The sequence below is a fragment of the Anas acuta genome, chromosome 23 (genome assembly GCF_963932015.1).
Source record: "Anas acuta chromosome 23, bAnaAcu1.1, whole genome shotgun sequence".
In the NCBI taxonomy this organism is placed as follows: Eukaryota; Metazoa; Chordata; class Aves; order Anseriformes; family Anatidae; genus Anas; species Anas acuta.
The window spans coordinates 593,580-708,620 of NC_089001.1; the positions used below are offsets into that span (position 1 = coordinate 593,580).

The 115,041-nt window shown below is 44.5% G+C and overlaps 1 protein-coding gene across 8 annotated transcripts; it reads left to right on the forward strand.

The window, feature by feature from the left end:
• Positions 1–945: 945 nt before the first annotated feature.
• NCAM1 (neural cell adhesion molecule 1) lies at positions 946–108,399 on the forward strand. 8 transcript variants are annotated; one of them, XM_068659519.1, is made up of 23 exons: positions 946–1,274; positions 55,485–55,559; positions 57,086–57,304; positions 58,048–58,191; positions 59,053–59,190; positions 59,682–59,799; positions 60,012–60,181; positions 60,723–60,865; positions 65,254–65,283; positions 68,745–68,895; positions 69,465–69,649; positions 70,004–70,100; positions 70,907–71,077; positions 71,254–71,385; positions 72,549–72,563; positions 74,448–74,483; positions 76,240–76,281; positions 87,685–87,809; positions 88,289–88,469; positions 100,564–100,771; positions 101,190–101,306; positions 103,106–103,888; positions 106,190–108,399. In XM_068659519.1, exons 1-23 carry the CDS (start codon positions 1,223–1,225, stop codon positions 106,308–106,310), a joined length of 3,453 nt encoding a protein of 1,150 aa, XP_068515620.1. In that variant the 5' UTR covers positions 946–1,222; the 3' UTR covers positions 106,311–108,399. The 8 variants fall into 8 exon arrangements, with proteins under 8 accessions (XP_068515620.1, XP_068515622.1, XP_068515623.1 ...); XM_068659522.1 differs by lacking the exon at positions 103,106–103,888 and having other exon boundaries at positions 956–1,274; XM_068659523.1 differs by lacking the exons at positions 100,564–100,771; positions 101,190–101,306; positions 103,106–103,888; positions 106,190–108,399 and adding an exon at positions 91,453–96,826 and having other exon boundaries at positions 957–1,274.
• The last annotated feature ends 6,642 nt before the right edge of the window (positions 108,400–115,041 follow it).

Consider the following 115,041-nt stretch of genomic DNA (forward strand, 5'->3'; position numbering starts at 1 on the left):
GAGAGAAGTACCTTGTAGGTACCAACATCGGCTTACTTAAGATCGAAGGCACTGTTTCTTTGGAGGGTTTTTCAACCCAGATGCTGGGATGTTGGCTCTCTGTTACCAACATATATGACCTGAAAAATGTTCGATGGCCGCTGGGACCCATCCAAATGAGTGACCTCATGTTATGAGGGGGGACGTTGAGCCCAGGACTGTGGGGTGCGGGGGGCTGAGGGGTTTGGAGGAGCAGGGGGTGGCGAGGCACCGCACGTGGCATGGCGCAGCAAGGTTGCTCTGCAGATAATCATTGCAATATGAGGCCGTGGGCTAGGCGGGCTGAGGCAGCAGAGCAGGCATGTTTTCAATCAGATCGCAATAAGTAATTTTGTTGTTTCTTCTAGGGAAGCATTTTTATAAAAGGGGTAGGGGGAAGGGATCTGTCGAGCAGAAAAGAGTTAAACCCAGCGAGCAGGCTCTGGCCTGGAGTGATCCTTCAGGCCTGGGGTAGGGATGTGCTGGAATGGATTGACGGTATTAAAACAGCGTTGAAATACTGATGATGTATGACCGTACTTAGAGGATATTGTCTTTATGTGGGGTGTCTTCGGCCTGCACGGTTTATGGCTGTCACTTTTCTGTCAAAGCCTGTGCCGGTAGGAGTCCTTCTGTACTCAGAACTGCCCATTCAGGGCGCTTCAAACTTAATTTTAGGACAGAAATTACACCCCATTAAGCCTCCCCATTTATTCTGCGCGTTACCACCGCAGCCCCCTTCACGGGGGGGCTGTGCTCAGCCCGGGGCCCGCCGCTCCAGCTCCGGGCTCCTCGCTCCGCGCCGGGTTTTGCAGGCGGCCGGCAGCGCCCACCGGTCCCCCCGCGGCGCACTCTTTGAGGCGGGCGCGCGCGGAAGGACACGGCGGCGCGGTGCCACCCGCCGCGCGGGGCCGGGAGGCGGAGGGATCCGGGCGGCGGTGCTGCGGCCGCCTGTCAGTCACGGCGGCGGCGCCGGGAGGCGGCCGAGGCGCAGCCGGCAGAAGGCGGTGTGGGGACGAGGCGCGGAGCGGAGCCCGTTGAGGAGCGGCCGGGGGAAGACGCGAATTGAGAAGGGAGGGCGGAAAGGAGGAAAAAATAAAATAAAAGCCGCGCTAAAAACCCGGGGGGAGAGCGCAGAGGCGAGCCGCGTTTCTCCCGACTTGCAGGAAAAGGTGCAACGGCCGCCGTCCCTCAGCCGGCTGCGATGCTGCCAGCCACCGCGCTGCCCTGGACCTTGTTTCTCCTCAGAGCCGCAGGTACGGCGGGGCGAACAATGGGGCGGCCGGGCGGTGGTCGTGGCCGTGTGGTGATGGAGCTGCTGCTGCTGCTGCTGGTCGTGCGGTGCCGGTGCTGGTGCTGAGGCAGCCCGTGAGGGGCTCCCGGTGCCCCTGAGGTGGGGGCTTTGTGGGGAGGGGGGGGCTCAGACAATGAGGGAGGGGTGAGGGGCCGGGGGGTGCAGCGCCGCCGGGTCCCCCCCCCACCCTCTTGCAGAAGGGAGAAGGGATGCGGCTGCAATTAACGAGCAGCTGCGAGGAATTAATAATTTAAAAAAAAAAAATAGGGCGGGGGGGAGAGGGATGGGGGCGAGGGGAGCGCGCAGCGGCCGCGGAGGGAGCGGCGCCGTGCACGAACCCCCCCCCAGCCCCCGCCCCTCGCTCCGGGGGGGCTGCACCTGCCCCAAATCCAGCCTCTGTGCCCCCAAATCGGGGCTGTGTGCCCCCAAATCCAGGCTCTGTGCCCTCCCCAGACCCAGGCTGTGCACCCCAAAATCCAGGCTCTGTGTTCCCACCCGTGCTGCCGCCCCCCGTCCTGCACCCACCGTGTGCCCCCCCAGCCCCTCGATGCCTCTTTCCAAGCATCAGCGGTCGAAGCCCCCAGAACTGCCGTCGCCTGTGGTTCTTCCAGCCCCTTCCCAGCTTGTCACCTCTTGGAGCTGTTGCCCCGGCATTGCCAGTGCTCAGTGCAGCGCTCCCCAGCTGCTCGCTGCTCGCTCGGGTGCCTCCTGCCCCCAGCGCCGTGCCCCTGCTCCCAGCTCGTGCCTATCGCTGCTCTTGCACATCCCGGCTCCTTTTCACCCATCACTTCAGTGACTCCTCGCTGCCTCATCCGTGTGCGGGTGGCTCCTGATCTCCTCAAGCAATTGCCGGTGCTGTAGCTGGCCAAGAACCATCGTACGTACCGACCATCGCTATCTTGTGGCTCAATTCCAACTCCCTTCGTGCCGGACCATTGCTACCAGTGTGCCTGAGCCTGCTGCCAAGTTAACCCACCTGTTTAACATCAGCGCAACGCCCAATCTTAATGATACACGGCTCTCCCGTGACATAAGCACTATTACATACTTTATTATAGTTTTAAAAATCAGGATGACTGCTGATTAGGGAGCATGTATCACCAAACAAGGGGGATTGTCTTCCCGTTTCCAGCACGGCTCCAGCTAGCTCTGCATCTGGCTCGGCCACGCCCTCCGATCACCATCTCTGCATACATTCTTCATCTCGACCCTTCCGAGATGCCAGACTGCTGTCTGTGATTCCTTAGCTGCCACCTCTCTGACACATTCACACAGGCTTTCTCAGCTGTGGGAGGAGAGAATGAAGTAGGTTTTCAGGGAAAATAGATGGGAGTAGGCAAAGAAAAACGATCTCTAGATCATCTAGTGCCCTGCTCAAATACATGCCCATGCAATAATAGTAATTATGAATGCAGAGTGCCTGCAGAGCTGCACAACTGGAGCAGGACTGTTAAAGCAGCACAAAATGGAGAATACAAAACCCAAATAAAATATTAAAAAGCCAGAACAAAGCAGTAGCACTGCTTATGGTAAAAGCAGCATATCAGTTATGTTCTCCATGTTAAAGGATGCTTTGGTCTCCTAAAGCTTGCACCTCCTTCCTTTCTGCTGGCTTGACCACGTTCTGGGGTGGAGGGCAGTGCGGGGCTGTCGCTTTGGGCTTTGGCAGCTGGGATGTTGAAGGCAGCAAAGGGGAGGGGCGCAGCTGTGATGATGCTAATAAAGAAACCCTCACCACGGTTTTGCAGCAGCTAATATGTAGGAGGGGGCAAGAGAGAGACATTTTAGTGAAGAATACCTTATCAGAGCATTGTCTGAGAAGTGGTTATGTGACAGATTGAGAACAAAAGCAAACATTTACATCTTTTAGAATAATTCTGTATTTTGTACGTATTCTTCTGGCTGGGACAGCGATGATTTAATTTACTGTTAAATGAAAAGTGCATTCTCCTGTAACTTAGAACTGGATTTATAGATACAGCAGATGGCTCATCTCCTTTCATTTACATCCTGAGAACTATGCTTTCTTAAATAATACAGTGTTCGACATAAACTCCATCCTCTTGGCATATGAAATTGAGAAGTTCTGATGTGAGTGTTGTTTTTTCTTCTTCTTCTTTTTTTTTTTTTTTTTTAAAGGACATTTAATATAACAGTAGTTGAATGAATACCCTGTTTTTAAGCGTTAAAAGATTGTGGCTGCTCTCCAGACTGAAAGTGCCTTCCCTTTTCTCGGCTCATCTCCAGAAACGTTTTACGGATAGACCTGCTTGCACTGGGGAGAAGTGATGGGTTTCTTGTTGGGACAGAGTGGCCTGGCTGTTTGTTTTTAATGTTTTTGGTGGTGGTTGTGGTAGTATGTTTTAGACTTTTTGGGGGTTGTTTTTTTGGTAGCCATGGGTTTGCCTTGGCTGGCTGACAGCAGAGCAGAACCAATCGATGGGGGCAGGAGGCAGGAGCAGTGCATCTGTTGCCATCAGTCTGCAAGGAACAGAGGAAAGCATTAGCAAGAGACAAAAGTACATTTTATTTTCTCGTTTAAAAGGCTGTGCTGCATTTTGCTCGTTATTTCGCACATCTGCTGAGATCATTTCTGTAGAGAATGCGTGATTTTGGTGTTGGTTTTTTTCTTTGTGCGTTCGTGTGTAGCTTTTGAAGTACTGGATTTACAGGGCAATGCACTTCCGAATGAATTTGATCTGTCAATCACAATTCTGTTGTACTCACAACTCGCGGATTGTGAGGTGGATGTTACAACTCAACCATGCTGGGGAGAAGCTGTGTCCTTTGGAAGCGTGTACCACAGCTTTTACCCAGGGAGCCGTCAGGTCCATTACAGCATTTTTGAGGTGAAGTGAAAAATGGTGTCTTTGTTTTCCTCATTTTATATCTTCACAAAGATCTGAAAAGTGGGATGGATTAAGTAGCAGAACTCAATTGTAAATATGAAAGCTTGAAAACAGCTGGGACAAAACTGCGTCTTCTGTCTTTCTGCACTGGCGTTCTGTAACGGGGAGGAGGTCGGGGAGGCACCTGGCTGCGGGTGTGTCCACAGCTCCCAGGCACCTCCACTGTTCTGAGCGCTGTCCTGCACATGTTTCCATGGGGCTGGGTGTGTTGGTTTTCATCCGTGTTCTCCAGTTCTCAAGGGGGAAAAAAGAGCCGCTGGACAGACTTTTGTTAGACATGAAAATCACAGAAGCAAATTTGAAGGTCAGACCTATGCTGGCTCTGGCTTCTTTTGTTTAGGAAAACACATCACCGAAGTTTAAAGCCCTGGCTCATGCAAAGGGATGTAAATGAGGTGGGCTGGGGCAGTGCCATTATGCCCTTTCAGTTCATGGGGTTGAAATGCAGCTTCCCAGTGCAGCTGCTCATTCGGAGCGTGTTCTTTTGAAGCTCCCCAGCCACACGGGGCTGTTGGGGTCTTCCCAATACCCTGGCCTCGTGTGTCTGAGCTCCTGCTAAGTGCTGGAATGAGATGTGCTTTGTGGGGTTAAGTGTACAGTACAGGCCCCAAAAGGAAGTGGAACAGATAGAAAGCTACAGGTTAGAATACTTTTTTTTCACTTACGGTTCAAATCTGATGGTTTTCATTGTATCTGTCTAAGAGAAAGATGAGACAGCAGGTAATTGCTATCCACAGTGAGTCACACCTGTGGCTTCGGGACCTTCCAAGGAGAGATGAAAGAAAAGCATGTGTCAAAACGTGTTGGGGTGCACAGGGGAGATGATGATGTGTTTGAAAATGACCCAAACTAGCCGACAGGTTTGGTTTTGGCCTTCTCATCTGAGATTGCTTTTGTTTTATCACATGATTTATCCATATGAAAGATTCTTCTGAGAAACTATGGTTTGGACAGAGAAATCTGGTGGCCTTAGTCCTGGTAACTTCAGATCTTTAGGCAGCTGCTGATGGAAAAGCTTATTTTTTTTTTGGAATAGCTCTTAATGGAAGGTTTTGCCCAATTAAGCACGTGCAAATTGATTTAGAATAGCAGAGTTGTAATTTGCCAAGTTTGGTCCACAGATAGTTCACTTTCTGCATGGTAGGGATGTTTTTATTTGCAGTGTGGAGGCAAATCTGGGGATGAAAGTGGCTTTGGATGCAGTGATGGAGCTCCTTCCTCTGCATGGCGGTGTCGGGAGATTCTGAGCTTCATTCTTGTAGCTGGTGACCGCCAACACGTGTTTTGAGGAAATGCTGAGCTCTGCCAGACTGTTTTGGAAAGCGGAGTGAGTCAAATTCTAGGTTGTAGGAGCACTTTTTGGAAGCAGATAGAGTGGAACGTCTGTAGGTTGCTTTCAAGAATGACTTATGTTATGGGGTTTGAAAATACATAGTTGTTGTAGACCCTGAGATAGGAGCAAATGAAATGAACACACAGCAGGCATTGGAATGATCATCTTTGCAGTAACATGTCATTCAGCTTCCTAGGCAGCCATCCTTCTCCAACAAGAAGAGGGGTGTCATGAAACCATGCCTCAGTAGCTACACCAAGGAAGGAACCGTGAGGAATATTCACATAGTACTGTACTTCTGAGCTGGATGAGTTGCCCAAATTCTTAAGCCATCACGCTGAAAAAGTGAATAGTTGGTATGGATACTTAGGAAGCTTGCCATTGAGATTTGTAAGTCAACTGTGACTTGCATCAGAAGGAAGGCGGTCCTGCTACATTCGAAGAAACAAGGTGTTTGCTCCTGAAGATGAATGTGCCTCGACTTCCTACAGGATATTCCAAATTAGACCTCGGATTTAGAAATGGGAGAGAGAAATGTTCCAATGTTCCACATAAGTCCGTGATAGTTCAGCTTTTCTGCAGGACAGGTTCTGTGTTTCTTCCCTGTCCAGATTCCTGAGGTACTGACGGTCTGTAGGGGATACATCTGCCCCCAGAAATCTGTAGCAAATGTGCCCTCATTTGGCCTGAAGGCAGGCCCCCGAGGGACCCAAAACCAGGGGATGACAGAAGCTGACCCTACGGCTATTTCCGCCAGCAATTCGTAACAGCCCGGATGGAGTCCTGTGCCGGTAAATCTGATGCAAGAAAATTAAGTTTAGTCTAGAGACAGTAACGTGATACGTGTTGTGGTTGATCCTCCAGTTATTTCCATCCCATGTCTTATGGCAAGACAGCTGTAGAGATCCGCGGGATGTGTTGTGAAAACTGGGAGTTGCTTGATTTAGTACAAACGTGGTAGAAGGATGCGAGGGAAAAATTGGAAAAGGCACTTGAATTCTGAACAGAACATATTTGAGATTTGTTTCGTAGACCAAGGAATAGATGTTTCAGAAGCTGTATCGTCTGCTCCCTGCTCTGGGAACCAGGGCTCTGGGGAATATTTTGAGAGGGCAATGGGCAAAGTGCCATGTGAGGTTTCAAAATGCAGAAGTAGTAAAGCCTTGGGAGAGAGTTACTTGCAATGAGTGAATGTAGTCCTGATTACCTCCTGATAGTCCTGTAATCCTGAGTTAAATATCCATCACCTTCTCATCTTATTGTTTGCTAGGACAGAACACGCATAAGGAAACTCTTCAGTGTCTTAAGTGTTCCAGAGTCATCAGTCTCATAATTTCTTGAATCTAAATTATTTTGTTCTCTTTACAGTCTACTCTTGAGACCTTTAGAACAAATGGATCGTTGTCAATGAAGAGAGAGAGTTCTCAGTATTCAATTTTAATTGCTTTTAAAAGTCTGAAGGTCTGGTGATTCCTTAAAATCTGCCTATAGAGCCTAGCACTGGTGAGGACACATTTGGAGTGCTGTGCCCAGTTTGGGCTCCCCAGCAGCAAACAGATACGGGCTTCCTGGGGAGAGTCCAGTGAGGGGACTGGAACGTTTTCTGTGCAAGGAGAGGCTGAGAAGGCTAGGAGAAGAATCTGTGGATCTGAATGAGTGTAAATACCTGATGGGAGGGAGGGAAGAAGGAAGGCAGGCTTTTCTCAGTGATGCCCAGCGGCAGGACAGGAATCATGGAGCAGAGATTGTTCCGACATGACATCCTGCATCCCCACAAGAAACCCAACGGGACCCAGCATGGTGTCTGCACCCTGGGACAGGCTGCCCAGAGAGGTTGGGGAGCCTCTGTCATAGCACCAGCACCCAGCTGCACCCAGTCCTGGGCAACCTGCTGGGGCTCTGGCTGCCTCTGCCTGCTCGGGCCTTGGCCCAGAGCCCCCCCAGCCCAGCGGCTCTGTGGTTTTCATGCAGGTACTGCTGTAAAAGGGATGCAGGAGGTACTTGTTGAAAGATTTAATCTACTTTGATTTTTTGTTGTTCGTATTACTGATACCTATCAACGTTGAAATCTTTAAGGTAAACAGGAACGTTAATTATTGGTTACTTTAATAATAGTTTACAACGCTCACTAACTTGAAATGCCTTTCCAAAGAGGGGGAAGGGAGTGTTTAAAGCTGGGCAAAATGATTGGGAAGTGTGTGAAGTGAAGGGCAAGAATAAGAAATGGGGTACTTAATGTGTTTAGACTGCCTTTTGACCTGATTTTGTATGCTGTATTGGCACTTGAGGTGCAGGGTTCTTGCTGTAGGAGATTCCAGGCTGAGTTGTGCAGAGGTGATGTAGTTGAGCTGCTGCTAAGTGATGAAAAATTGTGATGAAAATTTTAACCAATGGAAATCGAAAATTGGTGTCTTCAACTCTGAATGGGCTTTTCAGATGGCTCCTGGAAAAAATGTTTTGAAAAGTTACTGGAATTGTAATATATTGGGACAGAAATTAGTTTTGTAAATTTTTCTTGCTTTATTTTAACAAATACGTGCACATTTCTTTACAAAAAAAAGGTGCAATTATTTACACTGGATTTATAAATGAGATCTTTTTAACAAGAAGACTGAGACATAGGATGCAGTCAAATTTAAATCCTACTTTTTTTGATGCCTCCCTAGCTAGTATATCCAAGGCTGCATTTAAATATGATACAAAAGATGAGCAGTCAGTTTGGTATTGTTTACATAATATTGGCAAATTGGTCTTAATGTGTGGTATTATTGCATAATCTGATGTTTAAAATAAACAGAGGAAATAATTGAAGAAACCTCGGAATTTGGAAATGCTTGTTGGTGGTTCTTCACATCCCACTAAAAAGCAGGCTGTCTTTGCATATTAATCACTCTTTCAAAGGAAGTTTGCCTTATTTGCATTGTGCATGCACTGAGGAGTCCCATAGTGTGCCTGAGAAAAAAAAAAGGGAGGGGGGGGAACTGGAATTGTTGTTCTGAAAAGGGTTTTTATTCCATTCAAGTGGAAAGACTGAATGCAGGAGAATTAGTGCAGTGTTTTGTGGAAGAACAGTCCCATTTGGTCATCGCGTTTCATGTGGAGCAGTCCTGGCTTGTAAGGAGGCTGAGCGCTGGGGGTAGGGTTAAGAGGGGAGTGACTCATCGTCGTATGATGTAATCTACAGGATGCAAGATCCTCTCCTTTAAATCTGTAAGTACTCCTTGCATTTTCAGACCATTAGGATTTAAATTAAAATACTAGTAAAACATTTAGTGCCTTCCTTTTATGAATACAGTGACCTAAACACCAGGCCTCTGAGACCTTTGGAAAATAAGTGGGAGATGTGAGGACGGGGGTCATCTTCAGGTTGCATGTTTTGGCGTAACAAGATTTCTTAGGGCTTGTCTACTCGGTTGGTAATGTGGTTTTACACTACCGCAGCTGTTACTGTGGAGGAAAGTGGGGTGACACATTAATGAGTCTTGTTCGCTTTGCACTTTTTGTCTTCTGGCTGCAAATTTAGGGAAGGTGAGCTTTTCTTTTGTGTTAGATGTCCTCATTTAAGCAGGGAAGATAGGTCTGACAGTCTCAAAAAACAAACCAAAACAGTAAGAGCAAGCCAAAACAAAAGCACACACATGCACCATTTTTAGTTTGAGATTTTGAAACTTGAACTTGGGGATGGTAGAATTGTAGAATCAGAGAACATCTGGAATTGGTAGGGACCCACAAAGATCGAGTCCAACTTCTGGCTCCACAGACTACCTACAAATGAAACTGTGTGTCTGAAGAGACATGCTGGAGATGTTTCTCTGAGTGATAGTCCTCAGACTGTTTCGCTTGGTATCCTAAATGGGAAGATGTACAGATAAAACGTGGTGTACATAAATACACATCTTTTCCACTGCAGTGGGAACTCGATTTTGAAAGGAGCTGCTGCACAATGAGTAAGAACATTGGTGTGCCAATTGAGTCTGTGATTGTGGTGGTTATGAGGAGTATCATCAACAGCCTCTGCTTTTGAAGTACAGGTGAATTGAAATCAATTCCTGTGTTGCTGATGTTTATGCTGATGGCAATGAGGAAATACAGACATCTGTTGAAGGGACAAATTGTAGCTGGGCTAACTAATATAATTGCTCTACTTTCCAGATCCAAAGATGTTATCATGTGCTTGTGTTTAATCAATAATATTGAGCTCTACTGTTGCTGAAATCTTTGGTGTCTCCTTTCTTTTGCTTATCCTTGAATTATGAACTACTTGGGCATATTTTCTTACACTGAAATTAATTTTGTTTAGCTGGAAAAATACCAGGTAGTTTTCTTTTAATGGCACTGACAAGGTGCTGAATGAAGCAGTGTAAACCAGGGGAGGTTTAGAAACAGTTCTCCTCTGAAGTAAAGACAGGAGAGAAATCTCGTGTTGGTATTCTGGCTGGGGTCAAGTTGCTTTATCTGTAAAAATCTTTCCAGAAATTAATTGCAAGAATGGAGTTTTGGGTGGTTTTGCTGCCTTCTGTAATACAAAATGATCTTTTTAGCTGAACAGATGGTTGTTTTTTGTTGTTGTTTTGCTTCTTAATTGTTTTTGTGACCATGAGGATTTAAGCGTCAGTTTGCTAATGCTATTACAGCAAGAAGACAGGAAGAACACTTCTCTGATTTGCTTTCACAGCTTTTGTATTTTAGTGAGAAGGACAGATTTATGGTGTGCATGCACAAGCACAGAGATTCCAAGATAGAGATGGAAAGATTTTTGTGACGTATGTAATCAAAAGTTTTGCTTGTATTGTGTTGCCGTTACCTCAGCTATAGTTAGAAGAAAAACAAAAAACCCCAGGTGATAGCTTTCCATTGCTTTGTTCATTTATTTTCTTTAGATACAGCACTTAGCACTTGCAGCGTTCGCGGGTTAAGTGTAGCAGCAAATAATATATACAACTAACCTTAATGCTACTTTCATCTGTGATATCTTTTAATTAGAATGAATTTAGAGTTACTGGATGGTTGTGCAAGGTGTGGCATTGTTATGATAAAACAACGCATTTATACAGTCAACCTCTGTGTACTTTGAAAGCTTGTTAAATAATCCATTTAAAATCTTTCTCTGTTGCTGGGTGTTGAAATAGCACTTATCAATGTGCTTAAAACATTCATTTTGTGCAGTTCATGATCTAGAATGCAAAATGCATGCTGACAGTATTGGCTAATTATGATTTTTCAAGAACTTGATTTTCTGTTTTTGAATATGTTAATACTGGGAGAAACAGTCATCAGACACTTGTGTATACCATTTTAGAAAATATAATCAACAGCTGCTTGTCCAAGTAACTTATTAAATTATTATAAGCCTGCAAAATTCAAAAGAACAGACTACTGTAAACATATTTCAATTGTGGTGTTTTCAAAAGATAATCTCTTAGAAGTATAACATGCTTTTAGGGATTGTGAACAGACATAAAGAATTACTGCACAATTCCCCAAATCCTTTTGGAGTTTAATCTGTTTGTGATCTGTGGGATGTGACTTGAAGGTGTTCAGCATCTATTATGTACTCCCTGGCGGTTTGGTGTTTGTTAGAGGAAAACAGTCATCATGGAATACTGTTACAAATGTGTATGTGTATTTCTTACAGACACTTAGTTCGCGAGATCGAGTGGATACTAAGGAAGTCATTGTAAGGGGAAAATCTATAACGTTACTGAATTTTACGGAGAGATATGAATCCTGTTCAGTTTCTCTTCCTGTTGTCACTAGCAGGATTTTTCAGCCTTGGTCTGTAAGCTGAGTTGTGCTTAAGAAAACTCATTGACCTCTAAGAAGAGGTTTGGCATATGGAGTAGAGATTTAATTTAATATGGATTCACTCCCATGCTTTGCCATTGCTTTTTGCAGATTCCCTTTTGCTGGTTAGCTCTATCATTTTTCTCTTTTTCCTCCAAAATGAGTATTTAATAAAATACTTAATTACTACAAGCAAATTTAGAGTAGTTTGTGCTTTATGGAAAAAGTACTGCAAAGAATGCTACAAACTGCTCTGTTTGCTTGTATTTATAGCTAGGAAAAGGCTGCCATTCTTTGCTTCAGATTACCATGAATTGCACAGTAAGGATATATAGTGGCATGTTCCTGTTTAATAGAATAAAAGTCACTTTGTCTAATCATTGAAAATAGAATAAACCAGTTCAGTTGGAAGGGTCCTACAAAGATCACCGAGTCCAACGGCCCAACTACTTCAGGGCTAAGCAGAAGTTACAACACTAGTAAGGGCATGTAAACCTGCCGGCTGGCCAAGGACTGCATTTCCCCTACGTGGACATTCCTGTGAGCTGCAGTGGGTTGAGGTGATCTTTTCTACACCTGCTGAAAAAACAGAGATTTTTCTTCAATGGAAAGGGAGGTAAAAATAGCCTAATGAAGAAGCATTTTTTCCACACCAAACGCGCCTTAACTGCGCACACTACAATTCACTGGGCCTGCTGTGTGCAATAATGATTTGCTGTGGATTCTCAGGAAGAAGTATAGGGCATTGATTTATATAATGATCTTTTCCTACTCAGAAATACTAGATGGTAGCAGTGTAAGTAATGAAAATACTTAGGCTGCCAACATTTTGTGGTATTTCACACGTTCTGTTCTGTAGGAATGATAATCTTCCTCTTCACAAATCTGAACATCATCAAGTAAGTCATTAACCGAACTAACACCTGTCACATCCCATATTCTTTCATTTGGTCTCTCTGCCAGAAGACAATTTGCAGCATACTGAAGTGTTTTGGTTTGGTTAACTTTTTTAAAAAATACACCTTTATTCTCTGTTTTGGTTGTTGTTATCCGTGAACTTAAGATTCTGTCTTGTGTCTTTGTAGCTACAGTCACAGCATCAGGTTTAGAGAAGAACCAGGACCTTACTCCTGAGGTTTTGTGTATTTGTGGTAGTGCTTCTCATGAAGCTCAATCAGTACATGCAAAGAAGACTTGAGATACAAGTAGCAAATTCCACACTAAATTATTTTGCGTGTTAAGACCCGGCATAGTTCATGTGTTTTTGTAATGCCTTGTGTATGAGTGCAGTTGGTTTATTGTTTATTGGGACATACAGAAGTACCTGCAAACATTATTTAAAAAAAAAAAAGAAAAAAGTAAGATATTTTCCCATCAGGTGGATGGTTTTATCTTATCTCTTCCTCCTCAAAGACTGCAGTGAATTCAGCTGAAGTGGTGAGTGAAAGCAATGCTGCTTATTCCTGTGGAATTTAGCACTTTAAATGGATTAGAACTAAAAATATCTCTGCCTGACAGTGTGTCAGATCCAGAAGCATTTTAAAGTATTTGCATTTACATATTTGATATAAACTTACCAAGATTTCCCCATTTGAGCTAAGTGATGACGTAAATGCAAGCTCTTTCAGAGTCAGTAGTTTTATTAGAACATCTGAATATTGGGAAGAATTGTGACATGAACGGATACTTGGTTCAAATGCAAGCCTATACAACAGTATCCAAAAGAAAATGTAATAATTGTTACGTATGGGAAGTACAATTCACTCCCTAATTATGTGGAAACGGTAACAAACATTAACCTCTTTCTGCAACTCTTGCGTATTTTCTAGCTTTCAGCATCTAGACTGTAATCTTAGCATTCCATGTGTAATTCTGCTTGCTGTTTTGAAGTACCTGCTGTGCAGTTTGTAGCCTTCTGTACCTCTGCAAAATGAGTGAAATGTGGATGCGTGAGAAAAGAATACATAGCTTACACCAACAAGAAGGAATGGCTGGCTGCTTGCATGGGTTCTTCTCAAGGAAATTAGTAATTTTTGTATTTTTCATTTTTTAACCTTACTTATGACTTTTAGTGCCAACTAATTAGCTCCTACTTTTTAAAGGATGGCATATTAGCACTGCATTATGGTTAGACATGTACTTCTGCTTATAATCACATAAAGTGTGATGATGTTGTATCAATGGAAAGTGAAATAATCATATTTAGTGCTTCTCAAAAAGCCAGGCAATGCGTTACCACACAGGGCAATCTTCAGATTGAGATTGAGGTACGTGTTCCCGTTTTGTTTGGACTGCGTTCTGTTGGTTGGGTATGAGACAGAAAAACACATTCATCTTTGGGTGCTGGACAAATGCCCTTGAAATTGCCTTCTGTTTTTACACGTGAGATCTGCGCACGTTGTCTTCCAGGATGCTCTGGTGAGCACACTTAATTCCACACTTCTCTCTTGTTTACAATTATGGGAATTGGAAGCAGGTGCTGTGAAATGGGGGTAACTTGGATTACGCTGCTGCTTTATATTATCAGGTTAGACATGGGAAGAATACATTACGGTATCCCTCTTAATTTTTCCTCATTTGAGTCATGGCATTTCTGTGCTACAGGGTGTTTTTGTGCAGCTAGCTGTAGGAATTACACAGTGTGCTGAGAGGTATTTGTTCTCTAAGAGGCAGTTGTTAAGAGAAAGTGAGACGAAGTGCCTGGAGTACTTTTGGATTTTATTCTGCCTTGTATTTCTTTCATGTCCTGTGTGAAGATCACTGGGTAAGGATGATCACCTTGCATTCTGTATGCTTTGTGAATGTGGGGTATTGGTATCTTTTACACACGTTTCAAACCAGTTCTGCACATAAGTGTTAACCAAGATGTGTGTTGCAGTGAGGCTTATTGTTCTCAGCCTACTGGTAGGGAATCTCACATAAATGTTGCTTGAAATCACTCAGTGGCTGGTGGGTTAATGGTAGTCGGTGGAAATTCCATGTTCTTACTTAACTGTGTCAGAAAAATGATTTTGGTGCCCTTGCAGAGGGATGAAAACTGGGAACTACACAATCACACAGGAATGGTCAATTTTTAATAGGGTGCAATGATATCACTGTGTTAAACCTCCCCATGCGTTGTATTTTCAAAGCTTCTGGAAGCAGTTATACATTGATTTTTTATTTTGTTTCAATTTATTTTTCCATTCTGCTGAACTTTTCTGTTGATTTTCCTTTTGGCCCATATTCAGATTGCAGAACTTTTGGCTGCATGTTCAGTAGCTGGAAAGATGAGATGCTGATCAAGTAAGGGCACGTGTCAGGGTTCAACTGCTGTTTCTGCAGATTCCTGGAAGTTGTGGAAGACTTAAATGCATGTTACACTGGTACATTTGGTTAGCTGTGTGTGCTGCAGGGAAGACCTGTTGTTATTTCTGCTTTTATTTTACTGTGGTATTTATAGAGGTCATAAATTACAGACGCAGTAAAAGACAGGTAGGATTTGAAAGCTGGTCCAGGTTAACATTCTGAACTCCACTAGGTGGCACTAATTTATTGTTCTGTTTATCAAGTTGCTTTCTCCAGAAAAAAAGGAAATGCTCTGTGAATTATGGGGGGAGGTTTTTGATTCGGGAATAGCACTGTACAAATAAAACATTGATGATAATGAACAGTTATCTGTTCACCTTGTCTATACAACTAATGTATCCTTCAAGACCCTGTGAATTGTGCATCTCTAATTGTTGATGATTTTTGTGGGTACAGTTTGCAGATGTTTTCTGGCATGATAGGGTCATTTCTCTGAGGTAAAATAACCCATCCTCCCCAAGGTGCAACGTGAAGTTGCACTGCAGATTGTTCACAAAATATCTTTGAAATATACTTGACTACCTGAAGAGAGCAGTGTCCAAAGGAAGTTCAGTATAATCTGGTATTGTGTGAGTGTTTGGAAAAATGTTTCTCAGAAAAAGAGGGAGGGATGGGATTTCACAGTGGAACTGAATATGCATCATCAACGTTCAGGTGAGAGAGAAGGGGGTGGCTCTAACAGTGATGGCAAGAACCCAGGTAGATGGATCTTTCCTCCTGAATAGATGGATAACGTGTTTGGCTGCATGTGGTTTGACATCTTGCCTTTCAGCATATCAAAAGCATTTGATGGGCAGATAAATTTTCCATGGCTGTCTCAAAACAAGTCACTATTCAGAAGCTCGATCTGACGAGCAAAAGGCACGAGTATTCCACTGGGTTATCATCATCCAAGTTCTCTATCTTTTGGTTAGTGTCAGAATGATTTAAATGTGATCCTGTTGAAGGTCATTGGGTACGACATGAGCATATTTTATTCTGACACCAGGGGTAGAAAGGGCCACGACAGCTATTTCTGTGCACTTCATACAAAGAGGGTGCTCGGCAGAGCTCCTGCCTCATGCAGAGCCAGCTCTTCAGGCGCTGTGCAAAGGCGGCAGCCTGCTTGGAGAAGCCAGACTGCAGTGGTCCCGTGCCACCCATGACAATGTGGTGCTGAGAAGGACGTTTGTGGCACGTGGAAAAGCAGCAAGTGTGCTCAGTAGAGCTGGGGCAGGAGGAGGACATGCAGGAACTTCATTTCTCTCTCATCTTTCTCCTGCAATGTCAGTCCTACCAAATAGTGCCTCTAATGGCATTGTAAATACATGACCCTCATATGGGCCTTGGTTTCAAGCCAGTAGGGGAGATTTTTAGGATGCTAGTTGAGAATAAATGTTGAATAAGGCTTTGTTCTACCAAACAGTGACTTATTTTCTTCATTTAATCTAGTTTTCAGTGAAGCTGAGGAGGAGCTATAGGCAGGGTTGTAGTTTTGCCTCTGTTGGTTTAGAATCCAGAACTGGTGGGCATTTTAATCTGCTGCTACACAAGAGAAATGAGCTTCTCGTATGATTTTTATCTGAGCTGAAGAGCTCTTGTCCTTGTGTTTGCAGAGTATGTATAGTTCCATCTCCAATCTCCTTCCCATGCTAAATAAATACTAGGTATTCCCTTTACCTTCCTGGCAAGCAGTTTTTGCAACTAAGTGCCTCTTTCACAGAAAACACTTCTCTTTTTGCTGTTGAAAATGCCTGTCTTTTGTCCAGCCTGTATTTGAAAGCATGAAGTCTTTCAGAAGAACATGGAGACTCAGAGAAGTATAAATGTGACAGCAAATCCCCGTCCATTTATTGGTATTGGAAACGTTGAACAACTTAGGCCTAAATGCCTCTGATTCTTCAGCTGTGCCTTGGTTTCACTTCTTGGAGTTGTGCAAAGCCATTTGCACAACCAACATCTGACACCAGTTTTCAGGATTTCAAATCTAACCTGTGCCAGCCAGCTCCTTGCTTGAAGTTATTCATGAAACAGGGCAAGGGCAGCTAGAAACCCAAATGACAAGGCTGTAATCCTTGAAAATCTCTATCGAGGTGTTTATGCTGATAATGGCTTCATCAGACACACCACGGTGATGCGCATGAGGGAGTTAAAATACATTTTAGTTCAGTTGGCAATCTGCCTCCTGGCATTTCTGTTGCAAGTACCATGAAACAGTTTGATTTATGTGTTGACATTCTTTGTCGCTTTTAGTTGTGTGGTTCCCCACCCTCTGGAGCTGTAGATTCATTTGTTAGTCTGGCTTCTAATATGTAATTATAGTTATCCTTCACCAGGCACAGCACACTGCGATCTGCACAGACTCCTTCCAGTCAAAATGACAGTTGTTTTTTTTTTTTATTTTTTTCCATCATGATGCTATTATTTTGTACGTAAATGTATGTCCCTTCAGAATGTAACCCTTTGTGAGGAGGCACTTGGTAATATTATTCATGGCTTTTGAATTTCATGCCAGGTGATTCAGTTTTTTTTAATCTTAGTGTAGTTTTGTAATAGTGCTGCAAAGATTTTCCTATTAATTAGAAATGCTTGCAGGTAAACACTATAAAAATCTCACAGTGTATATGGAGTTTTCAGACATTATATAAAATGTGTGAGCTGGTAAAATGTTTGTTATTTGAACCTCATTCAGGCATATGCTACCAAACAAAGGTTTTATGGAGTTGGTGAAAATGGATTACCCTTCTAGGTTATAATCATTATTTCCCAATGGCTTTTTCTGCTGCCATTTTCTCTGTTTTTACCTTTTTTTCTTCTAGCTTGCAGCATGCTGTTTACCAGTTTGCATTTGGGATATTACTGTTCAAGACAGGAATGAATGTGTTGGTAGTGACTTTATCACGTCAATGCGGCGTCAAGCATTTGGGAGTAGCCTCTTGCGTGAGGCTGAGGGGATCGGATGCCTGCTGTTCTTCAGACAACCACAAATCTCATTGGAAATTAACTTAAAAAGAGGAAATTTATTGGAGCGTTTCTCAGCTTGTTTGGTGTGTTCTGCTGGGATAATCGGTCAGGACTGCTGGCTGAGGTGGGTGGAGACATGGTGGGGGCCGAGTACAAGGTCTGCTTTCCAGAACAGAAGGTGGAATGGTAATTTATTATCTGACATTCTTTGAAAACAGATGGAAAACACTATGCTTATAAATTTGCAAGGGAAAGAATTTTGGAAGCAGGCTTTGCACATGTCCTCCCCCCGCCCCCTTGAACCCTTTTGCATGCTTAGAAAAACAGAAGAGTTGAGTCCGTCCTTGTTACAGGAAGCAAGCTTCTGTGGCGTGAAGGTGAGTCTTGCTGGTGAGATGGATAGCATGTTTAAAAAGTCCCCAAACGATCCAACAGGAACATGTTAAATAGATGGCAAATGCATGAATAAAATAAGAAGACCATGGGAGGTGTGGAATCAGATGGATGCTTAACCGGAGTGGTATCTTTGAGCACATCTGCCCTGCTCCACCTTCTGGGAGTCTGAGGAGTCTTGCTACGTGGTTGGAGGTGCTGTGACTGTAGTCTTAGCTGTGCAGCTTAGCAGAGCAGGCCCTCAGAACACACAGAGGGAGGAAATAACTGCTCACCAAATCAGCTGGGTTTGGAGGAGATAGTGTCGAGAATCCCATAATACCTGGACACGTTGATGTGCATTACAGATGTGTTTGACTTGGAGACTGAGATTCACAGCTGTGCAGGTGACTCAAGTTAATAATTTAGTTTGATTGTTGGTTTTGGATTTTTTTCCTTCTAACACAAACAAAAATATAGCATGAACATCAATAATAAATTGAAGCAGGGAAGTCGTGTCTTCACGCATCTCCAGTGAATTTTCATTTTAATGGAAGACTTGGGTATCAGCCACTTGTACTCTGTCGTTCTTGTTTACAGTGTATTTTCATAATTTGATGAAATGATTAATTGTAACCTCTGACGCTTTGACTTGCTTTTTCCATTTTCTGTCACGAGGTTATTCTTTTCCCCTTTAACTTAGAATAAATAAGAGAGGAGAAAATTATAATGCAGTTATTTCTGGTTTAAAGCTAAGCAGGTCCCATATGAGCCTTGTCTAATTCATTATAGATTACTGCTTTAGCATTGGAAAATTGTGTTATAAATCATGATGTCATTTCCAACTAATCAAATTCATGCACAAGCTCTTGTGTTCCCTTGAGTGCTTGCCCATTATGAGCAGCTGCATCATGTGCTTTGATGTCTTGGAGCAGCGATCCACCTGTCTCTCCAACTTCGAACTGCTTTTCGTTGCTCTTTTCTTTGTTCAGTGTTGAGTTCATAATGCTGAGTAAGATGCCAGGGAGAACACTTGATACAAGTCTTTGGCTGTAAATTGCTTAGAAATTTTAACTCCAGTACTATGTCAGAATTTTGGTTGAGTTGCATTTTACAAGCAGCAGGCTTTTCATGCTAAGATGAGAAGAGAAAAAATGTCCTTCTTGAAGGGGAAGAAATCCAAGTTAATTCAGAGGGAATTGCACTTTAAAGGGGAAATATTTCTAGTACAGCTGGGGAGAGCTGAGAGAGAAGCTTCAAGAAAAAAAAGTTGTGATTGAAGTGACCTTGCTTGTGCATTGCCAAAATCTCACTGTTTCTGTTTGGAATTTCAGAGCTTATGAACACGCTTTCCTGTGGCGTTTGGTGAAGTGGACAGGCCATGTGAGATAGCTGGGGAATTCGTTCCAATCTGTTCAAGTGATCGGGCTCTCAGACTGGAAGGGGTTGATGAGAGAAGTACCGTCACAAGAATGGCTTGGGTCAAGATTTAGAGCTGGTGTAAAACAGCAATAAAATAAGACTTCCTTCTCTAACTAAGTGGTCTCCTTACTCATCTTAACGTCTCCAAAAGTTGTGTCAGATGTTGTTTCAAGCTGGACTCAGCAGCTCCAGAGCCTAAAAGAGGAGGTATCATGTTGGGGTGTTCAGCTACGCAGCCTGTTGTGGTGTAACAGCAGCTCTCAACTTAAGAAACGGTGGCTTGAAGCAGCATCCTGTAAATGTTTGCGAAGATTAAACCTATATTTAAAAAACATAGTGGAACGCATAGATACTAGGTGGGGATTGCTTCTGTATTGTGTACCGGTGTACAGGGAAGCGATTGTGGGGGTGGTGTTCAGGTACTGCAGTCAGCCAAAGACTGCCTGAATCCCGTAAAGAATTAAATAAAAATGGGTGTGAACATGGAATGTAAAACAAGCAAGGAGGAGCTTCACACGTAGTGATCACCCTGTGGTTATCTTCTTACCTAGGGATCAGAAATGCTGTTACTTTATAACCCACAGAACATACTTGGATTTATACTCAGATTTCTGTATGGGATTGGGCAGTTGATTCTGACTTTTTATCAGGTTTCAGGGAAGCTTAGTAATGTAGTCACATTGTTATTTTTCAATTGCAATAATTTTTGTTTCAGAACCACAATTGAGTCATGTTCTCACAGGTTTTTTTGTTGTTTTTGTTTAACAAAATGACAGAACTGACTAAATTCATGCTTTATTCATATATCAGATACCACATTCTCATACCATCTGTTACCAAACTTTGAGATTTTGTTTGTTACCAGTTTGCAGCAATTTTAGGAAGAATAGGGGAAATAGAGAAGGTCATTAAGAGTAAAACTCTGGTGGGGTTTCAGTGATGGCAAAGCATGCTATGCATTGCACTGTTAGTGTAATGGTAGGAAAAGTATCTGTGTTGGGTTTTTCATCTGATCGTTAGCCTTCCACAGAAGAATTTTCCTTTAAAATAAATAAATAAATAATCTGTCAAACTGCAGATCACTTACTGTGCATGCCCTGTAATTAACTAGTAACTGTTTTTTCTTTAAAAGTGTTTATTGTTTTAACTGCAGCTCATTATCTCTGACAAAGTAAAGACTGTCCCAGGAGGAAATGGCTGATAACAAAATCACCTTGCCTGTTTGTTCCAATTCCGAAAGCATCCCCCTGAGTGCAGCATTTAATGAGCACCCCACCAGGATGAGACTCTACAAACAAGTCATGGTTTGGCCTGGTTTGGAGCTCTCTGGCTGGATGGTGGTTTTTGCTTGCTATGGTAGTTGTCATTTGCTTGTTGGCTTTCCTTGCAGCAGTAGCTGCAAAAGGGAGACTGAAGTACACATTTTAATTATTTGTGTGTTGGTGGTGTAAAGGTTCCAGTTTACTGTTTGCTACAGATACTCTTTGAAACAGTCGTTTGAGGAAATGGAATCAGCGCAAGAGTCAACGAGGCTTAGTGTTTTACCATCAAGAGAAGAAATGCTTCTCAACAAAACCCAAAGAACCCTGTCATCTACGAGTCTGTAGTGATTTTAGGAATGTTTGATATAGATATAAGTACATAGATACTGCCACAGAGTTGAAATTATCGTTGGTTACCACGGATATTTATAGCTGTGCAGCTGCATTGTGTGTTACAGTGCATGATTGCAGGCAGAAGTGTTGAAAACTCAACATTTATTGTATGTCCAGTTTCTCTTGCAACTATCTATAGTTCTTACGTTTTCTGTAATCACAGAGAAACAATTTCTGGCGTTGATTTCAATGAAAGTATGCAATCCCTTGAAAAAGGAGGTCTGTTTACTGAAGGAATGCGGTCAGGAGATGAGTGCCCTGTTCGTACAGATGTCAGTGCTTTGATGTTGCCTGGTGTCTCACCAAGGGGTTTTGGAGGCAGGGCTTCACATGGAGGACAGAGCTGCTGGCCTGCTTGCCCTCACCTGTGCCTTGCCTTCACTGGCATAAGGAGTCTTCTGAGGAGAAACAGACCTGGAAGGTACCGTGAGTGAGGGGTGACGTAGGAGTTTCCGTGTCGCTGTGTCAAGCATGGTGCTGTCAGCTGAGAATTGCGCCTAAGGTTCGACATCTGAAGAGCCAGTTTTGTCTTCCATTATAATGGAAGCCTGAATTACAGGAGTTGAGAATGCCAGTATTTTTTTCCCCAATTAGAGAGCTTCCTTTATTTACATATATATATATATATATATATATTTTTTTTTTTTTTTCCTGTTATGATGTCTTGTGATGTTTGTCTTCAGCAGATGTTACAGGAGGTTCTCTGATGCTACTGACATAGCCTGTGAATTGTTTGTAACCCTTTTTGGCAACTTAAGCACTTCTGCATTAAACAGAGAACTCATCCCTAGAAGTTAAGGTTGTGTTAAGTAGATTTATTTGTGCTTCCATGGTACAGGTTCGTGTTTCTGTCTGTATTGGCATTTGTCCCCGTTCTTGGATGGCTCCAGATGGAGCAGGGTGCAGGTGGTAAGCAGTAGATGGAGCTGAGCTGAATAACGCTGCTTGTGTGGGTTGATCAGCCTCAGCTTCCCATGTGTGTTTCTCACATACCGTTGGATAAAACAATGGCATGGTAAAGCAAAACCCAATTATTTTATTTTCTTTTTGTCCTGCTTGGGTATAAAAAGGGGAGGGGAGAGGCCAAGGAGTCTTGTGTGGTGTGTGTGTTCCCCTTGCAGCCGTGCTTTAACTGCTTCCAGGTTTGTAATGCTAACGAAGGATTTATGTACGTTTTATGTGCGTTAGTTGTATTCCTTCAGTGTCTTTGATATTCTTAATGAGTTGGGTTGTTTGTCATGGTGCTGGTGCGTGGGAGGTATTTTGTGACGAGGAGTGGCACAGATGGGCCGCAGTCTGCCGTTGGACTTAACCTCCCTCTTGTCACGTGCTGGAACCGATGCGTGTGCGGTGCCAGCCCACTGCAAGTCTTCAGGAGGTTCCAGCGGCACTCAGGAGTGGTGTATCAGCAGCAGCCAGCAGAAAGTGTGGGTGGAAGCTGAACAGTTAGGAGGCCAGCTGGCTTTACTGCAGGAAGTGACAGCTACGCCCCGAGTAGAGGTAATGTGGAAAGCAAGGCAGAACTTCGCTTCCCTCATCGTACTGCGACAGCTTGATGCTTGTCTCAGTGTGATGACCATCGCTTCTGCTGACAAATTGCTGCTCTGTGCGAAGAGAGACAGAAACGTGGACATCTCGGCAAGAGGTTGGCGCTTAGTCCTAGCCCACCGAGTGATCTACAAACGTCCGTGGCTGAGGTGCAGTTTTGCTTTGTGCCCTCACACCCATGGCTGTTGAGCTGGGGGTGTGAGCAGCGCTGACATGCACCTTGCAATACCAGGTAGTTGTGTCCCAGACCCGCTGTTTAGGTTTCTGTCAGGACTTAAGTGCCTGTTGTCCTTAGAGGTGAAGTCCTGGTCCCCACTAGTACTGCACTATTGTATGCAGCACATGAACTGAAGACTGAAAAAGCTTTCGTACACACCCAGCTGAACACAGAGCACAGAACATTTCCAGTCCTGAATTTTCCTGCTCCTGAGATAGTGCCTTTTATCTACTTTAGTTCTTGTTTTTGCTATTTTTACAGCTACTGTTTACTCTCTTTAGCACAGTGCAAAACACATAGCTACAAATTAGCCCTGTGTGAGTGGTTATGGCTGCTGGCGAATGTGGAGGTCAGAAAGTTGGCTCAGAATCTCCTGAGGTATCTTCTTAGGACTTGCGTTTGTAAGTTCTGGAAAACTTAGAAAGTTTCTACTGCAGTCTGGTGAAAATAGCCCTGGCTGGTAGCAATATGTTCAAGGCTAAGTAACTGAGCATTATTAAAGAGCAGGAGATGATGTGTAAGGCATTGGTCAAAAGAAAGTAATGAACTTTGTGTGTTGTGTTTTTTAATTAGAGTTTGTCACTGGGTGATCTCAGTACTGAATTATTATAATGTGGAATTTTATTATCTGCTGACAGTGGAAAGACAAATAAAAGCTGTTGAGTTGGATCGTTCCCTTGCGGTTTCTGTAGGAGATGCCTTTGTGTACTTTGCTGATACGCTCGTAAGAAAAATTCTTCATCAAACAGCTGTGAAATACTTGATTCTCTGTTAGCTTTCCTGGGTGCCTGCAGTGGCAGCGTAGTGAGGATCTGATCCTGGAAGGCGTGCGGCTTCCTGGGCTCCTGCTGGCCTCCTGGTGCATTAGTGGTCTAAGCGTGTCTCAGTGGCTGTACATGAAAGAGAAGTTCTTCAAGGTAACCCTTTTTAAAGGTGTGAAAATACCCCGTTGCCTCTGCCTTTGCTGATTTATGCAGTAGGTAGTAGTAGCTTTTTTGGCACCTACGAATCACTGTGCCTAACTAGATCTGTTGACCACCTAGCCCACCTTCCTGCCTCTGGCAGCAGCTGATTGCAGGTGTCTTGCCCTGGATGCTAAAAACATGATTGCCCAGGAGGGGCAGTTTCCACCTGTTCTTTTTCTTGATAAATTTTCTCCTCCAGAAAATAACATATGACATCTGGAAGAATCTCACGGAGGATGTCTTTAGTATCACGGTGAAGGCAGAATTCTGTCCCACAGCTACTAAGCATTCTGGGCCACCATTAGGTTTTCTGCAAAGGCTGATACTGAAACGCTAACAGTGCTTATGAGATGTCTTTCTCTGTCCTTTGAAATTTTTATTGATCATTAGACACAGCTTTAAACCTGCTTTTATAACATTTTCCTTATACTGTATGTTATTCAGTATTGTTCTGCTTATCTTCACCATAAAACAAATAATTGTAGTCTTGTCAGACAACATTTTTGTCAGCCTCTAGCCATTTTTATTTCTAAACCCTGTTATTTCTTATCTGTTTATTTGACAGAAGAAGATTTATTTAATCTGTTCTATACCTAAATGTCTAAAACCAGAAGTTTTGCTATTGCTTCAGAAAGCTATAGCAGGAACTATCATGGGTTTTATTGCATACTCATTTCACTAGAGAAAGGAGCTAGGGGAAAAGCTCAACTACTCACAGAAACAAAATAAAAGCTGTATCAGATGATGCAAAATTTGGTGCAGGAATAGTAGAAACAAGCAACTCCCAGTCCGGATAAAGGAGATAAAATATTGGCAGGATTTTAACAGCAGCCTTCTAACCAGCGATATGCTTGTAAGAGGAGTACTGTGTTTGATTCTTATCAGTCTCCTCTATGCCATGGAGTTTTTGCAATTTTTTAAAACTTTCTACTGAAAAGTCTTAATTTCGCATTGTTTTGTATTGGCTGTTCATAATTTAGCAGAAAGCTCTGGATAACTGGCATTCAGACAATTGATTGCGTATCTTTGAGCTCGAGCATTTCTCTCCATATAAAATGAACATTAAAACACTGCTTAATACAGATGCCCTTTTACAGAGCTGACACTTCTTGTACAAGCAAAACTATCATACGCAGCCAAAGAACAGAAAAACGGAAATAATTAGATGCCAGCAGCACAAGTTGTATAGCGATCCATTCAGCTGTCTACCCACAAAGCACTTCCAGAGAAAAAGTTAGAGCCAAGACTTAACTTGGCAGCAGTTGCTTGATTTTTAATTCATTTAAATGATCACCCTCCCCTAGAAAACACTCGACTAAATTTATGTTTTAAGGCCTGTCAAAATTGTGCACGTAAGCTGTATTCCATTCGATAGGAACAGCGTAAAACCCTACCAAGTCTCAATTGCAGATAGGATTTTGTCAGTGCTGTAATTTACCCAGCAGGGTGATGATGCTGGGTTTCGCCACGAGTGGGGAAGCCGGTCCTCGTGTCTCCTTATGGAGTGAAGGGACCGGGAAAATACGGCACTGTCAAAATAACTGGCAAATGCTGATGGTTTCGCTGTGATGAATACAAAGGGGAGGCAAGTGCTGGGGTGGGGATAGCCCTCCCAGCTGCCCTGGGGTGCTGGAAAGGACCACGGCAGCAGAGTGGGTTCATAACTTGCTCCCAAGGAGCTTGCGGAGGCCTCTGTTGTGGCCATGCGGAGACTTGGATTGACAATTGGAGGAGCAGCTGATTTTATGCAGGTTGTTTTGCCGAAAGGCACGTTCCTGAGTGATTGCAGCCATGCAAAGTAGCGTTACTGGACGCAGCATCTTCTGTGCTGTGCGGCAGGGTGCTGGACGCAGCCTCCCGGCAGTGAGGGGCAGCGCACGGCCTCCCAGCTGCCTGCCATGGGCACGTGTGTAACGGGTGTGCAAAAGGATAGGCACAGGAACAGGAGAACGATTGACCTCTGCAAGAAGGAAGGATTCTGCTTAAGGAACATCACAAGCCTCTTCTGAGCGGGATAATGGGTGTGTTGGGAGGTCTGTTTGATTTCTGCCTGCTCTAGCTGGTGCCCTGTATACCTGTACAAAGAACCTTAGGGATTTTATTGTATTTCAAGTATGCTTACCACGTTTGTTCGTGTCCAGTTGATTTCTTTGCTCTTATTTAAATTAGTGTCATGAAACAGAAAATTTCCTTTCTTTTATAAGGAATATAGTACCGTTAGTGCAGCATTTCAGAGGGATGGGTACTGAAGGGAGTTCTTGTCATTGACAGAAGTGTCACTGAGATCTCTCGTTATCTCTGTCTCATACTTTAGGAAGCACAGACTGTTTTATTTATGTATGAAATATAATTTGCAAGGCATTCAAACTAATCTGGATGTGATTTCTTTTTAATAATTGTTGCTGTACAGAATGTTCTTGTGAACTCTTTGCACATCTGCTCTGAAGGAAACTCCTTTGGGTTTCTTCTTTTTTTCACTGAGGAGTTAATAGACTTGCAATTAGTGGCAGTATTGTGGCTGTGACTCTAATGAAGGGGGCAGTGTGATGCAGAGAAAAACCCCGTTTCTGTGTTGTTCATCCTCAATTGAAGCTAACATAGCTCGGTGAAGGATTTGGCTAGACACTTGCGCTTCATGGTGACACAGGGCAAACAAGAGAGCTATTCATCATGAGAACTTCTTTGCAGAAACAAATATGGAAGGTTACAGTATCACTTCTTGTTTGAAAATGTATTTGATGAGCTTGACTTTTTCTTAATTGATAATCCAGGAAGGAGGGAAGGACTCTTTGCTGGTCACTCCTGAGATATGCATAACATTAATTTAAAGAATGTGATGTTTGTGTTTTGAAGACTTTGGGGTTGCAAAAAGCTCAGAACGGTGCTAGTGCAGTCAGCCTGCACTGACCCAGCTCTCTAAGGAAGCGGAGGGGTGAGGAGCTGGAGCTGGTAGGGTTTGGTTGTTTCTGGGACGTGTCACAGGTTCTCTTGCTGTGACTCTCAGGAACCAGTCTCTGTTTTTTGGAAGGAGTATAGCTCTCAGGACTGATCAATAAAAGGGCCGTGCCCTAGCAATGCTGTGCGTGGTACCTTGTGGCGTTCTCTGTGTGCATGGAGGCAGCTGGGTGTTGGGCTGGCTTTCCTGCGTGGAAAGCAGCCTGGGAAGCATATGTTCGCGGGAGCTCGTGCAGAGCTGTGCTTGCAGCCATCAGGAGCAGTTCTGCCTGGGAGCTCCTTCGGTGATGAGTGGGAGACGCATGCTGTTGGCCAAACAAGGCTTTGTTTTCCGCTGTTGTCATCGTTCAGCTGCGTGTGTTTTGCATGGAGTGGGTAAGGCAGGTGGCACTCCTGTGGCACTCAGAGGCACCTTGTCTGCTGCCTGGGGAGGGATGGAAGTTATGCAGAGATTCACAAACACAGCTGGGGAAGATGCACTTGGCCAGTCTTCGAGCCATACAAGGAAGGAAGCCGAAAGTTTTGCAACATATGCATGGCTTTTCCAAATTCGTTGCCTTTTGCTAGCCGTGTTTCTATCGAGATATTAAAAAAGAAAAGTAATTTTAGGTCCTGATTTGATTACTGAGACAGTCCTGCCGGTTAGTTGCCTAAAGGTATAACCAGCTGAACTGTAATATTACTGCTTCCCTGAAAAAGCTGCTTTCTGGAATGAGTTTTTAATGGGACTCATTAGAAAACAAACAACTGCATGCTATTATTTACTCTAAAATGTAAATAAGCAAAACTAAAAGCAATTCAAAGCAAATAACAGAGCTTTTCCTGAAAAAAAAAAAATAGGAAATGTCTTAAGATTCTCACCCACTGTTCAAGACTGATGGTTTTAGGTATTAACAGCCCCAAATTCAGATAGAAAACATCATTTTGTTAGGAGCAAGCATGAGCTTGTGGAATATGCGTTGATTTTTACTTATTTTTTCCTACAAAGTAGCCACGAGATGTGCTTTGCCACACTGTGTAGCTGCCTGGTTGGGATAGATGCCGGTGAAGATCTCTGCCATAGTTGGCTGTTGGGTGAATACACCGAGTGTGTCCTACCAAGAAGTAAGCACTGTAGATCGTCTTTTCCCTTGGAACTTGAAAGCAATTTAATGTAGTTAGTCTCTGTCTTCCTATGTTTGTTTTCCTTTTTTTTCCTTTTGCTTTTTTGCTGTGTGTGGGGGGTGGTTTATTTTATTTGTTTTGGTGTTTTTCTTTTTTGTTTGTTTGTTTTGGAAGACATAGCAAGATGCAGATGTTAGTTACAAGTTCTGAATTGGGAACACACTTGTAGGATCTGAAAGAATCAGATTTTATCAGCAACTGAAAGCGGAAGCCCATGTGATATCATTGCCTATGTAGAGCGTGGTTATTTCTGCTTTTCATTTTATTACAGCCCATTTTTTCCTTAGTATTTCATTCTTTGTTATTGCTTCCTATTCAAAACAAATAAAGAATGAAGCATATGATTTACTGCAATTATTTTACCCATTAGAGGAAAAAAATACTATTTGTCTAGTTTCTGTGGTGTTTGTTGCTGAATTGATAAACAGTACCAATTTCTAGATACAGTCATCTTTTAATTTTTTTTTCAAGAGCATCTGATGAGACAGTGAACGAAAGACTAATGGAATTTATCACCACGTTTTTCCCTCTCTTTCATTGATGACCTGTCAGAAATGCATAAAGGTGGTTTAGTTCTTGTGGTTCCATTTCCATGATCACGGCAATGTACAGAGATGCATCTGTAAGCAGGACGATGTAGGATTCTTCATGGCCCTGGGGGATCTCTCCTGTTTCTGGAATCACTACAATTAGTTGTATCGTAGTGATCGTCAATATCCCGGCCAGACTGGAGCATTATTGAACCTGTCACAAAATTAGAGGCTATCCATCATACAACAGTTACTTGAGTGACAGACTTCGGCAGACTCCTGGTACTTCTCTGGGTATGCAGGACGAGCAAAGGGATCACTGGAGTCTGAGACAGTAAGCGGTGGAATCATGACGTTTGCTATTCTTACTTTTGGATTTGTGTCCTTAAGTCATTTCTTACCAGTTAGCTGAACTAGTTCAACACTGGTTTGTGTCATACGAGAGAATTTGGGAAACTATGTCAGGGCTCGGAGGAGGTGTAGTGGAACTCTGACTTGCCTTGAAATCCGTGATGGCGTGTTGGATCTGTCAGTCATCTTTTGTTTCCCTTGGAACTGTGTAGCTAACATTATTTCCTCTTGCAGTGGGAAGTGCAGGTCTCCCTTACTTGTCTTTTTCTCTTGGCAGGCAACTAGTAATGTGAGTACTACAAATTCAGTGCAAAATCACTGCCGAAGTCTCTGTGTGAATGGCTGTTTGTATGGAAATTGCCATCTCTGCTCACGTTCATTAGCTAAGCTTATTTCATGACTTGTATTTCAAACACCCTTTCTGGCTTTGTGAAATTTGCCACTTCTGAAGTGATTCCATTTAGAAGATTAGTTTATGTAAGTGCATATTGCTTTTCATTAAAATTTCATGGGGCTTTTATTTAACATGCATTCTAGCCTTGTTTATATGGGACCTGCTGAAATAAAGTGGATTAGACTGTTTAAGCCATGTATAATCCATTCCCTGTGGACTTCAGAAAGACTGTTCCCTGCAGTATGTCTAGTCTTATGTATTTTTTTCAGACTGTCTGTCCCGCTATCCGTTCATTGCTCCTCTGGGTTAGCAGGAAGAGGATCTTTGCATTTTCTGTAAAGCAAATGAGCTGTTCCCTGATAACCAGCTTGTTCCAGATCTCTCTCCAGCATAGTCGATAGCTGAGTTCCAGTTTTGCTCCTTACTGAAAGCACGGTTTTATAAATGGAAGTATGACTGTTCTAGCTCTCTTGCTTCCAAGGGTTGGTTGCAATTAACACACACATTTCTTTTTCACTGCTTTTATGTGACTGAGGTTACGTCTTTAGTTTTGAGATGCATTTAATGGTTTGCCCACTGCGTGACAGCCAGGAACAGGTCTGTACAGCAGTATCTGTGTTGTGCAGATTGGTTTCTGACTTCTCGTTGATAATGCTGTTTGTTCAGTGTTTATTGTTCATGTAGTCCAGGCTTTCGTTTCCCATTCTCTCCTATTTCTGCCACATTGCTGTGTTCACATTCAGGTAATGTCTGGGTTTTAGTTCTAGCTCTTCCTAAGGGTTTATAGTGCTTACTAAACGATGGTTCATAGGCCAAGACTTCACGTCACCGAATTTGCTTTTAGAGAGATTTTGACCATTTATGGGTTCCGCAAGTTTGCGAGGCCTTATTAAGAGGACAGCCAACTGTTGCTTCGTGTGACAGCTAAAAATGATTCTGGATCCACTGAACTGTTTTGTAATACAGCAGTCTTCATCTGTCTGTACTAAAAACCATTAACATTCTTTGCAGCCTCAAATAGGGACTGTAGTCAGTTGTGTCATATCCCATAAACTGCGAGCTGTTTATAATACATACATTTAATGTGCATTGTTGAGACATCAGAATTAAGCTTTTCATTATGCTTGATTCTGAGTTAACATCTTCAAAGGCTAATTTGAGCATGAAAATCAAGTTATTAGGCTATTACGAAATGCAGTTGTTGATAATTCAGCACTAATGTCACGATTCACTCTTTATTATGTCTTATGCTCTAGCTTTGATTAACTTTGACAGAGCTGATCACGAATGGGGTAAGAACGATGGGTATGGAACAGCCTCTCCTTGGGGCTGGAAGGGACACGGCAGAGTGGTTTTGACTCAGGCTGGGGAAGTGTACACAACTCTGTGCTCCACACTTGCAGATAGGAGGCCACTGCCCCGTCCTGCTTTATTGGCTAAATGGATGAATGAAGCTCATTGTGACAGCAGGAGGTCTTACATCCTCTTCCACACCAAGGGCACCGCTCTGTAAGTGTTCGGATAGCTGTATGCAGTCGAGGCACTCGGGCAATGACTTGCTCTTGGTCTGAAGTCTGTCCCATTAGGGTAACGTAACTGGCAGAAGGAAAAAGAAATGTAAGGCAGTTGAAGGAAGGACTACCACCAATTGATTTGATTGATGCTCTTTTTTTAATATCAGCCATACACTGGTGGACTTAGCATACAATTACCATACTGATTTACACACGCTGTCTGATAAAACATTGGTAAGTAAACAGAAATTGTCTGAACTTTAATGGGCAACTGATGAAATGCTTACTTTAAAGCCAGTGAGTGCAATATCGATATGTTGTTCTGTGTGCTGCGTGTAAGCGTTTCTTTTGATCAGATAAAGAAAGCATTCACTTAGAGTAGCCCTATAAAGAAGGACTGATTTCTCCAGGCAAAAAGTTTTTATAAGGATTAGCTGAGTTTACATTCATTGGGACCTCATTTTCCTGTGGTTATGGTTTTTCTGGTTTGGTGTTGTAGAAGGGGCTGGTAAGGCATGGAGCGGCCTTGGGCAGGAGATGCGAACAGCTGACTCGCAGCTGTGAGTGAAGTCTGCAAGTTCAGGAATCTTGGGCTTCTCTTTTCAGAAACTAAACTGCAAAAGAAGTGAAAGCGTTATTCTTTAGAAAATTCATGTAGATTTTAATGTCGTTTGTGGAAAATTAGGTTCTCTGCAAGAGACTTGGCAGGCCTGGAAAGGTTCTGACCAGACAGTTTTTTTCTTAGCTTGCTGGCCAGGTGTAGCAATGTAAGTTAGGCTTCTGGAGTTGATTTCGGATTGGTTGATACCAACCCCACAATGTCAAGAAACTCGGACTTGGGACCCTTACTGGCATCTGTCTGCTGTGAGGAGTTCGCCCTGGATTGGAGGTGGCTTCGAAGGACTGCAGTCTTCATAGGACTGAGGCAGAAGGTGCTCCTTGATTCCTTGGAGATAACTACTGTGCTGTAGTATTTCCTATATGAAAACTTAGTAGTGGTGTTTTTGTTAAGGGGAGGTACAAGAAAAGGGCCCGTGTACATCTGAGGTTATTAAAACAAACAGACATAAAAACCTTAGGTGCTGTTTTACTCAATGCTTTTGTTTCTGGTCTTTAAGCAAATAGAGAAATGGTGGAAATTCGTGAGGCTGCCCTTTTAATGGAGCAAACGTTTGTTGAATTTTACGGTACAAGTCTGAAGGCCTGACAGTGTAACTGATTCCTGAAGCTGCAGGCGGTTACGCTGGCTTAAGGGCTGAAGGCTTCCGAGGGGCAACCAGGTCACAGTTGGAAAGGGGCTGCTCTATCAGACTGCTACCAGTAGCGTTGGGCAATGGGTCTGCTGAAGGGTGGCTGAGCATGTCCTCAGTGCCTGACTTGTGCTCCGGTGCATCTGCTGGCAAGCAAGCTAAGCCTGCAATGAGGTGATGTTGGACTGCTGGCTACCAGCTGAGCGCTCTGTATTCCTTTGAGAAGAAGCAGAGAGGACGTGCCTATGCAAACCAAGTTCAGCTACTTTATTCCTGCACAATTTAATGACCAGTCACATCATGTGCTGGTAACTGTTCCATTTATAACGCCTAACAATGCCAGATCATCTAGGGAGGGTATAATTAATGTGGGATTCGGCTTTAGAAAATGGCTGCATCCATTTTGAAGATCTTTAATTATAGACACCAGCATGTTGTGTCAGAGAATAGGCTAATTCATTGCGTGTTACAAATGTTCCCATTCCCACACAAATCCTCATTTTTAGGGAAAAAGAAAGAAAAAAAAAATTGTCAGATGTGAAATCCGCTTTGGAGGAGCGTGGTGGAGATGGCGCGCGTTGCTCTGTCAGTTGTTAGTGCAAGTGGGGCACGTGCCGGTTGTGCGTGTGCATGGTCACTGCGCAGGGAATTGCTTTCCTCTCTCAACTGCGTACGTTAATCAGCTGTAAAAATACATTGCGCCCTTTAATGGTCCATCCACTAATTGCTGATGTGGCATTTTGCTGCGGGGTTTTAAATCATGTCTTTCAGCTCCATTCTGATGCCCTTGGCTTTTTGGCTGTTTTTATCTGAAAGCTTTCTTCTAGCTTATTTCAGTGCCCGTGGAGAACACAGGGCTAGTCTTGGTGGAAATCCAGCTGCAGTGGTTGGGTTACCCTTTGGCCAAGCATGACCTTTGGGACCTTCTCAGTTAAGTGATGGAAGCCCATGATCAAGTGTCAAGAGAGACGTCCCTTTCCACGCACAGTGCTGGCTGAACATCCCTGGTAGCATTCCCCAATTTGCCACAGACATGGAAATTTCAGACCCGGTCTTACTAAGAGGGAGTATTTCCTGGGCAATACAAGGTCTGTACTGCTAAAAAACCACCATAAGACAGCAGAAGAGAGGGAGGGGAGCAGGACGAGGGCATGAGTTCACAACCTAAACTAACACAGAGGTGTGGGATACAACAGTTGTCCCCGATTATGAATTCGGCTGGTGGAACAGCATGGCAGGGATTTGTAGCTGTACCCACCATATCACTGGTGATGGTATAATCAGCTGTGGTAATGAAGGCAGTGCCATCGGTTTTCTGCTTTTATTCTGCTGCTTCTGTGCTCTGGGGACATTAAAGATGCAGTAGGGCTGTTTGGAGGAGCTCTTTGCTGCTGAAACAGGGCAAGTGGTTACACATGTGTGCTAGGTGAAGGTCAATTGTCGGGTTTATCTCTGCTTGATTATTTTCAGCTGCTTTACTCTCTGAAAGGTGATAAAATAAAGTGTAAAAAAATCTAGAGGCATTTTCTTTTCTAAACCTCCTTTCTCCAGGCTTCTGAAACCTATTTATGTGCAAGCCTCCACCCTAACAAAGGGCTCTTTGAGGGCCCCGTGTTAGTGTAACGCTCCCTTCTTTCACATGAAATTAAGGGCTGTGATTTACTGCAGTGACCTGCATGCTCTCGTTTACAAATCCGTAAATTAATAAATTAAAGGACCTTGCACAACAAAAAGAATTCTGCCTGGAAGAAAAAGCCCAAAGCCGAGAGGGAGAGGAAGCAATTGATTCATTTTTTTTCTCTCCTTTACCCATGATCAAGTTTATATTCAGTCTAGCTCCAAACCTTGGCCGTTACATTATTTTTCTGAAATTTTACCCAACCTTCAGCTAGATTAATTTCAAAATAAACCGTGAAAAAACAGGATACTTTTTTTTTGGCGTATTGTTGTAAGTGGTGTGCTCGTGCAGCACAGACAGCAGGGAAGGTCTGACTGAAAATGTCTTTTTCTGGCTTGCCTGCTCTTATTTATTATGCTTGGCATATAGTAAAACTTGACTGCACTGAGAAGTAGTGGAATTGCCCTTGGCAATGTAATCCTTTTGTGTGGTGCTCCGTTGTTTTAAGTGTTTCCACTCCAACCTTCAGCGTGATGCTCCCTTCAGTGCAACGTTGCAGGCGTGTTGCTTTGTCATCTTTTTTTCCCCTCTTATTTTCCTCTGTCCTTGTCAGTCTGTCCTGTCCTTCGGTTTTACCAGAAACAAAACATCCCTTTGTGTTGTAAACGCGGTATGCCAAATACTTTGAATAACTGTAGCACCCAGAGCGAATGTAAAACATAAAAGCGACAGTAAATTCCTATTCGTGTCATCCTGTAACAACAAGAATTCCCCCTTTAATAATTGGGGCAGTGGAATGATTGACCTTGTTTGATGCAAGCATTAGCTTGCTTGGCTTGGTTCAAAGTCTGCTTACATTCGGTGCTTAACTTTGCAGCCAGTCATTTGGTGTTAATGATGCTGCATTCATTAACATCCCAATGAGACCTTGCTTTTTCATGCTTTTCTTCATAGGGCAGCTCATTCAGTTACCTGCTCTCTGCCTTAATACACGCCCGTGTGGAGCACAGATTATTTTACTGCCTTTGTTGTGCGCTCGGAAGGGAAGGGCCCCAAAACCACACCAGTTTGTCCTTTCTGTGGGTGCATTTCGCATTAACACTCAACGCACACTCAGGTCACGAAATAACTGGATGCTACAATATCAATGAGAACGCGAGTTAGGGCTGTCCTTAAGATGATGCTGTAACGGTTCGGTTTTGTTCTCCTCAGACATGTTTCCCCAAGCTCCTAATTGGTGGCTCTTTGCAGATTTCCTCTTCTCCCTTCACTTGTTGGCAGGCTGGTTTGTTATTTCAAGGTGATCTAGTCGTCTTGTGAGCACTGGCTGATTAACAGCTCGCTTTGCACTACCCCTTCTCATTAGAGATTGAAGACCATAGGAATATAGGCAAGAACAGAAAAGGAGGGCAAAAAAAAAAAAAAGAAAATTCTGTTGGTATTTCCGAAATCTGCTGGAGTGCAGTGAGGTTGAATCTGGTGTCTCGCAGCATTTCTGGATCCTAGGGGAGAGCTGCAGTGAGTATGAGACAGCCCAGCTTTCACAGCACATGGATAATTTACACTGTCTGTAGCGTTCGGAGCATAATTGCGTTGTCAGCTGCATGTCGGAGTCCTGCAGGATGCCAGGTAATTGCCAGGGGCTCTGGCAAAGCATTGTTTCGTATCTCAGTTCCTATTGGGGCGAGGAGGGAGACAGCGTGAGCAAGCTCCAGGGCCTTAGGTTAATAATTTATGTGTATGGAAACATGATGCACACCAACATAGGCGAGCACGGTTAGTCCTGGAGATCAAAATGTGCTCTCCTGCCAGGGAAGCAGGGGCCCTGCGGGCACCGGACACCCTGCTGGTGGAGACCCGCTGGGCCCCTGGCTGCGCTCAGCACCAGCTGGGGGAGCTGCCCGCAGAGCCTGCTGCTGTGGGTGAGTCCCATCCGTGTGCTGGAGGTGAACCAGGGGCAGAGGGGAAGACATTTTGCTTCCTTGTGATTTTTTTTTCTTCCTATATCACAGGACAGAAGCTACAGTGAAGTGTGCTGGGACGTGGGACGTGCCACTAGGAGACGCACCGAGGCGTCTGTGTCATTAAAAATAAAAACTAAAAGATTGGAGAGATCAGCCTGATTAAGAGCAGAGCCACATGAGTTGAATGCGTGGGAACGTGGTACCCACAGAACCTGGCTGTAATGCCCCTTGTGGCACGGTAGCCAAACAGAAGCAACAATCGAAGAGAGTTAAGATCTGAATCACTGTGATTAAGGAAAATCTTTTAAGGAACCTTACTGGCATGGATAAAATCCAAGTATTTCTCCATTGTAACACAAGGAATTGTTTTTCTTTTGCTCCTTGAAGTGTCAGAGGAAATGGAGCAATGATGTGCTGGATTATCAGCAGCTCAGTTTGACCTCTGTTCTTGATTGCTCTCTATGCTAATTCCTGTGCCATGGCTCTTTGTATGTTCTCTGAGAAGGCAGCATTTCAGCTGCAAATGGCATCGTGGAAATTAATTTGAAGAGGGAAAGGCGATGATTAAAATCTTGAACATCAGTCTGAGAGAGCTCAGTTGGGAACATCCCAGTTATTTGGCTAAGCCTTAATGCAACACATGCAGCATGTGGTTTATGCAGGACAAAAGAGAATTGGCTTTAATTCTTTCAGTGAGATGTTCATTTAAAAATAAAGGACTCACCTGTGCCAAAGGGAAATGCTAATTTCCTAGATCAGCTTAGGACTGACTGGGGAGTGAGTAGAACTGCGTTTCTTGACAATTTCACCAGCAGCAGTCAAGATTGTTGCTGCCATTGCTGTTCACCTCCCGGTTAGTCAGGAAAACTCAACATTGTTCTGGGTCAGAGTCACCCATGTAAAATTTGTATATAATTTACCATTTATGTGTAATTCTTTTTCACTCCTTTGGTCTTTCTAGCCTTGTTTCCTACAGAAGCAATGCACTTTGATGCATAGACCTCTCTCCTTCTAGCACTTTTTAACACGCTAAACTATTTTAACCAGTTCTGGTAAAGGCGTAAATATCTTAAGCTTTGGGAAGGGAAAAGCTTTCATTTCCCATTGAGAGAAAGCCTGCAGCTCACTGCTTGTTTCAGGCATCAGAGAATCCATGTAGGATTGAAATTGTTTGATCTGCTGACAACCGGGCTTTTTTGTTTTGCTCCTCACAAAACTGCTTGTTTTGTCCTATATTTTCACATTCCTGCGCCAAATTTCAGTGTCAGCTTCAGTTTGGTTTGGTTCTTGTGTTGCAAATGCAGATCTTTGTTTCTAGGCTTTGGCAAAGATCTGCTCTGGCTTTATGGGGATTGCTGAGCCCAAGGTTCAGCCTCTGTGCTTGCTGCTTAGCTTTAAATGCCCACTGCTGTGGTTTCACTGCAGCTTCATTCCTGCTCTGGAAACTTCTGGTTTGGATGTAGGCTCCTTTCAGGATTGATCCAAGCAGAGCAGAAGCAATTTAGGATTAATGGACGTGTCTTTCTCTTCTGTCAAGTGACAGTGGGTAAGAAATGCTTATTATTTGACTTCTATGGTCTGTTGTGGGCCCATGGGCTTCATACTTCTTCCAGACCGTATTAGCTGCTTTTGAGGGCTGGGAGGGGTGGGAGGAGGAGGATTTTTGGCATATGTTCTTAGAATTCAGTTGTGGAATACAGAAATGCATTGTGGCTCAAAATAAACCCATCCGTGGCTCCTGACACTGGAAGAACGCTTTCCAGACCCGCTATGGTCGGCATCGCAGCAAAGAAGCAGTTGTTAGGAGCAGGAGAGATGTATTCAGGAGATTGCTATTCCTGCAATTTCGGAGTTGCGCAGCTGTGTAGGGAGACTTGATAATATAATAGCCAGGAGCCCCATCTGTTCCTAATAAAACATGCAGGAAAAAAATGCCGAAGTGGCAGGCAGGAGCAGTTGTATCGTGCGCGCTGGGAGGCGAGTCCCAGCAGTTGTCTGCCGCCAGCTTCCCCTCCCTCGCTTTCTGCCTTCTCATCACGAGAGGGGAGCATTGAGGAGGGATGAGAGATGCAGCAGTTTTCCCTCTCCTTTTCTTATTTCTACTAAGAACGCTCATTGTTATTTATGCCCTGAGTGCTGCTGGCAGAGGAGCTGTAGGCTGTACGGTGCACGGCTGCAGTCCGGAGAAACCAAGCGGCAAGGGATCTCTCGAAGCCCACGCAGCACTGAGCACAGGAACCCCCAGCACACGCTGGATCCTGTTTCTGCAGATAAACAGTACGGGTCAGGTCTCTGCTGCTGAATTTTTTGCAATGCCTGGTGATTGTTGTTATTAGAGACAAGCAGATCAGGTGGGAATTCTAATGGAACTCTTTTCACCTCTGCAGCAGTTAAAAATAAAGCAGTATAATTTAAGGACAACGAGATTAATTTAGTAAGGAGGTGTTGAGAACTCGTTTGCCTCGCTTTCATGTGAAAGTCACAGACTGGAGGCAGTGGTATACTAGCTATAAATTATTATTATCTGTTAATTCTTCCAGATTGGTAGCAATCTATAATAAAACTGTGACGAATTGTAGGCAAACAAGTCACAGAAAGGATGAAAAGGGATGGGTAGCTAGGAAGCCCATGCTTGGTTCATCATTAGAAAGGTTAGAGGATTCCTAAATATAACTTACTTTCTAAATGAGAGCTGATGACACAAAGGACAAGGTTTTGTAAAACATGCATCTTGATAGCCCCGTGAGCTCCAAAATTCATTAGCTGGATCCCAAATGTCCCAAGCCAATTAGTTTGCAACAGATTCAATATTAACATTAATCCTGCGTTTCCTGCGTTCTCTTTATTCTTCCATGATTGTTGTAGAATAAAATCAGTTCATGTTGTTAAGTTTATTCCAAATAACGAAGGACAAAAATTTGTGTAGGGGAGCAGGGGTGGCTTTGTTTATTTGTTTGTTTGTTTTCTGTGGGGTTTTTGTTCTTGTTTGTTTGTTTTTAACTTCATCACTGTATTCCAGAGGTAAGTGCAGCCATCCAGGACTCGCAGGTTCAACGCTTACTCTGAGGAGTAGAGGGAGGAGGGGTATTAATGGATCTCATAGAAGAACAGTTTTCAAACTGAAGTCCAAGAATGATCTGCCATCTTCTTGTTGGAATAATAATAAACACTCAGATTCGCAGCAAAGATTGAAAAATAACTTTTGGCACTTCGCACTATATTTGAGGTTTGGCAGAGGCAGCTGAGCGAGCAAGTTTGGGGATGCAAATATCCTGCGGTCTGAATTGGTAAGGCATTCTGATGGAACCAGGCATCTCAAACCTGCTGCTTCTGCTGGGAGTAGCTTGATATTACTTCTCCATTATACTGAGTTAGCTTTGATGTCAGTTCTTCCTTCCACATGACAGCATCTTGAGACAGTGGAAAATGGGAACATAAGGTCAGTGTTTGCCTTTCGTGGCTGTTGATCTCCTGTTGTCTCCCTGAGCCAAACCGCTGTCTGAATTACAGTGGAATGTACGCTTGTCCTTGACCGCGGTGATAATGCCTTGATGTCCTGGTAATGGATGGTATGCATTGTGCTTGGGCTCCCAGGAGATGGATACTTTCAAGTCTGTTTTCATCCCGAGCTTTGATTCTGCTTTAAGATGTCGTGCAAGGTTTAGGGTCTGAATTTACTAAGTGTTGTGTGAATATGATAGGAATAACAGGTGATACTTTTGGATAACTTAATCCATCTTGAAGGATAAATTGGCAGGGGTGGAATGGACTGAGAAGTGAAAAGAGAATGAGGAATGGAGTGGTGTGGAAAAAGCCTGGAAGGTGCATACTTTGAGTTTCCTTATTCTGGAGGAGCGTGCAGAAAGGCAATCCAGCCACGTGCCCTTCCTGAAAGGGCAGGTAGTCCAAATGACAAGTTGGTGCCAATATTGCTGTTGGGGAACACTACAGCAGGCTCGTACTCATCACACATGAACTTGTGATGCGAGGTTTCATTACAGAAATGAAGTGTACCAGGCAGAACCTACCTTAGCTACTGCAGCAGGTCACCTCAGGAGCAGCAAGTACCAAAAGTGCTCACAAGTCCTTTCAGCAGAAGGAGCCGTGCAGGCTTTGCTCTCGGTGGAGGTTACCGTTGTGGCTGGATGAAGCCCTGAGGGACAGAGCTGAAAGCTGCTGCTGCTGCTGGTTGTGTGGCGCTGACGGTGAGGAACGGGACCCAGGAGACTGCCCTGGTGCTCACGATGTGCTGTGAGCACCGTGCAGCTTCCCACCATGCAGATATTTAAGGAAATGCATTATTGTCTTTGCTTTTACGGTCTGTGCTGTGTCAGCTCTGATCCTAGCTCCGAGGACATGGAAATGCAATGGTAGAATTGTGAATGAGATCCCTTTGTAATGTGGACAACAAGCTGGTCCATCTGCAGTGGCTGCGTGTCACAAATGGCTGGCTGGCAGAACAGCAGAGCTCACTGGAGGCACAAGAAAATTAGGTTAGAATTCATTGAAATTAGGGCACTTTCTTAATCTGTCAGGCAATATCTGAATGGCCCGATCTGTGAGCAGGTGGCTTCTGTGCAAAATTGAAATGGAGGGAAGGCTGCTATTGTTTGCACGATTTATGGGATGTTCCCCAGGTGTCTGTGTCTGAAGAAATCAGGGACGTGCTGGAGAAGCAGCTGGCGGAGGCACCGCTCGTGCTCGCTCTCTCCCTGCTGGAAAGCAGAAGCAGCCATTTGGGGAACTGGCAGTCAGTGTGCTCCTCTCCAGTGAAGTGTTTGTGCCTTCTAATAACCAAGGGGATGTGCTGATTTATTGATTTGTTCATTTCCCCTGTTTGGCTTAGAAGTACCAAGTACTTGGACTAGTAGGACCCAAACTGCTTTACCTGTATACGGTAGGACCCAAACTAACCACAATTAATGATGTTTCGACTCAGCTAAACCACTGCTGACAGATTTCACCTTTCCTCCTCAGATCCTTCAAAGCAGGAGATAAGCTCAGTGATTCTTTCTGGCCTTAAAATCTATGGGCTTGAGAGGAAAAAAAAATGTGTATTTACAATTTGTCTTGGTGCCATCTGGGACGTTTTTATGGGCAGTGACAAAGGATTATTTTGTGTGCTTGGTTGGCAAGGGATGAGGGGAGGAGGCATAAATATACTTTTTCCTTTCCTGGAAGATCCTTTGCAGGATTTCTTTTCTTGTTAACAGTTACTGGCACTGATGTTTTTGGTTGTGTTTTTTTTTGTTTGTTTTTTTGTTGTTTTTTTTTTTTTTTTGCCAAGTCCCTGAAAAGCTATTCTTTATGACTGACGTTAATTACAAATATTTCATGGGAAGCATGAAATACAGAAGCGCGTTGCCATGCTGAATGAGTTGAATCCCAGTCCTAGACTGGGATCGGCGCACGTTTCATGCTCTTGATCCAAATGTAACAAGGACTTTTTTTTCAGTATGGTCTGTGGAGCTTGCTCCACCTCCGCTGTGACAGGCCATGCGTCGCGGTGCTAGTGCCTCGCTGTGAACCAGAAGTCCAGGCACGAGGCATTGGAGTTACCTGAGAGCTGGAGGGGATGCATCATGCAGACGGGACCGTGGCTGTCAGGGCTGAGAGACGTTCACTGTGGCTGAAGCCCTCTGTTCAAGGAACAGGCCGCCTGCACAGGGGTGGATTGCAATTGATTTTGGGGTACTGCCCGAGCAGCAGGATGAATGGGGACTTGCTGTGCTGAACGTTGTTTCTGCCCATTTGCTGCTGCTAAAAAACTGCTGGGGCATAGCTCATCGCATCACAACCTGGGATTCTCCTGCCCCCTTTTCTCCTCTCTAACTCCTTTCTTGCCTTACCCCAAGTTTCCCCAGCCTTGAGCTGTACGAGGCTGCCCATGGCTGTCAGAGCAGCGCACGCAGCAGCTGTCCTGTGCCGTGGGTTATACACTCCCTCTCGTGGCTTGCTCAGGATGTTGCCGCAGAGCACAGGTACGTGGCAGAATATCAGCCCTTGCACCAACATCTCCTTCGGAGCTCCCAGCATTTCGGTGATAGATACAAACATGGAAGCGATTACTCTGTCCTCACAGCTCCCTCCATAAACTAGGTCCCTTTTCTCTCCGGATCAGTGGAGGTGTCTGTGGAGGAGTGTGGGTTGGATGAAATAGTTTCTGTGTGGGAAGCGGAAGCTGCCTGGACCCAAAGACCTGGCTTCGTTGCAGGAGGGCTCAGTTTGCTGCCCGGAGCTGTTAACTGCTGCTGCTGGGGCTTTCAAAGTAGATTGGTAATGGAAATTATTGATCACCCTTGACAACTTTATTGTATCCATTTAGTTTTTATGTAATGCATCATCCTCAGTGCTTTCTGAGAGCTGGCTGATAGCCTTCATCCCTGTAGTGCCTGGCTTTCTGCACGTTACAGCTCTGCTGTTTCTCAGTCTGAAGTGAACGCACAAGGCAGATCGGTAGAGACTGACCTGTGTTCATCTGTGACTCACGTTGCTGGTGATTATTTGCATAGCTCTGGTTCTGGGTAAGTTTAGGAAATGAAATACTGAAACTCTGTCTATGAAAACAAACATTGGCTTTTGATGATGGAGATAAAAGGCAGGATATTGGATCTGGGAGAGTCAGACCCTTGCGCATCTCACTAGTCCCTGGGGACTTTTATAGTAAAGAGCAATTAATAATGGTAACAATTATTATAAAAGCTTTTTTTAGTGGTACATTATCTTCTGCTACTTGAATCACGGAAGTGCAATGTGCTTAGGTTTATTCCTTCAGCAAGACTCTATGTTGATTACTCTTTCTTTTCAGCGTGCATGATTTTCCTCTGTTTGAAGGCAGCTGCATTCTTCTTGTACTCCCAGAGGACATTTGTCTTATTTCTTCAGAGCTTTCTGTTCTGCTGTTAGATATCATGTAACATTGGTGTTTTTCTTGGGCTTTTATTTCATGCCCTGGAAAGCAGTGTGGGGGGGGAGCTCTTCAGGGGGCAACCCTCAAGTGGCCCCAGAGGTCTTTGCCCTCACAGATCATTGCATAAGCTTGGACAGAGCACTTGAGCCCTCCCTCCCCTGCTTGCCTTCACTGGAGTTCCGACACTACAGCTGCAATACAAACATCGTAAATAGTAGCAAAACATGGTAAACTGAAATCTAACTGCAGTAGGTCCTGTGTGCAAAGTGCTTTTTTGTATATGGGCAGACCGGCTCCAGTTTACATTCTAGATGGGTGAGACAAGATAAGAAGACAGCACAGTCCCCATTGTACAGTCAGAGAATTGAAACAGTTCGGAAGTGAGCTGAGTCTGTACAGCACCGGTGTCTGACTTCAGTGAAGTGTGATGAAGAGTTAATTTGGGGGTGAGTGAGTAGCTCAGAGATGCACATGTGGAAGGCGTTAGAGGAGAGATGGGGATGGGGTCAGTGTGCCAGGTAGGAGCACATCCTAGGGCAGCACGATGAGTAGTCGGGTACTGTCCATGCACCGAGGGCACACATCTCTGCTCTGTACTAGTCAGAAAGAGATTTCCTTCCTCTCTTACATTTCTGGTTATGAAACACAAGGTGAACACTGAATTGATGCCGTTCCCTCCAGAAGTGTTAGCTCTGCCTCCGATGGTATCTGGCCAGTCGCCTGCCGGGACAGAAAGGATCAGTGAGCAGCTCGTCGGTGTGGTTGCTGGTTGTGCCGGGTTTTAAAGGAAAAGAGAAAGCTGGGACACTTTGCTCTATTAAGACTAATGCAAGCGTTAACCTTGGTAGCAAAGTAATAGTTTATATCGTACAGATTGAAATTAATTCTTCACTTGGGATTCATTTATTTGACATTTTCTTTCCTGAGCTGGCTAGGCAGACAGGAAATCTGTTCTCTTAAAAATTCTTCTAGGCAAATGTTAGCGGGTCCAAAGAGTTGTTTCTGCCTGCCCCCCACAAAACTCCCTATAAAGCACTGTTTTAATGTATTAGCCATAAACAGTATTTTATTAATGTCAGCATTGAGATTTACAGTCTAACAATGTGTTTGTTGTGCTCTGTACTCCAGGACTGGTTGTGCTAGTATTCCTTCATGTTTTTGATGATGAAAAGCCTAATTATGACAGAGGGTGGCAGGAAGGACAGCTGAATTATGGAGCTGTTACATTAGAGAAGCATTTTAATTTGCTCTGCTGGATTTGAGGATTCCTTAGACCCTATTGTTCACAAATGATTGGAAATGTCCAGTTGCCTGAAGTTGTCATGCATTGTTTTTCCAAGTCCAAACCCTGCTGCGTGGTTGTTGTTTTGAACGAGATACATCTGTGTTCACCAGTGATACTCTTCTGCTAAGGGTGCTCTTCTGCTAAGTGCTCTTTAAATCAGGAGCAAAACAACAGACCCTGCCCTAAAGAGCTTAGCTGCAGTTCTGGTCTGTATAATCCCTTGTGCCAGTCCCTATTTCCCATTTAAGGAACACATCTCCCTAAAAAGATGAGGTTTTTCTGAAAGTGCAGAGCAGGCACCAAACACCTGTTGGCATCAGGAGTTCTGTGCAGAACATTGGGCTGCTTGGTGAACCTAAAACGGTTCCGGGTCTGAGATGGTTCATGGAACCTGCAGGAGAAAAGCTTCTTTAACTCAGGACCAACTTCTGTGACCCTGAAGTTAAGACATGCTGTTCTGAAGACCTTGGTTACCACTCCAGTATGTCAGTTGTTTGCATTTTATTATATTACCTCTAATTTAAGCTTTTGCCATCAGGCTGATGAGCAGCTGTTACCGAGAGCCAACTGGATGTTCACCAGTTCTCAGAGGGTATTTGATGAGCATTCTTGCCTTTCCTGCATGTAAGAAACCGCTTTGAAAAAGCAAATGCTGTGTTTTATAAAAGCTTGAAGCTGGATTCTTGCTGCCTTTATTCAGATGCAGTAATTTAGTCTAGCCACTAAATAAATCTACGAGCCAGTTTCATTAAGAACGCTGCAGGCCCCTCGCATTATTGCAGTAATCAAGACACTTGCAGCCTCGCTTCTCGTGCTGATTTTATTATACTGAGGAGATGAAGTTCAGCCAAGACAGAGCCGTTCCTTGGTCAAAATCAATGAAGGAGGGTAAGCAAGTGACATTGCTATGGAAACAAATGCTGCATCCTAGAACAGACTTGGAGCGGTGCAGGGAATACCAACAGCCTGCTTCAGAGAGAACAGGCAGGGAAGTCTGCTGGCGTGCTGTGAGGTTTTGCAGAATGCAGAAGACGTGGCTGCTTCTGGCAGGCAGTGAGCTGCACAGGCCGAGGCGATGGGATGTTACCCTCCTGTGGAGAGAGGTTCTAGGGGGTTCAGGGTGAGCTGGAACAAAAAATGCAAGCGTAGCCAAGTGCTAAGCTAGAAGAAATAAGAGGTTGGTGCGTGTGGCCTGGCTGCGCTGATTTTGCTTCTCTAGGATTAAAGATTTGTGCTTCAATTTTGATCAGTAGTTTCAGTACAGTTGCAGTGGTTTTAGGACAGATTAGATATGTCCTGGTTTTGTTCTGCCTTTACGGCTTTAATACAAGGCTGCCTCTCTGTAATCTTGGTGATTAGCTATGGCTTAGGCTGAGTTCTCGTAATTTACAACCTTCACCTGTTATTTTCCATTCCATCAAAACTGCTGTAGCAGAGTGATCATCTTTATGGGCCATTTTGTGCGCAGAATAAATTACACACGCCGAATGCTCGATGCCTGAGGCCACTGCACTGACTTATGTTGCTCTAAGTCCACGCAGAGACCAACGTACTGGTTACTTGGATCCCCTCAGCTGCAGCTGATGCTGTAGAGAGTTTGGGTAGACCCGGGGGAAGGAGACGAGTTCTGGTTCTTTTTGGCAGTTCTGGTCTTTTTGGCAGTTTCCTGGGACTGCTCCTTTTTGAGCTTCATAGCTGTAAACAACTTCTAATTTTGAGTTCGTGTAGACTATTCCTCTTCTGAATGTTGTAGTGCTTGAATGAGGACAACCACTCATTTTTTGCCTGTAACTTGAGCAAGATGGTTCTGATAACAGCATAGTTGAACAAGCAGCACAGCAGCAGAGAGAAGAGGCAGTAAACAAGCTCGTTTCACTCTTGCCTAAAGGCATTTTAAGTTCCTGTGCTTGTTAAGCAAATAGGCCAGTGTATTAGCATATTATTGTCTAATCTTCTGACTTGTGTTTTCATTATATTAATGCTTTAGGTTTTATTCAACGCAAAGATGCCTTGATAATGCTAATAGCCCTAATGGTTTGCTAAAATCCTGGAGATTATATAAATGTGGTAGTCGCAAAAGGTCTCCCAGTTAACACACGCTGCTTTAAATGTTACTGCAGCATACCCACAAATTACAGTGGTATTTCAAGAGACAGTGGTGTGTTTAGCAAGCCGTCAGATTTCCAGCAACATCGACTTTTGACCCCATGGCAGTGCTTTGTCTCCGGGCTGTAGGTGACTGGGCTGGCTTTGCTCATCATCACTGAAGGCTTGTCCAGAAGGTTGTTGAGCCTGAGTCTCTGGGCCAGCCATGTCCACGCTCAGTCGGTTGAAGGAAGGGATTGTCCCACGCTGCCCCCCACTGCTGCAGCCTCACCTCGAGCTCTGGGTGCAGGCTGGGGCTCTGTGGTATAAGAAGGACGTAAAATAGTAGTTGGCACCCAAAGGGGGGCTGCAAGGATGGTGAAGGGTCTGGAGGGGAAGATGTCAGAGGAACGGCTGAGTGGTCTGCTTCTGAAAAATAGTCCTTCTTTGTCTTTTCCCTTTAATGATCAGATTTTCTTTGTCTTCCCCTGAGCTGCCAAAGGACAGGTTCATAGATAATAAATTCGTGACCTGTGGGTTAGGAGTGGCTGCGCGTGCAGCTGGTCTTCGATGCTGCTGTCAGCAAATCGGCGCTGCTGCATTACGGCCTCGCTGGATTTATGGCCAGGTAGCAATGCTGCCCAAGTGACAGGATTGATTTTTGACGTGATCTTTTGCGTACCGTTACAGCCACTGTTCTCATTAATTTTGAACGGAAACAGGGAGCCGGATGAAAAACAGATACTGTCTGTGGCAGAAAGGATGCCCACCGTGGCAGGTGTATCGATGAGGACTGATTCCTGTTGCCTAGGTATAAGCGCTTTAGGAAAAGTATAGTGCTAGGCAGAAGGTGAGAAACTTGGGAGCAAGCAGGAAAACACGTTGCATGTTTTCTTTGCTCTTCCTTTTAACCAAAGGGACCAAAAAGAGATGTTTGTTTTCCTCTCGAGGAATTCCAGCACCAACCTGTGATAGGTCAGGCAAACGGAGGAATTGCTACACAGAGTGGGAGCTGCTTCCTGTCCACAGAAAGAATGAGCCAGACCTAGAATGCAGCTTCCTCAAGTGAATTGGATGACTGCAGTGACAGGAAGGTCATGGTGAAATTAATCATTTCTGTGCAATTAAGACAAGACTTAATTCCAAACTTCCCAGCTCAGCTAGTCCAGTGTTAATCGTTGCTAAAAATGTGCTCCAAAACTAGATTGCCATTTAAAAAAGGTTGTAAAAGAGATTTTTTTAAGACTTGAAAATCGTATCTCATGCTCTAATGCTACTACAGTTGGAGGAAGGTGAACTTGGAGTATGCTGTAGTGGAAGTGGATGCACATCACGGGGACTGTTTCTTTTTCAGAATGACACTGCCAGCCCAGGGGGTTCTTCCAGGGTTGTTAGCTCCTGCATTGGAAGCGAAGCAGTAATTCTGCTCCGGAGAGGACTGCAGCTTCCTTATGAGTAATGAATGTGTACGTGGTGCTCAGCAGAACTGCTAAGACAAACTAGCTGCAGGAAAATGAGAATCCTGAGCTTTTTTTTTTTTTTTTTATGAGAATCCTGTTTTCATTTTCTTCCTTAACATACCCATAACGCAATGGCACTCATCCATCCTGCTTCCGTTCAGCAGAAGATTGTAACTTCCTTACTTTACAATTACTTTTGTCCATTCAATGATTTAATGGATCCATAAAACATCTTGGCTTACTTTGGTAAATGAAAATATTTACTGTGGCAAATAGGGCTATTTAGCAATAAAACGTTTTTATCAGGAATGTCAACAGAAGAGGCATAAAACCATCCCTCATAAAGGTATTGATATATTTGAGAAGCTTTATTTTGCTTTTGCAGGAGAAGGTATTAACGGTACCAGTTTTTGTGTATCTTGTATCAGAAATTAAAAGCACTCCTGGGCAATATTTGAAAACATCCCTTTACTTATGAAGGATCAGGTCCCAGCCTGGACAAGGGATGGGCAGAATCTGCATTGTTCCTTTTCTCTGCCCCACGTTGCCTGTATCATCTTAAGTATATCATTTTGTCCAGAATCAAAACAATTTTGACCTAAATTAAGCTTTGAAGCAGTCTTCCTGAATTCCCTGGCAGTGTTTTCATGGCTACACAGGCTGCCTGGCTCGCTGGTAGCAGCTGCTTCGGCAGCACATCGTCCTTTGGCAGGGTGCAGTTGAACTAATGGGGCTGCTTGCAGGGTGGCAGATGGGCTGGGCTGCTGCGTGAGGCTTTCAGCTCGGGCTTTGTCCCTCCTGGGGTGCATCGTGGGCCTGTGCCCAGCCCCACAGGCAGCTAGGTTTTTGCTCGGATGGGTTACACTGTGTGAGGAGGCAAATTAAGACGTTTTTGCCTTGGGAAAGCAGACGGGTTTCCTAAAGCAACAAGTGAGTGAGTTTTCTCCCACTGCCAGCAGCCAAAAGGCATTTTGGAAGGGGGATTTTGCTCCTATCAAATCACCACGGACCTACTTCAGGTGCTGTATTATCCTGCGGAGGCTGGAGGAAAGTCAAGAGAAGATCCTGGTGGCTTTGTTTTCTTCCATTTCTGGGTGTTGCTGTGGCCACGTCCTTCTCTTTGCATTTTGTCACGGCGCAGTGGTAAGCTGCTGTTTGCTTCCCCTGTGAATCTTTGTTTTGCTATTCCCCAAAGGTATCGACAGTCCCCTCCTCCGATTCGTGTCAGAATTACTGAGCAGTTACCATGGTGACTGGGGAAGAAGGAATTGGATCAGCAGACCAGCTGAGATCAATCCCGGCTGCCCGCCTCCTATTCCTGAGCAGCCAGTGCATTTTTAATAACACGGCACTGTACAGGAGGCACGGCTTTGTCTTGCGAAGCCTTTGTTGTATCTTAAATCTTGAATGCTTTCACCATCATTTGCCAAATTTGCAAGCTTTACAAATTCTGCCCTTACTCACAGAGCTGTATACATTAGGCTGGGTACATACTACTTTATTTTCTAGTCAATTTTGTTTATTTCTAGAATTCTGGATGCACTTCACAGTTTAATGGAGGAAATGTAGCTAGAAATGAGCCAAATTAAAGGTACAGGCTTTAAGTGAACCTAGGGTTCTGCCATTAAAACTCACTCAAACCTTCCCGCTTCTCATTTGGCAAACACTAACACATTTTCTCTTAGTTTCACTTGCGTGTTGCAGAGAAACGTAATGCAAAGGAAAAGCAACAGGGACACAAAACTGGAAGTTGGTGCTGTGAGCTGGTTGGCTTCCAGACTTCAACTTTCCCTGCATTTCTTTCCAGCAATTTCCATAAAACCCATTTGTTACCAGGTGTCAAAGATGGTGTCAGCAGGCAGGGTGAGCTCTTTGAAAAGCCAGAGCCTACACATGGATGCCGAGTCCCTCCCCAGCTGGTTCTGGCTGCCCATATTTAGAGCTGCCTTAGATCAACAGAAGCGAGGTGCATAATTCAGACTCCACAAGCCTGCTGACAGAAGGTAGTGCAGTCTGGCCCCAGGCCCCTAAATTCGCTTTGTTCTTCTGTGCTGAGGCCATAAACCAAGGCTCCCTGCAGGTGCTGTTCCAGTCAGGCTTTTGTGAGCACTTCTGTTACAGGGTGGATGCGGAGCTGGCTCAGTGAAATCAGAAAGCTGGGAATAGTCTTGGGCTGGCTGTTACTTATTGCTCTGCACTTCATTTTCTTTGCCCATAGTTCCTTCTCAAAAGAATAATTCGTTTTTTTTTAGGACTGTGTTTGGAAAACCTAAGAGACAGTAAGGACAGTGTTGTGGGAAATATTTTGGTATTTTTTCTACATGAATTTATTTTCTTCCAAGCAGTGAGAGCAGTCAACTCACCTGCTTAGCGAATCCCGCTATGGACTGGAGGACCTGAAGAAACGTCTGACCTCCTGTGAGAGAGCACCACTGGTGGGTTCCTGCAAACAGCACTGCTGTTTGTGTCACGGCTGCACAGTCCCAGGCTTGTTCTTTGCAGTCCTGCCTGCTCTGTTGGTATAAACAGATGGGTGCAGCTTTCTTTATCTCCTTTTCTCTACCTGCTTGGGGCATTGTGCTTGCTGAGGCCACAGCAGCTCTTTTCTTCTGAACACAAAGTGCTCAGTCAGTTCGCTTACTGGGCTATTATTAGAACCACTGCAGCAAGGCAGACGAGCATCCCGAGCTTTTTGCAAATGGTTCCATCAAACTGGAAGGTGCTGAAAGTTGCTTAGATCCAGTTGATCCCAACAACTCTTCATCTGGCAGAATAAAAGCAGGATGTAGATGAGGAGCTGCTGGTGTACCAGGGCTCCTGTAAACATGCTGAACAGAAGAGGACCTGGAGTGTGGTAGCCCGGGAGTTGGAATAATCTGAATTTGTTCCTGAGTATATTACCTGTATGCTTAGGGGAACAACTCTGCCTTGTTTTCCTCTTTTTCTTTTTAAGACTGTAGGCTGTCACAGACAGGGTAGTGAGGTGCCAATCTCACAAGGATTCTCTGAAGGCTACTTAGTTTTTTCTTCACTGATATGTTTGCCATTTTGGTATTAGTCGAAGCTTGTTCATACTGTGAATTCATAGTATGCTAACTGCTGTCTGTAGAGAGCCTGGACTTGCAGAGGGTCGCTTCAGTAATACTCAGTGACAGGAACAGCACAGAAGAGCTTGAGGAAGTGACACACATGCATAGGTCATAAATCTGTTGGCGGGAGCTAGAAAATGTGAGCTGAGCTGGCTGTAGGCACAAGTAGAGTTTTATTGTTCAAGATTTATTTTTATTTATGTATTTATTTATTTTTCAGCTTGCACAGTATTTTTCTCAGTGGTCAAGAGACTGAAAATCCGACCTTATTTAGGGTGAGCTTTTGGATGACTGGGAGTGTGTCTCTGCACCATCACTGAGACTTGGAGCGTTAATAAGAGACGTTTCAGATGAGGTTAAAAAGAAGCGTGGGTAAACACAAACAGTAAAAGTTTCAGTTTGTAATATTATTGTACTGAGAGAATGTTAAGAGTTCATACAGAGAAGGAAGCTGATTCCTTCCCTCATTTTTTCCACCACCCTGAAGGTTGATTTATGTGTCAGCTGTTGATGTAGGGTAATTAGAGGAAAGGCAGAAAATCCATGGAGAATCTGCCAGCATTTGTTCCAAAGATTAGTTGTCTACAGTACCCGCAGAAGAATGAACATCCAGTTGGTTCTTCCCAAACGGATTGACAAATTCTTGTGTAGCAAAGGCAACAGGTGGGTAAAGCAGCGTGGCAGCATCTTCTTTGGTCTTCAACCCGGAGCCTTGCCTAGAGGACACGCAAACAAATGGGCAGAGAAGGGAGAAAAGGTCTGCTCATGCTGGCTTAGCCAGGTCCCAGGTTAGCACTGGTGCCTCCTGCCTCTGGAAGCAGAGGGCCTTGCATCCATCCCAGGAGTTACTCAGGGTCCTGGAACACTCATGGGGTCTCTGAGGGCAGCGTGTACATTAAGGTATGTGTTAAGGTGTGCTTCTGGCCTGGGGCTGGGACCACAGATCTCTGCACTCCTCTACTCTGCTGCTCTGAGTCCTTGTGGGTTGAGCCATGCAGAACCACGACCCAGCAATTAGCAGGCTCACCTCTGCTCCACGTGGCACGTTATTTGCTTCACAGGTACAGCCTGCTGTGCGAGCCTTAGTCTTAGCCCAGCGGGAGGATGTCCTCCCTGCCTCTTACTGAAATCACATCTTAATTTGAGCTCATTTCTTTTGTTGAAATGCAAAGCTAATTATATTTAACTCCAGACGAACACGAAGCTGCATTAACAGAGTTTTTCGAATCAAAGCAGAGTTATTTAGCGTTTCTGGGGGGCTAGGGAACTTTGTAACCAGATAAAAGATATGGGGGAGGGCAGACCTATAAAAAGTGTTATTGTGTGATTATGAAGAGGCCTTTTAATGCAGTTTTTATGTGTTGCTAAAAAGGCCTTTATTGCTTGAAGTTGGAAGCAGAATACAAATGGGCTTACAGTGTCTATTAAATGAAGAGTGGAGAAAAAAATAGTCTCTGTTTCTCTTAACTGCAAAGTAAAAATAATAATTAGTGATTACAATCCATGTCAGTGCTGGATTCGTGAGCCTGATCATGTACTAAGCAGTAAAGTAGCAGGTAGGGAACAACTGTTTGTGTCATTTAAGACATGGTTCATTGTTATGATGAACCCGTTCATCCAGGTTATGATGTCAGCAAATTGTTTCGGCCTGCCTTTATCAGTAGAACAATTAGGTTTGAATTCTCCCTGGAGTAAAATGAAGAGTATGGATGAGCTTGACATGAATAATTCAGGGGAACGTTGCTTCTGAGATAATACCTCATTTCCAGATCTGTTTTTCAGTTTCCTTGACTGAAAGCTTCTGGACACACAGCTGTCCCCTTCCTTAATCACTTTTAACAAAGTTGATTTTGCAAAACTGCTTCGACAAAAAAGCATGCTCCACCCAGTGCAAGCAAGGAGGCCAGATGTACGCTTCACCATTCAAAAAAAGTGATAAAAATCCAAAATATCTTACTGTATTTGAAATCAAGAGGTCTGATTAGTTTGGCTGGGATGTAACGAACCCCATCCTGGCTGTCACTGATTTTACTAGGTAGCCACAATCCTACTGAAAACCTAAGCTTTACATTACTGGCTTCAGCCGGGGCTCCAAGGCAGGGGTGCAGGATGAGGTGGCGAGGCCAGCACCAGAGCCCGCCGCAGCAGAAAGTTCTTCCCTTGCGAGGTGTCCCAATGTCATAGCTGTTCCTTGGCAGCACAGATGGATTTATGGTGCTTGTCTCTGCCTCGTCCTTGCTGTTCCCATCACCAAAGCTGCAAGCTGGCACTTCATTTGAGTCATGTGGGGAGGTTCTCAGAATGTCCTTGCGCCGACAGGGCAGTGTGTGTGTGCACGCGGAGCCTGCTTCTGTTCAGTGCTGACATCTTACAAGAACGGGTGCTGACGTTTGGGAAACCGAAACACATTGACAACGATGAAGGTCTTTTCAGAAGTGTCTGTGATGTGTTTTGTTTACTCAGTGCAGGAATAGAGCAGCTGGTGGTGGCTGAGAAGAGAAAGGTAGGTAGGTAATTGCAGGCTCTGGATGTTATGGGGTTATTTGTAAGGCTGAAGTGTGCCAGAACAAGGACAAGTAGCACAGAACCAGGCCGGCCAAGTGCTGCTACAGCTCTTCTGCACCATGTCTCCAGACAGCTTACTACAACAGCACTGTCTGCCACTGATTTTGTAGTCACATTGTCACTGTTTAATGGCAACATTCAACAAGACACTGACAATTTGAGAAGATAAATCAGTGCTTCTGACAGCGGCAGTTTGTTGAATGACACTGGTGTTACTCAGTTTTTCTGGGGTAAGGTAAATCAAGTGTAAAGGGCATGGATTCAAGTGTGTCAGCACTTTCTTACAATAAGCACTTGAGGGGGGGCCTTTTCTGCGTGGTTTTTTTTTCTTTTTTTTTCTTTTTACACAGCTTGTCCTTTGATGGGAGTCAGTCTATGCTAGAGGAGAGATGAAAGCAGGGAGAGCATCTTAGAATAGAAGCACCCGGGTTGTCCCTGCAGTGTGACCCAGAACCACGGACACATGAGCTAAGTGCCACTGGGATAGGAGCCTGCAGAGCATCATCTGTCGCACAGCCACCTTCGAAACCCATCCCTTCTCCTGCTGTGTGGCAGAGCCCTGAGTTCAGACACCTTATCAGAAAATCTTATTACTTGTGTCCTTTTTTTAATGGTAGCAGACAGAGGTCCTTAATTCTGCATAAAGCTGTATAAGTGCTGTCTCAAGCCCACAGTTTGTGGGCCAAACTATTTCCCAAGTCCTATAAGGAATGTTACTACTGGTTCATAATCTGAAAACACTGGGAAGAGGTCCCAGCGGGGGTTTGTATTTATTAAAATGTGTCTGTCTTCTGCTCATGCCTCTGGCTGCTACAGTGTTTGAACTGCAAACTTTTGTAATGTCATTCTGGGTGTCTGCATCGCTGCGCACTGCTGCAGCTGCTGTCCCAAGCCATTTGTTGAGTTTGTAATGATGCCTTTGCTCAAATCTAGTAGTAGTGCCATAGTAGTGCAGAAGGTCAAGCCCAAATCTATAATAGTGCAGCAGAGTAAATCTTTCTAGATGGTCTTTTTTGCGCTGCAAAGCAGAAATCTGCTCTGGAGGAATTCAGCTGTCTGGATGTGATGCTAAGATCTTTGCGGTACCTTTGCGGTTATTCCACATGGCAGAGATCTTCCTAGGAAGAGCACCTGAGAATGTGATTCCAGATGTAATATTCAGATGTCAAAAGGATTTATAGAACAACAAGAACAAAAAAATAAGCCTACAGAAGGAGGCTATTTAGTTCTTGTTGCACTGAATCTAATAAACCTTTAGCCTTTTATTATATTTGGTTCTTTGTATTTGCAGTTCTGTCTGGGAGTGAATTATATTGAAGTAGTATAGTTGAGAGGAATTAGATTACCCAGAAATAAAACAGGCTGAATGCAAGAGCTAAAAGGGCAATGTGTACTTCATTGAAAACAGGAAAGAGAGAGAGTACCCACAGACAAGACATGTGAATTAAATAAAGATGTCCAAAGGGAGACCTAAAAGGTCTAGGAATAATTTTGATTTCTTTCAGCAACAGTATCCTCAAATATTTTGTCTGGATTGTTATCTAACTTAGATTATTTTAAATGATTCTTTTGAGATTGGTCTGCGTTGAGCTGCAGGGATCTCAGGAGGTGCATCATCTTTCACCGACTCCAGGCTCCCTCGGTTCCAGACAGGCGTGTAATGGATACTTCACCCACAGGGGTCAACAGAACACCTCCTGTGTCTCTGCTGTGAAAACACCTTCCATCTCTTATTTAAAACAAATAAACAAAAGCCTGCTTCTAACATAAAAGCCTAAGGATTGATGATATTCTGTGAGAAGACAGCAGAATACACCAAAGTATACTGCTGGTGCTTTTCAGTGCTAGGGAGCTGGGTGAAATTTGCCTGGATGAACTTGGAAGCAAGTCTCAGTCACTACCATGAAGGCAGAAATCAAACTACCAGCAGTCCTCATCAATATGGCCTGGAGGAGGTTGCCTTCCTCTCCCAGGTATGCACTGGCTGCTGTGGGCATCCTGGATTCACTGGCTGCGTGGGTCTAGACTGGAAGATACTGCCAAGGAACCACAGGCTCCCATCTGTGATGGCTGGTGACTGGGACTGGCACGAGTATCTTACAGAGCAGGAAGCCATCTCCAAAGTGAAGATAACCTGTATGCAGTGCTGCCAGAATAGGTCGTGGAGCTAGTTCCAGTTACCACTCAGAGGTGCCCTAAAAAGCCACTTGATGTTCTGGTGTGCACCCCATTCCCACAGCCTGGTTTTGCAGTGTGGTGCCGATTTGAAGGTCAATCACTCTGTGTTGTTCTGTGCAGTTTTATGATGGACTGGAAGTGACTGAATGTTAGCAAGTTCTCTTGGATTCTCGGGGACCCCTGGTGCTGTAAGCTCAGACAAATACTGATAAAGAGCAATGATGATGAAGCCAAGCACCATCCACCCTATGCTCCTTCATTGGATACGTAGAGCTGGCACAGGGGTCAGAAGCCTGGCCAAGCTTTTCTGCTGTAGACAACTCAGATTGTCTAACCCTATCCTGCATGCTCCTTTCTTTTCCAGCATCTCTACAAGTGGATATTGTTCCAAGCCAGGGGGAGATCAGCGTTGGAGAATCCAAATTCTTCTTATGTCAAGGTGAGTGATGGCTTATGGTGTCGGGTGTCTACATCTGGGTTTGCTGGGAAGGCTGATCGAGGTATTAATTCGGGTAAAGCTCTGTTGTTGGGTCTAGCTGCAAGATTGTTTGCTCTTGCTTTCTTATATTTTTATGAGACTGAGTAGCAGAGGCAAGACATGCTGTTTACCGGGAACACTAAATGCACTCTCCCTTGAGAGCTGGCAACAGAAAGCAGCTCCAGCAAACAGCTTTAAAAATGGAAAAACAAAAGAAGCAGTAACTGAAATGTTGTCTCTAAGCTTGAGCAATAGCCACAATGATGGCATCTTGCATCTTTCCGCAGCCATTTGATCTTTTGAAATTAGAATTAAGCTTGGTTTTGCTGTGTACCTCTTCTTCCCAAATTTTTATTCTAACGAATTGCTAAGAGCACTAATAGGAGTGCTGGGTCACTTCAGAATCATCACCTCTGCAACTAAGGATTTTAATGCTGCTGAAAATCTGTAGTTTTGTTTTTCATCTTCTTTCTGACAAAACCCAGTGTTTGTTTAGCTTCCTGACTGCCCCAGGCTGTTCTCCTGCACCATGAGATGCAGTGCTGACATGTTCCATGTCTCCCAGAGTGGGTTCTACAATTTTATGGTGTTACCTGAATTAATATCTATGTGTCCTCTTCAAAGCAGCTAGTCTGGTTTCTAGTGGGAGGAATTGGTACGCTGGCACACCAATCATCACATCATGGAGCTTGGCATAGATCAGATAGGTGATGTTGTGAGCTTGGGGTGCAGAATGCTGTCAGAAGCCCTCACCTCCTCAGGAGCATACCAGCTGGGACAAGTAACATGTTGTCTGATCCAGGGATGCTCTAATTTGTTAATGTTGCAGTTTTGAAACTGGGAGTGTTCTCTAAGTGCTGTTTTGATGACACTTGCATGCAGAAAACTTGGGGATCAGTTAAAGCCTCCCCAATAGTAGGAGCTTGTCCCAAAGAACAAAGCAGCACAGGAATGCAGAGGTGGGAGCTGCAGGAGAGACACAGCCTGGAACCCGTTAGTAGCAATATTTATTTGCATTCAATGCAGCAGGAGGTTTAAGCTGATCAGTGCCAGAGCTGTGGCTACAGCAGTGTCACCATTTTGGTACACAAAGTAGCACAGCCAGCAAATACAAGCATTTATTGATAACATGGTGGAGCTGAAGCAGGAAGTTGTTTCTGTGTTTTGTTTTTTTTCCCTCAAACTGCATATGTGGTGGAAGGGCCAGGACAGGGGACCCCAGGATGCATGGAAGGCCATTCTGAGCTGAAATGAAATTGTTCCCCTTTATTATATGAAAAACAAGCAAACAACTAATACCATTTTTGCAGGACAGCAGCTGACCATTCACAGCGGTGTAAGATAATTTTCTTTGCTTGCTTCTCAGGTACGATAAGCCCTTCCTTGGTTCCGTCTTCCACATAGTGCTCCTGGTTGTCTTTAATGCCCTGTATATTTGCATGGGAACTCATTCCAATTTGCTTTTTTTTTTTTGTTATTGTCCCTAGTGGCAGGGGAAGCCAAATACAAAGACATTTCCTGGTTTTCTCCTAATGGTGAGAAGCTGACGCCCAACCAACAGCGCATCTCGGTGGTGCGAAATGACGACTTCTCCTCCACCCTCACCATCTACAATGCCAACATTGATGATGCTGGCATCTATAAATGTGTTGTCAGCAGCGTGGAGGAGGGAGACTCCGAGGCCACCGTCAATGTCAAAATTTTCCGTAAGAGAGCAATTCTGAGGCTATTTTCTGGTCTGTTTTGCACATGTGTGAGGTGTGATTGGGGAGGGGGAAACACCTTACTTTCCTAAAAAAAGGCTATTGCTAAAGGGGAGAAAGGAGAGTGTTAAGAAGATTATTCTTGGTTTTGAGGGGAAAATGGATATTGAGACCTTTGCTTGTCAAGTGTTTAACAGCTTGTCTGCTGCTTAAATTACTCTGAAAGACAAGAGAGCAGAAGGAAAAGATTCTGGTGCAGCATAAATGTCCAGGAGGAACAAGCAGACAGAGCAGCTTCTGTGGATGACAAACATGCTGTGAGATAAGACTAATGTTAGTAAAGTGCTTCACACGTTTAGAAGGCTTATAATTAGCTATTGGCATGTTGTCCAACAGAGCCAAGATAGCAGCTCTTCCACTTCCTGCTGGGGAGCTGGGCAGCGGCTTCTAAGTTGACATTTTCTTTTCACCTTGTGGGCAAATCTATGAGCTAAGCAGAGCGTTGATTTGGCCCTCTGATAAGCCTGGGATGCAGGGCTGGAAAACGGAGTTCCTGGGTCGCAGTGCAGTGTATTGGGTCAGGTTATCCTGTGTATCCTCCCCTCTGGGGCAAGTAGGTTTCTAGAAAATATGCCCTTTTGGTTTTCTTTTTCTTTTTCCTTTTTTTCCCCCCAAGCTTGAGCTGAAACCACAGCTTGAGGTGTGTTGAAAAAGCTGAAGTGACTTTCTCCTTCCATTGCTTTCAGAAAAGCTGATGTTCAAGAACGCTCCCACTCCTCAGGAATTCAAGGAAGGGGATGATGCTGTGATTGTGTGTGATGTGGTCAGCTCGCTGCCTCCTACCATCATTTGGAAACACAAAGGAAGGGATGTTATCCTAAAAAAAGATGGTAAGGCGCAAGGTGTATTGGTGCTTGTCTGTTTAGGGGTCAAATCTCCATGTCCCATCAGGGCTCAAGATTATTTCAGGAAAACAAAATGGTTGCAGTCACAAGGGAGAAAGAATTCATTTGCATGTAACACTAGGTTTTAGGATGTGAATGTGGCTTTTCAAGGTGCTGTGATTTGGCAGAGGCAGGACTGTAATGTTCCCACAGAGATCGACGGTCATCAGGCTTTGACACTGGCTTAGGCTAGGGAATGCTGGGAGCATTTCTCAGATTAACAGAAAATGTCATCAGACAGAAAAGCTGCATGTTGTGACGCTTTATAGTAGTAGTCCTGAGGAAAAATTGCTAAATGCTCCTGGTGGGAGCTTTTCCTCTTAGTTCAAGGTGCTACAGACTGTCTTGCCCAGAGTGGCATCTCACTGGCAGGGAGGATTCCAGAGCCCCACCTCCAGCTGAGCATTAGTGCCTCGACTGTTTCTGACATCTTGTTGCAGGCACAAGGGAACTGTAGTAAGACTTGAATTCGGCCATCCTTGGGCAAGAGGGTCAAGTTTGAAATTTGTTTCCTCTCTGATACTACTGAAATGTAAATGTGTTTGTGTATTTATCTTCTCATAGCTGCGTGTATGCTAGAATATAAAGCACCAGAGCAATTTGTCTGCTATCCCTGTCTGGTTTTCTTTCTTGACAATGTCAGATCCGATTACTGCAGTATCTCCATTTTAATGTGATGTGAAGGGAAGTTTCATTACATTAAGCCTCATCTCCAACTCAGAAAGGGCAAGGAGAGGTGAAGAACCTGTTAACTGCGCTGAGCTTTCCTGAGGATCCTTGGATGAACTTTGCTTTTTTCTCTTCTAGTTCGATTTATAGTCCTGTCCAACAACTACCTGCAGATCCGGGGAATTAAGAAAACAGATGAAGGGACGTACCGCTGTGAGGGCCGGATCTTGGCTCGTGGGGAGATCAACTTCAAAGATATTCAGGTCATTGTAAATGGTGAGTAGCGCAGAGTTAGGACGAGTAAGTGGTAAAGGCCTATAGTACCTGCACTCCAAGCTGCTGATGGAAATGTTACCTTAGGTTCACACTCAGGAGTTACCAACAGCTTAATAATCTTTCTCTGCTGTGTCAAGTAAAAACATCCATGAGTGCTTTACCAGCTGTTTACAGGAAATCGTCATACCAAGAGAAAGCTTAAGCTTAATGACTTAGTGAGGTATTGGTCTGTTTGAGACTCACAAGTGTTTTTGTCCATGGTACCAAGTTTCCGTGCATCTCTCCATCCCTGCTTTTCCTTCCCTAAGCTGATTGGAGAGCTCACGCATCAAACCTGCTGGTAGAAACATGCAAGTGACAGTTCAAGGGTTTAAATCACTCATGGCATCTGTCTGTATTGTAGAAATTTACAGTGAGCCTTCCAGGGCTTTTTCTTGCTCACATCTTCTGCCTCCCCTTGCTAACTTCAGCGTGGTTTCCTTCTCTTCCAGTACCTCCTTCTGTGCGTGCCAGGCAGAGCACTATGAATGCCACTGCCAACCTCAGCCAGTCTGTCACCTTAGCGTGTGATGCTGACGGCTTTCCTGAGCCAACCATGACGTGGACAAAGTAAGATACTGAATACAGTTTGCTGATTCTGTGTGATCGTGGATGTTTTCACTAAGGTGGTGTTTATAAACTCAGTGGTGTATATAGCTCTTACATGTAGACTACAATGTGTGTTTCTGTATAATAATACAGTTCTCGTTAACATAAAACCTCAAACAAATAGCCTTTGACTGCTTCTCCCCAACACAGCCAGTGTGCTTTGTGCCCTGCAGGGATGGAGAGCCAATAGAGCCAGAGGATGACGAAGAGAAATACAGTTTTAACTATGATGGGTCCGAGCTAATCATCAAGAAGGTAGATAAGAGTGATGAAGCAGAGTACATCTGCATCGCTGAGAACAAGGCTGGCGAGCAGGATGCCACCATTCATCTCAAAGTCTTTGGTAAGTATGGTCTTATCCTCCCTTTCCAAGCCCATTGCCTATTGGTAGCTTACTAGTAGAAGCTGGAAGTAGCCTCCTTATCCCAAATACTGCCTGATGTGGCTTACCCAACACTGCTTCTTTCCCTAGCATTGCTGTGCACCTCTGTTCCATCATGCTAGGCAAAACAATTTCTGAGCTTGTGTCTGAAACGTATGCCCACTCCATTCTGCTTCTTCACAGATAAAAATAAATAAAGTCCTGTGCATGGGAATGGTGTGAGGTTCATAGGCTTCTTGAAATATCTTCCAGGCCCAGAAGGCTGAATCCAAATCCAAAAAAGCTGTAAGCTGAGATAGAAAAGGTCTTCTAGTTCTGCAAGGAGACATTGCCATCCTGGGCCTCACTCACACATCACTCTTTCTCCTTCTCCATATGGCAGTAAACTTTTGCCAGTTTAAAAGCATTTTTCCCCCATGTTACTTGTTTCAGACATTGCTGTTTACAGTCAAGCTTTGTTCTGAGCAGCCACTGAATGAATGTTGTTTTTCCTTCTTTTCAGCAAAACCCAAAATCACATATGTGGAGAATAAAACAGCTATGGAGCTGGAGGATCAGATCACGCTGACCTGTGAGGCATCTGGGGACCCAATCCCTTCCATCACTTGGAGAACCTCAACCCGGAACATCAGCAATGAAGAGAAGGTATCAGCACTCCCCAAAACATGGTCTCACTGGCAGGGATCAGTGCAGCTCTTACCTTCCTGCCTTTGCTGATATACACTGCATGATGGCAACAGCCAAATGCACGTGGAAATCATGGTGATTCCCTGCCTCCATAGAGAACACTTGTAGTCCTGCACAGACTGTCTACTGAAGGGCCAGCTCCACAGCAGAAGTAATGCCATAGGTGTGCTTTTGTGCAAAGAGCTGTCTCAACTGACAACATGCTTTTTAATTCTTGCTTGTATTGGTCCAAGCTGAAATAATTTACAAAGCACTAGGCCCTGGCCCCTTTTCAGAGGAGTTTGCCAAGGGATGTACAGTTACAGGAGACTTGTGAATGGGGTTTCTGTCTTCTGTTTCCAAGCTGAGAGGTGGGAATGAGTACCCTGATTCCAGCGTTGCCCATGCTGTCATCATGATAATGATATCATCTGGGAGTGTGGCAGCTGAAGAGGCGCGGGGTATTCTCTCCAAGATGCAGTGGACCAAAATGAACCTGTTAATTCATTCTTGCCCTTCTGTATGCTAACTCTGCATGTACTAGAAGCACAAAAACCTCACTGCCTTTGTGTTCACCTGTTCTGTGGATCACATCATTTTGTTCTTACAAGGCAAAAATAATTAGCAGTTTTTTTCTTTTGAAAAAGGTGCTGGGTTTTTTACTGGACAAAATTCCCCTTTACCAGACAAGATGAGGATGGGCTTTGTTACTCTGAATATTGCATAATGGTTGTGTAGTAAGTTGACTAGGAGGCGTAGTTTAGAGCTGAAGAAAACTTAGACCAAAGTTGGAATAAGGAATTACTGCTCATTAATAATCTTCTAGTGAAAGGATCCTTCAAGGCTGAGCTACCTTGTGAATATGAGGGGTTCTGACTCATGAAGGTAAAATCCGAAAGACATGTCAGGTCTTAGAGGTAACCACTGTCAGCCATCCACGTAGCTACCATTCTGCACTACAGCCTCCTAAACGAGCTTTTTATATTCCCTCCATGGTGTCAGCTCTTCACCATGTCAGTAATGTGTAACTTTTTTTTATCAGGGTTGCCAAAGATTTTTAGCTTTAATTTCCCCCCACCAGATAAATCTTCATGTCTTCTGGATTCAAAGGTTTGTGTAAATCTCTGCAAAGTTTAGGGAGAAATTCCCATTGCCTTTGAAAGCTGTGTGCTTGGGCTTTGACTACAGTATGATTGGCGGACCTGTTTTTCTACGGTAAGGATATTCGTGGTCTTGTCTCAGTCTAGGAGTGTAATGGGAGGAGTTAAATGCTCCAGCACTTCTAGCACTAGAGTTTGGAATCCAGCCAGGGAACAGAGCTTTGACAGAGAAGAATATTAGAACCGAAATAAGACTAAATCAAGCAGAAGTCTGTAGGAGAGCCTGTTTACAGAGAGTCCTGTCTGTCCAGCCCAATTAAACTAATGAGATCTCAGTGGCAAAACTGCTAAGCATTTTTGAGACTCTCACATATCCTCTTCAGTACAGTGATGGATATTAAGGAATGATGTTACATATTCTAGTAGTTTCTTAGTAGAGGAGGAAAAAATCAAAGGTTTGAGGTACCATCATGTTCATCGTGTACTGGTTCAAACCTTTGCAACAAAGGTGTGCTATCATATGCCATTAACTTTGGAGGCAGGATTTTCTTCTCTCTCTCTCTCTCTCTGTCTCTCTCTCTTTGCTTTTTCTCATTCTCAATCTCATGTCGCAAGTTCAAGTGAATGGTACAGACCTCCAGAAAATCCCCAGGTCAGAATAGCTCTGATGACATGCTATGATGTGTACCTTCAGTTTAAAATCCACTTACTGTCTCTGGGACAGCACAGGTAAATGGATGGTGTGGGAGAGACAGAACAGTTTCTAAAAATACTGAGCCCTAATTCTGAACATGCGTTAGAAACTCGGATGCATCTGTCTTGCTACAGGTTGTTTACTCCTGTAACCATACGCCAGTCCTTATTTTTCAAGGTGTACAGGTGCCTTAACTCCCAGGAGGTAGGTACTTCTTGGTACTTTAAGAGGAGGGGAAAAAAAAGTGGTTCACTTTGGTTGCTAATGTAGAAACATGTTATTTAGGAAAAACTTGTTTTCTTTTGGTCTGAAATTCCTCTCCATCTGCTGCAGAATGTAGTAGAGCTAACAGCCCTAGGAAGTCCTTACCATAATTATTTGCAATGGTTTGGCTTTGTCTTTCCCCAAGTATTTATTGCTGTGCCTATGTGGGGAGGAGAATTTTTTTGTTATTACCCCTTGTAATGCTGATTTAGGCCAGTATGCTGTATTCCTCATCACCTTCACTAAACATTATTCCCTTTAATAGAGACACATTCCTTCTACCTCTCTTGCAGAATATCAACTCCACTTCAGTGTCTATGTAGTTTTAATCTATTGTATATTGGTGTGTGCGGGCTTTATGATTTCATTGCAGACACAGTTATACTTCCTGTCAGATTTTTGGATGAAGCAATAACTGGCTACTCTCACATGAACTTCCTTGAAACAGTTGCTGAGACAGTCTTGGGTTTCTTGCCCAGCAGCGTAGCTCAGTGTGTGAGGAAAGGGCTAGGGAACAGGTAATGCTTTTCTGCAGGTCTTCTAACATCTTGCCATTGCAGGCAGCAGGTATATGTTCAGTGATGCAGAGACAATGTCAGATCCCCGGAACTCCCTTGTAATCGAAGATGCTCCTATTTAACTCCTTGCTCCCTAGTTGAAGGGAAGATGCTGGTGTGCATATGAGGGTCTTGGTTCTCCCCCTGGGGAATGTGCCTCCTACAGACGTGAGGTTGTGTATCTCTTGCTCTCAGTGAGGAAGAGCTAAGCTGAAGCTCTCCAGGATGGAGGTGGTGGTTCTGCTGTTCCCCCATGCCCGCCAGCCCCAGTACAAAGAAGCAGCAAGCTCAAGGATTGTGGGAACAGGCTTTTTCCCTCCCTCTTCCTCTAGGTTGGCAGGTGGTGAACACCACTGGATAAAGGCACATCTGATTTTCCATCCCTCTGTGCTGATGCTATAGAAACTCATTGGAGAGGATTGAAACGGGTGATACGAATGAGGCAGTCCCCTGGCTAGCTCAGGTAGAGAGAAGAACTTGTACATGAAAAAGGGATTATGCTGAATTCTGATGATGCTTGCCTGCTCAGTTTTCAGGAACTTGTGCACGAGAGATCTAGATCTATAGACATGATGAGGTTATGGGAGTGCAGGGCAGCCCATGCGTGTGCTGGTGAGCTTTTTCTTCAAGGTGGGTCCACCTCAGGCCTCAAGTTAGAAGTAAATAGCCTGCTTTTATCTAAGATGGTATAAAATGAGGCTGTCTGTACCATTTGTTAATACTTCGGTCTCGTATTTTTCACTGGAAGCACTGTGGAAACAATACTGTGCTTTTTATTCTCATTTCTTTAATTTTCATCTCCATTTCTGTAATGTCACTTTTGTGTATGCTGTTGTATCCACAAGCAAGCAATGCTTGTGCCCCACATTGAAAAATGCTATCATAGCTGTGATATTAGCAGGTGATTTTTGCCTCCTAAATTTGAAATGGATTGAATTGAGATGGAAATAGACACCAGAAGAAAAACACGTGAAATTCATAGGGGGAAAAAGGGAACTCAGCAACTTTGGTCTTTGCAAACCAGAGTGAATATGGTCCACGCTGTTGCTGTCTCTCTCTGAATGGGAAATGTATGTTTATCAGTACGGTTTGTGCATGTTCCACTGATGCCTGTAGTTTGGTTGTCCCGAGCCCAGTAAGGATTGGGTGTGCACATCCCTAACCCTAATGAGCTGGACGTGGTCAGCTGGAGGTCCGTGGTTCTGCCCTGTTGTGTCCTGTGCAGGGGTCAGAATGTTTCAAGCTCTACAGCTTGAGGACCTCCTACTCCTGGCACAGTTTGCATGTAAAAACCTGTACAAATGCATGATCAGTTCAATGCTGTGAGCATTAATAATAATTAGCATGCCTGGGTGGCCAACAAACTGGTGGAGAACTTTGCAATTAAGTGACTTAGGTCATCAGAATCATTTACCTTGGGTGCTGGGGGCCTGTTTGTAGAACTGGTGGGATCTGACAGAGGAAATAGTCATCCAATTTAAGAACAGAAGCAGAGTCTTTAGGTATGATTAGCCCTTGTTTAGTCACTTGAAGATCAGTTTTTAGGATATTATATTCTGAACGCAAATGAAAATTGAGGTTGGGAAATGGAAATTGCGATCACCCCCGGCACGAGATACACAACCTGGAGCCTGCATGTACAAAGAAAGTAGTGTGGTGCATACACTATGATACCTAAAAGCAACCTTTGATAAACTTTTATTGCTTTTTTTTTTTCCTGTTGTTGTTGTGTTCTATATCTGTTCTCTCCAGGCTTCGTGGACCCGGCCCGAGAAGCAAGAGGTATAAGATTACCAGAGCTTTAGCAAACTTCTTAGGTTTTCTGTTGTTGTTCTTTTTAAGTATTACAGATTAACAAATCTCTAGTCCAGCAACCACGCCAACTAAACCAGCATTAATATTATGAATAAATTAAATATTAATACATAAAAGAAGCAGCTAATAGTTAGACGTTGCTTGGCATGTAGTGATGTGCTTCTGAATGAGCAAACTAGCTGTGTTGGGAGTGAGTAATCCTGGTTGACACTTAAAAAAAAAAAAATGGGGGGGGGAAGGTAGGGAAGACCAATGCAATACCTGACAAATACTGCTTTCATGATTTCCTTGTATGCTACAAGCGTGGATCATGTTTCCTTTCTGGAGTTTCAAGAATTAGCCCCAGCATGCATTCTGGAATGGTATTTTTTTTTTCTAAGCATAGCCTGTTGCTCCAGCCAACTCATCTGTTTGCTCATGGCACTTCTTGAGTTTTGACCTTCTTTTAAAGGACAGCTGCATCATATTCCATTTCAAAATCAATGCAGTTAAATCTTTCACAAGTTACATTAAAAAAAAAAAATGCTCCCAATTCGCAAATTAATGTTATTTGACTTGAATTTGCAAGGGTCAGTGACAGGGTGCAGGATAACACAGTGAGTGTTTGATGCAAGTCTGGTTTGTTTTGTTTCACACTCAGTGCTATATTTTAAACATAATAACGATCGTTATACATCTATGTGTGTATTCTATACACATTAATACACCATTATGTTCACCTGATCTGTAGAAATACTTGCTTCAAAATGGACCAGAAACTGTTTCCAAGCAAATAAATAGAGGTCAGGTGGAGAACCAAATGAGCTACCAGGACCAGATAACTCCAATCTGTATGTTTAGAATCAGCTTTGTGGAGGCTCTGACTATCTTGACTTCTTTTTTGTTTGTTTTTTAAGCTGTCTCAGGGGTGATGTGGCCTAAACAACGTGAAATGGAAGCTCTAACTTAAGCCCCACCAGTCTTTCTCTTACCTGGGGCTGAGAACATACTGTCCGTTCTTACTTTGAAATAATCTCTTGAAACAGATGAATTGTACACAGTGAAAGCATCAGAGATTCAGATTAGATTGTGTTCAAGAATTTGGAATTTGAGTAGTTGCATCTCAAGTTAATTCCTTCTTCCTGTTAATTCCTGTTACAATTGTCTATCCCTTCCCCCCTCGGTGTATTCAGCGTACTCTCTGTCTCAAGCTTTTTATTAATGTGAACACTAAGACTATTAAGCTTGCTGTCTCTGAATTCCTTATTTTCTCTGTTTTAAAGTATCTGACTTGTCAGTGAGAACTTCTTGAAGCATATTGCAGCTTGTGTAGACTTATCTTGACAATAAGTGGCTAATACAAAAACTCAGTTACAAGCAAAATTGCACCTCTGTTGCATCACAGGCTGGTAACTAGGAGTTAGCCCAACTTTACAGATGGGAGGAGGATCAAGCACGGAGCTAGGAGCACTCATCTTCCTTCACTGGAGTTAGTGCTGTGGTCAGGATTTTCAGGTGCTGCTTTATAATGACATCTTGTGGGTGGAAAATGGGTGAGGAGACTGTTTGAAGCTGTCATGGACGCTTGATGAAAGGACTAAAAAATCCTTCAGTTGAAGGGAAAGGTGGTAAATGGATTTCCCTCCTGTCTTAACGCTAGGGTGTTAAAATCTCTACCAGCTGTTTACGGAGTGACTGTATGCCATGGGGTTGTCAGAGTTTGGAGAAAAACACCTGTGTGCATCTCAGGGTAAGCTGTAGCAGTCAGCAGCGTGGAGCACCATGATGCCCTTTTCTGTAGAGTTGGCTGTTGGTATGGCGTGAGTTCTTCCTTGTCTCTCTTAGGGGGTTTCACCACTGCTAGGACACTGTGGGGTGCAAAATAACTGAGCCAGGGAGGCTAGGTAAAGGGCTTACAGCTGTCCACATCTCTGCCTCAGAAGTTTCTACCTATCCTGTGCCTCTTAATAGCCAGGAATTGTTAGCACCTGCTGGGCTGAAATATCAATTAAGAAAACTGATGGTGTGGTTTTTTGTGTTGTTTTTTTTTTTTTTTTTGTGTGTGGATATTGTTCTCTTGAATATTTTTCCTGATCTTTCTTTCTCTTTACATGTGCCTTTTATAAGAAATAGAGCTTCATCTTCAGGATTGGTTGTATTATTGCTAAAGGTTTTGTTTTATCTTAACTGCCTGGCACTGTTTTGTTCGTATGGCATCTTGGCACTGGGGAGAAAGGAGGTGACACGATATACACTTCAGTTGTGTAAGATACCACAGTGGAGCAATGTCACGTTAAGGGACCCTTGGCTGTTTCCAAGAAACAGTGCACACCAAGTGGTGTGTTCATGGAATACACAACTGGTTCCAGCAACACAAGGGACCAAGTGCAGGAGAGGCAGGAGAGTTTGTGGCATTGGTCTGCAGCAGCAGGTACAGCAGTGAGGGCATCTAATTTGTTCACCTGTACTGATGTCATTTTGGAAACAAGATGAGAAGTTTGTCCTTTAAAGCTTCCAAGCTGATCGCAAGCAGCCAGAGCTTGCACAAACACCGGTGTGGAGAAAGGAGTCCAGAGCCACTTGTGCTCGTGCATTAAGAGAGCACTTGGGCTTGGTCCCAGGCCAAAGAGGCTGCAATCCAATTTCGAGGGGGGGGGGGGAAATGATATATGGGTTGGGACCCCTGGGTGGTTGCAGTCCCTTGAAACGGATGGTAGCCTGGATTTTACATTCCTTGTTTTTCTGTCATTGATGGCCCTACACTGCCTGTGGGAGCAGTTTCTGAACTGACATGTAACCAGTGGAGTTTGCTTTAGAGTTTTCTTGAAGCATCAGAACACCTTGAAGCAGGTTGTGTTTAGAGGGGTCATGTAGTTTTCTTGCCCTGCTCGCTGTTCAGTGCCACATTCGTGTGAAAACTCTGAGCTTTTATCCTGCCTGATTTAGCTCTGAGGGCTGGGTCTGTGTTCTCAGCAGTGCCATTTCAAGGATGTTGAAACAAAGCAAGTAGCAGTGAGAGAAGAGTATGTCTTGAGTTCTCTCAGAGTGAAAACACAGAACAAGTTGGGGAGGGTTTCTGCAAGAGCATGCTAGCAAAAATGTTTTAACCAGAGCTGGATCTCTACAGTTGTTATTCTGAGAAGCAGATTGATGTTATCCAGCTGTCCTCAGACACATGGTAGCATCTGGTACTTTGGTCTTTCATTTAATTTTTTTTTCCCATTACCTGAGTCCTTCTAAGCCCTCCCTGCACTTGGTCCTGTGCAACAAGGCTGAGTGGCTTTTGGAAATGCTGCTCCATGCTCGTGATTTCACCTGCCAGGTGATCACTTCTGAAATACTGAGCACTGGAAGGCTGGCGCAAGGTAGACTTTCATTTCTGCTTTTCCCTGTAGTCTGCACTGCAGGCTTAGAGCTGAGCCTCTGACTCTTTCTTCCTTTTCTGCCAGACCCTGGATGGGCGCATCGTAGTGCGGAGCCACGCTCGGGTGTCATCCCTGACTCTGAAAGAAATTCAGTACACAGATGCTGGAGAGTATGTATGCACAGCCAGCAACACCATCGGGCAGGACTCCCAAGCCATGTACCTCGAAGTGCAGTGTAAGAAGGGAGAGGGGTGGTTCATGTATTTAGATGGTGGGGAGGGAGCTGCCTCTGATTTCCTTGTCTTCTGACGAGACAAAGGCACGTACAACTAGGGAAATTGATATTATCTAGGTAGAGGGCATGAGAAGCAGCTCAGTCTGAAATAATGTTCCTGTTGGAGTCACATTTTGCAGTGTACTCACACACAAATGGTTGCACTGGTTAACTCTGGCTGAAATGCTGATTGCACCCCAGGAAGACTATGGGCCATGAATCTGCCACGGCCTCGTTCATGGGATATGTCAGTATTGCACTTCCTCGGATGCATAGCATGCTCTCCGTTTATTCTCCCACACTGTGTTAGGAACAGCCTTTGGGACTGAGTGGATTTCTTCCTTATGTCCTTCAGCAAAAGACCAGCACCACCACCAACCATGGGATAAGAAGGCTGTCCTCTTCCTACATTAGTTTCCCTTTCCCACATCAGACTGGGCCCCAGACAAGGAATATTTACAGTCAATTTGACTGGGCTACTTCCAGAGTTTTTCTGGCTCATATTGCCTTCACGAATATGTTTCTTTCAGATGCCCCAAAGCTTCAGGGCCCTGTGGCTGTCTACACCTGGGAAGGGAATCAAGTGAATATCACTTGCGAGGTATTTGCTTACCCCAGTGCTGTCATCTCCTGGTTCCGGGATGGACAGCTGCTTCCCAGCTCCAACTACAGCAACATCAAGATCTACAACACTCCATCAGCAAGCTACCTGGAGGTGAGGATAAGCTTGAAGGGGAGAAGGGATGTGCAGCCAGGAAGGCTCGGTGCTATCAAGCAATTTGTTTCTGATGTTGATGAAGTTCAGTCTTTGATCAGGACACCCTGTTAGTGGGCAGGAAGTTGTGTGGTGTTTCTGACAAAGAAATGCAAAGGGCATCGTGTAATGGGAAACACCACTCCCTCCTTGCTTTCAATTTTCTGCTCACTCTAGTTCAACCCTTTGTGGACAGCCCTCAGTGTGTCAGCACATGTACTATATTGTTGCTTCTTCCCCCAGCAAAATGCAAATGTAAATGGCAGAGTGAAACGTGTTTTCTGATCCGAGCATGCACCTTCATTCCTTCTACAGGTGACACCAGACTCTGAGAATGACTTTGGAAACTACAACTGCACTGCTGTGAACCGCATTGGCCAGGAGTCCTCAGAGTTCATTCTTGTGCAGGCGGGTGAGCATCCCAGACAGGGAGATACGGAAAGGCAAAGGCAGCCTTTGAGCTGGGGTGACAGAGTGACATTTTTTTTTCTAGTTTGGATTAACAGGACAGCCAGCTTCCACTTCAAAAGAGATTGTTCGTAGGTTTTTGAGTTGGGATGGGTTATAGATGACAAGATCTTTGCCATCTGTTGCCTTGTTTTTGAAGGGTCTCATTCTTTTCAGTGTTTTCAGTACATTTTGACAGAACTATGATCTTTGATTTCTGATAGACATTGTCACAAGTGCATGTGCATGTGAGTGTGCATCTCAAATGTGCCTAGTAATATAGGTAATGCAAGACAGAAACCACTAAGTACCAAATGAAAAGCCCACTGTCTGACTGCACAGCAGACCTGAAGGGCCTCTGGTGTCCCTAAATCATCAACTCTGTGGGGTGCCTTAGAGACAGCTGCAGGAGTGGTCACACTGTGTATTGGAATGCTCTGTGGAAGAGACTGTAGGGATAGAACCACATCCAGGATGCTCTTGTTGCTCCGTTCAGGCCGTCCTTTTTTCATAGAGAAAATATGTGATTTTGGAGAATGTATTTTGAAGCTCTGACATCTTAGAGGAGGCACAAGAATAAAGGTCTCTACACTAATTAGCATTCTTAAAAGCCCTTTAGAGGACCCTCAGGCCTGCCCTTCTCTCCTTTATGAAGCCATGACAAGGGTGTTCTTGGTATTTCAAGTTTTCTGCTTACTCTGCCACTGGAGCTGGGGACCCTTTCTTCCCGCTGTCTTATGTATCACTGGTTGTTTCCCCTTCCTCCCCCAGATACTCCGTCCTCTCCTTCTATTGACAGAGTGGAACCATACTCTAGTACTGCCCGGGTGGAGTTTGATGAACCTGAAGCTACTGGTGGGGTGCCCATCCTCAAGTACAAGGCAGAGTGGAGAGCACTGGGCGAGGGAGAATGGCATTCGAGGCTGTATGATGCAAAAGAAGGTAGGATGATAAAACAAGTTACCTCCTCCATCTGCGTCTCATGACTGTGAGCTTGGACCCAGAAGGAGGCTTTGTTACGTGGCATAAACATAGCATGAGTACAGTAGGAACATGGCATTTCTTGTTGTCTCAGGCCTGAGCCTTTCTTTGCTTATCCTCTTTTGTTTCTGTAACAGCAAATATGGAGGGCACGATCACTATCAGTGGCCTGAAGCCTGAGACAACCTACTCTGTGAGACTGTCTGCAGTGAACGGCAAGGGTGTGGGTGAGATCAGCCTGCCATCGGACTTCAAGACGCAGCCAGTTCGTAAGTAAAACTGAGACCTCCCTCTGCTTCTCTGGTTCTTTTTCCTTGCATCTTTCCAGGGAATCTCTGTCATGCATGGACAACACCCTCTTCTCTTGCAGACCTTGCTGCACCCGTTGTTTTTGTGGTACTTTTTGATTGTAATGAGTTCTTTCACTAATTAAAGATCTTCATTGAAGGGGGGAGGCAAAGAAGCTATTCACACTAGTCTGTGCCTTGGGTTACTAGTATAAACTGCATACTGTCAAAGAAAAGGGGTTATGCAATGGAGAGTTCAACGATGTTTTAAGAAGAACAAGCAGTGGGTTGAGAAGTGCATGCTCTTAAAGAATGTAATGTTTCTTCATTGTAGCAAGACAAGGTTTTTTTTTGCAAATTAGAAATTAATAAGTTCAGCAAAGGATTAGCCATGAACTGTGGTGCGATGAAGGAGGATTTCTCTCTTCTGCAAATTACTGCTTTAAGACCTCCATGCAGCATGTGAGCAATTACCACAGCCTCTCTTCTGCATTACTTGGGCAATCTTCCACTCTGATGGCAGGATGCTCTTCTGTGGCAGAGTGTAGAGTGGGTAGGGGACATGTGACAAAAGCAGGAAGGGAAGAGGTCATCTTTTATCCTTGTCCACAGCCTTATCCAAATATTAGGATCTGCAATCAATCCCTCGCACCTCCTGGGATTTTTTTCCCTGCTCTCCTTGCGTTTAGATCTGGAGCCTGTTCTTCTTCCCCTCATCACACACATACCTGTGTACCTATTTCATAGCTCTTCTGAAACCTCTGTCCAGGGCTGTCTTCTGAACTCAGAGCTGGCATTATTCCTATCCCATGTATGTGCATGCTGGGAGGCCCCAAGATCTGTGCATGGTCTTGATTTGCTCTGCCAACTTCAGCCTCACCAGAGCTGCTGAGCATAACGGAACAGTGTGCGTTTTGCTGCTTAGAAATCCAGGCCCTGTGCAGTCAGCCAGCCCTCCCAATAAATACCCAGTTGGTTGCAATAACTCCTGTTGCCTACCCCACTCCCTAGGGTTGGATTTGGGACAGCTGATGGTGTTTTGAATTTCCAGCTCCATTTTCATTGTCTCCTTTTCTCACCTCTTCTACGTTTTTTTTTCTATCTGTCTTCTTTTTGTTTGTGTTCCATCCATGGAAAAACTGCAGGTATCCCTCACTCACGTAAGTGCCTCTCTGCATTTGTTTCACTTTTTCTGTTCCTAACATACATAGCACTAGCTTTTAATCTAGTGCCTTTTTCCTTCTAGGGTCGTTAGAAATGAAGTATCTGGTACTGTCTGTTTCCTAACAAAACTGACACTAGAGTAGTCGTCCTGTTCTGGTTGATATTTGTCGTTTATAGAACAGAACTATGGGCTTAACATCTTAGTCTTTATTGTACAGCATGTGATTCAAATATTTAACTTAAAGTGCTTGCCTAATAATAAAGATTAGCTCGTTGATGAGAGTGGAGTAGTAGAAGGCTTCATGCTTAGGAATTGATCAAAATTTGTAAAAAATTAAGACAAAAGCTTTGGCTGGATTTCAGGTGTTTTATACCAACTAAGAGCCAATTAAAAACTTCAGAATTGTGAATATTTACAGAATTTTGAAAGAAGCAAAAAAAAAATCGAGGAAAAAAACATCACTTTTTTTCCCTTCTTCTCCCTAGTATTCTTTACATGTAGTACTCTTTGAACAGTCTTCCTGTAATTGTGTAGATTGTATACTAAACTAATTGAATAAATGAATTGAACCCCAATTGCACTGTTTTTCCTTGAAGATTGTGTTATAAAGAGCTTGTACTTAGACTACTAACAAGACAGACAGGTAGTCAAGGTGGGGAACTGAATGGGCAGATGGACAGGCAAAATTGCAAATTTTAATAGCTGCGAAGAGTCAACTGGGAGACGTGGTTCTGAACTGCATGTGCAGAATGCTGCCTAAAATTGTTCAGAGCCTGTTAATTTCAGCAGAAGTAACTCAGACCTTAAATGAAGTTATTCATGGTTGGTATTATAGCCACCGGGCAAACCGTTTGGTGTAGGCCCTTCTGAATTTGAACATCATCAACGATACACAAGGGAGATAAGACCATAGGCATTTAGCCTCTGTGCAGATCAGTACCATGGGAAAAGATCCAACAGCAGAGAGGAAAAAGAGTGTTTTAAAGCCTTGTTTCAGGCACGTCCACAGACCTGTCTGCCAAAGCTCATGTTCACCACTTGGGGACAGGTAGGTGCCTTTGAAGGAGAATATTAAATCACACTTCTTGTACAGTGGTGTTTTTTTTTTTCCAATTGTTTTTTTGCTATTTTTTTTTAATGTGGCAATCAGCCATCAATTAGTCTGTAATCCCTGACTCTACACCCTTGTATGGGAAGTTCTAATTCCTTTTCCCTTCTTTGTGAAGTATAGCATTTTTTTATTTCCAAATTCAATTCTGTTGTTGCTCTTTCAAGCAACCTTCTGCCCTGCAGCTGTGTTCCACCTGAACATTTGGTTCTCTAATTCTTCTGTGCTCTGTGAGGCTCTCAAATCCCAAACTGAGTTGCAGCAGTGGTAAAGAGATCACTGGCAAGCAAAAATTCATTTTTTCATCTGTGTTTGAATTATGGCCACACGATATTACTGGTTTATGGGCCAAGTCAAAACCAGAGAAAATAACCATTTTTTTTCTACTTCAAATAGTCTAAAAACTGGGGGCATTTTGTAAAACCTGCTGAGATGTCTCTGTAGTTACCCTTTCCATCTCCCCCAAGCACATTCCCCCATAAGCACAAAGTAGTTTCTCCCTATCTTAGAGGCACATGAAGGCCCCGTGGTATGTGTTCAGTGATCTTATGGTATGAGAAAATTGCTTTAAAGCAAGAATTCAGTGTCCAAAATACAGGTTTGGCAAAGTGCCGAGTCTGGAGTTGGAGGCAGCACTTGATTTGCTTGTGCTTTGTGTCCAGAGACGTTCGGTCTGACAAAAGTTTAACACTTTACCCTTCAGTTGTCCTTCTTTTGGCAGCATTGAACAGGAGTCAACTCCCCTCCTCACTTTCCTTTCTCTTCCTTTAGCAAGCACTGCTGCCCCCACCTCGCGCTTAGCAGAGAGTGAGTATGATGGAAGAGGCTGTCTTGTTGCACCTTGCTCTGCATGCAGCTCCTCACTGAGTGTGGTGTGGTCTGCCTAACAACCTTGGGTGTTTTCTTTCTTTTCCCTTTCTATATATATTTCCCCCCTGAGTAAAAACTGAGTCTCTTGGTAGAGGAGCTTCCAGGACAGAGAAAAGCCACAGACAGCTCCCAGGTGTGCTGGTGGAGGGAAAGGGATCGAGAGAAGGTTGCAGAGTGAAAGCCTGCCCACATGAAAGCTGGTACAAGTGTTGTCACTGACTTTTGATTTTAAGGTTTCTGATCAGTTTGTGTTCCATTTTGTGAAACATTTTATGAGATGTGCTCAGCTTTTGTGATGTGAGGTTGAATTGCTTGAAATCATCTTAGCCCAGCAAACAAGAGTCCAGTTTCAGAGCCAAATAGAGGGGGAAGATACTCTACTGATCAGCAGTGAATGACTTGTGCTTTACGAACCCTGTTAGTAAGTCACATTCAGGAACCGTGTAAGGAAACTCATTTCTTTATATTCTGCTTTTTTTTTTTTTTTTTTTTTTTTTTTTTTAAATCTGCATAATCAGATTTAGGCTGCAAACCACACAAAGGTCCATCCTGTTCACCCCTCATGCCAGAAGGGCTGGTGCCGTGATGGATAAGGAAAAGAAATGAACCCCAGAGATCACAATTTACCTTACTCTGCAGCTGTAGTTGTAATCTGCTCTGTCACAAAGACATGCCAACGACGATTTTTTTGTTTTTCAAGATGTTCTATAGTAGAGAAATCATCACATCTCGTGTCTCTCGTGCTCCATTCTCTCGAGGGCTTTTGGAAGTAGAGACATCCTTTTTTGTCCTTTCCCTCTAATCCTTGTATTTGGTGCTTGTACAGTCTGCCTTAGCTCCTGGAAGTGGAGTGCTTACCAACAATCCTAGGGGGCTTTCGGTCTGCCAACTTCTCTCAAAAAATGCCTGATTTCTCTTCATTTCAGTATTTCCCTTTTTTTTTTTTTTTGAGAAAGCAGCGGAGCAGTCATCTATCATTCTATCGTATCCTGCTTTATTTTTCCTTCTTTGCAAGAGCGCTAGCTAACAAGTGAGGAAGAGAAGTTACCAATGCACAGTGCAGAGAAGATAAGCAGAATGCAGTGGCTGTGTACGAGCAGCAAAGCGGAGGGTGTTCTCCCTTAAATCTAGCTGGGTGGATGTAGTGCTGGTCTTTGGAGAACTGAGCTCTCAGTGGCCATCCTGTGAATAGAAAGAGAAGTTCAGGGCAGTTCTGAGGCTGTTAGACATGGTGTTTCCTCCTTTTTTCTGCCTGTACCCTGGCCACAGCACATGAAGGTCAGAAAGGTCTTTGTATCATGAGGGTAACTTCTCGGGAATCTTGGCTCCTTTGTCTTTTATAGCTGGGCCTGGAGAAAGCTAGCAATGAGGTGCTGTTCTGGAGGGCCTCTGGAAATCAGCAGTTAGCAGATGACAGGATGGGAACCTAGACTGCTATTTGGGTCAGAATTAGTCAGAAACACCGTAGCTACCTCTGAAATCAGATTCAGAGGGGTTGGAAAACAGCAGCGGTACAGCCCAATTTTGCAGGCTCTTCAGGTAACAAACATCTGCCGCGAGGATTCAGTCTCATTCTCTCTTCATTGGGCCTTCTCTCTTTGCTCTCTCTCACCCCTGCTCCCTGCCTTTCATAGCTTCCTTTCATGCTATGCTTCACCTTTACATGTCCTATCTATCCTTCGTGTTTCCATAGCAACTCGGCCTCTTACTGAATCTGAGAGCACAGAGCCGCCAAGTGAGTAGATGGGAACTGCTCCCCTTTGGTCCAGAGTGCTGTTTGTTATGCTGCAACCCTTCCATCGAGGGAATTAAAGTGCTGTGCTTTGTTGTTTTGATGTCTGCTAACCAACAATCTGGCATTAAAGTGTTATGCGAGCATGTAGTTGTTAAGAGCCCAGCACGGTACCGCTCTGACTCCTCTTCGTGCTGTCATCCTACCAAGCATGTGGTAAAAAATTGAAATAGAGGATTTAGAAGTCACACAGAGGAAAAGAAAAGACAGAAATTTAGATGGTTATTTCAAAAAGGAATGTTTTCTTTTCATGCTTCCCTTTAGTGAATTTTAGAGTTAAAGCTGCCCTCACAAAAGGGGCTTGGACTGGGTAATCTTCCTCATATCCTGCGTTGCCTATTTTCTGTGAATTCAGAGACAGAGAGGTAATATTGCAACTTCTGATACTGGCTGTTGAAAGAAGATGCATATGAGGAGATAGAGTATCTTACAGGAGAGGGCACTGCGGGGAGAGGGAGCATTGCTCCCATCTTGCCAGTGATCCCCTGCCAGCATTAAGAGGTCCAAGACTTCACAAGAAGTCTTCATCTCAACTTGGGAGGGACTTCGGATTCCCTCAGTTCTTGCTCAGTACCTGGTTAGTACCAAGCCGTTCCTTGGGAGATTGAGTCAGGTAAGCAGACGCTTCCATGCTGGATCCAAGTAGTCACCAAAACTAGACAAAACTTGAATTAGTTGATTTGAGGGCAGAAGAACCATTGTGAAGAGTCTGCTTTAGATGATCTGCTCAGAGCTCAGTGATCCATCTTCCTGGCACAAAGTGGACGTATTAAATGTGCAACTTCAGTCCCTGCTTGCAGACGATCTATAGCCTATCACGTGCAGGCAGAAGTCAAGTAAGTATTTGCCACGCAGTCCTGGAAGATGAAGACAACCAGTTTAGGAAGAGAGAGGTTTATCCAGTGCATGTGCTTGCTTTAAACAACTAATCGTTTAGACAAACCCAAATGTTTTTCTTCTGATTCAATGAAACGTATGGCTGTGACTATGGTCTTTGAGATAAAGACCGGTGTGCTTACATGTCGTGGGTTAGAAATGGTTCGTGACCTCTAAATGGAAAATACTAAAGGCATGAAATATGTGATTATTTGGGGGTTTCTGATGGAGGGAAAGTTAATCTACAACTGTCAAAGGAAGCTTTAAAAATAAAAATAAAAACATTACTATGTATGACTGGCACACTCCACGGTCTTTACAAATAACATGAAATGTACTTTTTTTACATGCTGGTGACTACAGCAAATGCTTTTCTTCTTGCTATATTTTTAAATGTGTATTTTTAATCATTTTTAGACATGATAAACATGTCAGACTAATTCCTGACACACCTGAAGTGAGCAGTTGTGCATTGCTGAAGAGAACTTTTAATTCTAATCAGATCTGGGGCTGAGTAGAGAGGATGAAGGGCAGGGGAAAAGAGGGCAGGCAGCAGGTCTACCAATGTTCTCGCAGTTTACTTTTGAGGAGGCAGGTACATTCTGGTGTTATGTGTGGGAGTAGGCTTTAATTATGAAGGAAAATGTGTTGCTGTTGTTCTGTAGAACATTCCTTTTTTTGTTTGTTTGTTTGTTTTGTTTTATAAAAAAAAAAAAAGGCAGGTCTTTTTATCCAGAAAAGATACCAGGATCTAGTTCATGATAGACATGTTCCATGTGATTTGTTTGGTTTTGCTTGTTTGCTGTCATAGGGTTTTTTGGGGGTCTTTCTTTGTTTTTTTCTGAGGGTCTGAGGGTTTTATTGTGGTTTGGTGGTCGTCTTTTTTTTTTTTTTTTTTTTCTTTTAAGGGTAAAAGTTTGCATTTACACCTACACTGAAGTTCATGCTCTTACATTGAGCAGAAGCAGATGTGGCCTCTCACTGTGTCATTGTCATTTGTGTACATCGTTGATTTATGCAAATAGGCACATTTGTTTTCCACGCTAAGCTGTTCTGCAGCACATGAATATGCTATACACAACAGCATAAAGGGGCATTTGCACAAGGCAGATGCTCCTAGAACTTCGGTTCATTTAATTATTGATGACACTGCTGAATGAGCTTGTGTCTTGCTCTGAGATAACCTCAGTGGGTAAATGAATCAAAGTGAGAGCAATTAGAAATGGAAGCTCCTGAACAGCATCATGAAGTCAGTAAAATGAACAATGGGTATAACTGAAACCTAATGAAGCTGAAGAGAGCTTCTTAGCTGACTTCAGTGAGTTTTTTACTTCAATGTGTGATCAGTAATGTATGGGAAGAGATGTCTAGAGCCTAGTAAGGGATTTAGGAACATGTACCTCATTTAAACAGTTTTGTATCACAGACAGTGATGAAGATGGCTTTCTTGCAGCTGTTTCCACTGTAGAATCTGTTTTGCATAGCAAAATGTTTGAGGTCACATTAGAAGGTTGTTGTTTTTTTCCTCTTTTCTTCCAATAGAGGTGGTGAATTGGGTCTTTCCTCTGTCTAGTCTCCTGTTTTTCCAGAAGCTATGGGAACTTCTGTCATATCTTGTAGATAACTGGTGAATGGATTCCAAAGTTGCAGGATAAGGGAGGTGGGGAGGTTCAGGACTCTGAGCAAGTGACATGCAGGTAGCAAGCCAAGTGCAGTTTTCTATAAAATCTTTGTTATCATGCACAGTGCGTCCAGTCAGTTCAAAATAGGTTGCAGTCTTGGGGAAAAAGGTCACGTTGGCATCCCATAGAGCTGGTGACTCTTTTTTGCTTTGGAATTTCTTTCCTCAAGAAATGGGGCTGGCCACTAGGTATCATAAGATAAAAATGGCAGGGAAGGGAGCGTAGTTATATATAAAATGGAAGTTTAATAGCATTTGTGCGTTAAGTAATTTGTCTTTCATATTACTTTTTTTTTTTTTTTTTCTTTCACTCATTTCAGATTTGCCAGGCAGTAAGCACAGAGGTATATTCTCTGCTAGAATACTACCAGGAAGAGCTACCCTGGGTCGCTGCACCAAAGGAATGTAATGTTCACAGACAACTGCAATCTAAGGTCTAGTTGGCTAGCAAAGCTAGGGAGTGAGGGAAAAGCATTCTCACAGGGCAGACACAACGGCATCTCCCCTTTTTATGCTTCATTTAAATATGGTCTGCAAGTAAGCTGGTCAATGGTCCATATCTCTCAACAAGCCACGATAATAACAGTAGCTGTAAATGACATTTTTATCATGTTCCTTGGACTGGTAATCCTCAGAGACAGGTCTGATTATGAAGGCGCTTGTATTTCCAAACTCACACGGTAAGTACTGTCTGGGAGTAGCAGGCTGTGCGTACCAGGGCCTCGTTTCTCTTGAATGCTCCGAGGGAATCGGTGCTCTGACTTTCTGGCTTCAGCCTATGACAATAGGATGAATTTCAAGGTGTTAAGCTAACTAATATTTTCAGAAGTCTTGTGTGTCTTAGAAGCCTCATCCAAATTAGCTTTCAGTCATATTTATACTGCTAATTTGCCCTTGATCTTTAACTAAATCTCTCCCTCAAGAGGAAGTGATTTTTAAATCTCTCGTCTATTTTTAAACCTACTCATGTAGTTGTAGAATGTGAAGATAGATAGTGCACTTAGTGGGGATTTGGCAGTATGTTTCCTCGTGAGCAGAAGACGCTGAATGCCCTTCCAGGCACTCTAACTTGTAAACTTCCCTCCATCATTGTGCTCCTGCCTGGAGTTCCATGAGTCTACCTTTATAATTAGAAACAATGGCTTGAAAGCTCAGATAAACTGATTTTACATTTTATATTATCAGTTTTTTCCCCAGTAATGCCGGGCCCTTAATCTTGTCAGACAGGAGCAGGTGAAAGATTAAGGATTTCATTCTCTTTTACACGAAATTACGGGGGAAGTGCCAGAGCAGTGTGAAGTAGCCTCATTTTAATTAGGCGAGTTAAAAATCAGATCATGATTTAGGAAGAGAAACTGGGTATGGAGGTAGTAGCGTGCTCCTGTCTAACACTTGATTGTTTTCACTCTTGCCATACAGTCTGTTGGCTTCTTCATCTCTGCCAGCAGTAGCTGTCTTCCTCATGCCACCTCTGTCATTAACTTCCAGTGCAGAGCGCTTCATTCCTCCTTGTCAGAGAACACCCTCGCAGACATGAAATCATCAGTGTAAAGCATTGCACGGGACTCATTCAGTGTTGTTGAATCATCAGGCTCAGGTTTTGGGTGGAACTGGGGCACTCAGTGGTAATTGGCAGTCTGACCAAACCCTGGTTGCAGCTGAGACAAAAAGCCCTTTCCTTGGAAATGTATGCACATAGTAGGGTTGTAAGTATTGTTGTTAATATTTAGGAAGGCATTTCTTTCAGCAGAAGGGAGAACACCTCAATGTGCAGCGCTGAGGTTTGTCTTCACTGAACTGCGAGCTACGATTTTGACTATTTCACCTCTGATGCGTGGAGTGTTTCTGAATAATGATGTGTTCCCTTTTTCTTTCCAACAGTCGTGTGGAGTCCTTCAGCTGCCCAAGCTGTGGGGTGCAGTCCTCCTCTTGCAGTTTTTGTTTCTTCCTCGACTCAGTATTTGTCACTGAGCAGTGTGCCCAGCATACCCTAACTCCGCGCTTCCCTTGGGTTAATGTTCTCTATTTGCAGGCGTTGTTACTGTCTCCCCAGTGTTTGAGATATACTGGCTAATTTAATTTGGTTCCTGTTTTATTTAGTCTGTAATTCTGTTGTTGATTTTTTTCCCTTGCCCATTGTTTACATCAGTTTTTTAATTTTTTTGTATTTTCCATGTGACCTACTCCACTTTCCTTTCAACCCATCATGTGCGTGCGTATCATGTGACTTTGTCATGTGCCTTGCATGGTGCTGCTGATGTCGTCCTCGCTGGTGAACAGAAGGTAAAACGCTTCGTTCTGACGGGTTGCCTAGCTCTGGGGGAGGAGTCCCTCGGTCAGCAGCCAGGGCCCTCCAACTTGCATCGCTCCAAAATCCTCCCGCAGGCCTTTTGGAGAAGCTGCCCAGCACTGTCCGCATGCGAAGAACTAAACTTCGGCCTTCTGTGCTGAGCTTGAAGCTAGCTGGGGGGCAGGACGACAAAACTCATGTGGCTCAGTCATTTGCTTCTTTCCCTCGCAGAATCCCCCAGTCAGCATCCAAGCCTGTGTCTGCCATTAATACCGATGGCAAAAATCCTTTTGCATTTTAAATGATCGGTGTGCCAACTACAGGCTCTTGGAGAAACTGGGGAGTGAGATGCTCAGGTGATGCAAACCACTGTATTTGCGGTTGTTTCAGCAACACTTAGACCCTGTGCTATATGTTTATGTACATATCTTCATGCTATACATATTTAGTCGCTTATCAAAAGGATTAGAAATTCCTCATGTCTCAAAGTCAGTTACTGGTAAGCATGTCACATTATGATTTAAGAAAAATCTTTCAAGTGTAGAACTTAACATAGCTAGAGCAGGAAATAAGCTTTTATAACGAAGGGTATGTATAGGCACACCCAGAGTAGATGATGGGAACTGCTATATGCATGAGAAGTCCTATTGCACTGCTCTTGCCAGAGCACTTCATTCCTCCCACACAGTGTCTCAGTGCCAGGCAAGGGAGTTAATCCAGGTCTGAACTCATTTAACAGGAACATTTAGAGTGGCTGGTGATTTCCATGAAATCGAGAAGCAAATGATTGACCCTTGCAGCTTGTGGAGATGAAATTAGTCTCCAAGTAAGACATACGGTAGCACAAACATTTTCTGTAACCTTTTGCTTTTTGCAAGTTCACTTGATACTATGTGCATAATTTAAAGAGGTGGGAAAACAGTGCTTCTCTGCTTCCCTAAGTAAATAAACCATTTTGAAACCCAGGAAGCAATTTTTTTTCCATCTATGAATTTTGAAATGACCTTATTGTCTTGGACCACCACCAGGAAAGGATTTGAGCTGGGGTTTGCCAGGAAAACACAACTAACACCAGTAACCTTCCCACATGACTGCATGAGTGGAAGCAGCCCCTCTTCCCCTGGTCTGTTCCCTCTCTGGGTGAAATCCAGGAGGGTGAAAGGCTTGGTTGTCTCGTTTTTGCACGTTCTGTTTTTGTTCCTTATCTCTTCCTGTCGGTGTTCGTTTCTCTCATGTACACTGTGAAGACTCCCTACCTACTCTTCTTCACCCTTGTGTATTTACCAGTTGTGGAGACTTTGCATAACTGTGGCTGATGTTAGTTTCAAATGGTGAAACTGTAGATCACAGTCTAATCCCATTTACATGGCGGTCAAAAAAAAATGCAGGAATCAGCTGCTTCCTCATTCATGTAGTGCAGAAATTACCATAGACAGATTGCAGTTGTATTCTCTGCACAAGGCAAGGATGCAGGATTGTTCCCGGGTGCCAGCTGGACAAGGACTTAGGCTCATAGACTCAGTGGTGCATTTGTCTAGTGCTACATTTGACCCACTTTTCAGTGAATGGGCAAAAGGAAAATGTGGTGGGAGAAGAGAGGTGACAGTCTGTCTTTGCACCACTGCCACTTCTGGGGTCCAGCACAAATTTAGTGCCCTGTGACTGGGGAATAGTTTGTACTGCACTTCCATGGCTCTCTACTCCCTGCATTAAAAGCTGAGCTGTCTTGAATTCAGCTTCATAGAGGGTTTGCTCAAATACAGTTTCAACTGGGAGAGAAGCAGACTGTAAAACACGGTTTGGTTTACTCTTTTCTGAAAAATGTTCTGTGGGTGAAGTTGAATCAGTGGAAGTTGTCAAGCTCTACCAAAGTCTACAGGGTTGCTGAAACCTGTAATCTTTACATCTCTGAACAAAACCACGCCACTTCCCAAGCAAAGTATGGGAAGATTTTAGTTACTTGCCTTATCCTGCCCTCCAGTGGGCTCTGCTTGTACGATTTGGTGCCCTGACTGTGGGGCTGAGCGTGGGGCAGTGCAGTCACAGAGGCGAGCAGGGTGCTCTATGGCTCAGATGTAACTGCTCAGCATCAGCACCCCACACAGTGAAAGCATGAGATCCTGCATCCCTTGCTCTGCAGCAGAGCAAATTCAAAGTGGAGCAAGTGTGGCGTGTTTGGAGCCGTGCTCTCAGTAAGCTAAGCAGTGTCATAACAAGGAGGATTCTGTAAGGATCCTACCAGGTGCAGCTGGAACAGGCTGTTTTCTGCAGTGTGTCCAGTGGGCCCAGTGTAAATGGGAGACCCCAGGCATGTAGCACACCCTCATGATGCACTTTTGTTTTGCAGCCCCTCTTCCCATAGGGAGGATGCATGTTCCATGTGCATGAGTTTTTTTCTCTAACCTTCTTACGACAACCTTTTCTCTTCAGCTACTGACACTGACTTATTATAGAGATGCTGATTCTGCTGGACTAAACTTCTCCCACTAAACCTCTTCCTCCTTTGTTTGGAACTACACACTAACCCGTTTTTAATTTTTCAGCTCTGTATCTGGATTGTATCTGCCTGATTAAGATCAATTAAATTCTATGTATTCATGGGGAAAGAAATGCCAAATATTCTTCATGAGGTGTTGCACCTCTACAACTGTTGGGTTTCAGCCCTAGGACTGGTCCGTGTTCTCTTATCAGAAGGGAATGTTTCTTGGAGCAGGAACATATCTAAACAACTGGGAAAAGAAAGAACTGGGATGTGGAAACTAGGCAATTTAAAATGAAGAAAGGTTTCAGCAGGGAGGGTAATTAGTCATTGGAATGGCTGTGTATAAAGTACAGCTGCAAATCTAGCTTTTTAAATCTTTGTATCAGAAATGAGCATCTTTACGAGGGATGGTCATTCACATTTTAGTCTTGGTACTCAATCACGGGAAAAAAAATCTAGGCTATATTAGATAAGAGGTCTGATTCTTTATTTACAGTATTCCCTTATCACTTAAGCATCTGTTCGCCTGGTAATAATTCTATTTCTGAGATGAGTATGGGAAAGAGTACCAAGGAGATGTTGATCTTGCACTGTCTATTTATCGGTGAAGCCATTCATCAAGTCTGTTACAAACAAGGCAAGCATGGCTGCTCACGAATGTTTCAGCTGTGTGAGGTGTCTCAGCATCTAGCAGAGCATGTGGCCATGAACAGCCCAGTTGGTACTGGGAGTTAGTTTGCTTGTGTGGGGAAAAAAACATAGAACATTTGTTCCTGCTTCCATGTAACTGTTGGCTAGTAGGCTTGACAGTTATTTCAGGAATAGCTTCTTCAACTCAGTATTCAAAATCAAAACCTTTGCAGTGATGTTTTCTTTCAGGATTGGGGAAAGATAACAGTTTGGCTAACCTGGTATTTGCAGTACGCCTGGGTGAGGTACCTCTGCTCACCGAGAACTCACCTATTCACATTTAACTTTCACTGTTACGCATTCCCTGATTTCAGCATTCATAACTCCAGGAAAAACACGGGCTGGGAAGGGATTCTCAAATATACAGCTTCAGTAAGCTGGCAGCAGAGACAAAAATCCATCCCTTTGTCTGTGCAGTAGATGGCAAATGTGCTCATCCGTTGATCACGAAATTCTCATGTCCTTCCTGAGGACGTGACTGAGTTGGCCCTGTACTGTGTGAACCCAGACAGCTCCAGAGGAGCACGTAGCACCTCCCGTAAGATAAATAGGGCACACAGGAAGAGAACTTGGTCTGCTTCAAACTGCACTAGAGGTCCACGCAGCGGCAGCTCCACACTTACCTTGAGAGCACTGCGTTTGTGCTTTCAACGTACAGTCACAGAGAGACCTGCTACATGTTGGGGCGCGGAGCTTTTGTGTCCCCTCCTCCTGCTGTGGAAGCCTTGTCATGGGGATGTAGGCAGAAGCGAGGATTTTGAAAAGAGAAATATAGCATGGAAAACAGGAGCAGTCCATCTTTACATCTTGAAGAAAAGCTACGACTTTGTGAAACACAAATGTATGCATTTTGCATGAAAGAACTGCGGATTGTAATTACCTTCTTGGAACAGTTGGTGTGTTATCCTGCAAGGAAATGGAATTAATATAAAATTACTGTTTCAGTCTAGGTCTTAGGGTTTTTTCATTGATGTTTCACCAAAAAAAAAAAAAATCCCCTTGATTTCTTGCTTTGGAGGTGGAAGGCTTCAAATTACTTCTGAAGATGAACTTTGAAAGTTATTGGAACATTAGCCTTGCTCTTGCCAGTCAAAACTGCATGTGCTTTCCATTAAGTGCTGAATACAAATCCAGACAGAAGAGATTTAGAGTTTAGAATGTTTTTTGGGCTGAAATACAGAAGCTCCTGTAAGTTTGCGTAGCTGGTGTTGCCTGCCAAAGTTAATACAACTGCTGACTTACTATTTATTTCCACTTTTAGTATAATACAGCAGAACTAAATTTTCAAAGTTTTGTTTCAGGCAATGGGCTGAACTCGAAGGTCACAAATGTTATTTCAGAGTCCTGATTTTGTTCTCATTTGTTCAGGCTCCTAAGTCGCAAATGTTACAGAGTATTTGGTCTTGTTCTTCTTGGGGGATACATTCAGAATTGGGCGTGTTTTAGTTGTGCATTTCCCCACACTTTGGGGCACATGTCAGCGTGTCTTTAAGAAAGCCTCTTGTCCAAATACCAAGCAGCACTACGAGTAAAACAAGAGTGCTTTAGCAGAACCGTAGCCACTTGAAGCTAGAATGGTGCAGTCTGTGCTCAGCATTAGCAGATCTGTACGGACTGTGGCTGAATGGAGGTGTAGGAGGTTTTTTGCTCTTTAACGCCCAGCCACTTTAATAGATGTATAAAATACTGGTAAGAATTAGGAGCCTGTAATGAGACCAGCCAATGTAGCACAATTAATTTCAGGAGTTTGTTGGAAGTGCCAACTGCAGCTGATTTGTAAGCTTTAATTTGCAAATAATTGCAGTGTTGCTTTTGCTCAAATTACCCATAAAGAAATTGGGTAGATTAGCCTTTAGGGAATAACAGCTGAAATGGTCAGAAGTTCCTAAACAGCTTTTAAGCCCAGAATTCATGAGTGAAACACTGAGACTACAGCACAGAGACGATAGTAAAGAAGGCAGTAAGTACTATAAAACAACCTGGCAAGCTTCAGCAAGATTTATGATAATTTTTCTCAAATCTTACAGACTTGCAGTAGCGTTTAAGCTCCTGGGACATTTCAGAGCTGTAGAAATAATAGCTCCAAGTCCATTCTCAGATGAGCACTGGTGTAGAGGAGCCTTTGACTCTATCTTGCATAAAATGGAGCAAAGCCAGCATCCAGGCAATGACAAAGTTAGCAGGAGCTGAGCTCTCCGGTGGTCCCTGTCATTTTTAAAAGGAGACCAAGGCTCTTAGGCTCCTTTATCAATTAAGTACTTTTGCTAATTTGATGCTTATGTTGTTGGGTTGTTTGGTTGCTTGGTTTCTTTTTCCATAAAAACAAATAAGCAGGTAGTAGTGTCTCTGGCACAGTGAGTTCACGGGCTATCAGAGCACTTGAGAAACAATTGGTCCCTGGGGTAGTAAGAAAATGGAAGGAGGAAGAATGCCTCTTTATCAGTCTGCTGCGGTATTTCTGAAGTGGGATGTTGTGAATATACAATCAACCTGTGGATTTTACTTTTGTTAGAGGTGATACAGGATGATTGCATGCAGGAGAGAGAAACCATCCTCTGCAGGTTGCTTGTGAAAGTTAGGGAGAAACTGGCTAGGAAAGAGCACTTGTTAGAGACATGGGTGTGAAAGGGTGTTGTAAATCACCGTGCCCTGAAGAGGAGAATGAAATTTCACTTTTTTCTGCTGACGTCAGGGATACAAATTGGGAAGCGATGGCTTTTTTCTTTTTAAAAACATACAGAAGAAGAGCGAAAGGATTCTAGTTCTCTCCAGCCTGTGTTCATTATTGCAATTAGATGCACCAGTGCAAACAGACTGAAAACAGAAACTGTTGCAATGCAGTACCACTTTTTCACACCCACTTAAGCGGCCACAAACAGTGAGTCTCTGGTCCAGGGACTGTAAAACCTCAACAGTATTCTAAGTACAAACACAGGTCTGTATGACAGCTACGGTGCTCCCTTTTTCCATGCTGCCTGTTTGCCACATTCTCTAACTTGATTTTTCCAGGTTGTTTCACACAAGCGTTTTTGAACAGAAAAAGTGAAAAACTGGGGTTTGTTCCAGGGTATCCTTGCCTTTTCACTTAGCCTCTGACTCGATTTAGGCACACACAGAAATGGTAAAGTGCATCAGTGGAAACAAACTACCAAATTCAAGAAGTACTTGAGTGTGAATATTTGTGTCTCTAGACAAGCAGCGTCCTGTGTGGCTGAGCCAGGGTAAGGCCAACACCCTGGCAGCTTAGTGTAGTGAAGTGTTTTTCTGATTTTTGAGTGCTCTTTTCCTAATGAATTTTTCACAAATGTAAATCCACCATTGTTTCAGGGGAACCCAGTGCACCCAAACTGGAAGGTCAGATGGGAGAAGACGGAAACTCCATTAAAGTGAATGTTATCAAGCAGGATGATGGTGGCTCCCCGATTAGACATTACCTGATCAAATATAAAGCCGTAAGTATGACTGCCACTCAAGCCTGATTTGTCTGTAGCCTGTTCAGTGCTCAGGCTTTACAATGCAAGCAGATACCTTGGCAGACAACCCTGAAGCTAAGATCTTGCAGGTAGTCCAATACAGAAGCACTTTGTAGAGCAGAGGTGTACAGAAGTTGCAGCTTTTCTCCTCTGAAATGGAAGTAGTTGTACGATGTGACAAAGACAAGAGGGAGAACTGACAGATTCAGCCATGGTGATACTGCAGAAAGCAGGTTTCTGAGCAGGAAAGAGACTGCTTCAGTATCTCTTGTCCTGTCCACTTGGAGCCATCAGCAAATGTCATTTTGCACCTCTGAATTACCTGAGAAGCATGTGCCTTCTGTAGAAGCCTCCCCAGTTTTCCATTTGTTTGTTAGCTGTTACCTTGTTCACAAAGCTGGCTACTAACATTGTGCTGTATGTTTTGCATCTCTGCCTGCCTTGTTGCTGTTCTGCAGAAGCACTCCTCAGAATGGAAACCAGAGATCAGACTTCCTTCTGGCAGCGACCACGTCATGCTGAAGTCTCTGGACTGGAATGCAGAGTACGAGGTTTCTGTGATAGCTGAAAACCAGCAAGGGAAGTCCAAACCAGCTCACTACGCCTTCCGAACGTCTGCTCAGCCCACTGTCATCCCAGGTACGGCGGTCATAAGCTTTACCATTGTTTTCTGCTTCCAATTAATGCAACAGTGCTGCATCTTTTAATGTGCCTGAGTAACCCTGACAACTTGCTTGCTTAAAGCCATTATCATAATTGGTTACCCATCCAAAGCTTAGTTTTTGCCGCGTACATACCTGTACTGTAGTCCCTGTTACAGTATGTACAGCCCTAGCAGTACACGGGCAGGACTGCTGCACAACCACCCTGTCCAACTGTTCACAGGGGACGCTGGCTTTTTGTATCAGGGTAACGGGATTACCAGATGAGAAAAGCAGTGGACAGAAAATGCTTTCTGAAAACAGGATCCCCAGCTTAAGCTGAAGCAGAAGAGCTCTCTGACGCAATGCTTTTCACAATACAGATTTCCCTTCCAAACCTGCTTTGTGCTTGCTTACTGCCCGTTTGTGCATCCAGTTCATCCTTCTTTTATTTATTTCTGCGCAGGTGTAGTAATGTACAATTTAAAAATACAAAACAAAACGAAAAAAACACCTTCAAGGATGAAATTACTGGACCACCTGTGAATTGAAGTTCTGATTGCTTTAAGGCAGATGGACGAACTTCAGCTGGACTGAAGCTGATGCATCAGTCACCTGCCTGCACAGCCCAATTTAAGCACATTCGTGCCAGGATTGGTGCTGACAGTCTGTGCTGAAGGGAGTGATTTGATTTCATTCTGTCCTCTAGAGTCTTAACTCAGTCTCGCGTTTTTCTTAGAACAATCAAAAAGTTTTCATCAGTGTTCACCTTGCACTGAGACTTTAGTCCTAAATCTGCCCTTATTCCTGTCCTGTCAGAAGTAAACAGCTGAGAGCTCATGCAGTTGCATGCCGAAACTCCACTGGATTAAGTCAGATAGTGTTGTTGGACATAAAAAGGAGTGACCTGGGTGGTTGGGGCTCGAAAATGTTTGTGGCAGGGAAGATAAGGGTAGGGAGAGAGAGGGAAACGGGGCAAAAGGGACTGAGACGTGTGTTGGAAGAACACTCAGTAACTCATTAAGCAACTTACCCTCTGATTCTCATTTTCAGCAGCACTACTACTTACTACTCACATATTTGAAGGACAACTGTGACTAATGTGGCAGGGGAAGGTGGGGAATATTTGGCAAAGTGTGCTTCAGTGGTTTTTCAGACCAGAACAGTCACATGCAGTAGGCTGGAACAGCGAATAGATGGTTCCTTTACGCTCTTGTGTTATCTCCTCAGGGAAAAGTTACAAGCACTGATAAACATTTTTGTTCTTCCACACTCCTTGGGTGCAGCCAGTGATGCTTTCTGGTGCTGGTATTTTCCCTTAGACTTTGTTACATGCTCCAGTGGGATGCCAAGAGGTACCTGGGACAGCTGGGATGATTTGCGCAGGTGTAATAGCAATCTGGGAGAACTCTTGTTTCCTTTGCAATATACAGTTCGTGCAGTAGTCTGTGCAATGTGAGGAACAATGAGCACAGTTGTCACTGAGCCCTTTAAATGCAGCAGAAACATGGGCAAGGACTCCTTAAAAGGATGGGATTTTTTTTAGTATCCATTTTGTTTTCATGGGTGTAATTTCTTTGGCCTCTCTGGAAATACGATGTGAAGCACAGGAGGAATCAGGATTTGAATTTGCTGTTTCCAGTGTTGCACTTGGAAATGTTGGAAGCACGTTGACAAGCAGTTGTTCTCAGACTGCATCTTGCTGCAGGGTTGACCCTGCAGATGGACGCAGTTGATATGTAGGAAGAATGTGCCTCGGCTCAGGATCCAGTAGAGCACTGTGCAGTGATATGGGTACTGCTGCCTGTGCTGGATTGCTGACTGGGTTTCTCTAGCTTTTTTGTCTTCATTCTGTACAGAACTTTGGCTTACATTAGGCCTTTCAAGGTATTTCCAGACCCTTTGGTTCCCTGAGCTGTTCTCCAAACTAGTCATGTTTGGCACAATACTTGGGGAGGGCAGGGTGTTTTTTTCTGACATGGTCTCCCTGCAAATGAAGGCAGCTGTGCCCAGTTGCAGTAGGGAAGAAGCTCTGCCTACTACTGTGCTTTAGCATCTCTTATTTTCATAGAGTTTAGCTTGTGTTTTGATTTCCAAAAGAGCTAGATAAGCAAAGCCAGGGCCAAGACCTTTAAAATAGCATTGCTGTGCTTGACAGTAAGAGGCGGATATTTCATGCAGACTAAATGTATGTTTATTGAGTAGAGTCCTTTGTAGGACCATCATCTGTAGAATTTTCACAGCGTTCCTAAAGTGGCTGGAAGGATAAGAGTATTGCTGAAAGGAATAGTAATTGCATTACAGGAGTTTGCAGGCACCTAGAAGGCTGAATGGAAGTCAGCCCTGTATTCTTGAGTCCATCTTGCCTCTGAGGCTGTGCTCACCTGGATCTGTTATCCAAATCCTTGGTACAGTGGGCTTTGGGGGAAGAATGTGGACAGGCAGGTGGATGGTCTGCTCCACAAAAGCTTTTGTTTTCTTTATTTGTAAAAGGCAGTGTTGTCCTTTCAAATACCAGCCAGCCATTTTCTTGTGTTGATCACTGAGCCTTCTGTTCCATCATTTTTAATCTCATTTGCTTGCTAACCCCATAAACCCTGACCCGAACGCTGCTCTGCGGCTTTGGACATTGCTGAGCTTCTGAACCTGACCCTTTTGTCGGTGTGAATGTGCTAATGCTATCCTCTAACCTTTAGCCATTTTAATTTACTAAATTAAATAAACCTTTGATTCTTATGTTTTCTATATTTATGACCTAATTTTTTTTTATCTATTTTTCTCTTTCTCTCTTTCTTTCTTTCTTTCTTTCTTCCTCATCCTTTCTTCCCTCCCCCCTCTCCCCCTTATTCCTTTCCTATGTCTGTCGTCATACATGTCACCTTGGATCTCACGGGACACATCCACGCTTGCCACATGCACCAAATTTGCTTTTTAAACAACCATATTTTCCCCTCCTGGGAACCATTGTCTGGCACCTGCAGCGACCTTGGGAAGTCCATCAACGTCGTCTTCCTTTGTTTCATTGCTTCTTTCTGCAGTGACTCTGCTTTTGCTCTGTTAGAAACTTAAAATAAAGCAATATTTGCTTGAAAAGGCCTGGGTCCTGCCAAGGTGTGAAAGCAGATAACTTTGTTTAAGAGGATCCTGTCAGTTCAGGAGGAAACAAGAATCTTTAATTTGAAAGAGTTAATAATTTTGTAATGAGGAAAAATGGTCTAAGCCAAGTGTTTTAACAATCTTTTGTTACTTGTAATGAATTTGTCCTTTTTAATGGATGTAAAGGAAGATATTTTTGTTTGCTTGCTTTTTTTTTTTTCTCATAAGAAGGTACAATATTGAAAGCCTTTTAAAAACAAACAAACAAAAAACCCCATGCAAACTGATCTTTACTGATCTGTCCACACATCTGGTGCTGATCACCACTGTGTTGTGCAAAACTTCTCTAAAGCCTCACCCACAAATCTAACCTGGCAGACCGAGAAAGGGAAGAAAACTTGCCAGAGGGAATCCTATTGCTGGCCCATATTTCTCTGCGGGCTTCTGCAAGTGGGTTCAAATTGATGGCTGTCGGAAAGTTTTCCTGACGCGGTGGCCTGAATATAAACATCTCGTGGGAATTGCACTGAAGACATTTCTTTCTTTCCCCTTCTGTGTGGTTCAGTCCTTCGGACTTCCCTGGCCCCTTGTGAGCAGTGAAATATCTTCTGACCCATAGTGGACCTCTGGGGCGTAATACAGCCCAAAAACATACAAGTTTGCAATGGATGCTTGTCTAATGTCTTCTGGTCCTCCACTTACTGTATTACCAACTTCACAGAGAGATCCTTTTTTTTTTTTTTCTTCACCATTTTAACAGGAAGGATTAGCTTGGATCAAGTGACCTGATGATCTAAATGATTATTATTACTGATCCTTAATCATATTCACGGTTAACTGTGCATGTGACGCTATCAGACAGGATTAATCCATGGTGTAAATATGCAGCTTTGTTACCGAGTTCTGTGTATTGCATTTTGATGAACAAATTTCAGGTGACTTTTTCTTTTTTGCTGTTTTTATTCAAAAAGAACAACACCAACAAAACATCAAAACCCTGTGCCCCTCATGAATTGTCTTTTGTGATGGGAAATCCATTTGGATGTGTTGCTCTTTTAAAAGGGCTTTCTCTCCATCTAGGTTTCTTTCTCTGTACGTGGGCCTGGGGTTGAAAAGAATGAATTGTTGATGGAGGTATTGAGCTGTCTGTATAGAACGTCTCAAATTCTATCAGTTGTCCAGGCTGGCATTAATCTTTCTAACAAAGTGCTAAGAGGGACAGAGAACAAACCCTGCCATCAGTCTTGTCTAACTATGCATTTTATGCTCTGCACATAAGAGTCCGCTGTGTTTATTCAGACCTTGTTCATGACAATTTGTGAACTTCTTGTCTGTCTAAATTATAAATGAAAACTTTTTGCAGGCATTGCTCACAAAAGCATGTGGAGTTCTTATTTAAAAACAAAACAAAACAAAAAAACCCACACACAAAAATGCAACGCATTCTTGCCTCCGGTATTCTAGAGTGTAGCAGACCTGTTTGATCTCCTGAGTTTACACCTTAGTGTTACTGAAGTACAGCTCAAGTAATCGTAATTCTAACAACTCATGTGAACTTCCACCTAGCTGAACTTATTAAGCTCATCTGTAGATCTGATGCCAGCCTGTCCTGTGGATTTCTCTTTATCCACAGACAGGTTACTAGGTGAGGGTAAGCATCCAACTCAGAGTATTACAACGGTCTTGCCCGAACTGGTATTGTTCATAACCGTTGGACGAAGAGAGAGCAGCACCTCCAGAAGCCATTCTTCCTATTCAAGACTTAGGAGGTGCGTTACCTTCCCATGGGCTGCTCCCTGTAGTTACTAAGCAAAGCCCAGATCATTAACATGGCTCAAATTATTGGAAATGAATCCCGTACTCAGCTGAAAATACAATCGATACAGGAAATATACAGAAAGAGCTCCCATCCCCCTGTTTGCAAGAATAAGGAGCATAAGAGGTATTTTCACCACTTGTTTACGTGGGTTGTAACATGTTAGATCCTTGAGGGTCTGACAGTCAGAAGTGGACGAGATTCCAGGTCTTGTTCTTGATGTGAACAAAGTATTAAAAAGCTTGCGGAAAAGCCTATGCTATTTTTGTGGACTTGGAGATGAGACAGAGATTCAGATCTGGACCCAGAAGAGGTTTAAGCACTTGGATTTCCTGCACACACACAGTTTTGCAAGTAAATGTTCTGTGGAATAACTCAAACCTACAGGAAGGCTTTAGAAGAGGTGCTTCCGTGTGTGTGATGAACTGCAGAGCTTTGTAGGATCTTATTTGGCCCATGGGACTCCAGCACCTGTACTCCCACTTAGTTGTTAAGTTTCTACATTTTTACAGAGGTGCATTTTTGTACAGAGATGCTTTTTTATTGTATGCTTCATTGTTCTGGGCTCCTGCAAACTATTTAGAGATATCAAGAGTCTAAATGTTAATTTGATTAAATACTAAATCATTTTAACTGTAGGGTGGAATGAATGGTTCTTAAAATATTTGTAGATCAGTGGAATTTAATCAAATGTGCCAATCCCTGAAGCTGAATAATATGCTCCATGCTTCCTGCATTTTATAGCAACAGCAAAACTCCTTTACAAAATGCACACAAAGTAGGTTAGCACCAACAACATGAGGTCTGTAAGGATTCTTACATTACTCTTACTGCTAGTCTGTGAAAGATTTGAAATGTCAATTTGTGTCGTGCATTAGAATTTATGAGACCAGAACTAGCGGAGGAGATTTGAAAGTTAATGAAAATCGCAGGATCTTCTTCCCAGCCAAGAAAAGAAACAGTTCTGGGCCCAAGTCAATTGCAGGAAATTAACTTGGCCCAGTTTCATTGTCTGGAATGCAAAACCTGAGAATAGAGCAAAAACAAGGCCATTCCTCTGCAGATCTGCCCTTATTCTCCCAACCTCTGTACGTAGCCTGGCTTCCTTTCCTCTTGCAGCTACTCATGATCCCTTGGGCCAGAGGGTCAGAGCAGGAAAGATATGATTTGAAGAAGAAAGGAGGGAGATGTCTCCTGATTCAGGGCTCTCCTCTGGGTGTTCAGAGACAAAAGGGTTATTTGTAGCTATGATAGAAGGAATCGAATCTTGGAAAACAGAAGTGCTCGGTGGTTTTTATGACCTGATGCAGTGGGTTCCAAACTTGTGGAGCTAGCCAGTCGCACAGCAGGTTTCAGCAGTTTTTAGGGACTGCTGTCCTGCAGCACTTCATGCTGGAGAGCTTCACTGACAGCATAGCACGTTCAGTGTAGCTTCATGATGAGTTTGTGGGTTGGCTGCAGATCATTTCCTGTGGTTGCAAGACAGCAGCAGGCTCTGTTAGAAGTGTATCCGCATGCTAACGAAACCAAAAGGGCCTCTGAGGAGACTTGGAATTATTTTGTAGTTACACAGGAGCCCTCCCAGCGTAGCATTAGAAGAGGTTTATGCTCCTGCTTCCTAAACACAAAAGGGCCCTAAGACAGATTGGAATTAGAATAGATCACTTGGATGGGACCTACAAAGATCAGTGAGTCCAACTGCCTGACTACTTCAGGGCTACCCAAAAATTCAAGGATTTTGCTAAGGGCCTTATTTAAATGCTTCTTGAGCACTGACAGGCGTTGGGCACCAGCTTCCTCACAAGGGAGCCCATTGCAGTATTTGACCACCCTCACAGTAAATAAATTTTTCTTCATATCTGGTCTGAAGCTCCCGTGGTGCAGCTTTGTGCTGTAACCCATTCCAAGAGAGGAGACAGAGGCACTTGCCGCCCTCAGGAAGCTGCAGAGCAGTGAGATCACCTCTTGGCCTTCTTTTCTGCAGTCCTGCTACCCCAAGATTTCTCAGCCTTCCTCACAGGACATGGCTTCCAGCCCTTTTACCAGCTTTGTTGCCCTCCTCTGGACACTTTCAAGGACCTTACCAGCCTTTTTAGATTGTGGAGCTCAGAACTGCATGCAGTATTCAAGGTGAGGCTGCACCAGCACTACATAGAGCTGGAAAATCACCTCTTTGTGCCCTTTTGGCTGCCAGGACACTGTACTGGCTCCTATTAAGCCTGCTGTCAGCCAACACCCCCAGACCCTTTCTGCAGAGCTGCTTTCCAGCCACTCAGCTCCCAGGCCGTGCCTGTGTCCCACATTGCTCTGATCTGGGCGCGGCACCCGGCATTTACCCTCGCTGAATTTCATCGCACTGATGACTGCCCAGTGCTCCAGTCTATCTGGATTCCTCTGCAAGGCAGAAGGAAAGACAGCAGGGCTCGTCTTCGATACAAACTGTTGGTTATATTGCTTTCAGCAGACCTCTGGCAGTTGTATCTAGTACGCAGTGTCTGAAGCTTTGCTTTTTCATGGATGCTTAGAGTCACAAAGAAAATCAGTGGCATAACACAGAACTGATGCTAGGCTTGAACATCTGTATCTGTTGTTCTTCACAGCAGCATGTTTTCTCAATTATATCTAACCTTTGGTGTGGGAAAAGCCTTGCAGGTTATCTAGTTCCATAAAAGCTCCGATACCTGCAGCAGTTTCCAGGCTTTCAGTTTGTAAACCTGGAGGTTTTTGTTCACGTTCCCTTCGCAAGTGTTTTCAGTGCCTCTCGAGGAAGCTAGTGGAACCTAGAGAAAAGCAAAATTGAGGCTGCAGATCAAATCATGGAGCCATCACTGGGCCTTGGAGTACAAGTCTGGCAATTTCTCCATTGCACACATTGCAATTAGAAAGATCAGTCATTACGTGGGGCCTGATGCTTGCAGGGGGGGGGTTGTTTTTGGTTTTGTTGCAGTTTTTTTTTTGCTTGCTTTTTTTGTGAAGTAGAGAGTCTGCTGCTGCTACAGATCTTCATGCTTGCCAAGGGCTATCAGAGATGCCATACTCTGCTTCCCAAACCTGATTCACAGAAATGCACAAGTATTTCTGTGCACAAACACGCAGACACAGATGGGAGAACCTGCTATTGTCATTGTGCATGAAGCAGCAAGTGTTACTTGGAACAGGAACCATTTTTCATCCATTTTTGCTTTCTCTTACTAATCCTAAATAGCAAGGTGAGTATGCAGACAGCCTGTTCTGCAGTAGTGCTTAATAATCTCCATAACATCTCTGTTTAGTAAGTAAAGCAGATATGTGCAACCGTATTGGTAGAGGAAGACATGACGTTCTGCTCTTGTGGGGATTTCTGTAAAAATTTCATGCATTATTTCTAGCCTGAGCTCATCTACCTTCTGTTGCCAGCTTTTGAAATTTGTTGTATCTTTTCTCAAATAAAGTGCCTTAATGTATGTGCCGTTCTGCTGCATGTAGGTATTTTTAGGGCTACTCTCACCTAGTTCATTCCTGCACATTTCTTTTGTTAAGTTACATTGGCTGAGTTTCTCAAGTCAGTCATGTATTTATTTTTTTTTAATTTCCCTGACTAGCCTTATTCCTCAGCATTGGTAGTGAACAGCAACTATTGATACTCCTGAGTTTTTCCCCATTACTCATACTGATGCACCAGAGAGGTGTACTTCCATCTCTAGCTCTTTGTGTCCCTGCTTACATATGTGCTGGGTATTGCAGAAATGAACTGGTAAGAGGCCAGCCCGCCTTCCCTTGGGAATGCCTCAACCTTTTGATTTCCCGTGGCGCAGCAAACGCTGACTCCTGCCTGAGGCAGAAGTCAGTTCCATCCTGTGAACATAAAGCAGTTTGCCCAACTCCCATACGATGTGTAAACCCTAAATCACTTGAAAAAAAAAAAAAATACTGCACTGCCTGCTGAGGAAGCAGACATGGTGGCTGTGATCCAGAGACTAAGGCTGGTTGCCCTGGCTTGGGTTTTCAGTCCTCACCGGTCCAGTGGGTCATGTGCAGTGAGCAGCATTGTCTGGGCAGAGTAGCAATAAGGCTGTCGATGTGATTTATGCCACAGAAAGTTCCTGACCTAAGAAACTTGTAGTTGATACTGATAGGCCTTAAAAAGCAGGTGCAGAATGGAAGCCAAGAGTAGGAATCTTGTTTGAATGGAATTCCCCAGAAGAGGGTTTCTATCCTGTGAGAAGATTCGCTCTGTGCCCCTCCAGCAGTGATGGCCTGGGATGAGGTATACCTAGGAGGTGCAGTGAGAAAGTATGACTGTGTAGCCCAGGGGTGATGCTTTCCCTTATGCATCTTTAGTAGTATGACACAGAACTCATTCCCAGAAAGATGTTATAGATGAGAAGTTTGACACATCCTTAGTTTTTCCTCCAGGAGCTGCTGGGAACAGGATTGTGTTAACTATTGAATAATCCATGAAAGAATACTGAATACATTAGAAGACCAAATGTATGTCCCCCTCACTTCCTGCATGTAACACAGGTTCATTCATTCATTTAATTATGCAGCTCCCTGCAAGGTGCTGGCAGGGGCTGCTCAGTGGCACAGACATTTTGCCAAGCATTTAAAGGACTTGTGATGGAAGTGTCAGCCCTGCGTGCCTCAGAGGGACTTCTAGATATAATAAAATAAACAACAACAAAAAAAAACTTTCCTTTTGGAGTCTGTTTTTCTCAGTGTTACAAAGTGAAACAACACTTACCTACCTCATGCTAAGGACGTCCCACCTCTTGATTTTAAGGAATAAAAGAGCAGCAAAAGGAATGACCCTCTTTCTGAGAGCCCTGGAAATAATCTCTCCATGTGCCAAAGTCAACATCACTTAGCCTCGCAGGTCAAGGGATGCTTTGCAGGGCTCTTCAGCAAAGAAGAGATTCCAAGTGGTTGGGGATTGTGGCATCCAGTGGTAAAAATGAATGAAAAATGAAGAGAATCACATCTTAATTGAAAGAAAAATATCAGGTTCCAAGGACAGTGATGAACGTGCTGATCCTGGTCAGCTGTCTCCACAAGCATCAGGGATAAGCTCTGTGACATGCACAAGCCTTTGCTCACTGCAGGAAGTCAGAAACACTTGTCTGAAGGTTAGTACTACATGGGCAACCCTGTGTGTTATCCAGGCATCCTTCAGCACCTCTCAGCTGCTGACATTTTGTCTACTGGAAAAGGCAGAGGAGTTTTTTCAGTCCCACAGCTGAGGAAATGTGGTGGAGGTTGGGTTTTGGCACAGGCAGCTGCTGTGACCAGGACAGTGTCAACAGAGTGACAACTTGCCTGCCTTTGCCATTTGCTTCTCTAGAAGGTTGCTTGGGCTGCTGGTTGTACCTAAGCCAAAATACTGGTGGAACATTCCCTGGTCGGCTCAGCAGTCTGTGGACTAGACACGAGCAGCTTGTGACTTCTCTCTCTCATTTCTGATTCACTTCTGGAAAGCTGGGTCTTACTGGAGGAAGGGGTGTGCCTCCTCCTTTAGCCTGTTCCCCATACCCTGATCCATATCCAGTCATTTCTGCTGTCACGTCCTATCAGGAGAGGAGGTAATACAGTAGGACTACACAAAAAACAAGTCAAATGCACAGTAGAAGTCACCTCCCCCTCCTGTAGAGACCAACAGAACCTGAGGCCATGCCTCGTGCAGAGCCTGGCCGCAGGTAACATCACCCAGCTATTTGAAGCTGCCTGTGATACGGCAGATAACGGTGTATGTAAGTCCTGAGGCGTGTTGGAGGGTGAGATTTGAGGCGGGGTTTTAGATTTTTGGCTCAGGAACATCTCGTCCTTCAGGTACACGTTGGAATATCACTGAGCAAAGGAGGGTATTGGCAGACTGTGAACCACAACCAATTCATAGAGTATGGAGAGTTTCCTCCAGGAAGGGCTCAGTTCTTGCTAGGATAGCAGTCCTGTGGGCCAGGTATGCTCCGGCCTCTGTTAACCTTCTGCGGGTCATGTTTTAGCTGGTTAGAGAGAACTGAATAACCAAACAGCTCCTCAAGTGTCCTTTCTTTAATGCTGGCTGGGGGAGCTGCAACCAGGCCGCAGCACCGGCAGTGTTAGCGCTGCTTGGCCTGCACAGCACCGTGCCCGGGTGGTGCTTCCTGGCCTGACTCTAGAGGGCTCGCTCCTGCAGCCTTGCAGAATTGTCTTGGCTGTAGTAAATGTGGAGATTTGCCTTGTACAAGTGTCTCACCTTTGTATTCAAATATTGAAATCGTCGAAGATTGTAAGTTTTGGCTGGCAGCATGAGTTTGGGCCAAATTCTCTACTGCAGCGCATGTGAACATGCACATCTTGCATGTGGCTTTGGCTGCTTACTGCCTGGCTGCTGCCTTAAAGAATTGCTTCAGGTTTCAGTGGTACAAATCGTACTCTCACGACTGATCTGCTGAGGAGCCTGCTGGCACCGGGCCCTCTGTGCTCGGAGGCAAGCATGTGCCTCTCACGGGGGCAGGGGAAGTGGATGATGGATCCAGGGTTTAACCTGGAGCTTTCCTCAGGGAGCCGCTAGTTCTTCTTGTCAGGGTGATCTACCACCACCAGGTTGTTTCAAGCACCCCACTGAATAAGATAGCAGACTTTCCCAGCCTGTAATTGTTAGAGCAAGGCGAGCAGAAGGGAGAATCTTGGCGAGCCTGGTTCCTCCAGCAATGTCATTTATTTCCTGGAGTGAGTCCCAGCTTTGCTGCATGCCTTGTTCCCATCCCTGAACCCTGAGAGATGCTGATCTGTCCCTGCCAGGGGCCGCTCTTTGCCTCCTTCATGCTGGTGAAAGTTGATCTCAGGCGGCAGAGCTCACGAGTCCCTGTTCACACAGGTGCTTGCTTGGGAACAAAAACATGTGGGGAGACAGGCAGCAGCTTTGCACGACCCCTGTGAAAACGAAGCTTGTGCGCTGCATAGCTGGTTGCACCGGGTTCATTTATGCCACGAAAGGGGCTAGTCGACCTTCAGGCCTCACTGGTGTTTCACAACTTTCTGTGTCCCACCAGCGCACGTCATGCTCCAGAGCCCAGGCTTCGCTTCCAGCTATGACACTGCTCCTTGTTCTGCCTGACTTCCCATGCTTGCAACCTAAGTATTGCCAAATCTGAGCCATAGCTAGCCCCAAGTCACCTTTTTTAACTACGATGCCTTCTTTTTTCTCTTTTGGTCTCTAAAGCCAGCACTAGCCCTACATCAGGCCTCGGCACTGCTGCCATTGTAGGCATACTCATTGTGATCTTTGTGCTGCTCCTGGTGGCTGTGGATGTCACCTGCTACTTCCTGAACAAATGTGGCCTGCTGATGTGCATTGCTGTCAACTTATGTGGCAAATCTGGACCAGGAGCCAAGGGCAAAGACATGGAGGAGGGCAAAGCCGCCTTTTCGTGAGTACTGTTATCACTTCTCTCACTCCTTCTGTTGAGCAATGTGTCCCAGCAGCAACTCTAGAAAAAAAAACGTGTTTCAGGGAGTTCTGGCTTTCCCATGTCTTTTGGGAGGGTACTGAAAATAATTGGGGCCGTGCTGTTTCTGCTTTTTATGTTCAGGAAAGGATTCTTTCAGACATTTCTCAGTTTTTCTCCCATTCCTTTGAGTAGCTATCAAATGGGTGACCCATATGCTGGACATCATAGTGTTCTTCTGTACTGTAGCTAATAACTGGAAGAAGGGGTGACAAAAAGAAATGATTTGCTGACCAATCCAGCCTGTTTCTGTCAGTCACCATTGGTATTTCAAGTATGTCTTTGCAGGAGGATCCCTAATGTGGATGGGAAACATTTTTATGTAATTTCCTCGTTACAGGAAAGATGAGTCCAAGGAGCCTATCGTGGAAGTGCGGACTGAAGAGGAGCGGACCCCCAACCATGACGGGGGAAAACACACAGAGCCCAACGAGACCACCCCACTGACAGAGCCAGAGTATGTTGATAACAGTCCATCTTAGCACAGTGTCAGTCCAGTGCACTTAGTTGCCTTAATCCCTGATTTCTAATGCACATGATTCAGGGGAGGAAGAGAGGAAGACAGGTAAAATCTTCATACTTGATTCCCAACATATTGGTGAGAAAACGCTTCCTCTTTTTCCCGATCGACTCATAGTTCCAGCACTGGAAGTGGAATAAAGCAGTGTTGCTCGAAAGGCTTGTCTCTGCTGATCCAGTCCAGTGTGTAGATCCAGCACCTGTCGTGGTTTGTTGTAAGGGATCCAGAGCAAAAGTTAGACCTGAGATGGCACTGAATGCTGCCTGAGCTCAGCCCTTAGCGATGTCCAATGAGCGTGTGAACACCCCGTGGTGAAAGCAGCCCGCTGTACTGACAGCAGCAGAGTAGCTGTGCTCTGCATGTTGGGGTAGGCATGGTAAGTCTGATTATTCCGTGGGATGGCTGAAAACTACCTACAAATTTTGGTCATATCAGATTTTGTTCAGGACCTGAATCTGTGAATCCCTGCTAAGAGTTTCAATAAGGTTTAAAAGTGTTGCCTACTGCCTGCATTAAACTGTTTCCTAAAGTGGTGAGGTTCTACTGCCCTCCAAGTATGTGTCCACAACTTCTGGAGTAATAAAAGCAGCAGTTCACTGCAGGAAGCTGCTGAAATGCTTGGTAATGTTTGGGTCAGGTTTGGGATTGATGGAACAAGTTGGGTTTCTTCAGCAGAGTCATCACGGTGGTGGTGTGGTCAGATTTTTCCACCTTTGTTGTCTCACCAACTTGGATTAGGTTAGCAGTGGGGCCCACTGTTCTTACGGCTCTGCTGGAAGTCTGTGTGAGGTGAGAGGAGAAAGGAGGCCATGTCCACAAGCAGTACGGAAATGCAGAAGTGATTCACTGTAGAATAGCTGGGATTTATCTTGTCATGATATTCTTGCCTTGTCTTACCAGGGTTTTAGCTCAGTTAGCTTCCTCTGCAAAGGTTTTCTCTTAGTTAGTAAGCCTGTGGTGGAGGCACGCTGCCTTCTCATGCAGTAAGAGTTCTTGTTTGTGTTTTCCAGCCTCATCTGTGTACTTCTCACACCAATCAGTGCTATAGCACGGCTGCTACAGCGTAGTTAGTCAGACGTCCTAAAGCAGACTTTATTCCAGCTAGAACAATAGGCAGACATGAATCTGCTCTGCAGGGCAGAAAACATGGTCCCAAAGTTACGTGTGTGTATATATTAGGTGTGTGTATGAGAAAATATTCCATGCTGTGTGATGAAGATCTGAAACTTCTTGGCAAATGGATATGGCCAAGACAAGGGAGAGAATTCAGGGGTCCTATGCCAGGACATTGTTGTGTGGTTACAGCTGGCACCGGGCTGCAAGCTTGGGAAATTTGTAGAAAGCTTCCTTGTAAGGTTAGGTGTAAGAGGATGAGAGGGAAGTTAAGCTAAAAGAGAAGATTCTGTGCAAGTCTGTGGGGTTACATTGACTAAGACTTGAACCAAAATCTGCGTGAACAAGCCATTCCTGAAGGTTGTGTCCTCTCTGCTCTTCCTTCTCTTCCTAGTTGTCCTTCAGTCGTCCCTGCCAGCCCTTGCTACCCTTTGCACATTTGACCTCTGACAAGTTTCTCCTTCTCGGCCTCCATGTTGTGTTTGTGTCGTACCCACATGCCATGCTGCTGCTGCCGTGCCACCCACCTGCCTCCTCATGCTTACGCTCTGCTTCCCTTCCCCTTGCTGTCGTTTATGGGCTTCATTGTCTCTATTTCTCTTCTACTCCTGTCCTCTTCACAGGCACACCGCCGATACTGCAGCTACCGTTGAGGACATGCTGCCTTCTGTAACTACGGGCACCACTAACTCTGACACTATCACTGAAACTTTTGCCACAGCCCAGAACAGCCCCACCAGTGAGACCACCACACTGACCTCCAGTATTGCCATGCCAGCCGCGGCCATTCCCGACTCCAACTCCATGTCGCCTGGCCAGGCTACTCCAGCCAAAGGGGGAGCCGCCTCAGTCTCTTCACCACCGCCCTCCTCTACCCCCAAAGTGGCCCCCCTTGTCGATCTCAGCGACACCCCGAGCTCTACTCCGGCTGCTAATAATTTGTCTTCAAGTGTCCTGTCCAACCAAGGCGCAGTGCTCAGCCCCAGCACTGTCGCTAACGTGGCCGAGACCTCCAAAGCAGCAGCTGGTAACAAGGCAGCTGCCCCAAGCCCTGCAAACCTCACTAGCCCTTCAGCTCCATCAGAGCCCAAGCAGGAGGTCTCAAGCACCAAGAGCCCCGAGAAGGAAACTGTGCAGCCCAGCACAGTGAAGAGCCCAACAGAGACAACCAAGAACCCAAGCAATGTGAAGAGCGAGGCTGCTTCAGGCAGCACCACAAACCCTTCCCAGAATGAGGACTTTAAAATGGACGAAGGGACCTTCAAGACACCAGACATTGATCTTGCAAAGGATGTTTTTGCAGCTCTTGGCACTACTACTCCTGCCAGTGTGACTAGCGGGCAAGCTCGCGAGCTCGCTTCTTCCACTGCAGACAGCTCTGTACCTGCTGCACCTGCAAAGACCGAGTATGGCTGCCTTTAATCTTCTGTTGGTTGTGTGCTGTCTCTCTTGTACACTGGTGCTTGTGCTGTGTTCTTGTTGGGTGTTCTCTGAACTAATCTCATTCTTTCCATAGCAAACTAACTCACCAGTGAACCAACTAAGCAGGGCTTGGCTTTAAAGGTCCAGGAGGAAAGCAGGAATAGGCTGTGCCAGGGCAGCAGAGAAAAGACAAACCCAGGAATTTATCATAAACGTGTGATTCTTTATACTTTTTTGCAGTTTTATCTATCATAGATTATTCTTTTGTGAAAGAGATTGGAAGCAGTTTGGTTTGGTGCAAAGGAAGCACTGTCCTCAGAGGCTGTGAGTTCCTGCAGCCACCCAAATTCCATTTCTTAACAGATCAGCGGAACCATTCAGAATTGACATCAGTGGAAGGCAGGGCAGAAGGTGGTGCTGTGTGAAACTTAATTGTGATACCTCTGGGTTGGTGCTTGAAGGGACGGGGTAAGGCAGAGGGGTAAGGCAAAGAGATCCTGTCTGAGAGAAGGGGAGCACTCACAGCTGGGTCAGGAGGACTGGGTGGTGTCTTTGTTGTCCTGGTTCGTCAGAGATGAGTCTCCATCCACCATTCTTGGTCACCTTTTTACCCAGCTGGCTCATTCAGAGAGCACCAGCATGCCCCAAGGCAGGACAGGCATACAAGTCCTTCGGAGCCTTATTCCCTCTGGCCAGCATGCACTTTTCTCAGCTGAGATGAGTCTGCACCTGGTGTTTGGCAGGAAACACCGTAACTGGAGAGTGAAAGCCTGAAGTCCTCAGCATGAACTGGGGCCAGGGTCCTCAGCTGTTAGGCAGATGGTGGACAAGAGCGCTCTTGGTGTGCCAGTTTGGGCAGTGGTACTGACAGAGCCGTTAGAGCAGAGGCTTGGAAAATGCTGATTGAATGAGCCTCTCTGTAGGACACGAGTACTGAAGTTCCTTGTTCCTTTGGGCTTCCTGTATGGACTCCACATGCTGACAAAGGCAGATTCAAATAGAAGGAGCACCTCCTCTTTCCGGCCTGAGCAGGGGCAGTGCTTGTAGCTAGAAAGACTCCTGAACGGGCAGCTGAGGTTTGGTCTGGGAGAAGCTCCCAGAAGGCAGAGTCCACACCACACCTTGGGCTTTTGGAAGGGAAGGCGTGTTGGTGGCACGGGGCCCTACACTGTCTCAGCCAGATTGCTGCCAGGACTTAAGCAGCTGCTCTTGAGCCGGGTTTGCAGCTCACACTGATACCTCTAAGCTGTGCTGCAGCAACCACAGGGACCACATTTCCTAAGGGACAGGTTTGGTTAGAACTTCTTCCACCCTCATCTCTCCAGGAAAATTGCCTCATTCTGAAAGCTTTGCATTTCATCCAAAATAAGGTATGGGCCTGGGTTATCTTGCTTTGACACTGTGGTTACCATGGTGCTCACACTTCCAGAAGAGAAGTCAGGCAGCCGTCATAGAGCCAAAAGTTAGGCTTTTTTGCAGAGCAGAGTGAAAACCCCTGCTGTTTTACTCTTACTCATCCTAAGGCCCTGGTCTCCATATCTCCCGTGCTGTGCTCCTGTCCTCTCCTAAATCAGAGAGATGTCTGGTGCCTCCCCAGATGCCGTTGGGCTGGAGGGAGCCAGGCAGCTTGATGGGCACAGAGAGACCTCTTCAGTTCCCTGCGGGTAAAAGCTACTGCCCTGTCCTGCTGGGTGCCACAGAGACGTGGCGCTTCGGCCTCTGAAGGGAGTGTTGGACAAGCAGGTGTCTCATTGTTCAGTCAAGAGCCAAGGGCAGGCTGATGAATCTGAACTGCAGCCTGTGAAGCTCTTGACCTTCCGTGTGCTTGCAAAAAGGCATCTGACAGAATCCACTTGTGTTTCCTTTCCTTCTGCATCCTGTGAAATTCTGAGAATGAGCTCCTGCAGAAAAAGAGGTTTCCTGCTCGAGGGGCAGTCTGTTCCAACAGGACATTTGGGTGACATAATTAGCGATGGTAAAAATCCAATTATTTTGCAATTGGGTGAAGGGTTCCTGTTCGTTCCTGCCGCGTTTCACACTGCAGCACACCTTGTGCTTGTGCTGCCGCCTAAGGCCAGATCCTGCTTGTGTGTTAACTCAGGAGGGAAATCCTAGAGCTAAATGCTGGTGGGGAGTGGGGGAGGGAAGTTTGGTTTTATTTATCTTTGCATCTGTCAAGGAGCTATGTTTGAATGTTTCCAGAAACATATTCTTATCACTAATTCACCATAGATGGTCAATATTTTTCTGTCTCTAAACTGCCATTTTGGTGATTTCTTCCTCAGGAAAACCCCAGTAGAAGACAAATCTGAAGTGCAAGCAACGGAAACTAAGACACCTCCAGCAGAAGTCAAGACGGTCCCAAACGAAGCCACACAAACAAATGAAAATGAGAGCAAAGCATGATCAGCGACAGATGAAAAAATGACAGAACAACTTCACCCAAGCATTTAAAACACGAAACACAACACACATCTCATTCCTCTAGTGTCTGTTGCCTTTTTTTTAAAAAAATACAAAACAAAACAGAAAATGCATAAACGGGGGGGGGGGTTCTCTCTTTTTCTTTTTTTTTTCTTTTTTTCTTTTTTTTTAAAAAGATTTTTAGAAAGGTTCTATTTGTTGTGCACTTGCTTTTAAAAAGTAAAACATTTTAAAAACAGGGTTAAACCCACAACCAAACCAGGGCTTAGCTGACCCTGCTTATTCAAATAAGCAAAACTGCAAATACCAGTTAAAACATCGCTGAGGAGCTCAAAATCAACTAGTCTTAGGCAAAGGAAAAAAAAAAAAAAAGAAAAAAAGACCCTGTTCTTTCCTTGGTTAGTATACTAGATATAACCGCTGTACTGCTTGACTACTTGGTACAGATGGTCCTTAATGAACAAAGTCCACAATTTATTTTTATACTTTTCAGTCGAGTTTGAAATATGTAAAGCCTCATAAATAAGTTATAATTTCTGTTCACCTTGTATTTGTTCAGTATGCAAAGTGTCTTGGCTCTTTGTGGCTGAATTCTGTTCTCCACATTAGACATTTATTTGGGGGGTTATTTTTTTTTTTTAGGAAGAATGCCAAAATTGCAGCTTCGGGGGATATATTTCAATTTGCAGTATTCAGACTCTACATTTCTTTAAATTTTATGTTAATTTTTGCCAACTTTTGTTCTTTCCAGTGTTTACAATTGACAAATATTTTTTTAACTTTTGTTGTGTTTAAATGTATGTGTAAAATAGCTGCCTTTTTTTTTTTTTTTTTAAGTGAATCCAGTCTATAGATACTAGGTTAGCAGCATGCTTGCTTTGCAAAGGGAGACATTTTTAAATATCGATGTTTACAGTAGTTTCCCCTTTATCTTTTTTAATTATTATAATAATTATAATTATTATTATTATTTCTTACTGGAGTAAGAAAAAGAGTAATGCTGGTCTTTGGTTTGTTTTTTTGGGGGGGCGGGGGGTGGGGATATTCCAACCACTTGTCACCAACTGAGGTCTGTACCCAGCAATCCACATAAACACACGCTTAGCTTGGAATGAGAGAGTTGCTGGCGAGAGTCCTTATATGCTTAAATTTATTAAGAGTGTAAGTCCCTTGCTGGACCTGGGCCTGACTGCATAAGAAAAATATCATCTCTGCTTTTTTAGGACATTCTCCCTTTTCCTTCATGGAACCCTCCCAGAGCTTTGAGAGGCAGAAGAGAGATTGTACAGTTAGGGCTGGGCTGGTCTTATCTCAGATGTTCGATGACATCAATTTCTCCTTTATATGGCAGTAAACGCCGTTTTCTTTGACCCCAGAAAGCTGATTTAAAAGCAATGACTTTCTGCACTTAGAGAAAAAAGAAGTTTGCTTTTGAGGAGTGGTAACACTAAAAAAGAAAAAAAAGGAACGTCCTCTCGTGGATGAAGTTCCTGAGCACAGGGATGCTTGGCAGCGTGCAAGCGCCCTCCTGCACGGCACGTCTGTCCGTGGGTGCTCTGCAGAAACAAAATCAGTGCTTGGAAAGCGGTGCCAAGGCTCCGCTTGATTCTCTGGTCTTTGGATCATGTCTTTAAGTCAGAAAAGGGGCTGATGCAGCATCACTGTGCAGGGGGGAGCAGTGGGAGTTAGCCTTGGGAGTCACGGAGTAATACCAAGATTTGGGGGTGAGAAGGCGCTTGAGCAGAAGGAAGGAAGAGCAGAGGTGTACAGGGGTAGACCAGCCCGTTGTATAGAGCTGCTCCTTCTCTGGGGGTTTTGTTGTTTATTTTTTCCTTTATTTCTTTTTTTTTTCTTTTTTTTCTTTTCCTTTTTATTTTTTTTGTTAATTCTACTTTAGATCTGCAAGCTTGTGCACTGTGGGTGCGTGACTATTTTAGTGTGAAACGTGTTTTTTGTCATAGTATTGAAAAAATTAAAAAAAAAGCTTCAACATAGTTTGAATGTGGAAGGTGTAGCAGATAGATCAGATTTGAAGAATTTATTCAGGAAAAAAAAAAAAAAAAGAGAACAACTCTAACAAGGAACAGAAGCCTTTAAATGAAAAGCAAAACTGAGCTGGCTATGGCATCCATTCCGATGTGCGAAGGTGACAAACAGAAGGATGATGGGGGGCAGAGGGACTGCTGTTTGGCTCAGCTACACTGAGCCACTCTCGTTGATGTTATCTTCTACATACGCAGTCTTCTCCAGTGGCATCGCAGATTTTCGAACTGAAAATGATGGTTTTGTCATTTGCTAAGTGTGGGGTTTTTTGCATTTTTTCCTCAGCTCCTGGGGATGGAAATGGAGGATGACTGGATACGCAGGCACAGACACGCATGCAATACCCATCCCGAGCAGGACATCAGGGCAGGATAGGTCCTCACTTCAAAGCCTTGTGGCAGATTTGGCCCTTGCTTGACCCAGGACAGCAGTGGCAGTGTAAGTAAGGCAAAATTTTGCCTGTGGTCCCTGGGGCTTTTTCTTTTCTAAGAAGTCACTCCGTGAAATACACGATGAAAACTCACCGTGGTCTACAGCTGGGGAGAGTCCTTGGGGCAGCGGAGGACTGAGTGGTGGCAGGCAATACAATACGTACCTCTGTTCCTTGGGATAGCCACAACAGCTTGTTCCTCATTTCCGTGACGTTTTTGACTGCTGTTGTCCTCTTTACGTTATACCTCATAAGTTATGTCCCGTTGAGAGCTGAGCAGCCCATAGGGAACAAATGCTAATGACCAGAAACGTGTCCAGGGACACTGGTCAGCGCCTGCCGGGTGAAATTTGTGACTCTCACCTTGGGCTGGCGTTTCTGTTGTAGCAGGTAACCAGCTGAGGGCCCGATCCACCACCCAGCCACGTCTTTAGAAATGGCCCCGCTGGCTGCGGTGGGTTTGTATGGCCCGATGGAGTGAGCATCACCCCAAGGCAGGAGTCACCCTGTGGTGCCTGAGCCCTGGTTCTGTCCTCTTGCTGTTAATGCTCTCGTGACACCACCCGACACCCAGTGCTTGTAGGTTCATTCTGAGGACTGTTTTTATACTTGCCCTTAATGCAGAATTTGTTTTAATTTAGAAGTATCCCGCTCCGGAGATAGCTTAGGCTTCATTGGTTTTATTTCACTTTTTGAAGAGGGACCAACCTGATGCCGTTTGCGCTGTATATGTTTATATATGTATCCATGCCATACATATATATATCTATATGGCACCTCAGACTGATCAGCTTCTAGTTGTGGAGTGATTGCATTTCATGCTGCACCATACGTAAAGATGATGAGATAATAGTGCATCCAGTTGTTCAGCTTTTAGAGTGGAGTTTTATTTTCACACTTTTCTATGGAGCCTTCAAACCCCAGATTTTCACACTAGGCTGTTTTGATAGTTGTTCTCAGACCCTCCATTGACATCCTTACCCAGCATTCCCTACTTTTGGGGGCCTTCTATCTTGTTAAAAAAACGAAAAAACAAAAAATCTTTTTACCGAGTGAAACATCGATTCCACCTTTATTCCCATTCTCACTGGTGTAAATACTGATACTAACTGAGGATTTTGACTTTGCATTCTGTCAGAATACTGTGTTCAAATAAAAGTTACAAAAAAAAAAAAAAAAAAAAAAAAAAAGCTCACGCCTACAGTCTGCACTTCTTCAGATGCTCTCTGCTAGGTCCTGCATACAGACATGGATTCCCTGGGCTGTATTTGCATGGGATTTTATCTCAGTGTATTTCTGAAGTTTGAGCCTCTGTCACACCGTGGGTACTGGCCTCGAGATCACTGACACACAAATGCTGTTTGATGCCCGCTGTGGAGCTGAGTCAGGCGGGTTTCCCATAAAAACATTGCTCTGTGCACTGGCTGCGGGTGGTGTGTGTGTGTGTTCACAAGTGTTTGCTCTAAAAGTGGCATTAACACATCCCAAATCATGGCCCTGGCCTGGGCTAATGTTGGACTGATGTAACCAAACTCAATTCTGTCCTAAGCACCCATCTCCCAGGAGACGTGGACTGGGAAATGAGAACTCTGGAACCTGGCAGTACCTGGCTGCCAGAATTGGTCACACACAAAAAAAAAAAAAAAAAAAAAAGTGGTAAGTGTGTTGAGATAAAGCATCATTATCCCAGGAGAACGGCTTTGTCTTTTCTGCTTCTTCACCAGCACTCCTCTCTCTTCCTGAATGCAGCTTGCGATGTGTTTTGCAGTCAGTGTTTGAGCAAAGCTGCTGTGACTGGCCCCGTATGTGCCTGGTGCTGCTGCTTTAGAAAAGGCTGTCCCGGTCTCCTCTTGGAAAATGACAGCAGGCTGAAGCAGTCAAAATCGATTTTAACTTGTAACATGGCTTCTGTAGGAAAACCACATCTTCGGGCTCTGAATGCACCCGAGTCTGGGGGCTGAATCCTAGCCCGAGGCCACACAGATCCAATCCCTTTATTGCTTTCATTTCCAAATGAATGCAGCTGAACAAAAGATTCGTGCATACGCAGTGCTTCAGGGTGCATCGCTGGCATCATTTTCTTCTAAAATCTTTTCTTGGTTCCTCCTTGCAAGGCAAATGTCAGAGCAGGTCTGCTAATGAGGGATCACAATTTCCCACCCCTGCCCCGCCATTGGTCTGGAAGCCCCTCTCTGGAAGCTTTAATCCACCAGGAACTGGGAAATGTTTTTGTTGCTAATGTAACTGATAAAGCCCAGAGCAAACACCATCTCCGTTCAAAAGCCTGAAACCTGCAGAGTCCAAACTCCTGGATAAAGAAATTTGCTGGGAAAGATGTTCAAGTAGATTCAGGTCTTTCACTGTGCAGGGTCCACGTCCCTTAAATAACAGTACCAACAAGTACAATTACTGTTACCAGCACCGTGAGATCCTGCAGGAACACAGCCACGTCTCTCGTTTCTGTATAATGGTTACCAAAATGCAATGGGAGTGGACCAGAACACTGCATGAGACAAGAGATCTGGACAGAAGTAAACAAATCAAAGCTCATTGAGAATTACAGGGAGTAATTACATAGAAAGTCCAAGAGGTACTGCCAGTGGCAGTAATTCTCTCCAGTGGTTAAAGGCAGGGAGGCTGGGCTGAGAGCAGGGCAGGACAGCAGCTGGGCTGAAAGCACCAGGGCTTCAGTTTTATTGTCATGGGGCAGCATTCACATCCTCGTGGTACTCAGAAAATTCAGCCAGGAACAAACACGGTGCTGGACTCCAACCAAAGCACAAAGGAGGACACGGGTGGCAGAAAGTGCATCAGTGTGGGCAAGGAATAAAAAGTACAAGTATGATCATCCTAACGGAAATATTAATCAGTGTGAAAATGGCTCTTTTCCAGCAAAGTGGAAATTTCCACCTGAAAATTACGTCCACGCTGCCTGAAATTTTGGAGATATTCTCAAGACCCTTGAACCTTCCCACACCCCCTGAACAGTTAAATGGTTCTTGGCTTCTCAGCAGGGGGAGGCCAGCTTCACTGCTGCTACATCAGCAACCCACGGGGCTGCAGCAAGGTAACGGGTACAGCATGAAGATGCAAGAGGTGCTGGTAGACTCCACTAATGCCTGTGTGATCCCAGATTCACCTCACCAATCCCAATAAATCCCTGACAGATATTTTTTGATATGTACTTGATATGTTTTGATCCATAGCGATAATAAAAACAGATACAGATTTATGAGTAGATTTGCAAATGCTTCCAGGACGTCATTTTAAATGCTTCTGCACAGAGCTGTATGGCAGCATGACCGCCCTGGCACCATTTCCATGAAGGCAGCTCTGTGCCCTGCATGTCACCAGGTAAATTCTCCCTGTCAGCTGCAAAGTGGCAGGAAAATCCTGCACCTGGCACGGCTGCACCGAGCTGAGATGGGGAGCATGCGCCACAGCCACACTCGCCAGGAGGGATTAAGCAGATCTGCTTACAGTGGAGGTGTTGCCTTCTTCATAAGCTGAACGGCACAGCTGACCTGAGATTTTCATTTCGTTTGCTGTAATGAACTCTCTGCCTGGCTGATAAATGAATCCCAACTCTACCTTCCGCAGCCGTGTTATTAGCTTTGTTCTGCCCACAAGAGGCTCACGTCCTCCAGCTCTCTCCTCGGGGTTCCCTGGCTGTTGGGTGCAGCTGGTGGGCACGGCGCTGTGCAGGGGCACTGGCACGGCAGGGACCCCGCAGCAGAACAGCACCACGGCTGCCCTGGGAGTTACTCTACAGGAGCATTTGAAGGGCACGGGGAGCGAGCAGCAGCTCTCTGTGCAGCACTAGCAAATTGCTCTCTTTTGTAGCCCTCCCGCTGAGTCTGATGAGCAGGAGGAATAAACAATGGATGTGACAGCAGAATGAACGGCAGCTTCTAGCATGGGGAGAGAACGGGAAGCTGAATGGGAGGGGCAGAAGTAAAGGTTATTTTCATGCAGGTGATGTGAGATGTCACAGCTTTAATCCGAAAGGCTTTGGATCAGGGCCTCTGACCCGGGGGGTATCCGGGAGGCAGGAGAGGAGAGCAGAGGAGAGTGCAAAGCTGGCAGCAGAGCGCAGGGGTGGCTGGACTGCAGAAGCCAGTGACAGCCTGCAGGAACAGCGCCTGCCCATCTCCCACCCGTCTGCAGGGGTGCATCCGCAAATTCTCAGTGCTCAGAAACCCTCCAAAGTGCCCCCCTTCCCTCCCTCTGTCTTGTGGTGCTGTTGCAGGAGAGGCAGAACCCAACGCCTCCCTCTCCATCAGCACACAGGCTCACTGCTGCTGCTTGCATGCAGCACCCAGGGGACAGGAGAGAGAGGCAAGCAGGGAAGCCTGCCTCAAATCTGCCTGCTGCAACCCAGCACTTCCAAAACAGACTTAATGAACCAACAAGCCCAGCTCTTTGTTTTGCCTGTGGCTTATTTATAACATTTTTTATTCTCTTAGACCTTAGGGGTGGCTTTATTCCCCTGATTTCCTAGGATAATGAACACAGGCTAGACTGCTGAGCATCTCAGCAATATAGCTATTGCCTCCTGGGTATTTTTAATTGGACACCAAAGACACTGGATTTGAAACAGCTTCATTAGTGAACCAAGCCCCGCCTCTGGGATGGAGGTTTGCATGAGCAGAGCTGCCTTGCAGCGAGAGGAGAGAAGGAAGCATATTTATTAAATGTGCATGAAAGGCAACTCCTGGCAGCCCCTGGGGCCAGGGGCTTGCAGGGATGGTGCAGCGCAGCGCCCTGTGGGCACGGACAGCCCAGGAGCGCATTTCTCCTCCCAGCGGTGTGGTGGGGCACTGACCAGGAGGGTGAATGAGCCTGAGATTTGTAACCCCACGGAGAGATATCTAATTTCATGCCCAGCAGACACCACAGTGGCCTGTCCTTGGTATTCCATGTCTTAGGCAACGCTGCCGCTTTCAGGAGACTCGCCAGAGCACCTCCCTCTCTGTTTCTCACTTTCCTCTCCTGAGATGGCTGCGTTACCATGTCTGGGATTAAAACACCCTAGGGCAGCAGGGACTCAGTGATACTCTGAGACTGATGTCTTCCGGTAACTGCAACCTTCAACCTTCTGGCTCTAATAATGCGTCTCCAGAGTGTGGTGACAGGGCCCCGTCGGGCTGTTGGAGCCACACAAGCTCCTGTGAATGACCTGATGGGGACGTGCTTTGGGTGAAGTGCCATGCAGGGGGACTTGGATGCAGTGAGTGCTCTGAACGTCTCATCTGACGTGTCCCAGCAGGGCCACATGGTGTAAAGGAGGGTTGGGCAGCTCCTGAGAGCTGCTCCTTGCCGTGTGTGCTGCCAGAGATCAGCCAGTCCCCGCATCACCTTTGCTGCATCTTCATCACCCAGAGGGCTCCAGCATCCTCAGCACAGCTGGAGGAACAGCTGGGGTCTGGCTGCACACGCACTGGTGGGTGCATGGAGGCTGATTTGGGGACTGGGGAGACAAAGCAGAGGAAGGTCTGAAATGACAGCTCCGGGAGAGCTGCCCAGATGTGTTTGTGCTGGAGGATGGTGCCATCCTCTGGCTGTCTCGCTGCTGGCAGGCTGTGTGTCCTGCCCGAGAATGGAGCCCCCAGGCCCTGCAAACCCGGGGCCTGACCCTCCGAGGGACAGAAAGCAGTCGCTCTACCCCTGTCTTTGCAGGGTATCTTTAGAAAACACCAGAGCATAAAGGTCTCAAGGATATTGCTGTGGATGAGCATGCACATTTCCAAAACCGGGCCCCCTCTCCCTGTGGCTGGTTCTGCTAATCCATGCTTCAGATCACTTTTATTTTGACCCAAGAACCCCCTTTTCACTATTTATTTATTTATTGTTTTATTTTTGGGCAGGCTACAGGATCTGAAATGCTCCTTGGCGAAAAGAAGGGCTCATACTGCTGCTGCTGCTCTCCCTCCCAGCAGGATGGACAGATTGCTAGCAGGACAGACAGCCTGCCAGCAGGACTGACAGACTGCTAGCAGGACAGACAGACTGCTAGCAGGACAGCCTGTCTGTGGGACGGACAGCCTGCCAGCTCTGCCAAAGCAGCCTCAGTGGGTGTCTGACAGAGCAGCAGCAGCAGGAGACCTCAGTCTAGAGGGAATGGCCTCAAGTTGTGCCAGGGGAGGTTAAGGATGGAAATGGGGAGACGTTTCTTCTCAGGAAGAGCAGTCGGGCATTGTGACGGGTTGCCCAGGGAGGTGGTGGAGTCACCGTCCCTGC

Coding starts and splice junctions, on each gene's coding strand:
- NCAM1 (XM_068659519.1), top strand. CDS start 1,223: ATGCTGCCAGCCACCGCGCTGCCCTGGACCTTGTTTCTCCTCAGAGCC. Junction 1,275..55,484: donor GTTTCTCCTCAGAGCCGCAG/GTACGGCGGGGC, acceptor TTTCTTTTCCAG/CATCTCTACAAGTGGATATT. Junction 87,810..88,288: donor ACCTGATCAAATATAAAGCC/GTAAGTATGACT, acceptor GCTGTTCTGCAG/AAGCACTCCTCAGAATGGAA.